Source organism: Paroedura picta, chromosome 2, assembly GCF_049243985.1.
Source record: "Paroedura picta isolate Pp20150507F chromosome 2, Ppicta_v3.0, whole genome shotgun sequence".
Lineage (NCBI taxonomy): Eukaryota > Metazoa > Chordata > Lepidosauria > Squamata > Gekkonidae > Paroedura > Paroedura picta.
The window spans coordinates 62985530-63091194 of record NC_135370.1 but is presented as its reverse complement, the minus strand read 5'-3'; the positions used below and the strand labels follow the sequence as shown (position 1 = coordinate 63091194).

Sequence of the window (105665 nt, the reverse complement as noted above, 5' to 3'; positions counted from 1 at the left end):
TTTCCAGTGCAATACTGACAGAAATAGGTAATAGTGGGGGCTAGGGGAAAATGAGATACTTCCTCCAAGTCCTTGCTGGTTCCCATTTGTATAAACTAGTTTTCTAGACACAAATCCATCAGCTAAGCACTGCAGACCTGAAAAAATGCCATTTGCAAGGCCAAAGCTCTTTTAGAAATTAAAACATGCAGTGCTTATCAGTTCTGTCTTTAGTTACAACTAAAGGTCTTATCTTTTGTGCATGCATTCTAAAGAGTTGCAACAATTTAAAGAAAGATGAAATATCAAATTTTTTGCTTTCAGTACTTATTTTCAGTACCATGGTGATACTAAAATATCCACTCTAGCGTCCTTATTTTGTCATGAGTTAGTTTGAGAACGTGGTTCTGATGTCCCCTGGGGCAGAACATCACCAATCAAATCCAGTGTATGTTTACTCTGACAAATCAAAGTGGCTGTTCAGTATTACAGCCACAACTATCCTGGCTCATTTTTAGATGGGTATAGATATTTATTTGTTTAAGGGGAAACTTAGCAATAGTCACTTCTGTTAGGGATAAACACGCTTTTGAAGGATGCACTGCTGGCAAAAAAATCAGATTTGATTTAGACACACAGTTAAGTGCAAGATCAGGCAGCAGAGCTGGTGATAGTACAGTATGCTTAAGTTATGTTGGCCACCAGCTGTAACTTTATTATTGTTGTTACTTATTAGATTTCTTACCCACTGCTCTCGAAATCACGTCACAGGTTACAGTAAAATATGAACCCCACATAAATAAAACAGCATACTCCATTGGCGAGAAAAATAAGACCCCCCATCTCCCTCCCCCCCAGTGTCCCAAGACATAACCTCCCAGGGATGTTGGCTATTCCCCATACAGCTAGATCTTAAATCTGATTGATCTTAATATAGTTCCTAAGTGCCCCCTCTGGCTAAAAAAATCTTACGAGTAGCACTTAAAATAACTTTTATGTTAAACTAGCTGGTCGACAGCAGGGTTTTTTCTCATTAGACTTCAGGTTTTTATATTTTGAAGTTTTTAAACTGGCTGTATTATCCAATGCTGTTCACTATACATGAAGAGAGGAGGTGTATTTTGATTAATAAAATGTATTGGAATGGAGAAATATTGGCGTTTGCTTCTTCATTCAGTGTTCATCGGGACACATGGTGGGGTGTTGCCAATCGCCATTAAGGGAAAAGTTAAGCATGACAGAGGCTAGCAGCATTTAGATAATGTGCTTGCTGGAGAAGCAGAAGAATAAATGAGACTTGGTACATACATATATATGCAACTGCTTTATTTTTTATTTCAAAACATTCTAAAGACTGCAGAACACCTTGATCTGTTTAAAAAAATGATTCCACCACCATCTTCAATGCTAGTTTTCTTCTAAGAATGGGCAGCAACATACTCTCTCTTCACCTTTTCTTCCAGAGAGATGTCTGAAGCTGCTGTATGGCATGACGTTCAATCTGCTGGCATTTCCAAGGCACCCAAAGAGTCTTGCACCCACGAGATTCTAAACCCATTAGTGGGGCCTTAGGTTAGAGATCAGAACAGCACAGGGCCCCCAGGGCCTGCTTGTCCTTTGTGTGCAAAAAGACGCCTTCTCCTTATGCTCAACTTGCATTTTAAGATACCCTCCCACTTCAGAGGATTTTTCCTTTGGGGAAACAATGAGGAAGCCAAGCAATTGTCAAGCATTTCTTTCGCTTGCATGAGCATGATTTCAGTCAACTGTACCATTATAGGTTCTGCTGAGCTTGTTGAATGTGGCGTCTAAGCTATGTGTAGAAATAGGCTTGCGGTAAAGAGGGTTGGAAGCCTTAAAAAAAGAGAAATGTACATAATATAAGCAAAGTATCATCAGAAAGAAATCTAACTGTACATATGCAAGCTAGCAGAAGGCATCTGTCTCTCAATGCTATTAACATCAATAGGATTGAAAGGAACACAACAATCCGTTATGATAGGATGGTGACCCTCCCAAAGATCTCATGGAGCTTGCAGTCCCCTTCCTCCTCTAATCTACCATCACCCTCTAAAACTTCAGATGTTCCCTGATTGCTACATTCAATGGAACTTGTTGATACTGTAGCTCTTCTGCATTTTTGGCAAGGATATTGTCGATATGAGAGTACGCAGGTGAAAAGGGAGAATGCTTGAGACATTAAAGTTAGACTGGATCCAAAATTAGTAAAAGGGACATTGTTCCTCTGAAGTAAAATTTTAGTGTAATTCTAGGAGGAGTCTGTCCTCTACAAATGATGGTTGGTAGAAATATAGCAGTAGTGACAGGCTGAGGAGTAAATATTTTTTGAGGAAAGACTGAAGTATACGGGACAACCAGTTGAAAAGGCCATGAACATACCAGAAAGATGTACAGGCATTCCGATGGCCCAAGTAGTTTTCAGTCTAGCTCAGGGGTAGTCAAACTGTAGCCCTCCAGATGTTCATGGTTCATGGGAATCGTAGTCCATGGACTTCTGGAGGGCCGCAGTTTGACTCCCCCTGGTATTCTTCCTTCAGTCCTTATTAGTTCATGGCACAGGTAATGATGGAAGGCACTACTAGATGGGGCTGAGTCCACGAGCCCTTCCCCAAACCCAACACTCTGGGAAATGTCCTATCTTATCATCATGTTTTGTAAAGTTAATAGGATCTGCCCAAATCCTCAGCACACACTTTTCTATCCTGCCTCATTTATCCCCTTTCTTCCACTGGGAATCAGGGCTCACCATTTCATATCTTGCACGGGACCGCTCACTCTGGAATCTGGCAAATTCCCGCCGGTCATGAATCGTTACAAGCAGCTTCCAGATTGCCAGGAGAATAATACCTAGAAGCACAGTGCTGCCCACCACGGCCAGTAAGATCCTCATGGCATCAGGAGTCGTACCACACTCTGGCAAAGGAGAGAGATGGGAGACAATTTAAGAATGTCCTTATTGGATGGACTACCAGTACCTTTGAAGCCTGTGTGAATTAATGAGCTGTGCATGATTCCAAGTTCAGCGTAATTTGAAAACATGAGAACTGAGCTCCTTCAGATTTGTTATCTTTATGATTCAGGACTCCATAGCTAATGAGGAATCAGGTATGCAAAATTAATTCAGAAGCAGAATTAGAGCAGCTTCCATCCATAGCTGGATGGAGAATCACATATATAAGGGGTAGTGAGGTGCAGGCTAAGAGTAGAGAGACCTGGGTTCAAACCCCAGAGTCCTAGGGGCCGGTGGCTCTCAACCAATCCATCTTTCAGTATTCAGATACCTTTATTGGCATAAGTATTGTAATAAGAAAAGATGGGATTAAAATACAGCACATAGGTACACAAACAGGTATTGCATATGCAAGTCCCCAACCTGATCCCACACCTAGAGCTGTGGTTATACAGATCTATTTTTTTAATGTGAAATGCAGGGAACAAAAGGACTGAATACATCTTTTTTCCCTCATTCTTTCTGCCTTTCTATTTTGATTTCACCCTGAGCTGGGGAACTCTGTGATTTCTGTTTGCTGATAAGAATCCCCTATCCTTCCTGGAATATGCGCACAGGGAAAGCTGCTAGCTGGACTGGGATATGTATGTTTTTCTCTTGCACAACTGTCCTCTGTTGAATCCGAACTGCAACGCACAACTTCTCTGGAAGCCCCCTCCAAGCTACTTTGAATTCCAAGCAATGTCTGCAGATGACTAGCAACCACAGCAATATGCAGACCGTTTTATTTCAGAGAAGGGCTTCATTTCATGAGGACGCTGATATGTCACATGCTGGCACTCCACAAAGCCTCCAGAGGCAAACCGGAGAGCAGCATTTTTTGGACTGCAATGCAAAAAATAACAAGAAATGTATTTGGAATCATGAGCACTTGTTTCTCATGCTGTGATTTCTGTTGGCAAGTAACCACTGATGAGGTATGCTTGAAACAGCCTGGAATATGGATTCCTCCAGGAGCAGAAACAGGTTTCTGATCTTTTTTGGTATCTGGCTTAAAATCTGATGAAGTCTGCTTGCACATTGAAAGCTTATACTTATACCTTGAATAAAATGTTGTGGTCTTAAAGGTGGCCCTGGTCTCAAACTTTGTTCTACTCCACAGCTGTCTAACACAAGCATCAGACATAAGCTTTCAGTGACATATATTCAGGGTTGGACCATGTTTAGATCAGCTGAATAGCTGTGACTTCATCTTTGTTTTGAATTACCCAGATTCTTTTCACTGTGTTCAGTTTTGCTTAAGTCTGATCAGCATATGGAATAATGAACAGATCCCAAATCTCTCCTATATTAACACAACTTTCTCTTCTGGTAACAGTGCTTGTCTTGCGCCTAAGACAACTCCTGACCTTACCCCACCTCACAAGATCCTTCTGATATTCTCTGCAGCTGTCCCTTGCTCTGCCTCTCCACTCTCCATTTATTTCAAACATCTGTATGTCACCTGTCCACCCAATTCAGAGTCCCCAAAGTGGCTAACAATCAAATTATTTTAAAAGCTTTTAAAATAGTGCTAAATATGGTAACGGATGAGGGATGCAGAGCAGCTGGAGCCTATGGGCCAGGACATCTGAGGTGGCAGGAAGGTTGGGAAAACCCTTATCTGGCCAGATAAGTTTGGTTTTACAGCTGAGAATGAAAACCTGGCATCTCTTTGATATGTTAATGGCTAAGCTGGTTCAGACTGGCTTTTTGTTCCAAAACCCAAGGCCCAAATTTGCTGGGGAATTTTTGACACTCATGGCAGGGAGGGGAGTCCCTGAAAAGGCAATATCTCTTCTATAGGTGTGGGGAGGGGGATAACAGCATCCTCTTTATGCTTTACACCTATTTGCATGGAGGGGGAGACCAGATGTCCAGGCTTACCCATGGTCTTTCAAAAGGCTCACCCTACTAGACTGTGCTGCTAAAAAACTAGAGGGAGATCAGAAATCAGATAGGGAGGCACACTGCCCAAAGGAAAGTTCTGAACCCCGTGAAGGAATATTAAACAAGCCCCCAAAGTCTTTTAATTCCTATGGGCCAATCCAAGCTGTCTGGAGTCTACTCCCCTGAGGTCACCTGTGTATGACTCCTGCCCCCTCCCCCACCCAGTGCAAATGATCTTAGAGACTATGATCTCCAGCTCATGTTACTATTCCTCAATATTCTGCTGACAACAATGAAGTGAATATTTGGTGGGAAGTATGTAACATCAAGACTGGACTCATGCAATGCACTCTGTTTAGGTCTCCTGTTGAATTCAGCTCAAGCCCCCTAGTTGGTGTAGAATGCAGCAGCTCAGGTATTATCAGGAGTTAGGTAGAGCATGCATATTACACCCATTCTGCAGTCACCCCATTGGCTGATCATCAGTTGCTGAGCTCAGTTCAAGGTTTTATGTGCCATCACATACAAAGACCTTCAGATCCTCAAGATATGTCCTTCATATCCTTCAAAGTCCTTCATATCCTCCATCTATGCTCCTCCCTAACAACCTCACTAATCTGAACAAGACCTTTGGTCAGTGCCAGGCTGTAGATGGGCAAGATCAATAACTGCTCATGCTGGTACCTTTTCTGTAGCGGCCCCCACCCTTAGAGTGGCCTGTGTGAGGAAGTCAAGAAAGGCCCCATGCTCTTGGCATCTTGCAAACTATGTACAACGGAATTGTTATAAAGAAAACAAGAGTTCCACCATAACAAACTGGTGCAGCAAAAATTGTGGTGTTTTGCATTGTTTAACATGCAATGTTTAATACTTATGCTTTGTACAAGCCCAATTCTGCTTCAAATTTCTGCAGTTCCTATCTCATTGCTTATTAGATGCATCATTGATTGCGTTGTTTTACATTATTTAATATGCTTTGAGTGTCAGTGAGAAAGGCAGGCTACATAATGAAATACGTGCCAAATTAATATCATTTCAGATGAAGGGCCCTTTGATTCTCAAAAGCTTATACCCTGAAACTCTTCTTGGTCTCCTAAGGGGCTCCTGGATTCAAATCTAACTATCCAAATAAGATTTCACAGTCTCTACAACAGCAATAACAAATGTTCTGGAAGAGCTTATTTATCCAGCTCTTCATTTACGTCCAGGTCTGACTTTAGAGCCTTGCTAATACAAGCCTCTTACATGAGCATGAAGACATAAGCAGAAACATAACAAACCTGGTTCCTTGAGGACGGTAATATTGGTCTTGCCGCTGGGCAGTTCGGAGTAAGTGAACTTCATCACACAGTCCTTCACGGGATAAGCACACAAGACTGAGTGTGGGTCATCAGTTTCTGGAATAGAGTTAATAAAATCCATTAGGGATGGAAGAGATGTCCAGCCACATGGCCTCAATCTCATACCTATTCTGTAGATACCCAGGCTCAAATACTCCTTCAAGACTGCAAAGGAAAGGGTGGTGTAACTTCAGTTGATTGAAAGACGGCCAAACAAATTGAAAATTTGGGATGATTTCCTTTCACTAGTCTGGGTGGACAAAATCATTACTTGGAAATGAGTCTAATTTTGTAATCCATTTGGCACACATGGTGACGGATGAAGATTTGCACATTCAGCAGTGATAAAAATGACATGCATTAATCTTCCATTAGTAAACAGAATGTCTGGTTTCTAGAGTTCAGACAAAACATGCATATCTTTATACATGTTACTGTCTCACTATTATTATTTTCCCTTTGCCTAAGAGTTGGTTCCTCTCCCTTTTGAGAAGAGTACATCACAGATTACACTTTTTTTTGAAGGGGGGGGTGTACAGGGATGGCTGAGATCTGTAGCAATAATCCTTCAAAGTCCTGTTCCTCCTTAGGGCTCTAAACCAATCCTTGAGATTTAGATGTCATGTCAATCCAAGTGATTGTTAGCCAGTCAGAGCCCAGGGAATCCCACTGGAACTGAGCAGGCTGAATGAAAACAAGCAGAACCTTCAGATTTCCAGCATCCAGACCATTTAGGGCTTCAAAGGAAGATCCAACACTTTGAACAGTGTTTGTAAATGAACTTGGAGGTAGTGAAATTCTTTCCTGACAGTAATCAGCCTTGAAGCTATGTTCTAGAGAGCAGATGTTGTTTCAAACAGGTTTAAAAGTCAGCCCTGTATAAAAATATTTCCTGCAGAGCAATTATGTCCTGGGGAAATCTTCTCCTGCCCTAGCTAGAAGACAGTTGTTTAATCCTTGTGACAATCAAATTACCCTCCTTTAATGACAATCCTGCCATCTTCATGAAACCTCTTCTGACCTCAGCAATGGGGGTTTCTTGAGGGCCCTGGAAGGGTCTCCTAAATGGGTGAGTGTTAATGAATTTTTTATATACTTTTAAAATTTGCGAAATATCTGGTGATAAGACCATATACCCGGGGTAGTCAAACTGTGGCCCTCCAGATGTCCATGGACTACAATTCCCAGGAGCCCCCTGCCAGCATTCGCTGGCAGGGGGCTCTTGGGAATTGTAGTCCATGGACATCTGGAGGGCCGCAGTTTGACTACCCCTGCCATATACGGTCATGTTCACCTCCCTCCCCCACTCCCAAAATGGCCAGTGATGGGTCTGGAGCAGGTGGGAAGAGGAGAGTTCCTGGATGGGTGTGTTGACAACTATGCCTCCCAATTGTATTCTGCACGATCATGCCACTTCTAGGGAGTCTCGAAACCTGAAGAATGTTTCACGGTAAAAAGGTCGAGAAAGGCTGTTCCATCTGTTGCCTGAAACCAGCCTTAATGGAGAGCTCTCCTTTCCCCAGCTGTTATCATCGCTGAGGTCAGAAGGGGTCACGTAGAAGTTCAGCCCCCTTTCCATTACACATGGACTGAAACCTCAATAAAATCATATTTCACTTATTTGTACCCATCTTAATTTGTTGTAATTAGAAGAAATGATGTCCTGAGGAAAATGCACTACAAATGCAAAGTTAGGGGAAATGACTATGGTCTTATAACCAGTTGGCTGGCAAATGACCATCAGGGAATAAACCTCTCCATTATTTTTGATCTGCATAATACATGTAAACGTAATGTAAACATAATGTTAAAAACAACAAATAAATCATAAGAATGAAGACATTAAATTTTAAAATGTCAACAGCTTATACAAAACCCTGTAGTACTGCATTCTTTTTTCATTCTCTCTTGACTTTGTTTTTGGAGACATTACAGCTACAGGCCCTTTTTAAGGAGTACAGCTGCAAAGTGCTGACAGAGTGGAGATATTATCAAAGCCATAATCCATCCAGGGTGTTGCATGCCAAAAATGTGCTGAATGGTTTCATCTCCAGAAATGGGTGGAAAGGTCATTTCAAAGATGGAAGCAGTGGCTGGAGAAGGAGAAACAGGAAGAAACAAGGGAAAGCTAGGGAGGGCTGCTGTTTTTCTACTGGATCACACAAGGAGATGTTTCTGTCATGAGAGTGAAGGGGTTCATTGGATGATTTGGAAAAGGAGCGACAATACTTATAATCAAAATGTCACTCTTTAAGGAAAATAAAATGTAGGTGTAAAATATTGTGGTCTTGTTTTATACTAGCTGCTAACTAGAATTTCTTTTACTGCAACTGCTGCTTCTCTAGTTAAAGTTCTAGCTTTATAAAATATAGTTTTGTGGGCTTTAATTTTATAAGGATTGCCCCCTGCAGATATAAATGACAAATGCATGTTAGAACTGGTGATCTTGACACTAGATGACCTCCAAGATTGCCTCAAGCAGGTCAGGAAAGAAGATGTTTTGTCAGCAGGTACTAAGAAACCCTAATCTGTCCTGCAAATCACTATCAGGGACATAAGCTCAAAATGCAAATTGTGACTAATGAAGAAACTGGAAAGAATAATAACATTCCAGCAGATCATGGCAACTACCATTCCCCAGGCCAAAAACCCTTGATGCTGCTGCATTATAGTAGGATTCAAATAGGACAAATATGTCCAAAGGACCCACACAGTCCTATAATTTCCACAACCAGTATACTTTGAGTAAATTTAAGTTTTTTGAATTGGTCATAATACAATGATCACCAGCTTCAACTGGTATCAAATGCCCTTGATCCCTTGAGATCCCTAGCCTCACTGAAGTTATTGAGCAAGTCAGAATGGAAAACGTTTCAGTAATTCGTACCCCAGATACTTACACTGAGCAATCAAGTAAACCAGTTTCCAAATTTGGTTTTCCAAACAGCCATCCTTTTGCTTGATGTACAGGAAGTGGTGGGTGCATAGCTATTTGTACATATTACCTCTGTACTGTTCAAGCAAGCAAATATAGCTTTGGAAAGCAATTTGAAATGGAAACCCCACATTTCAGGGTTATCTGTACATAGTTATCAGAAACTAGATGTTTGCGATTTGGATTTACAGAAGAAGGCCAGAAGAGTTTCAAGTAGCAGTTATAAGCGTGAATCACTGTGAAAATATGTTGCCACAAAACCTCTGTTAGCATTTCTGGATGCCATGAATGAAAATGGTTAAGCTTGTCCCCAAGGAAAGACAGAAGACCTGATAGTGAAGTCACGTTTAAATTGCAAAAGGAAAGAAAGAAGAGCTGATAGTGAAGTCTTGTTTAAATTGCAAAAGAAATTCAGAAAGGAGCTGTCAGGAACAAGCCATCCATTGATTAGAAAGGAAGAGAGAAAAAAGACTGTGTTGCAATACTTGCATTGCCAAATAATAGTCATCTTCTATGAACTTAGGGGAGAAGAAAGCAAACTAAAGCAGCAGAAGCCACAAAATAAGGCTGAGTAGCAACAGATGGGAAATGAAACATGGATAAACATTTAGCTTCCTGTTAAGAAAAATTTAAGAGCTGAAGTAGTTAGAACTCCTTCACAGAAAGATAAGCTGACATTTACACATGACACTCATGCCTCATTTCCGAGTGGAAATGCAACAAATCACTCAGACCAGCTCTTCCCAATGCACACCAGTAGCTCCCTTACCACGTATCAGCCTACACAATTCACATTGTGCTCCATCCCAAAGCATCTTACATACACATCAGTCTCATAAAAGTAAAAACTACCGTTTCACCTAGCCTAGTATTGTATATTTTCATTGATTTCTCCAAGGTCTTCAGGTCTTTCAAAGAAATTATTGCTTGAAAATGGAAATCTCAAGGTTTCCTCCCATTTTTCTCTGTTCTAAAAGGATGTTTACAATTCTTTTTTATAAGTAAATTATTATTCTTATGCACAGCATAGTTTACTTGTGTTAGAACTTCATCTGGTTAACTTACTGAGAACATCCACTCGCGTAATGATCTCATCTCTGCAGTGTTTTTGGCAGGTTTGATTATCAGCCAGTCTTCCTGAGTTAAACAGCATACACTCAATGCACTCCCTATGTACGAGCGATAAGAGAAGAAGGATGAACAGATCAGAAAGATACGCTAACATATACACATGTCATTCAAGCTTCATTCTGAAATATTTTTCCTATGGCAAGGTCTAATGCTGCTTGTTTGCTTCCTGTATTCAAGGAGATGCATCACGGTCTAAAACTTCCAGTTCAAGAAAAATTATTGTTGTTAAGATCTCAGCCTTGCAAGATGCCCTACAGATTGGATAGATTTCCATTTGTACTTTTTCTTTGGCACACTCTGCAGAAATAAATTAATTCAATTGCCAAGACTTGCGTAAGATCATCTTAGTTTCAGTAGTAGCATTCTGAGCTACAGACGTTTTAAAAATAGCAATGCATTTCACACAATGTAAACTGTAAATATTTGCTCAAGGATCAAGTGCCTACTCCAGTTTGGATTCAGCTTTATAACATAAAAATTTCTAATCAGTAGCAGATTATGGTGTTTGAGCAGCCTATGTGTGTGATATTCATCATGAAGACACCAGGGCCCCATAAAAACATCAACCAGAGAGAGAGAGCTGATTGGTCTAATAAAACATACAACTATTAGGATCCTATGGGATACTTTCCAAATGCTTTGATTCCTATTTAATCTAGTTAAACAGGCAGATTGTGAGTGGGTGGGCAAGAAGGGACGTGCCAATGTTTGTCTCTTGTGGTCATTCCTTGCATACCCAGGGAATTAAACACATCTTCCCCAGAGCTGTAAAGAATGGGTGGTATAAAAATCCAAATAAACAAATAAATAAATAAACAAATAAATAAACTGCTGATCGCCACTGTGGGATGGTAGGTGAATTTCCGCCAGGCTGGATTCTGGAGATTTTTGGGTGTTGGGGGAGGGATCATTTGGGCATGAAACTGGGGTCACTGTGGGGAGGCAGGTATTTGTGAGTTCCTGCATAGTGCAGGGGGTTGATGACCCTGGGGGCCCATTCCAACTCTATGATTCTACAATTCTAAACATTTTCCTTCTGAAAATCACATATGTCAGGGAAGTCAAATATTACTGTTTACAATGTTCCTTCAGAGGAATACATAAAACAGAAAGCTGGGAATAATAGCAGATATGCAGGATCCTTCTGATGCTCCTACTTGGCAAGAAAAGCATCTACCTTTTGGCAGCCAGTACAAATGAGATAGAGAATTAAGACTGTGTGGTGGGATCCTATGCATGCTTACACAGAATTGTGTCCCACTGTGTTTGGTGAGGGTTATTGCCAGGTAAATATTCAAAGAATGAAAAAATTGAAGAGGAAGACCCAAATTGGTCTGAAATTAATTTTTCATTTAGTAATGTTACTGATTCTTTTATACTTTGAATAACGAAAGATACAATCAGGACATGCCTGTGCAAACATATCCCATCAGTCATGGAATGCCATGCATACTACATATACTGACATCTCAGGAAGTGCAAATAACAGCTTCTCAATTATCTGGCAGGACACAATGGTTCTAATTGGCACCTATGGTTCTGCAGATACAAGTCGGACAAGCTTTGAGTCAGTACAATTTTATTAATAACTAGAAAATAAACCCGCTGTAATCGGAATACAGCGGGCCCTAGCAGGGCTGTCGAGGTTGGGGTCGCTGCAGGGCGAGAGAATGTACCGGAGGATGGGTGGCGGGCATCCTGTGAGGCGGTGGAGAGTTGTCGGGCCCCTCCCGCCCCGCGGCCTACCGTATTTAGTGGCCGTGAGGCAGGAACTGTTGGCGGGTGGCCTGTAGTCAGGAGACTGCTGTTGGCTGTAGCAGCTGGGCGAGCTTCGGGTGCGCGGGGTGGGCGGCGGCGCAGCACAGAGGCTGTGCCGATGCGGGAGCATCTTGCAGCAGCGAGTGGGGCGCAGGGCGCTCCCAGCTGTGGGTCCCGGTGGCGAGCTTTGGGCGTCGGGTGGGCATGGTGGATGGTGCCGCTGCTCCACCACAGGGCTCAGCAGGCCACTCGTGGCAGCTTGGGCCAGCGGGCGAGCTCAGCTGTGTGCGGGCGGGGCGGGCGGCAGGCGCGGCAATGGGAGGGAGTCTGGCAGCGGTGGTTCGCACTACGGGCCGCTCCCGGCTGTGCGGGCCGGCGGCGAGCCATTGCATGTGGAGCCGCAGCCGCAGGCGGAGCCGGCGCCACAGGTGCAGCAGCTGAGCCCTCGTTGTGTGGGACTCCCTTGCCGGCGGCCTGACGCGGCAGGAGGCGCTTCGTGCTCCAGCGGGGAATCGCTTTGCGCCTGCCAATTGGTCCCTCCGATAGTCTGTCCGGAGGAAGGGGCCAATCGGAACCCTTCCTCATCCCGGACACAGCCCGCCTTCCAAGGGCTTACTGTTTTATTTAGTCTAAGAGGAATTCCAGCTAAGTGAATGCAAGCTAGTGTCCCATAAGGTCTCTGCCAGTTCTCTCCAGTAGGGATCACTCCCAGCTTTAGCATCTCATGGTCATACCTGGGTGGAAAGCAAAGTAACTGAAGAACCACAAAATGACAGACTGTCACAAATCCTTATTCAAAGGACTTTCCCCTTCAGTTTAGGTAGCTGGGACAATACCTTTTAGTGCTGCAGACACCTGGGCAGGTAGGGCATTTCTCACAAGTCTCTCCAAAGGCCCCAGGTTCTGTGCAGTGACACTTCCCACAGATGCAGTTGCCTCGTCCACTACACATCTGGCCATCGTTGGAGAGACAACTATCCGTCTCTGTTGAGCAGTTGCAGTTGTCCCCGATATAGCTACGATGACACTGGCATTCCCCACAATGACATTCTCCATGACCTAAAGACAAGTTCAAATAACAAATGTCAACAGTGTGGCTGGAGAAATAGATACAAAGTTTTGGAAGACAGATGACAGTCCTGCTCAGAGCCAAATTTATTTTTAAAAAACTATGGTTAGTGATGCCAAGTCGGACTTGAATCTGAGGCCAAAGTATGCCCCTGCCTGGTCTCACGGAAGAGCCCCTGACAAGTGATCATGTGACTGAAAAGGAACATACTAGTGTCTTTCACAGATCTGCAAGGAGAACAAACATAATAAAAGATTCCTATGGCAGCTTAACGTGTAACACATTTATTATTTGGAAACTTCAGCTGGTGCAAAGTGAGGTGGCCTGGTTGTTAAGGTGCCACGGTACAGCTCATCTTCTGGAATGATTTGGGTGGGTAGCCGTGGAACATAAATTAACAAGTAATAGAGACAGTGAGATCACAACATGTATCACGTCACAGTTCCCTCTATACGGAAAGCTAAGAAAACATGTTAAAGTCACTTGAAATTCCTTTGCCACAACAACACCTCAGCCACCAGCAGAAAGAAAGGAGAGAAAAAAGGGAGTTTCAGTATGAAATAGGAAAGTAAATATGAGAAGAACTGGAACAGAGGATGAGAATGGATGGCCCCTACTTCAGTCCAGAAAATTCGTAACCCCCCCCCCCCATTCACACACAGATACTTCAAATCTATGCAAGCTCTCTGCTCATTACCCTTTTTTAAATGCCACAAGTGCCCTCAGGTTTAACAAGGCTGGATATTATCTACTAACTACTAGTATTTGAAGGACTTCTGGTTATCTTAAACCGTATTCTATATGCGCCATTTGATGAACTGTTCAATTTGGAATCTTTAAGGCTGAGGTGGGTGGCAAGTGGCGGCTATCGTGGCGGGTCCCGACTCTTCAATCGTCTGCATCATTTGGCAACCATATTCTTATGCAAGGGGCTAAGCATGAAATCAAAACAGAAATCACATTGTTATTTTTTCAGTGGAGCAAAAGTTCAGAATTCTTTTTGTCTCTTGATTATTTCCTGATGTAGCTATAGGAAGATGTGTTTAATTAAATCTGAGCTGCTTTTCCTTTCCCCTCCTTATTCAATAGAATACATTTATGGTAAAACAAACATTTTGAGATTATATTTTCATATTCTAGCCCTTTTCCTCTTATAAACAGATTCATCCTTGGTCTATTTTGAGTCAACAACAAAGGACACAAAGAGGTTTTAATGGACCTCTCAAGACAGACTTTCTGCCAACCTATCTCTGAATTATTGCCTATTTGCTTATGATATACCCTGTACACAAAGGCCACTGCTTGATATTTTAGAACACTTGGAAATAAAAAGTCCCTAAGATGAAAATGAGTATAAGCAAGCAAATAATTCCAGGCAATTCACTTTTGGGTAACAGCTTACATTTTTCAAAAGAAAGAAAAGAGTTAATACATTTTATTGTTACATCTGTTGTTGTTGTTGTTAGGTGCAAAGTCGTGTCCGACCCATCGCGACCCCATGGACAATGATCCTCCAGGCCTCCCTGTCCTCTACCATTCCCCGGAGTCCATTTAAGTTTGCACCAACTGCTTCAGTGACTCCATCCAGCCACCTCATTCTCTGTTGTCCCCTTCTTCTTTTGCCCTCAATCCCTCCCAGCATTAGGCTCTTCTCCAGGGAGTCCTTCCTTCTCATGAGGTGGCCAAAGTATTTTAATTTCTGTTACATCTGTACATTTCTATTTAAAGGAATGATGGCCTGATTAATTTAGATTCCCCTACCCCGCCCTTTCCCAAAGGCACATGTTTGTTATAACAGATTCTTAGCTCATTTTATCCTCTCAAGAAGTTTCATAGCTAAACTGGGGGTATCACTCCTGTTTTTGTCATATATGCTGGACAAAGAATGCAGCCTTTTGACTTTGTCTTTGGGCTGAGACAACAACACTTTTCAAGTCTATATAAGTTAATCTTAAATAGGAGGAAGAGCTTCTGTAAGGCACTTCGGCCCTCTCAACCACAACATTTATGTTCAGTGATTTTCAGACTCCATTAGTCTATGCTGGTTTTCATCACAAAACATTAGAGCTCCATTCTCAAGCTAACTGGCCCAGAACAACCACTGAGCCAGTAGTGTATGGAAATCAACTACCAAGAGCCCACAGCCATACTATGGATATGTTTATTATAGAACCCCTTGAAACACTGCTATCTGAAATTACCCATGGAGATCAAGGAGCTCTTTGCCCAGAAGGTATGCATTTCACAATGGTAGATATAGTCACCGTGTAACAGAATTGCCCAAGCATGTTCTATACCTGCAGATCACAGTCTCATCCACAAGCCCCTTATTCTAAAGTTAGACTGTCAATTACTTAGAGCAGGGTTGTGTAAAATGCCATGGACATGAGTGATATGTGTATAACTGTGCCCTCAAGAGCTAGTTTCTGTTTTCCCTCTCTACACATTTGTTGAAGGAACCTCACTTACATCTTGTTCTCTGTGCATGCTGGTTACATTCTCCACCTATTGTGAGATATGAAAAGGGGCCAAAGGGACCATGGAAGTCTTATAGGTGAACTGAGGCTAACCAATGTTATACATTTTTCAGACTAATCAGCAATGCAGCATGTAAAAACAGAAAATGGGAGTATCATCCAGCAGTTGGCAGAATTTGCCATGTGCCTAGTTTCTTCTTGAGGAAACAGAACATTTCACAATAGTTTAGAGGTGCACAAGCAACTTAAGAAATGAACCCATGCATAAATACATTATGTGCCCAGGTATGAACAAGAGTAAGAGAATGAATAAAAGCAGGTTGAAGACCAAGGCCAGACTGGAAACAGCACTACAGTGAACTATTGACTGGGAAGTCATAAGACTCCACCCTTGTGACTATGAAAAATACCACTGTCAGCTTCCTACTTGGGGAAAAGCCATGAACGAAGACAAGTGTCAGCAAAGTCTGGGACCATCTGTGAGTCATGGTCACCCTATTAGGTAATTGTGCTGTGAGGCAAGCTCCACTGTCTCACAAGACCTGAATCTATGGGTGCCAGAATGGTCTTGCACTGGCAAAAGTGAAGAGGAAGAATAACTTTAAAAATCTAGAAATGCCTCAAGTGAAACAGAGAGAGACCTGTGGGGCAACGAAATGTTCTTGAAGCTCTCTACTGAACAATCAGCACCAAAGGCCTTGGCAGACATTGTTATCTATGGACCACCCTTAAAGATCCCTCCAGACTGAGCAGCACCAATCAGAGTACATGCATACTTTTTGAGCAGGATTCAAGTGGGTAACCATTATTGTCTGAAATAACACAACAATGGCACCTTTTGTTGTTGTTGTTGTTGTTACATGCGAAATCGTGTCCGACCCATCGCGACCCCATGGACAATGATCCTCCAGGCCTTCCTGTCCTCTACCATTCCCCGGAGTCCATTTAAGTTTGCAATGGCACCTTTAAGACCAACAAAGATTTATTCAAGGTGTGTGCTTTGGAGTGCAAGTGCATGCACTAGAAAGCTCAAACCTTGAATAAATCTTTGTTGGTCTTAAAGGTGCCATTGGACTCAAGTCTTGATTTTGAGCAGGAGTGAGTGAAGTTTATTTGTTACTTTGTTGGGGAGAAAAGAATGTTTAGCAAGTAACACTGAACGTGCAGTATTTTCAAAAAGTTGACCTCAGTATTCTGAGCCAATGTACTCTGAAAGGCTACACTGTGAAAGTGAATAGTTTCCATTTCAAGAGAGGACTATTTAATCTGTGTTCATTCCAATGTTGTAAAGAAAACATTAGCTCCATATGAGAGGTTTTAAGTAATAAAGGAATTGTTGCTCTTGCTAAATTGTAAATAAATTCCTACCACCACCACCATAAGCAGAATGCAAGATTTGCACCGAGAACTGGTTCAAGCTCACACCACAGCCTCCTCATGGGTTCCAACTAATAAAACCAGCCTTCCAGCAAGAGAAATTCTCAGACACAGAGAATTCTGCTTGATGTTGGTTATGTATGTTGTAACAGGCCGCTCTCTAAGGGGGTGCCATGCGGCTCTGTTCCAGCTCTAAAAATAAGTCCTGGAATAGCTTCGTACCCTTCAGCAGGTTTAAGATGAACCAGCAAATTGGGATGTGATCTCAGTCCAAAAGGAGGAAATGCATTATAATAACCAGTTAATCACAGCAAAACAACAAAACTGGATGATCCAATAAGTTTAATATAATGGCATTATGCTGACATTTAGTTTTTTTAAATGCATGTCTGTACAAAGCTCTGAAAACTGGTGATGTTTCAAAATTATTCATTGGTTAATATATGAATGCTGCTCTTGAAACAAAATAGCACACTTAACAGCAACAGGATGCCATTTAAAATGGTTTTATGTTAAAAATGACTAAATGGGGTTTTTTTTGCAGAAAACACTAATGCCAAGCCATCAGTTCCAAGTACATAAAATGTTTTGTGCATTAAATTATTTTTCTCATTTTCTTTAAGTATGAAGGTGATTTATTAATATGATTATGTGCAAATTTATTTCATTTCCTAGTTTCAAAACCACCACCTTCTATTCCAGCTCTGTAATCCTATTCCTACTGCATTGTTTGCTAGCTGTCTTAAGCTGTCTAATTGAATTGTTTTAGGTTTATTTTCAAAAATGGAAGATTTTGTAATTTGCTTTTGGTCTCAGTGAGAAAGGCAGGCTGTAAGTGATGCAAATAAGCACATAAATAAACTCTGAAATTAAATATTAGGTCTTTCAGCTCTCCAGATAAAACAGTGAAGTCAAATGCTGCATTTAAAATTAATAGCCTATTTTATTAGCAGGCCCTTGAGGACAGCAGATTGTTAACCGGAAGGCTTTCATGCAATACTGCCAGAAGTTCTCTAGGTCAGGGGTAGTCAAACAGATGTCCGTGGACTACAATTCCCATGAGCCCCCGCCAGCATTTGCAGGCAGGGGCTCATGGGAATTGTAGTCCGTGGACATCTGGAGGACCACAGGTTGACTACCCCTGCTCTAGGTTATCTCTGGGCTTTATAAAATCAGTGGCAGTGAAAGAGCAGTTCAACCATGTAAGCAATGAGCAAAAACTCCAATCCAACTGGGAGAGGAAGCAGGCGGCACAGAAGCCTGGAAGTCGGTTTTATCATTTCTCCCTCTCTCTCTAACTGGATATGAAGTTGCATTTTCAAAGGCCGCTAAGCTGTGCATGCAGCCCTATAAAAGAACCTCCAGTGAGCTGCTGCATCACGGTTATTTTCTTCATTTAAACTATAATAAAGCAAATAGAGAGAAGCAGTTCTGAAGGTGGTGTGGGGAGAGAAGGCTGTGGATAGCAAGACATTTTCATTCCTGTACACCTCGCATGCTTGAATCCTCCTGAAAAGTGTGGGTTCAGGGACCCTGCTTTTACAAGGTACAGCAGCCCTGCCATAAGTACAGGCAAGTGAGCTCAGCAATCAATCTAAACTTTTTGGAGCTATGCAAAATGACTTTCTTAAACAGGCTGCTTCCCAAACTGGGGTTGTTTCCCAGCAAGGGCATGAACAAGCACCCCTTCTAAGTTGGCAGCAGCAAGTGGTTCAGGAACAGGGGAGAGTGGCATCCACACAGATCTGTCCCTGTGTCACTACATCCCCTTTTCATCACTACACCTGAGCAAAAGGGCAGACATAACAACTCTGCTCCCAATCCTCTCACTTTCTCTGTCTCTGCCAAGCCGTACTATGCAGAGCTCTGTCCCCCAGTAGAAAAAGTTCTAGAAACTCCATCAGTCATTCTCAGGACAATGTTGGGAGGGCACTCCGCTTGGGCACACACTCTTTGGTTCCTGCTTTCCATGCAGAGGGATTTCCATGAAGCCTGGATCAAGTACATAATGTGGTGGAGCTCCGTTTTCTTTTTGCTGATGGGTCCAACCAAATACCACATAAATACCTGCAATAAAATCCCTCTGTTTCCACAGAGATGCTTCATGACTCGAACAGCAGGAATGCAATGCAGGTGGAAGCTTGTTGAAGACCGAGAAACAAGCCTGCTTTTGACGTCCCAACATGAAGGTTAGAAATATGGGACTGAACAGTCATGTAACTTTTCTGCATTCATGAAAACTAGTTGACTGTGTCAACCCCCCCCCCCAAAAAAACCCTCCCCAAATTAGAAGCACAAATTGGATATGCATTGTCATGTCCTGTTGCCATTCAAGTGTTTGGCAGGACCTTCTCTTGCCCCCTTCCAAGCAGAAATCTTGGCTAAATGGACAGGGCAGCGTGCCAGCTCCCTTTCTTCCCTCTCCACTCCTCTGCCCTTTCACAAAAGTGTCAAGAGCAAAGTACAAATTAAGAGATTTGGCACAGCTGTAGATGCCAGACTCCATGCTGCAGTTTTCTGCATTTTTCTCTCAGGGACATACACCAGTCTTTATACTACTCAGCATCGAAGTTTCACAAGTTAAGCTGCTATGATTAGATAGAGCGATATTTTGCTATCTTTTCATATTTTACATATTGAGCTCTCTAAAAGAATATGATTCGCCCCTTTCTATGTATTTTAAGTTGGAGAATTGGATGGGATCATACAGTGGGCCAGACTAAGTTTTATGCACTGAAATTATTGCCATCATATCAAAATAAAATAATTCACCTTTATCTTGCATTTGCAATTTACCTCTAAATGAAGTCAGTGGCAGGATTCCTACAGAGGGCTGGAACACACCCTTAAAACTCAGTTCTAAGCAAGTTTGCTCACAAGCATCAATACATTTGATGGAATTCGTTTGCCTAGTATTGTTTTAGGATTTCAGCCAGAATATTGAAGTAAAAGTTTGTTTTTTTTAATCTCATTTTCATTTCTGGATGCCTTTGGTGTCTCCCTTCCAACAAAATTTAGTAAGCAAGAAACAGAAAGTTTTCTGATGGTTCAGAGGTAAGATCCAAAAACCTTTCAATCATAAACAGTATTTCTAATTATCTTAATGTTTTAATTTTTTTTGAAATATTTACTTTGTGGACCCTGTTTGGTGGAAAGGTAGCATGAAATTTCTTAAACAGTTATAACAAAATATCCAGGAGATGGCTTGATGGTCCTCCCTGAGCTCATAACTGATTTATCAAGGAACTATGCATTGTAAAGGGAATCCTGAGGGCCATTCCGCACAAGGACCAATGTTGCCAATTGCCTTCACAAAGCGGAAACGCTATTTTAAATAGTGGAATCTTGGCATTCCGCATACCTTCATTTGTAGAGGAATCCAGTAAAATTTCATTCGTTCCCCACAGGTTTCCAGTCTCGCAGGAATCGCTAGAAAGGAAGCAATTTTTTCTGTGCTTGTTCCCGCCCCTGGCCGTCAATCAAACGGAACAGCCAGTGGGTGGTTTTTATCATGCTCCCGAAAAGCCCCTTTCCCTTTAAGCGCAGGTTTAGAAAAAAACACACGTTTCAACGAATATGCGTTGGTTCGTTGCAATGGAGAGACTCATCTAGCTGGCATGTGAGCTGGCGATTCCCCCCCCCGCACGGGCGCAATTTTTGGCCGAAATTAAAGGGAACTGGTGAACAGGGGGCTGTGTTGTGCTTGGGGACTTAGGGGAGCTTTAAAGCACTTCTGTGGAGGGACTGTAGCCGGAGAAGCCTTGCTGGGTGAATGAAGCAGCAACGAACCCCCCTGCTCTGAGGGGGGAAAAATGGCGATCGCTTCGCCGGAAATTCGGAGGAGAGCGCCAGGGGGAGGGACTTTGTTGCAACCGCTACATTGAGAACGCACATGTCTTTTCGCAAGTGTTGCAGGTTGTTGGCAAGAGTGTAGCGATTTTCTGAGGGTGAATCCCGATTCCCCGAAAATCGCTACAATGAAGCGATTTTGGCGCTAGTGTTACAGATAGCTCACGAAGTCATGCGTAACACAGTTTTAGTGGTGAAAACAAAATGTAAGACTAGTGCTATATTAAAGTCGTGCGGAATGGCCCTGAGAGCTTTGGCTATTGTCCTGCAAATCTGGGCCAGGGTTTATGGCCATATGAATAAGGGGCCATAGAGAGTCAAGCAAAGAAGCCTACATTAATGTTCTCTGGCCGTCAATCTAATGAGTTGGGGGAATTCTTTCTTAACTGTGAGACTCAGCTTTTAATATCACCCTGGATGCAGCCAAAGGATCTTGGGGTGCAGGTAAAATGGCTCTTGGGAAGGCACAACAGGGCACCCCTCAGGGAAATAACTGGATTTGGAGTGTTGTGTTGGATGAAGGATAACTACAGATCTAGGGCAGTTTTCATGAGCAGACAACCAACAATATAGCCACCCAGGTGCAGTGGAAATCTATCTTATTACATGTCTCATGGGTATCAGTGTACTCAGAGACAAGATCAAATGCGTTCAAGAATTCATTTTTCTTGGACCACAAATTGATGTGAGTGGTGACTGCAGTGTGGAAATAAAACGTTGAATTGCTCTGTGTTGCTCAGCAATGATGAGTTTGAACCAAACATGGAAAAGCAAGGACATGAGCCTGACTACCAAATGTAGATTAGTTAGATCTATCATATTTCCAATAGCCACTTATGGCTGTGAAAGTTGGATGATGAAAAAATCGGACAAGAATCAATTCATTTGAACTCTGGTGTTGGAGAAGGCTTCTACGGGTTCCATGGAGAGCAAAGGTCACAAACAAGGAAATATTATAGCATGTAAAGTCTGATATATCTGCGGTAGGCAAAACCACAAAACACTGGCTCATTTACTTTGGCCATATCATGTCAGTGGAAAAAGGAAACCAGGCCAACGAAGAGCACAGTGGTTGGACACAAACAAAATGGACACCGGCCAGAACACTGCATGGCTGAGGGAAACAGTGTGGGAATGGAGATTGTGGTGACAGCTGCGCCATGAGTGTCATAGCTGACAATAACATCTCCAGGATCTCCATGAGTGTCATAGCTGACAATAACATCATCCACTGTTGCTGCTTCTTCCCAGCACCCCAAAGGTGCAACCTTGACACCAGCTCTAGTCAGCATCATTTTATCTATGCAAACCTGGGATTTGACACAGTCTGCTTACAAGGGGCCTGCAGATCAGAGTCTGAAACATCTTTTTTTCCTATTTGTAACATTTTTTAACATCTAGCTTGACAAAGAGCGGTTGTACATTGTTTGTGGTTATTTTGGTTGGTCCATATAAATTGCATTAATTAGGTTTGTTCTCAGAAACTAAATGTATCGGACTGCCTCTGATGGCTGTTCAGAAACTTTTATTAGTGAAAATGCAGCAGTAATTTATAGTAATCCATTTTGTACTTTAAATGGCCTTGGCAAAGAATATCTTAGGAAATGACTTCTCCCATACAAGCTCCTTCTCCTCCATCCCCTGTGAGATCTGAGGGGGCCCTGCTCGGAGACTGATGTGGAAAAGAAACAAGAACTCTTTCTATATGTAGCATAGTGAAAAATCCTATTCAGTAGGCTTTGGAGAATAAAATTACATTTGTTTCTGATTCACCACAACAGATTTTTATGTTTTGCTGTTGTTTTGTTACAGACCATAACTTTAATGCTTGATGTGTTTTGGATGGCTTTTACAGTTGTTTCTACATTAAATAGCGAACTGCCCTGAGGACACTTTGGAGCTGTATTTGTGGGATTCAAATTATATAACAAATTTAAAAAAAAGATATTTAGATGTGTCTAGACTCAACACAGGACACATGAAGAAGTTAGAGCTTAGGAAAATCTAGATCACTGACTTTAGAATGAGGATATGACTAAAAAACCCCACCAACCACCCAGTGTTTTCTTGGGAAAATAAAGCCACTCGTGAGCTCTTTCCATGAGTCAAAGAATATGGGATTAGCCTCGGTCTGCATTCCAAAAGGGTACAAATAACCAAGCATCATGTGCTGCAATTCAATTAATATACAGTGGATTTGGGACAAGACAGCACGAGCTGCCAGAAGGAGCAATTATGGCTGTGGCACAATAGTCCTGCTCAGGCCTGCAGGCCCTATTCCACCCTCCCTTTTCTCTCTCAGGTAACCGTTGTCACCATTTGTAGGGAGCACCAGGACTCCCAGCTTCCCTTCCAAGCTCTGCAGACCTTGCCTCTGTATCTCCCACTGCCCAGCACCTGGTCACCATGGGAACTATTCACTGCCTTGTGCACCCATAGAGAAATGGCCACTTGCCCACTGACAGCCTTCCTCCTGGTCCTCTTTTTAAAATAGTGCATCTAAGATGGTGGAGGTCTATGTGGAACAGAGAACCACTACCAGTATCAACAGTTATAAAGAATTTATTAAAAAGGAAATGTTTACAAGCATGCTTTCAGCACACTAGTTTAGCCAGCCAGGCATTTTTCCATCTTTGCCAAGCTTGGCTACTCACACCCTACCAGTCCTCTGTAGGCCACAGTGATCCATGCGACAGTCACCTCCAGAACAGATATCTGTAACTTGCTCTACGCTGGCCTGCCCTTGAGCTTGATCCGGAAATTACGGCTGGTGCAAAATGCAGCTGCTAGGGTCTTCACAGGTACATCATGGAGGGCCCATATCCAGCCTGTGCTGAGGCAGCTGCATACGTGGTTTGGACCCAACTTATTTGAGGGACTGCCTGTTGCCCTATGCCCCCCGCAGGGCATTATATTCTGCGGGCACCAATCTATTGGTCATTCCCGGCCCCAGGGAGGCACACCTGGCCTTGACCAGGGCCTTTTCGGTTCTGGCCCAGACCTGGTGGAATGAGCTCCTGGAGGAGCTGTGGGCCCTGTGGGAACTTTCGGCATTTGGCAGAGCCTATAAAATTGAGCTCTCCCGCCAGGTCTTTGGTTGAGGTCAGGCAGCAAGGAAGATCATGGCCCCCCTACAGGAGTGGCAGTAGTTGTAGTTTTTATGTTTTTAAGGGGTTTTATTGGGGTTTTATTTAAATGCTGTAACTTGCCTTGAGCCTTCAGGGGAAGGCGAGTAATAAATAAATAAACAAACAAACAAGCAATAGTTTGTGCAAGAGATTCAAAATGGGTGAAATGCAATTCCTCTGTCCCTCTCTCTATGCTCTATCAGATGCTAAAATATGTGACAGGCTGCCTAGTTTAGGATGTTATAGATTTCTACAGCTTCCATTACCTTGCGGCTTTCTCCAGCTCTTCAGACCAACACATATTAATGGCTGCCTCCTCAAAACCTCAGTCAAGAATTCTGTGCTCTGATGGACTCAGCACCAGGGGCCATTCCGCACTTGTTCAAAATTGCACAATGGCTGTAAATTGAAATTGCTACTGTTTTGCTGTTATGCACAACGTCGTTGACAATTTGCAACACTCCTGAAACCGATCCACAAAAAGCGCTTCGTTGTAGCGCTTTCAGGGAAATCCCAAAAAGTGGATTCACCCTCCGGAAAGCGCTACACTCTTACAACCAATCTGCAACACTAGCGGGAAAGTCCTTCGTTTACCCAGCGAGGCTTCCCTGGCTGCAGTCCCTCCCCAGAGCTGTCTTAAGTCACCAAGCACCAAGCAACACACAGCCCCATTTGCTGGTTTATTTTCCCTTTATTTTTCACTGTATTTTCGGCCAAAAATCGCACCCATGCGGGGGGGGGTATTTTTTTTTTCACTCGGGGAGAGCGTGGCAATGATGAAATGGCAGCTCAAACACCACCTGCTAGCTAGATGGGTCTCTCCGTTGCAACGAATCGTGTGTGTTTTTTTTCCTTAAAAAACCTTCCTTAAAGGGAAAGGGGCTTTTTGGGAGCATGATAACGGCCGCCCATTGGCTGCTTGACGGCCGGGGCGGGACAAAGATCGGCAATATCGCATCCTGGCTAGCGATTTTTGCCGAGACCGGAAACCTGTGGGAAACGATAGAAACGCAACTAGATTCCACCTCAAAGGCAGGTATGCATAACAACGAATTCCACTATTTAAAATGGCGTTTTTTCGTTCCGCAACCAATTTGCTACATAGATCCTGATGCAGAATGGCCCCAGAAATACCCTCCCTCCTTGCTCCCAGTTTTATCTTCTCTCTATTCTCCACCCACTGACCAGGTCAGGCTGTGTCAAATAATTTTTTTCCTGGAGGTTTCCGGGAGTTCCTTCCTGAAGTCTCCCTAGTATTTAACACCTTCAACCATTTCCTGCTCAAGGGGGAGAAACTGGATGCTCCTATTGTCTCTACCTAGACCCATTAACATTTCTTAAGAGGTATCTGAGGTGAATATGGAAAGCCATTGAGCTAACTTCCCCCTCCTCTCCTGTTCTCTACCCAGAGAGGAAAACTTTTAAAACTTCCTGGGTAAAAGTTTTACCTCTATAACCTCTATAACAGTGGTTCCCAAACTTTTTTGGTTTACTGCCTTCTTGTCTCTCAGGCTATATCCCTAGTGCCGCCCCCCCCCCACACACACACCACATATGAACACATACATCTTTTCTGGTGTTAGGTCTCCTTCAAATTCAAAACACAATGTATTACCTATTCTTCTTTCTGGTTGTTGTGCAGAGGCCATATTATAGTCTGGAAAAAGGCACTTTTTGTAAAAGTCACTTTGGGTGTTCATTGGGGAGAAAGACAGACAGGGAAAGAAAGGGAGAGAGAAGCAAGCAATGGAAAATCCCATGACTAGGAGGCAAGCAGGATAAGGCTTTTCCAGCCTCCTAAAGATGGAAACTTTTGGGGAAAAGATGCCAACCCTGGGTTCGTAAATTTCTGGAGCTCTGGGGTGGAGCCTGGGAAGGACAGAGTCTCAAGAAAGGAAGAAGCTCAGCAGTAATATGATCCTCTCCAGCCTACCTTCTGAAGCTGTCATTTCTTCCAGGAAGCTAAGTAGGGTTGGACCTGGTCAGCACTGGGATGGAAGACCACCAAGGAAGTTCAGGGTCACTACTACCCAGAGGGAGGCAATGGCAAGCCTCTTTGGAATGTCTCTGGCTACGAAAATGTAGCTGCAGCAAGGTCAGACAGCTGCCTCTCTGCTGTCCCCATATTCCTCACTGAACCCCTACTATTCCAAAAATTCTCACTGCCCCCCTGGATTCTTCCACCACCCCCAGGGGGGGCATACCACCCACTTTGGAAACCCTTACTCTATAACCTCGCTTCCTTTTCTTAATTCCAATAACTTGTGAAAAATGAGATATAATAAATCAACAATGAGAAGTGGGTTATCATCAATTATATAAAGGCATTGTCTTCTGCTCATGTTCTGATGCCTCTTCCAGCTCTGTGTTCGGCAATCTGCCCCTCATCTGCTGAGCAGGACAGTGTATAACAGGGGTTGCCAAACAGCATGCGCTGGCAGGGGCTCAAGGGACATCTGGGCAGCCACAGTTTGGCCACCCATGGTCTATAAAAAGGAGCTGAACTAAAACATCATGAAGCAAGTATATAGCTCAGTCCACATGGGTCTACATGATGTAGCCAACACTATTCTGCCTTGTAGATGCTCTTCAGACTTAGTAAGAATTACTTTATCAGACTAATAAAAACATAAAGGAGTTCTTATGCAACGTTCACCACCAAAATATATGTTTGTGGCTGGTTCACTCATGCTTCCCATGGGACTTCAGAGTTGATTTTCCGTTCCTGTATACAGCAATGAACTGCAAGAATGATCCTTGGAAATTGTACTGTATAAGTGGGATTTAGGTTCCCAAATTTGTTGATTTATTAGGAAAGAAGATATACCTTGCTCTCAAAATGTGCAGCTGGACAAATTCAGCTCAGCACCTCAATACAAAAACTAAAAAATGCACAAAACTGTGGAAGTTCCATCATCACATCTTCAGACTTTGTTATTCATCAGTCCCTCGTCTCACCACAGCATGGTCCCAATTTGAATTGGGCCATGTGGCATTTGGGGAAAATTTCTGCACAGCTGCCATCTGTCTGCAAGGGAAGCAAGTGGGATCAGCAGAACCCTTATCCAACTCATTTAAAATGTATCACATAGTTTGGCATTTTAATCTTAGCAAATGATAAGGAATTATTGCTATCAGTGGACAAGGATTTGGGCCTCACATCTCTGCAGCAATCAGAAATCCATCCTTTCTCCACAGTGAACGTTCAGACTCCCGCGTCTGCTCTTAACAGAGGCTTTAAAAAACATTTATTTCAGTTCCTTCTTTTTTGCAGACAGGAAGCCTCCAATAACCAGTTTTGACATTTTTTTTCCTACTTGGTCACATACTAAAATACTGCAGAGAAAAACAAGAAATCCCCATACAGGCACTCATAAAAATAACTTCATAAAAAGTTGAGTGTTTTTTCCTGGTTGTAAATGACGGTATTTAAAGCACCAGCAACTAAGAGGCATGTTTTACATTATCACTAACTTTCATTTTCATTCATACATCCACCTGGTGGTAGAAAGTGCCCCTCAGATCACAGCCAACTGATGGCAATCCCACAGGGCTTTCAAAGCAAGAGACAAACAGAAGGGGTTTGCCATTGGTTACCTGTCTGTGCACAGCAACCCTAAGCTTTCTTGGTAGTCTCTCCTTGAAGTACTAAACTGGGCCAACTTTGTTTAGCTAGCCTGGGCCATCTATCCCTATACGAATCTAATATTTGTTACACTCCTTTAAACTCATCTGGCCTTCGTTGCCGATGTGGTACCTTACAGAGTCATCCTAGGAACACTTTTCTGGAAATCCCATTAAATATAACTGAGTAGGATTCTAAGTAGACCTGCTTAGGATTGTTCTCTTGACACTGGCTCTTCCACAAATGAGAACAGAAAAAATAATGGATACATTATGTATTTCTTGCTGTGTATCTTGCTGCCCCACTGGCATCAGTCTCTGAGAATGTAAAGTTTGTACAAGATGGGGACAGCAGTGGGAGAGAATAAAATACTATCAACTGTGTGGTCATGATTCTTGTGAATTCACATTCATTCTCAGTCTCTCTCCCCCCCCCTCTCTCTCTCACACACACACACACTTGTTTTGATGGTGCGTGTTTCGGTGGGGGCTGATTTTAATGGTTTTAAAATGTGATTTTATCATGCATGCTTTAAATTGTTAGCCACCCTGGTGGCCTTTGTAAAGGCAGAAAGACAGGATACATATTTTGTGAATAAAATAAACAAGATGTTACAGAACTCTGCTGATTTTATTTTGCTTTCAAAGCGAATCTATCACCCGGAGGAAAGAATGCCTGTATGCAAGGTTTCTTAAAAATCTTATCTGCGGAATATGGAAACCATCGCATAACAAAAAGACTGGCATGTTATGAGGCAATTTTAAATGTTAACAAAAGACAGTCTGCTGTTCCCTCATTGCACAATCATGGTTCAAAGAAGGATTAGAGAAACAAGAAGGGCAAGAACTGCCTGGGGGGGGGGAGGGGGGAATCAGGACCTTTGGCACATTTCTTTCCCATCCTGGGATAAGGATCTGTTGGGTTAATATAAGATCTATCAGGAGTTTCTTCTGCTTTATAGAGGGATATGTATGTTTCAGTTAGTGTTGAGAGACATCTGATTAATTTCTGGCTTTCACATGCATATGTTACTTTTATATGTTAAAGTAAGAACTACATGATACATCTTTTTTAACAAATGGGGTTAGGTTAGGATACCAAAGTTGGTTTCCTGAACAGAAACTGCCACAAGGAAAAAGCTTTGGTTTGAGATGTGCACCGTGGGTGAAAAAAAATAGTATTTTTTAAAATCCAGATATCAGGGAGCTGACAGATGTCTCAATACCTGGATGTTTGGGTCCCAAATATTTGGGGGCTTTCCGCACCGGGATCTTTGTAGCAAATTGGTTGCTGAATGAAAAATCGCCATTTAAAATAGTGGAATTCGTCGTTATGCATACCTGCCTTTGTAGTGGAATCCAGTTGCGTTTTGTAGCGTTTCCCACAGGCTTCCGGTCTCGGCAAAAATCGCTAGAAAGGAAGCGCTCTTGCCAAGCTCGTCCTGCCCCTGGCCATCAAGCAGCCAATGGGCAGCCGTTAGCATGCTCCCAAACAGCCCCTTTCCCTTTAAGAAAGTTAAAAAAAAAACACACACCCATTGCAACGAATCTGTGTTGATTCGTTGCAACGGAGAGACCCATCCAGCTGCCCGGTGTGTTTGAGCTGTCGTTTGATCGTTGCCACGCTCCCTCCGAGTGAAAAAAAAAAAATCCCCCCCCCCTCTCACGGGCCCGATTTTCGTGTAAAAAATAAAGGGAAAATACATCAGCAAACGGGCTTCTCTGTTGTTTGTGTCCAAAGTGTTGTTTGTGCTTAGTGACTCTGGGGAGGGACTGAAGCCAGGGAAGCCTCTAAACAGAAAGAGGCTCGCTGGTGCATTTATCCCCGCTCGCTCGGAGAAAAAAAAATGGCGATCGCTTCGCCGGAAGATCAGAGGAGAGAGCCAGGGGGAGGGACTTTGTAGAAACCGCAACAATGTTAACACACAGGTCTTTTTCGCTAGTGTTGCAGATTGGTTGCAGGAGTGTATCGCTTTCCGGAGGGTGAATCCACTTTTGGGGATTTCCCTGAAAGCGCTACAAGGAAGCGCTTTTTGCGGATCGGTTTCAGGTGTGTGGCAGATTGTCAACGACGTTGTGCATAATGGCAAATCAATAGCGTTTTCAATTGGCAACCATTGTGCGATTTTGAAGGCGTGCGAAAAGCCCCTTGGTATTTGGATCTAGGCCCCCAGCCCCAGGTTTCCAATGTTGTTCAGCCCCATTATTCCCTTTGGGGAATATTTCTGGCGGTGCTAGAGGCCTTTTAAAAAGGGTATGCCACCAAAATTACAGCAGAGAGGCTGGTGACTGTTCACTAAATAACTCCCAAATTTCAAGTGAATTGGGCTGCTAAGGCCTCATTCCACTGTTTCTGATAGCAGGTGGTGGGGCGGATTCCAAATTTTCTCCAGTTCGAACAGTAAATGATTGTGGAGGGAGAGGTAGGATAAAAATGGAATTAAATTTTTTAAAAAATAACCAAACACTTGAAATCAAGCTGAAGAGGCCTAGTAAAAAAAAAAACCTCCCAAAGCAAACAGAACCAACAAGTCCAAAGAACCAGTCAGGGAGCTCCAGCAGAAGCACGGGGAAATGTGGAAAACCCAAAACAAATGTCAAATCAGAGAATCCAAACTCATAGCAAACCAGAGAATCCTCCAAGTCAACCAGTTTCATCACAGAATGCATTGCAAGCCCAACAAATGTCAAGTGGAGAATCCGAAACAATCATGAACGACAGAATACAAGCAATGTCAAATCCAAATATCAAAACCAACTAGAACAATGCAAACCTTGTTGCAATGTGCAATATGCAAAGAACTAATTTCAAAACACAGAATCTAAGCCAAACCAACCTAGCAAGGTAACACCCTGGCCAAATGGTATGCAGAGCAAGGAACAATTGAATTAGCTCCACTTATGGCTACCTATTCAGCCCATTCTGTGGATTATCATGTAAAACCTCCTTTCAGAGTCTGAGAAGAGGACTACAGAAACGGTTGCAAAATTCATATAATAGGTATTAAAACTTATTAATATTTTACTTAACTTTAAAAATATATTTGTTCCATTTTTTATGACATAAATTTTTGAATTTGAGGTGTGTGCATTTACTTATTGTATTTTACTGAATGTCTGTATTAGGCCTAGCCTGTGCAAGTTCAACAAGCTGTTGTACTATTTTCCTAAAAACAAACTAAGAATAAAACTTAGTATGGCAATTTTCTATTTGCTGGCATGTATGAAGGTTTCCTTACACACAACAGCCTGCATGAAAAAGACCTTGGATCCAGCCATGAAAGGCTGAATCATTTCATTCTTTCAGAAGAATCCAGAAGCCCACAGGCCTGCCCACATCTGCTCTGGCTTTGTGTCATGGAGAAATATGTTGCTTGGCCAAGCCACTGTTAAGTGGAAAATGTCCTGGCAGCTTCTGGTTCTTATTTCGTCCTCAGAGTTTTCATAAGAACAGGGCTGTTTATCAATATGTTAGCATCCTGCTGTGTTATTGCAAGAATAGCCAACAGACACTTGACAGTAGGAGAAACAACCCTGTGACTCTTCTACAAAGGAAATCATGAGAAAGGGGTCATGTGGGGGAGAACAGCTGGAGAACCCATGCCTGATGTCCGCTAGTGGTGACAAGCTGATTACACTAGAAGCAGTAGGGCTGATGAACTCAGGACACAAGCAGAGTGCGGGGGGGGGGGGTGACAGGAGTCATGGTACCAGAGGTATTATACTTAAAGTCCAGAATACTCAGTAAAAAACGTACCACAATGACTAAAACAAATAACAGGACGCCACTTCCTGCTGTTCATGTCATTCCTTATTACATCTGAGAATCCTAAAACTTGACCTCACATTTCTCCATGCTAACCTGAGGGGCAACAATGAATAGAAATGTGCCAGGCATAATAACTTCTAAAACTCACCAGAATTAGAGCTTAAATGAAAACAGGCTAGTCAACTCCATGGTTTGGCTCAGTTTCTTTTAAAATATGTCCATGGAGTCCATAAATCTATACAGTTTAGTGGAGAGCTAGCAATAAGTTGTGAGGAAGCATATAACGATGTGACAGCCCTATAAAAAAGATATATTGATGAGGTATTTTAATAGCCAGGTGAATCTTTACAAGCTGATTTTCTTCGTATATGATGAAACAAAAAAATCAGCTATCAGAAGGCAGTATCACTAGGGCATCAAAGGGATACTGTTGAGAAGGAAGATAGAACTGATTGTGAATTTTTCAGGAGCTGAACTAAAATTCATCCAAAGATGAACTGAAACCAACAAGCTAGTCAAAACTGGCTAATAAGAATTTGGAACTGAAACAGAAAGATTAAATTAATATTCATATATTTCATGCCATTAAAGTCTTAACTCAGCAGATACCATTTACCATAATTAAATTATATGGTACAAATGATAGTGGCAACGCCCATTAGTTATTTATAAAAATGGATTTGTATTTTGTAGTTAATTAAGAAGATTCTAATCATATTTAGCATTATGCAGCATTAGGGTTCCTAACCCCAAAACTCTTCTTGAAATCATACTTAATGTAGATGGAGAATATCTAGTGATATGTACAGGTGGAAGCTAAATTTGCTTTTTGTGATGGTATGTTTAATGTAATCTGTTGCCTTTACTGGTTTTGATGTGTGTAGTTTTTGGAATAATTTTAATTCTAGAGCATTTTTTTTCCTGGTAGCCACTTGGTTATGGTAAACAACATTGAATAAATAAATGTCAGGGTGAATATATATATACACACACACTAGAATTAAAGCCTGTTGTAGCAGGGAGAGAGAGGGGGAATGTATTCCAGGCCAGACACCCCGGACAGGCTCTTCCCACAGGGGTGTTTCACAAATATATAGAGGAACCATGGATAAGGAGATATTATATATAGAAAGTATGCTATCTTGGCTAGGTCTTTCTTTAAGCAATTTTCAGTAGAAAACAATGGCAGTCCAAAGTGGGAATGTTAATTTTTGTGCATGGCCTTTCCCGGGTGGACATGTTCAAGCTGTTCAGACGGGCAGAACAGCTCATCATAACTTTCAGCTCTGGAGAGCTTGCTACATAATCACAAACCAAGCTCAACTCACGGCTGTTAAAGCATGTCTAGCTCGGACATGTACAACTCCATTTCAGAGCTTCTCTGTATGAATCAACAAACTGAACCCAAAAGGTTTTATAATGTTTGGGTATCTTTGTCCTCATATTCCTTTTCCCCTTCTGACTGCTGTTTATGATCAGAACAGGATTACCTGATGCAAAAAACACAACTCAACTTTGCAAGCAAATGTACTTCTTTGCTGTGACTTTCCATTATGTTACAGTTTACTTCACTGCTTTACATTATACAACATTATTTGCAACTCCTGCCAAACAGCAGCAGCATATGGCATTTAGAACATTTCCCCCATCATCAAAGAGTACTACATAAATTACCAAAACACCCTTTTGTTATCACCCCGCTTATCTTAAAGCTTTACCATACATCGTAAGAATGATCTTATTTGATCTGCATGAAATGAAAATATAATGTTGACATGACGCATCCCTCCATGCGGTTTAGGAGTCATTCCTCACTTGAATGCTGCTTTCATCCACAAACCACAGTCACTCATTCCAACTTGCACTGTGATTAAACTTGTACTGATTCACTCCTGGGAAAAACCTTCCAGATGCCCGAGTCATCATATACAAACTGTAAAACCTGCTTTCACCTATTTTGCCCCACAGTAAAAAGAATCCTGTACATCTGCAAATCAAAACATCATTTATCATGGTAAGATTCTACAATTATGCTTCCAGAGAAATTTTCACAGAATTTGGTGGATGCACCTTGATGCCAAGTTTCCTGATTTGTCTAATTTTTAAGAGGCCCTACTTTTTCTGATTAGCTTTGCAGTCTCTGGATTCTCCTCAAAGTGCTCCTGTTCTTCAGCGTGTTTGTCTGAAACAGAGTCCTAAAGGCTGCCAGAGCATAAGCTGGTTTTCATGGGCAATGGATTAGAAGCATTTTTGATCAGCTGCTTTTGTCACTCATATCCTATAAAGTGGAAGAAGCAGCAGAAAAGCTGGGGTTTTGTACCCCGTTCCACCTACTGCAGCGGCGATTTTATAGTTGCAATTTTTAAAATTATTTTATTATTTCTGTTACCTCCCCCTCACATAAAAACTGAACTACATGAACAATACAAAATCGTAAGAAATAAAACAAAATGACAAAGGCTTTAAAGATCTGTTTAAGGTAGACAAAGCTTAAGCAGAAAATGCTTGCAGCTAAAGAGGACTGAGCCTCAAGGTCACCCAACTTCCTCCAAGGAGACTCCAAAGGTCAGGTTCATTGCCCTTTATTGATCCCTAGCTGCCTTCCTCTTCTGGTATGCCATCTGAGTTCACAGAATTTTAAAAAAATGGAATCCTCCTGGAAACCATCCAGTCTAACCCAATTGCCATGCCAGATTTGGTAGATTGTGGAATGCTGTAAATATTATATATTTGGATTTAATGAGGCATTTGATAAGGTTCCCCATGATGTTTTAATGGACAAGTTGAAGGTTGTGTATTAGATTATTATTATTATATTTATAGCAGGCTCGGGGAGGTTTACAAAATAGTTAAAACATCCATAGTCAAAATTTAAAACATCTTACTATTAAGACTCCCAACATGCCCCAGATTCAGATCAGGAGCATAAACAGAGCGTGGGAGGAGCTTTAGCCTTTCTTCCTACACCATTTTAACGAAGCCAAAATGGCTGTGGGGACCGTTATTTGTCCCACTGTGGGTCTTCACATCCATTGCAACATGTAGGAACCCAACCCAACTCATGTTGGGAGGAATCCCATGCCAACTCACAGGTAATATAGTCTGGCCCTGAACCAAGTCAAGCCAAGCATACATGAATTCCATGCCAATGTTAGTTTGTCAGAATTCTTCTCAAAGACCGTTTATGCACTGGAGGTTTCATGCCGGGCTGCAGGCTGGAGTTTTAGTCGTGGCAGGTTGTCCCACATGTGGCAGGTTGTCCTGCACCCACATGGGCGAGCATTTGGCCCAGTGCACCTCATCTGCCCCCGATTTGTACTCCTGCATGAGAGCTGGGGCAGTGAAGTTCCCAGTGCATAAACGGTCAAAATTTAGATGAGAGAGATCTGAAAGTAACTGAAATTCACTCTCTAGCAATTGGAGCAATTGTCACATAAACCTCTGCAGAATGATTGATATCACATGGTCTCACTTACCTGAACAGAGAACACCCTTATATCTTGCACAGGAGAAGTCATCACATTCACAGAATAACCCGTAGATCTTCCCAAACTCACTCTCGTAGCATACGCAGTGGTTACAAGAGCATTCCCCTCGGCCACTGCAGACACGTTTTCCTTCAGCCTCACGGCACATATTCTGGTACATGTTCCCACTCTCTCCTTCCTCACATTCACACTTGGCTCCAACATGGCCTGGATCGCAGTCACATAATCCACACACATAAGTGCCATTCCCACTGCACTTTCTGCTGCTTGGTTCAATCTGTTTTGTACATCCACATGTGCAATTGTAGGTGACAGTCACTTCAAGAGTGTCCCGAAACCAGTCTGGCTTGATTGTGAAGGTATGCAAGGTATTCTCAGCAGGACAACTTCGGGCTTCTACTGATATTTCAAAGGAAACCTGCACAAGGATAGTGAGAGGTAAGGAAATCAGAAGGTTTGGGAAGCCTGTGAAGTCAGAGGCAGCAAACTTTCTCTGAATTATTTGTCCATCTCTGCAAGCCACGGAGACCTAAGCTCAGGCTACGTAGTGGTACATAAATAAACCCCAAACATGCATGCTTTAAGTCAGAGCTAAAATTCTTAGTATTTTAGATTGCATGTCCACATCTTTCACCGCACAGAAATACACACAGACATATGTATCGCCTAAGTCACAAGGCAAAAACAAGCATGCAGAAACACTTCCTCTTCAAGAATTGCCCACTATTTCATGTAAAGTATTCAAGGAAAATATTCTTCTTAGATATCCCCTCCCCCAGGTTAAGGTAAGTTCCACTATGTAAACCCTTCCTTCCTTCCTTCCTTCCTTCCTTCCTTCCTTCCTTCCTTCCTTCCTTCCTTCCTTCCTTCCTTCCTTCCTTCCTTCCTTCCTTCCTTCCTTCCTTCCTTCCTTCCTTCCTTCCTTCCTTCCTTCCTTCAAAGGAAGGAAATAACCTTCAAATCTGCTGTTAGGCTACCTCCATTACAGCAAGTCTCCCTTTTCTCTTACTATATTTTTACAACCATCACACTACTATTGCAAGTATTGGGGCTTGGGCCCTGTAGGGCTAAGAGAGAAGTTATTCTTATTGCTTATCCCACCCCCACCATGACTGTCTATACAAAGCTGTTAAATGCCCAGAAGAAGAGATGTTGATTCTCCCAAGAGATTGCTTCTGGAGAGCACATTTGTGATTCCTGCAATCAAGTTAAGACTGAATGCACATGAAAAATATAATATGATCCTTTGAGGAGGGAAGGAAGGCAATAAAATGTAAGCTGACATTTCCTTCCTATATGCCAACAGACAGGACCATGTCAAAATACATGGCATTTTATATTGTCTTGTTGATAAATTCAGCAATGAGACAAACTAAGGCCAATACAAAAGTTTTTCCTCCATGTGAACTGAAGGCCGGTGGCATGGACTATAAATCAGTATTTCCTGCTTCATGAGCACACATTTCTAAGCTGCTTGAAGAATGAGAGAGTGTTGCTAATTTAAATGGAAGTGGGTGGGTGGGTGGCGGTGGACATAGCCTGAAGGCAGAAATGGCATGATGGAAATTATTTGTCAAATTTGAAAAAAGGAACATTGATGCAAGGTATCAACATCTTTTCACATTTATTTATGAGCCTCTTTCTTAGGCATTCAATCCTCCTTTTAGTTTCAAAAATACAGTCTCCTGCCTCTTTCAAAGAGTTCCTGCAAATGCTCTGCTTCAGGAATGCAGCCGGCTCTGCTCCTGAATGCCAGATGGCAGCATGCAGATGGTAACTCAGCAGCACGTTTTGCCTAACAGAAACACCAGTTTTTGAAAAAGGGGCAGAGAAGCTTGACTTACAAGGATGCAAGGGAGGACTGAAGGAGAAATGAATATGGAGAAATGAATGTGGAGAATGTGGAGAAACAAAAAAGGACTCTTGACAAACTCCTGGATTTCAAGCACTGTCAAAGGTTTTGCAAGAGCAATATCAAAGCAGCCCAAGACCACAATTCCAGTGGTATCTTTTACAAAGAAGCTATGTTAACATCTGTCAACTGCTCCTCTCCTGTACAGTTTAACCATTAAACTTTTAAGAACGGGACATTGTGCTGAAGACGTCTATGAAACTAGGGCCCGGTTCACACCATTTATCTGCTCCTTTGTGGACAAGTGACATATAGCTTGCATGAATAGGATGGACTAACAGAGATGTTCACACAGAAAGATGTACGTGTAGTGAGGAAAGTACACAATCTAAGTTTTCTCCCACATCTAACCATAATCAAAATCCATATTCTTAGCCCATCATAGCAGCAACTCAAAGCTGTTTTGCCAGTTTCCAAAACAAGGAATCCATGGCTCCAGGTCTATCCCAAAATATATGCAGTGCAACTTCAATGAAATGTTTTAAAAATGAATTACATAAATGCCATGGGTAATAAGTAGCTTTAAAAAGGAGACTTCAAATCTCTTACGCTCTTTAATTTATTACCCTCTTTACATGTAGGATTGCTAGCTCTGGGTTGGGAAATACCTGGAGTCTTTGGGAATGGAGCCAGGAGTGGGTGGGATTTGGGGCAGGGATGCATCTCAGTGGAATGTAATGCTATGGAGTCTACTCTCCAAAGCAACCGTTTTTTCCAAGGGAACTAATCTGTCACCTGGACATAATCTGTAAACCGCTCCTGTGGAGCGGTATAAATAAAGCGCTAAGGGGTAAAGGGGAGGAGAGAAGGTGGGCCGAGTCCGTGATAAAAACTCGGAGGGGCCAATCAGGAGCTGCGAAACAGGACTGTGACTAGCCCAAGGTCACTCAGTATATGGAGGAATGAGGGATCAAATCCAGCTCACCACATTAGAAGCTTCTGCTCTTAACCACTACACCAAGCTGTACAAACTGCCATTGTTAGAAATAGATGCACTTAGAGCACAATCAGAATAAGCTGTTGCTCATTGACTTTTGTGGGATTCTTTCCCTATAAATTTGGAACTCCTGGTCAATGGCTTCTTAGAACAATTCAAGGAGGGAGACACTCAGGTATTTCATACGTGGAGAGGTGACTGTGTGGATAATAAGGTTGGCAATTTGGGAAGGGAGGAACGCTTTTGTGTTCTGCGTTCTGTGTTTGTGTAGAGGGGAATGCTACACAGCCACCCATCCCCATGCCAAACAGCTCTTTCCTCCAGGGGAAGTGATCTTTGCAGTCTGGAGAGAAGCTTTTATTCTGAGGATTCTCCAGGACCCACCTGGAGGCTGGCATCCCTAACAGTGGCAGGGATGCTAGCCTCCAGCTGGGACCTGGAGATTCCATTTCTGAGGTTTCTCAAAGCCTAAAGAATATTTCAGCTGTTTCTCAATGGTAAAAAAGTTGAGAAATCTGACATAGGGGTAGTAATTGGGATGCCCTTTGTAAATTCTTTGCCAGCCTATGTTTTCATGTTTGATTGTAACATACAACTGTTCTTGGTTTACTTTGATATCAAACTGAACTGAAGAACATACAGACTGATTTTCAGTTCTTCAAGCAATTTTTGCTATCAAATAAATAGTTTCATTGAAGGAAGAAGCTGGCAAGGTTATAAATTATTGGATGCTTATTGTTATTAACAAGTACTGCCACCCAACATTTTTCTTTGTTTCCCACCTAGACCCTGGCATCCCAACAGTTCCATGGGATCCAAAGCCAGAGAATCCCCCCTCCCAAGTAGCCCTTTTCTACAAGGGGACTAATCTCTGTGGTTTGGAAATGACCTGCAATTCCAACAAATCCCCAAGTCCCAACTGGAAATTGGCATCCTGCAGTATCTCTAGGGCCCAGTGCCACAGAGTCCCCACCCCCACCCCAAGCAAGCACTTTCATCTCCAGAAGCCTGGTTATGAGTTGTTGTTGTAGAGTCCACTCTCTAAAACAGCCATTTTCCCCTGGGCAGCTGGTCTCTAAAGTCTAATTCCAGGAGATTTCCAGGCTGCAGCTGGAGGTTGGTGACCCCTGGGTAAGGAATGTTCCTTGAGGTTTGGAGGTGGGGCCTCAAAAGTCCAGGGGTTGGCAGGAGCTTTTGGCATGTAGCCAGTTCCCCAGAAGAGTGTAATGGGCTTTGCCTCTAGTGAGCTATAATTCCAGCAGATCCCAGGTCCCACCTGGAAGCTGGCATCTTTATTTAATTGACAGAGAAGTGCCATAGAGACCTGAAAAAGCTTTTTAAGAACCGAATTTGCAGGTGCTCATATTCTGCTAGATTCAATGAAGTACAAGGTATCCTGCCCCCTTTCAAGCTTTCCATGAGAATAACATGACGGTTTTCCAAGCAGTTGCTAAAGAAAATCAACAACAGGGAGCAGCTCTTTTAAACTTAACATATCACATTGCCCTAAATATCGCCTTCAAGTAGCCTGAGGGCCCACACACAACCCTTCCTCAATAAGAAAGATCTAATCCCAAGGGATTACACAACAAACTCACTGTGTCTCCTATTTGAAGATCACCACACTTCCTGATGCCGGGGTATGACAAACCATCCTGACAGGTGGCTGTAAAAGCAAGGTTGAGATCCTCAGGACTGTCCCAGACAGTTAATTCTACTTTAGAACGAATGCTCTAGAAGGAAAACAAACAAATGTCCCATCAGATATTCTTCCTCCTTCATATCATTGTTCTGTTCGTGATTTAGCACCCAAAGATATTTTGTGGTCACAAGAAATGTACTAATAGGTAAACAAAAATTACATGAAATAATGTATTGAGACAGAACTTTTCTTATTTCCCATTATAGACCTGCTATGGCAGGAAGCCATTATACCAGTTAGGCCAGAACTCTGTCAAACTGAAAACATGAGCTGATCATTCATTCATACAAGTGCTTTGGCCCTTTGAAAATGAGGTGAGCAACTAAGAAAATAATACTTATCTGGGATTCATACATTCAACAGCAGCAGAACAGTATCGGGGGAGGGGGGGATTAAGGTGCGGTACTCTACAGGAAAATGACTGTGGGAAACTACTTCCCCAAAAGTCTGAATGAATTAAATCAATACATAAGTCTAGTCCATGTTCTAGGCAGAATAAAAGAGGAGAGGAACAATGCACAAAGAAGGAAAACATGATGAACCTAAAATAAACAGAGTTCTATGTCAGAATAAAACTTCTTAAGCTTTAAGGTGCTACAGCATATCTGCTTAACTCTGATGTCACAGGCGAGCACAGCTACTCCTCGTACGTTATTGGGGAGAATCTGAAGACTTCCTCCAGCCTTTGAACACGTGGCTGCTCCTCCAAATGAAGTTAGAGGAAGATTCCTTACACTGGAGGAAGGCTTCTTGGAGGAAGGTTAGAACCAAGTCACTATGAAGGACTTAAGAAAAATAAAGTTGTTTTGCCCAAAACAGCATGATTTGAGATCAGATTATGCATATAGTTTTACCTTAGTAGCTGACCAGAAGAACATCTGTCTATGAAATAAAGGAGGATATGCAACCATAGGTGCAAAAGCAAGGTTTAAATCCTCATATATACCTTTTGTATTTCTCCTCAAATGAAACTACACTCAACAAACTAACCCAACTGTTATGTCCCCGTGCTGATTGTTTGGCCCCCCTACTCAGTGCCCCCATCAGTACTACTCCCATCCTCTATGATACTTCATACTCATACCATCTTGTACCTCCCTATTAGCAATACAGTGTATCCAACTAGTTTGGTGTAGTGGTTAGGAGTGTGGACTTCTAATCTGGCATGCCAGGTTCGATTCTGCGCTCCCCCACATGCAACCAGCTGGGTGACCTTGGGCTCGCCACGGCACTGATAAAACTGTTCTGACCGAGCAGCGATATCAGGGCTCTCTCAGCCTCACCCACCTCACAGGGTGTCTGTTGTGGGGAGAGGAATGGGAAGGCGACTGTAAGCCGCTTTGAGCCTCCTTCGGGTAGGGAAAAGCGGCATATAAGAACCAACTCTTCTTCTTCTTCTAGTTCTCCAAATAAAGAAGACATAGCCAGTACCTGATCCTTTATTATGATAGTTGTAACATTACTGTAAATGTTGTAGATTCAAATGAGTAACCATGTTGGTCAAAAGTAGCAAATCTTTGTTGGTCTTAAAGGTGCTACTGGACTCTGATTTTATTGTGTAAATGTTGTGTCTGTAGACCTGTCAAGGACTCAGCTTGAGGTCCGAGGCAGGATCATAATCCTGCACTGTAATCAGCCAACACACGACTAGATCCTGACTGCTGGATCCAGTCAGTTTAAACTGAAGCTGGCTAATAGCGCACTCTGGTAGGAAGATCTATTGAGCTATATTGTATAGCAACTGGGGTTGCTGGAGGGGTTCTCTACTTCCGTTTTAGTTCTCTGTACCATCTAGCTGGGGTCACAATAAAGAGCTGGAATGAACTCCCAGTATTCCGATCTCTGAATCCATGGATTTAACAATAAAAATATCATATTTTCTATTCTCTCTATCTATCATGCCCTTATTTAAATATATCTAGTCCAGTTTTCATAGAATCATATAATAATTTGTTATTGTCATATGGTTCTATGTCACTTAAATTTATGTAGACAGAATATGAGACCTAGTGCAGTACAATGGTTAGAGAATCAGTCTAGGATCTGGTAGACCCAGGTTCAAATCCCCAGTCATCCATGAAGATCACTGAGTGACCTGCTTTCTCTCAACCTAATCTAGCTTCACAAGGCTGTTGAGAAGATAAAGAAGAAGAGCTGGTTTTTGTACCCCACTTTTCACTACCTGAAAGAGCCCCAAAGAGGCTTCCAACCCCCTTTCCCTTCCTCTCCCCACAACAGACACAACAGAGGTAGATGAGGCCGAGAGAGCTCTTAGAGGAACTGTGACTGGCTCAAGGTCATCCAGCTGGCTGCATGAGGAGAAGCAGGAAATGAAAACCAGTTCTCCAGATTAGAGGCCACTGCTCTTACTACCACATCAGGTTGGCTCATAAAAAGAAAGAAGACAGAACCATATACACTGCTCTGACCTCCTGTGAGAAGGATAGAATGTAAGGGAAAAAATGAATAAAGAAGAGTATTTCAAAATAAAAATCATTGTGCCTTGAACAACAGCATAACTTCTAACTAAGTCTCTGATGCCTTCTTTAGTATTATTATGTTAAATCCAACACTTGGGGGCAGAGAGGAAATCTGGAACTATTCTGAGTTCTCTTATGAAACAGAAGTTTGAAGAAAAATTATAAACTGTCCTCATCCTTTCTGAGTGCTATGATTTTGGAAACCTCCCACCCTTCAGCCAGCTAGTTGCTAGCTTCATTCAGCCCCTCATCTAAAATAAACTGAACATATAATATATACTACCTCCTTCTCCAGACCTAGGCAAGCACTGGTGGGGCACACAGGATTGTTTGGCATTTCCTGCCTATAAGAAGTATTTTTGCTAAGCTAAGCTTAAGGACTTAAGCCTGACTTGGATACCCCAGGCCAGCTCGATCCTGTCAGAGTTTGGAAGCTAAACTGGGTCAGCCCTGCCGGGCACTTGGAAGGGCAGCCTCCAAGGAATACCAGGATTGTGACAAAGGGGCAGGTAATTTCAAACCACCTCCAAACATCTCCTGTGTGGCAGCCAAGCAATCTTAATAAATAAATAATAAGTTTAAGAACTTGGTTCCAGAAACAGGCTCAGGCTCAACTATCCTGACAAACAAGATACTCCAAGTCTGATCAATCCATAACATCTTCATGAAAAGAATCTATATGAACATTTTCACATGCAAGGGTGAGAGTTAATATTACTAGAGGAAATATGCAACTGGTTTGATGACTGTATAAACATTATATTTGTCTAATGAATGAGGCAAGCCAGTGCTTACAAGCTATAGCTGAGACAACAGGCTACAAGGTATTACCAAATATGTATATATCTATGCAGCTTGTGCCCTCTCTTTCAGCTCTGTCCACAGCCCAAAACAGCCAATCAGGCTCTAACATGGTCCAATCAAAGCACATCTTTGGCTGCCTAAGCCAGCAACAGCCATGACTATTTCACAGTTAACAGTGATTCATGGATAGAAGCTTAAACTACAATGGCTGGCCTTTTATTGGGGGTAAGAAGTCATCTAAAAAAAATATAAGCATCCTGAAACATTACCTAGCTGACAACATCAAGAATGCATTCAAGAAACCGGATTTCCCTGAGGATCCACAGTACACAGAAATTCAAGCTGAAATATGAAATTATTAGAGCTACTAACAATAGGCTACTCCAATACAGGTTCAAGTCACATTGTCAAATGGTATTTACAACAGAGGAATTCCATTACTGATTTTTCACAGTTTGAGAAATACACATTTACAGTAGTAGAAATGTAGCCAGATTATACAAGCAGGGCAACCAGTATTTCTCCAAAAAACTGAAGGTGAACCATTACTGGTGCCCATAATATGAATGGTTAATAAGTTCTCTGTAGGGAATGGAACAAAAAGTCAGCATGAGCTCCACGACCAGAAGCAAAAATTACCAGAAAGTAATCAGTGCTAAGCAAAAAGAAACAATTTATGTCACAGAGAATCATAAGTGCAATAAATATTTGTTTATATACTATAGTTCCTGATATACCACAAGCTCAGTTTTCTAACCATGTGGGTGCCACAGATACCTTCTTTTGTGATATGTTTGTGGAATACTCTGGTTACCATGACGTGACTTCTTACCAACACTGAATTGAAAATTTGATATTGATTCCTACCTGTTTGAGACTTACTGAAAGCTCAAAGTGTAATCAAACCCAACATTCTTAGGCACTACAATATACCACAAGTATTTTATCACCATATAACATATATAGCAATGGGGGAGACACCCTTTAGCAGACAGTCTTGTGGGAGTAATCATTTTGCATAGTTTCTGCTAGATATGTTACACGGTAATCCAGAACACTTCAATGACCAATCCACCATTTTAATGTATGACTTTAAACTCCAAGTAAAACTCTCAATCCATTTAGTGGCTTGATTTGTTAGGATTACTTACAGATTCTCACACAGTTAAAATGTCCCACATCACCATCCCACTCCCCTCCATTGGAGCCCCTAATCCAGAAAGCACTTAAATGACCAATCCGCCATGTTAATGTATGGCAATGTGGGAGACACCCTTTAGCACACTCTTGTAGGAGTAATTATGCCAGAAACACAATGTATCACTGATTTATCTAAGAAGGACTTAGGGCTCCTTCTGAAATAGTGCTGTGGGAGCCATTGCAGCAGTTCTCCTTCCTACACAAGCTGGCTCCCTCTCACATTATTTGCTGAATGAGAGCCACTGCAGTGCATATCCTTTCTGGAACAGCCAAAAGGAAAGCGAAAGGGGCCAGATCTTGCCGGAAAACTTATGTTGTGACTTTTATTATGCCAGTGCTGTTGCAGTTTCCAGGAAGGAATACATGTTGGCATGGTGAGAGCTGCAGGGTGGGCTCTTCCAAATGGCTGGATTTCCTGACATTAGCTTCACAGCACAGAAAAGAGCCTTGATTCAAAAACTCTAGGGTGCAAAGGGAATGTAAAGAGTTCTTAGTCTTTATTGCAGAAGGATGAGAGAGACAGATTTGAAAGGCAGTTTTCTGCTTAGAGATTCAAAACAGCACAAATAGCCAAATTTAAGTGGAATAAACAACAAAGAACTGCACTATAGTGAAGCAGTAAGAAAACCTTGAAATGGATCAGTAAATTAAAAAAGGAGACTTACATTATAGGCCTTGACTATGAGTTGAATAATATTCCGGGAGTCTTGGTGTAAGATTTCTACTGTTGTTCCAGGGATTAAGGCTGTAAGGTTCTTTTAAAAAGAAATATAGACAAAGAGAATGCATGTTATATTGAATCAAATAAACGTTTTGTCCTGAGTTTCATTAACATAACTGATCAGTGGTTATGAAAACAGGGGACATTGGTATGATCAGAATCCTCTTACCAGAATAAATTACACGTTAGATACAGATAAGTGAGTAAGAATGGACTAATAAGAATGGGGGGAATTGTTTGAAATAATGGTGTTTGAGGCCCTGCAGTAATACTGTACATTCTTAAGAAATAAGATTAAGTAACAACAGGTTGGGCAGAATACACTTCGGGTTGGCAATGTTCCCAAGATAAGGATTAAATTCACAGCTATTTTAGGTGCCCTCGTGATCACTAACAGTTATCTGTTTACTTAAGAAGCTTACTGCTTTTCACTGAAACTGCACTCTGAAATTAACTGGAAAGGAATTAGCGATGGGAAATAGGAAAGAGTCTCCTGGCTCTAACAAAGCATTAAAAACTTGGGGGGAGGGGGGGAGGGTCCTGACCTGCTCTTACTTTTTCCCAATTATCAGGGCCATTCCGCACCAGGATCTATGTAGCAAATTGGTTGCGGAACGAAAAAACGCCATTTTAAATAGTGGAATTCGTCGTTATGCATACCTGGCTTTGTAGTGGAATCCAGTTGCGTTTCTATTGTTTCCCACAGGTTTCCGGTCTCGGCAAAAATCGCTAGCCAGGAAGCGATATTGCCGAGCTTTGTCCCGCCCCTGGCCGTCAAGCAGCCAATGGGCGGCTGTTATCATGCTCCCAAAAAGCCCCTTTCCCTTTAAGGAAGGTTTTTAAAAAAAACACACACACACGTTGCAACGAATCTACGTTGATTCGTTGCAACGGAGAGACCCTTCTAGCTAGCAGGTGGTGTCTGAGCTGCCGTTTCATCGTTGCCATGCTCCGCCCGAGTGAAAAAAAAAATACCCCCCCCCTGCACGGGCGTGGTTTTCGGCCGAAAATACAGTGAAAAATAAACCAGCAAACGGGGCTGTGTGTTGCTTCGTGCTTGGTGACTTAAAACAGCTCTGGGGAGGGACTGCAGCCAGGGAAGCCTTGCTGGGTAAACGAAGACTCACCGGTGCGTTGGTCTCTGCTCACTCCGAGAAAAAAAAAATGGCGATCGCTTTGCCGGAAGATCAGAGGAGAGAGCTAGGGGGAGGGACTTTGCAGAAACCGCAACAATGGTAATGCACAGAACTTTCCCGCTAGTGTTGCAGATTGGTTGCAAGAGTGTAGCGCTTTCCGGAGGGTGAATCCACTTTTTGGGATTTCCCTGAAAGCGCTACAACAAAGCGCTTTTTGCGGATCGGTTTCAGGAGTGTTGCAGATTGTCAACGACATTGTGCATAACAGCAAAACAGTAGCGATTTCAATTTGTAACCATTGTGCAATTTTGAACGAGTGCGGAATGGCCCTCAGATTAGAAAAACTTTGCTTCAGAAGGAAAGGGGAAAGGATCCCTTCTGTATCATCCAGCAGAAAATATTCTCCTCTGCTCCTTCCCTAGGACTTACCTTGTAAAGAACATAGTGACTTTTTGTAACTGCAAAAATTAGGTGGATATTGTTCTCAGCGAGTTTCTCTCCCAGAAGTGCAAGAGAAGGATAGTCCTGGGGAGAGATAGAGAAGTCAAGAAGAGATTACAATTGTTTAACTTTTTAAAAGTCTGCAAGTGAATACAACATATCACAGAGTGTACACCACAAATAAATGAAGCACCCCCATTAAAGAATTACATACACCCAACACGTTTGCAATGGGGTTCCTGCTATTCATGTTTCTCTGCAATGGTTTCAACTGACAAGGGAGGGGCAGCATTCCTTCCCTCAAGTTAACATAACAGCGGACTAATTCTTTAATAAAAGTTAGCAGATCTAGACGAATAGTCTGCTGCTCTACAAAGACTAACATGAAGTTCCCTTAAAATCATTATTTGTATCCTTAATTTGTTCAAATCTTCTGAAATAGCAAGTCTACCCTTAACCATCTTAATCCCTCAGATATCACTGCAAAGTGCAATCCAGTCTTATCCATATTCGCCCAGAAGTAAGTTCCACTTGTGCTTAATGGGGCTTGCTCCCCAGGAAGGGTGTATGAAATCAGAGGCGTGAGCATCTTGTAGAACATATTGATTTTAGTGATTTTAATGGAAATTAGATGTGCCTAATATGACTGGATGGCTGACAAGTGACAGTCCCATTTCACAGACTGGAAAACCAGAGGCATAACAGTTCAACCGGCAAGCCTTCGGCTAAGTACTGGTTTGTATCTATGCCTTCTACATAGGACGCTCCTTCGGTGCGAGACTTGTTATGTTATGTTCATACTGATACAAGAGCTGCAGGGATGATCATGGAAGATGTACATTGGTTTGTTTTGTTAATTCGAAAAACCACAGAATTGCTTCATATGAGGGCTCCTGCCCACTGTCATAAGACAGCCAGTTAAGGCATGCCTTCCAAAATCCTCATTAAGGGGCACAACAGTAATTGCTTAGCTCATGAAAACAACTTCAGTTACGTAAGAGCAAAGCATAATTGCAGTCAGAAAGCTGGGAAACTCTCTGCAGCCCTTTCTGCAGATTCATGTCCACACCTCAAGATTTATTTGCTTCTGCCGCTGTCTACATGAACACAGAAGTAGCAGGCAGAGTTGGGAAACCCAGGCTGGAAACAGGCCTCACTCGAAAGGGGCAGCTGCTTCAGGAAGTGTTCTGGCACCAAGTAAATTGCTCAACATGTTACAGAGCAAGACAGTGATATTTGCAGCTGTTATGTTCAGGTAATGAGTAGTTCTGTCCTCAAATGAAATACAAGGCGCATAAGCACACCTGCACATGCTTACAAAGGACAAACTCCTTTCAGCAGGTAAAATGTGGTAGCACTGATTCATACTTTGAAGTAAGGGCCATTATGTCATTTGTGATGTCTCTCCTATGCTGGGAAAAGATATGTGGGGGGAAATGGGATTTAGTATTTGTGCAATTTTTGAACAGGAAGTTGGACTAGATGGCCTGTATGGCCCCTTCCAACTCTATGATTCTAGAAAACATCCTTAAAACTGGTTTAGTCATAACAATCCCAGTGATTCGATGGAGCTCCAGGATTCTCAACATCAGGATACTATATAAATTATCTTAAAAGGAATTAGCACATTTCCTTTTAAAGCCCACCAACCTTTTTCCTGTTCTTTTCTGTCTTAAGTTTTTACTTTGTGGACCGCAAGCCACTTTGGGTCCCCAGTGGGAAAGAAAGGAATAAACTAACTAACATTGTGGACATTTTGACTTTTCTGATATATCTTGCTGCATAATTTTCATGTTAGAAATAATAATGTGAAAAATTAGTTTTATGATGATACATAAGAATTAGGCAACAGTTGTTAAGCTGTCCAGCAAAAGGGGCAAGAGGAGGTGGCAGCAATTTATTCTTACCAGCTCACTGGATGCGGTATATTCATTGGCCTCATTCAAGTGACAGTGCCCATCATGTGGCTGCACCAATCCACCCAGCTTCCCATCCAGAGCTATGTGTGGGACATCATCTGTAGTGAAGACGAGCAAGTGAGAAGCCTCCTTCCGCCACCCAATCTCCTTCTACACAGAAACCAAACCAAAAGAAGATCTGTGTCAGTCTTCATTCAGGAGTCAACCATTTCTCCCTGACCCAAACCATCACACCAAGAGTTTCTTATCACTGTGATCAACAAAAGAATATCCTCATGTCCCTTCACATTCTCCACAGGAAACCCACAATCAAGAAGAATGTAGGTGTACAGCTATGAAATTCTCAGCAAATTAAAGATATTCCCTGGGCGTAAACAATTACACAGTAAAAACTTGACAGGTTAGAACTGGAAACTCCAAAGCCTACGACTATAACAAAGGAAACACGATAAACACAAGAAAGACAAAGTAAAGCAGAGGTGTGCATATAACAAATCATAACATGTAGAAATTACTATACATTGTAAAATATATAAAAGCTAAAGATTTCTTCCCATCTCTTCCTCATCACAATCTTAGCAACAGTCTAAATTCAGATATTTCAAATAATCTATTTTACCACTATATTAACTTCATAATTACTTCTTACACAGTATTAAACAACTTATTACCTCTGCATATAAACTTTAACATATTGACTATTACTATTAATATACTGTCATGTATCACATATTGTAGAAGAAAATAAAAATAAAAATTCTTATTATTCAACTTCAAGTTCTTTATAAATTTACAGATTAATTTAAATATTTTCTCATTCTAAATTTATCTTTTGCTTTCATAATTAACTCTCAATTTTTCCTCAAATTTTAAGATGGATTAATTTTTCCAGTATGATGTTAATTTTACCATTACAGCATTAGCAGCCAATTTATTATTCCAATTTTCTAAGCCTGAGCAGACATCAGATTTCCATTTTGATGCATAGATAGCTCTATTGCTACCACCATATATTCAAATATATCTTCCATGACATTTGGTAATTTATCAGGTAATATCCCCAGTAGCATATTCTTGGCTTCCATAAGAAATTTGAATTTTAAAACATTTTGCATTTCCCCATGTTTTCCCATCCAAATTTTGCCTTTTTGCAAATCCACCAGTATGATAAAAGCTGCATCTATCTCTTGACATTTCCAACATTTTCCTTTACAATTTTTATCAATTTTTTTCAATATCCTTTGGAATAATATACTCAAAAGTAGTATACATTGTATAGTGATTTTCTCTTAACATCTGGCTGGCTATGAATTTGATTTCTTTGTCCCATAGCCATTTCCTTTGTCGTATAGGTATTTAGTCTCTAAAATTCTACGAACATTTAATAATGCATTTTTTCAATTCTTCTGTTTCAAACTGAAGTAATGACATATAACCAACATAATCAATTATCTTTTTGTTTTATAAATTAACTAGTTTCAAAGCCCCTTTATAAAAAGGGGTTTTGAAAGGGGGGTTGCCTCGGGCGGCGGTCTGACGCTGCGCGAGGCGCTTCGCGCCTCCCGCAGCGTCAGACCGGCAGGGAGGGAACCCCCAGCAGCCGCGCTTCGCACGACTGCTGGGGGTTCCCTCGCTGCGCGTGGCTCACAGTTGCTCAGCCTGGGAATCGGCGGGACCAATCGGCAGGCGCAAAGCGCCTGCCGATTGGTCCCTCCGATTGTCTGTCGTGAGGAAGGGTCCAACCCGTACCCTTCCTCATCACGGACAAAGCCCACCTCTAGGGGGCTTAACGAATTATATAGTCCGTGGCGCCCGTGGCACCACGGGCTGTTTAAAGATTGTTGAAACTCAGTCTTCAATGTCTGTCAGGAAACAATGTGAAATCTCTATCTTTTGATGTTTAATCCTCCAAGCATCTTTTAATTTCAACATTTAATATGTAATAGATAAAATTGGAAGTCTCTTATTTCTTCTCTTTCCTATCTTTAGTTATGTATTTTCCTTTCTTTTTTGTTTCTTTTTCTGTCTTTGTTATGTTGTAAAATCTCTACTAAAATTGCATTAAAAAGGAAGATAAGCTATATTCTTTATTTTATACATTAAATATTTACATTTAGAATGATATAAATTGATAAATCTGTTATAATTTTTAATAATTTGTATATAGAGAATTAAGATACCTTTTAGTATACTTATTATATCCTGGCTATTTAATAATATAAAAGCAATAATTGTAAACTGTAAAATTTTATATATGGAAATAGTATATGGAAAAAATTACATTAAAAAAAAGAGAGAAAGAATAGTGACATCAGGAACACATCCAAAAAATAAGAGGTGAATACAAGAAACTCAGGAAAAACAAATAAAGTAGAAATGTTCAAAAAGTTATCTCAACTACTGGTGAATCAAATGTCACAATTTGAGGAAAGAACTCAGAATATTCAATGTATTCAGAAGAAAACCCACAGTATCCAGAAATAAATCCAAGAACCAGAGTAAAGAACCCAGAAGAAAATTCAGAGAAACATCCAAGAATTTGAAGAAAGCACGCAAAAGAATGTTCAAGAAGAATTCCAAGAATTATCAACTGGATTCTCTGAGATTAAAACAAAACTATAAAATCAAATGTACACAAAAATAAACATCAGAAAGAAGCAAAAAGAAAAAGATACACTTTTAGAAAGATAAGATTCTCAGAATGAGTTAACAGAACAAAGAACTGAAATCTTGGAAACTCAATGTAAATCTAATAATCTTCATTTTCAAGGCATACCAGAAGACTTCAGGTGGCAAAATTTGGAAAAGAGTTTTTGGGAATTACTTCAAGATTACAGGTTTCTCAAAATTGATCAGATATTTACAATGATTTCAAGATTTGCAATTATGAATAAGAAGAAGAACAGTTGGTTTTTATATGCCACTTTTCTCTACCAGGAGTCTCAAAGCAACTTACAATCACCTTCCCTTTCCTCTCCCCGCAACAGACCCCCTGTGAGATTGAGAGAGCCCTGATATTACTGCTCGGTGAGGACAGCTTTATCAGTGCTGTGACGAGCCCAAGGTCATCTAGCAGGCTGCGTGTGGAGGCGGAGCGGGGAATCAAACCCAGCTCACCAGATTAGAAGCCACTACTCTTAACTACTGTAACCAAGCTCTTAACCACTACACAATATTAAAGAGGCAAACAAAATCTCCACGCAATGTAAGAAATGTAGATTTTTTAGCATTTACCAATAAGCAAATTAAGAAAAAAGAAAGACTTCGATTTTTTGTGACAGATCCTGCAAGAAATGGAAATAAGATACCACTGGAAGAAACCTTTTGGAATAGAAGTATAGAAGTATATTTACCAAAAGGGTGGGAAAGCGGCCATTCCCGCCCGTAGCAACCAGTGCTGCACCGTGGGGGGGAGGTGCAGGTGCCTCCCCCTCATGGTGCGGTGCTGGTTGCTACAGGCAGGAACAGCCGCTTTCCCACCCCCATTCCATAATCCTACTCGGCAGTACTGTGATAACTCTGTCAGTGCCCTCAGCTCTTCTGGGAGCTCATTCCACCAGGTCGGGGCCAGGCCCAAAAAGGCCCTGGCCCTGGTTGAAGCCAGGCGTACCATGGGCTGGGAACCCCCAGTAGTTATGCAGCTTCAAATAGTTTTCCTTTATTGCACAGCATCAGTTATGCACAGAAGGAACAAGCAACACAATCTAAAAGTTGTCACTGCAATACAGGTCAAATTGGGAAAACTGATCCTAACTGTTTAGACCACTTCAGGTATAAGGATGTTCTGTAAGGAATTCTCAGCTGTCTTCTGGCTTCCCCACCACTACGACAGCATATGAAGATGGAATGCTCTCCCTTGATTTATCCAATGGAACCCAGATCCAGGTAAATGCAACAGCTTATGCCAGTATCACAATTAATGTGTTTCTCCAGTGTATTGTGAGAACAGATCACAAAGCTACAGAAGTAGGCTGGTAAGCCTGTTTATGGAGAGTAAAGTGTTGCAAAGTACACACACACACAGTTTGAGTGGTATTCAACAGATTATTATTAAAGCTGAAGCCATAACAACCAAACAAAAGCATAAAATATACATCACACTAGGTAACAAATAACCGCAATCTTACTTCGTCCACAATACTGAGCATTTTCATAGCATTAACATAGAAATTGTTTCTTAGAGCTTAAAGTAGGAATATTCAGAGGTCCCAACTAACTATAATTAAACTTCAATGCAACAGCAAACAGGATTCTAAACCTCTACTTAATCCCAGTTTAATAGTAGTTCTTGTGGTATAAGCAAATGCCAATTCACTGAGGTGCCCTCATTCACCTGTCGTAATAAACTGGAATTTGGTCAAGTCAAGAAGCATTCACTCAAGTTCAGCACATTGGAGGAGAGAGTTTGAATGAGCAAAGGGGAACATATGAGGCCAGCAACAACTAAATATGTGCCTGATCAACATGTCACGATGCTTGAATTCCACCTAAAGCTGGATACTCAGAAAACAAATCTGCAGTTCACAAGTCAGGTAAAAAGTATTCACTGATCCTGTATTAATAATCAAGTAGATGTTATCCTGTTGCAGGTCCAAAATCCAAGAAGTGGCAAGCACTTCCTGTGAATATTGAGAAGCCTTCCTGTTTTCGGGAAAGCAAAAGCAAGGCGTCAAGAGGGTTACTGAAATGCCACATGAGAAATTATTAATAGCAAATGCAACACACCAATGCGGTCTTTGATTTCTTCTGCACAAAGCGGGACACAATTCCCCTTCCTGGGAAGTGATAACTATATTATCCTTTCATTATACTGACAACAGTTTGTTTTGCCAGCAATGGAACGTCTGCCAAGGCATCTGATGTGAAGCGACTGTACTGGAACATTTAAGAAAAATGCTGTGTTTCAGTTACCACAGAAGCCTATTTAATGAATGAGTGCAGGCTACGGAAACGGAAGCTTAGCCAAAGAGATGCAACTCATCTAATGAACCCTATTAACATAATCTTGACATGCATAACCATACAAACTGGGGTGAAAAAAGACACTGAGCAATGTTTACCACACGCCCTACACACCCATCCCAAAGACAGAAGCACTGTTTGCATAGGAAACATATTTAATATGTCCTTCATGCCTTAGTGGTCTCTATGTTAACTACTGTGGGGCCCTCTACATGAGATTATCTATGAAAATGGTCTGGAAGAGAATATTGGCTCTCAAAAGCTTATACCTGGAAAATCTTGTTGGCCTCTAAGGTACTATTGGACACAAATTTAGCTATCATTACATTGGGAGGTGACACTCTAGGGTAGTCAAACTGCGGCCCCCCAGATGTCCCTGGATTGCAGTTTGACTACCCCTGCTCTAGGGACTGCCCAAAACTTTATGGTTAAACAAGAGAGTTCTGGTTGAATGTCACCTAGAGTGTCACCTCCCAACATAATTAATCTACTTCCAGTTCAACAGAAGTGATATCATGTGCTAGTGCACACCCCACCAATCCTGCTTCCCATATTTCTCCTGCCAGCCTGGGAATCAATGGTGGGGAACAGTGGTAAGTTATAGCAGGAGACTAGGCTTGCCTGCCTATAAAAATCTAAAGTTCCTGGGTACCTCAGGAAGTACTACATCCCATATGAATCTCTCAGAAGTATCAAATCAAAGAATGAAGCCCTACTTCAAATGACATGAAAGCTCAGCTGCTTCTCAAGGAACAAGCCTGTTTTGATCATAGCCCTAGATGCTGAAATACACTACCAAGATCAGTTTGACATTATTTTCAGTGGTATTCTACTGACATTTGGCGTTGCTGTTTTGTTTTGGAGACATTAATTGTAAATTGGTCTATCAATTCCATAATTTATTAACTGTGACACTGTTAGAACAGCCACAGGATAACATGCTGACACTTTTCCTATGAAGCAGAATACACATACATACATTCATATGGGACAGAAAAACACAGATTAGTTACAGTTCTTCATTTAGTGCTTTCGATATGAGTATGGAAGTCATCTGTCTCGAGAGATGTGTTCTGTGGGTAAGGATGGCTAACAAACCTCATCACAAGGTAAATGAACCTTCCCACATTACCCCAAGTTCCTTTTGAAACCACAAAACTACTCTTTCTGATTCCTCTTTAAACCATTATTTATACTCCTCATTTCCAGTATTTCTAGAATCAATATCAGGCAAAGCTACAAATAAAGGATATACAACTCATCCAAAATTGTGTTACCTCACACACAGCAGCCTGAAGGATCGCATCAAAACCGCCTTCTGGAGCATCCCTATTTCGGGAAACCCTCTGTTTCTGTACCTCTTCATTGAAACGGTCTACTTTATCTGTGAGAGATAAAAGGTGCCGGAATCCAAAGGATGGAACACAACTTGGAAATAACTTGTAACTAGAAAGTAAGGAAATAAAAAGCATACACTGTTGGACAAGAACATCACCATATGCTTCACACCATACACACAACCCATCAAAATGCTCACGTTCAGGCGCATTAATTTTAAGCTACCTCAAGCAAGATTCTGAAGAGACAGCATAGAAATATCCTAAATGAATTAATAAATATTTTCAGTTTTACATAGCCATGATTCTGAGTCATGAATTATATATGCCATGCCATGCCTAGTGAGGATTATGCTCTACTGGCCAAAGTTGCCAATGTACTCTGCTCAATATTACGATTTTATACTCTCTTTGTGTTAAAATCATAAATTGGTATTTGTGTGTCGATTTGTTTGAGCATTCATTGAGCTGTGTTTATCTGTATGCATTTGAGTTTACCTTATGCCATTAAAGGTAATCTGTATCTAAACCAGGGGTAGTCAAACTGCGGCCCTCCAGATGTCCATGGACTACAATTCCCATGAGCCCCTGCCAGCTAATGCTGGAGGGCCGCAGTTTGACTACCCCTGATCTAAACAATACATCTGGAGGGCCGCAGTTTGACTACCCCTGATCTAAACAATACTGTCACTCTAGTTGCTGATCGCCTAATGTTTCCCATCATAACATCATGATGATAAAGCATTTGAGATCAGTAACTCCTACTGGAATTTTGAAGGCTGGCCCTGAATGTTGCACAGGCTTTTAGCTAAGAGATCTATCTTTTCAGTTGTTTTGTGACCTGATTCCAACCTGTGGACTGTTTCACTAATATAATTTTAAATGTCTCTGTTTCATGGGTTGTTATGATCTGAATTGTTTGTATTGGCATGTTTTTAATTGATTAGGCTAGATTTTGTTGGTATGTTTTTTCAGTATAATTGGCTTTTATTGCTTTTACCATTAAGTGGCACACAGTTTTTCTGAATTAAATTAATTAATAGATGCATGTTTACTTGTAAATAATAACAATGCATATTTGTAAGTCAATGTGGGAGTCAGTGAGACCAATCTACTAGACAGCATGCTTATTCAGGATTGCAGCCTTGTCACGGTAAGTTATTGGGACAACGTTTTGCACCATTTCAGTGAAAGTAGTGCCTGTTCTCATCCCTAGTCTTACAAACACACACACTATGTATATGCACTATGAACACAATTTATGTAGATCTCATGGGTTTATTTTTGGGCTTCCTCCAGTTGTTAATAATGCATCTGCTATGAGGTTCTGTCAGAAAAAAATCTCAAATTTCCCTCTTATGATGATATCATAACATAGTTACTTCAGTTTTGTGGGAACATTGCATGGGGCATACACTGGCCATGCCGTTATGAACAGCAGTTGTTGGGAAGAACAGAGAAAAATTCTTCAACTTATGCCACCCTTCCTAGTATTGACGTAACTGCCTAACATATTTATGGCTGGCTCATTTCTCCACACAGTGCATACATGAATTAAATCAATCTCTTCCTCCCTAACCAAGAGTTAACATGCTCCACAAACCCTGCAATGGCAAGAACCAGCTTTCATTTCATTCTACTTTCTCTCGTGTGGGAACTAGACCCCCCAGAAGCTTCAGTTTTACTTGGCTAACACTCAGCAATTTGAAGCTTAGTAAAGGCTTTATATCAGCATCAGGATAAAGGAAGACTAGCAATTGTATATAACAGAAAATATCAACATTTCTCCTTCACAAACCTTTATGAGGTAGTATGGCAGAACTGCAAATACATGCCATGTTAATTCACCAGTTGAGGGTCATACCACCACTAAATGATTCCTGCCTTAATGTTCAAAGGGGAGGTCATGAATAAATCTCACCTCACAAGAAGATAATTATAAGTTAACTAGCTTCAAAGGCCGTTCCTAAGAATGGGCCTTGAAAGGGTCCCCGCCCCTTGCCCCCGGCCAGGCAGCTTAAGGTGGCTTTGGCCCGTAGCTCACAGCCGGATCAAGTGGGGTGGGTGGGGGCTGGCCAGCTCATTAGCAGGCCCAGGACAGAGCTCCTTAGCAGGCAGTCAGCAGGCCTTCACCTCTCCCCTTACCTGCTGCTGGCTCCAGGCACTGAGGTGCATCTGAGAGCAAGGAGGCTAGAGTCTAGGGACAGAGGGCGGGAGCTGCAGGGGCAGGGCCTATCAGGGTGCAGCCAGCTTGGACAGCCAGACACTTTACACCCCCCCCCCCATTCCAATTTGGACAGCCGGACATATTACACACCCCTGGCTGTTTCACAAATATATAGAGGAACCATTGATAAGGATATCATCCTGAGTCAAATGGTTCCCTAAATGTAAAGTAATTAAAATTTTCTCATTGTTTATATCCCACAGACTGACTCTTTAGTCTTGTTCATATTATAGAAATGTTCTTTCTAGAGACAGGCACCAAGCAGAAAATTCCAGTTTGGTTCAGGGTGTTAACGAACTCCATCCCTCTCACTCCATCCCACCCCAAAGGGAACCCAAACCTCCAAAATGAACTGGCCACTTCAGGCTAGTCTGTTTTGCTTTTCCCCACTCAGCCATTTTAGCTACTTCAGCCTAACAGCTGACATGGGGATTACCCTGCTCAGCTACTAGGTTAAAATGGCCTGAACCCACAAACACCAACCTGAACAAATGTCCAGGAAATGTTCAGAGGAGGCACCTCAGTTTGGGGGGGGGGCACAAACCAGGCCAAGTCCACGATGAATTTTGTGCCCATCCCTAGTTCTGTCTGCTGTACATTATGAGCCAAACAAGAGATGACAGTGTCATCAAGTCAGACCCATGAATGCTGTCACATACAAGTTGTCCCTATTAGATTAAAAAAAAATCTTTACCCAAGAGAAGAACCTGTGTTCGTTTGCTGTGGGGCATACAAGGGCCTGATTTAGGCCAGGCCCAGGCCAGCACAGATGGCATCTGGAAACAGGTGCCGGCCCAGCCTTTTCTCCTCATGCATAAAAGGTTTGGCTGACACAATTTTTCCCTTCCTTTGCCAGTTTTAACCATGGTTTAATGTTACATTAGCAACCCCTGTTAAGCATTCCAAACCATGCTTCAGACCAAAACCCTACCCCAAACCCTATATTCCACATAGGTACGGATATAATCAACCATGGTTAAAACAGATAACTGAATTCACAACACAGAGGGGAGAATTTTTAAAAAACAAAAAACAGAATGTGCCTTCTTTAAGAGTAGCTGCCAGTATACAACCCAAATTAGCAAAGAAAGGCACCATTACACCCATCTTTTCAGCAGGGCTAAGAAAATTTAGTCATAAACTTGGTAAACTGGTTCTGCTACTAAAGTAAGACTATTACTGGTTGCTTTACATAAGATCAAGAATATTGGCAAGTTTTCACTTTTGTTTATTTTTTTGCCTTCTCTGTAATTTTTTCTTATATTAGAACATTAGAGCAGCATGTACTACTTTTGCTACTGTAATCATCACTTATCACTTAAATAAGCCAACTCACTCCCTATCTGATTGGCCCTCTCTGGGGGTGTGCCACCAATAGGGAGAGAGCACTCTGCCAATGAGGGCTATTCAGTTCAAATTACACTCTGCCAATGAGGGCCAGTCAGTTCAAATTGCATGCAGACAACTGACTCCCTAACTGATTAGTCCTTCCTGGGGGTGTGTCACCAATAGGGAAAGAACACTGTTCCACTGAGAACCAATCATGGGGCTTATCAGTCCTCTTCCTGCTGCTTGGAAGAGATGCTGGCCTCTCTGAAAGGCCCTGCTACCAGTAAGTTACTCCATCCTCAGCCTCTTCTCACCCTCCATCTCCTCTGGGCAAGATAGGGAAGCCAGCTACTTCCTTTGCCTCCTGTGTTGGTCTCAGGTTTCAGTTCTCTGCTGGAAGGAAGCACAGATGAGCTGCCAGGAAGCTAGAGAGAAACAGTATTTAAAAAAAAAAAAACGCCAAGGCACAAATAGAATGCAATGAATGTCTTAACTCAGTCCAGTGAGTCAAGGGTTCCTTCAGGCAGTCCAAGGGAATCAGTAGAAGAAACAGGTCACAGGCGGTGTCCACAATCCAGCTCTCACAGCCTCAAGTTAATATAGGCTGTCAATCGCCTCTCAGTCCTCTGTGATGACTCACAATCTTCTGCAGTCAGCAGCTTTCTTGCCAACATGGTGTGGTGCCTTTTAGACTAGAGCTCTCTTCCAACACATAGCTGGCATAGCATAATTGGCTCAGGTAAGCCAAGTGTGTTCTCAGAGAGGCTAGGGGAATCAAGCAGCCTTCCCTGACCAGCTTGGCCCTTGGAAGATGTGGGGGGATGGGAAGGCCCATCCCCCATGACCTTCCTTAAGCAGCCTGGCATTTGGAAGATGTGGAGGTGGGTGGAAAACAGGCAGCCCACCCACTTCCTGTAGCCTTCCCCACCAAGCCTGGGCTTTGGGAGATGTGGATGGGTGGAAAGGAGTCAACCCGTCCCCTATGGTCTTTCCCACCGAGCCTGGCCTTTGGGAGATGTGAAGGAAGGGGTGGGAAAGAAGCAGCCCCCTTATGTCCTTCCCTGCTTGACCCAACCTTTGGAAGATGGCAGCCCACCCCTCCACAGCCTGCCTGGCCTTTGGAAGATGTGGGGACAGTGGGGACTTATGTCTGTTGTATGGGGGTGGGGTAGGAGGGGCCCTGTCTCAAAGCAGCTGTTTTCTCCAGGAGAACTGATGCCTTCCTTCCCTCCTCCCTTTCTTCCCCCATATTTCTTACACTGCCTTTCTTTCTATTTCATCTTCCTGAAGATTTCTAGGCTCCCACCTGGAAATTGGCAACCTAGCTGGCTGCATATCAAGGAGAAGTCAGGAATCAAACTCAGCTATTGAGATTACAGTCTGCTACTTTTAAACCACTTCACCACACTGGATCTCAAGATCAAGCAGGGAGCGGGGGGGGGGATGAGGAGGGCCAGAACCCAGGATGGTGACAGTGCAGGTGCATGTGCTAGCACCCCTTGCATTCCTAGGCGCAACAGGCTTTACCTCTAGTAGCATACATGATTCTGGATATTATGCTAATTATTCCCTCCCTCATACTGGCATCCCCAGAGCAGGGATCCACCTACAGTTATCTTTGAATCCCTGGTTGTCTGATATTCTTCTCCTGTTTTCTGTGAGATAATCGTAAGCATAATATACATCACCTTTCCTAGCAATCAGAATTGGCAAACTGACAACACAGATGAAGCGAGTGTATACACTCTCTACCCCAGGGGTAGTCAAACTGAGGCCCTCCAGATATCCATGGACTACAATTCCCATGAGCCCCTGCCAGCGAATGTGGAGGGCCGCAGTTTGACTACTCCTGCTCTACACAGTGGAGCCAAATGGATCCAATCTCCATGCAGCAACGGCACCGCCCCATAGCCTAGCGCCCCAGGGTCCCACACAGATGCCGTTTACAAAATATGCTTTGACTGATGATGGACATAAGTCAATCTCCTGAGTAAAAGTACTCATCTCCAGAGGCAAAGTATTCATCTACTGCCAAATTTATTTCAGCAGTCAAGAAGGGCAGGTGACTGACACTAGAGGGAAACGTCTCTATTAGGAGCTTGAGGAGAGGGAGTACATTGTAAACAGCCATAAATAAGTTGCTAATAAGGTTGTCAACCTAAGCAAACATCCCCAAGTAAGTCCTACTGCACTCTGTGCGACTTACTTTAGAGTAAACAGACACATTGGCTGCAAGTTTTATTTCTTCAACAAGCCACAGCTTGCTGAAACACTTTTTAAGATTTTAAATCAGTATGCATACCCCTCACTTTAGGAAAGGGATAGGGATAACAGATATCTGTATCACCAGCACAGTATTTTGAAACACGAGACCCTGACAGAACTTGTTCTGTCAAAATGCAAATGTTGATTTTTTTCCTGTTCTAGTAACTGATACCAGTATTTGCAAATTGCTGCTTAAGTTTTAAATGAAATTTCTAGTTATGGTGCAAAGATGAGACTAACAATACACATACATATAGGTGTGAAGCAGCTAACTGCTTGGTTAAGAGCGGTGGCTTCTAATCTGGAGAGCTGGTTTGATTCCCCACTCCTCCTCCACATGCAGCCAGCGGGATTACCTTGGGCTTGTCACAGCACTAATAGAGCTTTTCTGACTGAGCAGTGATATCAGGGCTCTCTCAGCCTCACCTGCATCACAGGGTGTCTGTTGTGGGGAGAGGAATGGGAAGGTGACTGTAAGCTGCTTTTAAACCACTAGTAGAGAAAAGCAGCATATAAAAGCCAACTCTTCTTCTCTGCTCAGGGACAATGTTCCAGCGTCCTGCACGGCCGCTTGTCTTTTCTTCATGATTTTCAAGGTTGTACAGGAAACCCTTCTGCCTGTCGACATTAACCTCAGTGAAGACATTTACTTCCTCTCCTTACTCCTCCTGCTGAAGATCAAAATGATCCCCCAAATGAGGCTTTGGGAAAACATGAGACCCCCAGGAACAGCAGGAAAGAGAGAGGTGGAAGTCTCCAATGGGGTGGGGAAGAAATGCCAAAGAACACCCTTCCTTCTGTTACTGGAATTCTTATATGGGATACAAGCCACTATCCAACAACAATCTGAATACTCCTGTTAGTTCCCATTTGCTTAATTGCTTCTGATCAACAAATACAAATAGGGTATAAATAAATATAAGCTTTACCATTTTTCAACTATAAATAGGCTTTACCTAGCAAAGATTAAAAATACAGCCGGTATGATGAAAATATTTATGTTAAACTAATATATTTGCAGTCTTTATTCTGGATGCACTATGTAATTTTTCTTTCCATCTTTCTAATACCAGTTCTAATTATAGTCTAATCAGATTTCTGTAGAATCAGACACCCTCACACACTGAAGGTACAAGAAGCTTATTAGATACTAGCTTCAAAGCCCTTTCCTAACCTGGCCTGGCAGGTTATGGTGGCTTTGGGCCGCAACTCGCAGCCAGATCAAGTGGGGCGGGCGGGGGCTAGCCACTCGTTAGCAGGGCCAGGACAGAGCTCCGTAGCAGGCAGTCAGCAGGCCGTTGTCAGCAGGCCCAGCCCAGCAGGCCAGGAGGCACTCTTTAGCAGGCCCTGCTTAGCAGGCCAAGAGGCCCTCGTTAGCAGGCCCTCCACCATGACCCTTTGCCCAGGGCCCTCTCCTCTTACCTGCTGCTGGCTCCAGGCACTGAAGTGCGTCTGAGAGCAAAGAGGCTAGAGTCAAAGAACGGAGCTGCAGGGGCAGGGCCAATCACTGGCTGCACCCTGACTGGCCTTATTCCAACTTGGATAGTCAGACATGTTCCACCCCCCAGGGTGTTTCACAAATATATAGAGGAACCATGGATAAGGATAACACTGCCAAAGGTTCATTAAAAAAAATCTTGAGATTTGCAAAAAATAACCTCAAGTTTTCAAAAACAGAATTGATTCATTATTAGAACCCATTTTATTTCATTACGAATATGCAGTAGAAGTGAATCTGGAAGATTACTTGGGAGGGAGTGGCCTAATTGTACACAGAGCAGTTGCTTTGTTCAAACTAATAAATGCTATGAAGCATCACTAAATCAGCCCAATGCAACTTGGTAATTAGCAAATAGTTATGAAGCCAGAGGAGTTTTTGAAATGCTGAAAGATTACTTATGTCACTTTGACTGATCTCATAAGTCTAATGAAATTGTCCACAATTGTCTGGTGTAAAGTTGCAAAAATGAAATAATCTATTTGTAAAAAATGTTGTCATAAAACAAACCATCTCAATCACATGCAAGTTGCTTTGGAAATATCTGCTTGAATTACTGTGTTTAGAACTGTAGCCCTGCTCCCAGTTTCTAATAGTGCTGCCAGCAGCTATCAGATCCAGTGATTAATTGTCATTAGAAAGAATAAAGTCCAGCTAGCAAGTTTCTCCCATTGCTATAAACCAGGCAATAGAGAGGCAAACATGACCAAGTGCTTCGGGAATCTTCCCATCCATTATCAACAATAAGGACAATCTATCCTGTGATTCTCCAGTGTTTTTCCAAGCAACCAGTCAGTCCCATTAATGGGACACAGCTTGTTAATTTTATAAGACATCCGCATACAATCAGATCCTTTCAGTCAAAAATCTATTGCAAATCCACACAACCTGTATAATTGATCCAAATACAAACCACCAGCTGTGTATGATGGCTAGGGATGGACATGAGCCGAACCATGTTTATGTTCTGTTTATAGTTTGCAAACCAAACCTCCCAGTTCAGTTTGGTTCATGGTTCAGCCACAAGCCAACATGAACTGCATATTTCTGATTTATGCCTATATTTAATGATGGCCCAACAGGGGCTCAATAAACCTCCAACTTTGCTGCCCACTTAGGACTACAAAAATAGTTGCTAAGCTCTATTACATCGCTGGTGGGCTGCCTCCATGTTGCTTAGGGATACTGACCTACAGGTCATGCCTAGAGATCTACTGGGATTACAACTGATCTCATGGCAACAAAGATCACTTAACTTGGAGAAAATGACTGCTTTGGAAAGTGGACTCTATTATCATTTTACCCCATGGATGTTCCTCTATTCCTTAAATTCTGCCTTTATCAGGCTCCACCCATGAACATTTCCAGATATTTCCCAGTCCAGAGCTGGCAACCCTAGTCTAGTGGGTCATAGATTCCAGATGCGGGAAGGGGAGTTGCCATACAGCAAGGGGAACTGCTGCAGAAAAAAAGCACTAATTCAATAGATCTTTGTATCCTGGCCATTGTATTCAAAATAACGCAGATCAAGAATATGTATAATTGTTTGAAAATATGTACACTTCCTAAAATGAAAGCTGAATGATTAATTGCCTTGCACTGGAAGACTGTACTGAGAAAACTATGGAATATTAAAATTGGAATTTCCACTAATACTAGGGGATCCAGTCAAACATTAGGACAAACTGATTACATGAATTGAGCTGTTCGAACTAGATCACTTTACTGCTTGCATGCTGCTCATTCATGATTGGCTAAAAATTTCCTGGTTTGACTAGGTTTCATTTTGCAAGTCTCTTTTCTACCCAAATGCAGCTTAAAACATTGACCCTAGGGCAAATATGTATGGAAATGGTGTTAAATTGGTTCCTTAATGTTATATGTGGGTTTTATAAGGACCTGAACTCAGTTTGTATTCTACAAATGTAACAGACAGATCAGCATTTAATGTATTGGAATCTTTCACGAGTACTAGATATTTTTAAAAAGCAAGCTATGAATTAAGGTACTCCTCTATGAATTTAAATAAGTTTGCCATATGTACAAAGACATTTGAGAGGAATCATTCTTGATAGTAGAAAAGATTTTAGCTAGTGTAATATAGTTTTATTTACTTCCTGTCCAAAATCCATCCAACCAATTCATTGGAGAGTATATATTATATGATCCTCTCCATCTTTTTGCCCAGGAGAAGGAGGTGGCTTTGAATAATTTTAATTTAGTTTCAGAATGTTTATGTTTTCATTAAATTCCTATAATGTATGTTTGTTCTGTGTTTTTAACCAGTGTGATAGTCCCTGAGTCTTTGGGGAGGGGTAGAAAATAAGCAAACAAACAAACAAATGATCAATCCAGTGATAGAGCACTAACTCATACAATCCAAAACTTGGATGGTGCTATCAGTTGCTGGGTTTTGTTGCTCAATATAAATATGTGCTTATGTCCTTGCAAATTACATGCTCCATGCTTACCCAGTGCAAGGATTGTTCTGATATCTGGGGGCTGTGTATGAAAATGGAGAAATATTCTTGTCCACAAAAGACCCAAACCCAAGACGGAAATTGCTAGTGAGCTTTCCCATCTCTTCAGCCAGCCTGGTTCCCAGGTTCCGAATTGTGTCCAGATCATCCTTCATGGAAAGGGAAAGGTCCATCAAATAATATAGATCCACAGGGTAGTCCTCTACCTGTCGAACCTGTACATGGAAAGAGGTCGGGTCACCTGTAGAAGCAGTGATTGAGAGATATTAATAAGCAAATCAAGCAAGTCTTTTCTTTCTCTAGATAGACTCTGTTTATGATGTAAAGTAGCTAAAATACATGGATATTAATGTTTGAAGTACAAATGTTTCTGCACATGGTTTTCTGTTGCAATACATAACAATATGACAAATATTCAAACAGCATTCTTTCTTCTTTGTATTATATGTAAGCTATTTCTTCATTTGAAGCTAGAATCACTGCAGTTTGACAATTCGTGCTAAAGGGGGATGTGAAAATACAGATGTTCTCCATGGATATCAATTATACTGGTTCCTCCATTTATATAAACTATAGCATCCCAAATGCAGGATAAGGAAACAATGGGCACCATTCATAACACGGCTGTACTATATTGAGCCAACTACTCTCCACCCATTGTCAACAAAGGCACTCACGCCCTGACAGGCTTAGAGAGGTAGCTATGAGTAGAGATACAACATGGCTCAATAGCTCTGCAATAAATACCAATTCTGACGCAATAAATAAGGCAAACAGGTGTTCCTGGTCAAGCCACACCCAGTCATGAACGGAATGGAGCTCTTCCAACTGTTCCAAATAACCACGGGGCTGCTTTGCCATGCAGTATCAAAAATATGCATTGGATTTGCCCAGGTTTTGACTGCCAGAAGAAGCTGAACTAGCATGGTCACAGCACAGTGCAGTGTTATAAATGTACTGTTAATGAAGAGTCACTATCATATTGGAACTTCCAGAGCCTCCACAGCCTAAGGTTCACATAAAAACAGTAATATTCAATCATCTTTGCTTATGTTTACAAGAGCACTGTAAAGTTACTGGGGAGGGGGGGGGGAATTTAGCTTAGAAAAGCAGGACACAAATTTTAAAATTAAATACAACCTAGTAAATAAAGGAATGGAGCATCTCTGATGGTTGGTTTCAAGATGAAAACACTCCCTTAACCCATCAACTACTTTTCAGAACCAAAAAATCAAGCTTTCTTTCATAGCACCCAAAAAGAAAGTTGGTTGGTCAAGCAGATAGACAGTACAGTACCTGGGAAGACTAGGTTCAAATATCTGTTTAGCTATCATTGTAGCTGGTTTCCTTGGACACATTAATATTCTGAAAAACAGGACCAACCTCATAAGTGTATGGTCCATATTGTATATATATGTGTGTGTGTGTACGTGTATACACATACATGTACACCTACACACACATATCGCTACCTTTCTCCTAAACCAGTGGTTCCCAACCTTTTTATCATCGGGGACTGGTCAACGTGTGACAATTTTACTGAGGCCCGGGGGGGGGTAGTCTTTTGCCAAGGGATGTCACACCTGCCTGAGCCCTTGCTCCACTTGCTTTCCCGCCGGCACCCGACTTCCTGCTGCCCACTGGGGGGCACTGCCAGGGGGAGCCCCAGCCATGGCGGCCAACGGAGAGCACTAAAGATGAGCTGGCAGCAGAGTGGCAGGGCAGCCCCTGAGTCAGCAGCCGGGGAGGAGGACAAGGAGGAGCCGCGGCCTGGTGCCGACTGATCTACGGACCGGTACCGGTCTCTGAACCGGGGGTTGGGGACCACTGTCCTAAACCACTACTCAGCATGGATGGGAGAGCTATCCACTTTCTCCTTCAACATATGTCTGAATTTTTCTAATATTCTTAGTTCTCAGTTGCAGTTAATTAGTAAGAGTGAATGTAGGATATAAAGGAAGAAGCTGCGATAGGACCAACCCAGTGTGCAATATAAATGTCTGCTAGGAGTTGTTGGTTAAAATTGAGATTTCCAGGCATACACGGTCCCAGTTTGGATTATGCCCACAGCACATGGACAGAGGGTGTTTAAACTGCTCCAGAGTGCCATTTTGTGATCTGAAAAGGCCTTGGGAATCACTATGTGCCTTTCTGGAAGAAAACACACGTAACCCATTGGTCCGTGTAAAGCCTCTAGTGAGACAACCAGTGTTTTCCAAGGTCATTTCTTAGAGGACCAGGGAAGAAGAAACAAAAGGCATATGAATGCAAGCCGAAGACGGAGGAACAGAGAAGGCAACAAAAAGAAGACAAAGGAGCTTAGGAAAGGAGGGATAGAGAATAGGTGCGATAGTGAGAAGGTGAGACAGACTAGAATTCTAAGGAACCAAAGGCTGATAGCCATCTAATGGATTGATTAAATCTCTTTGCCATTTCACATTCTTGGTAAAATCAACATTTTCCCTGGGTTGCTTTCAGTGTTGGCAAAACTTTAAAACTTTAAAACCAAATGTCTGAATTTGGTATATGAATATATGTTACTCAAGGAAGAAATACAAGGGTATTATTATTACTATATGCAAGCAAAAGAAATCAGAATGTTTCCCTTGCAACACTCACAGAAAGGGAGGAATGATGGGGGGAATAATTGCTTCTGTTATGGTTTGCCTGGTCTGTAACACAAATATTCCAGGAACATACAGAAATCTTTAATGAATCAACTCTTTCATATTTGTCTCTAACTTGTTACAAAGGGCTCTTTTTGTGAGTAAATATCAAAGGCCAAATATTTTGGTACAAAGGTTGAAACTGCATTAAGGGCTCTTTCTTTATAAAGAAAAAAAACCCTGAATTCCTGCTTTTTCCATTTCATTTTTCATCTCAGTGGAAAGCAAATAATATGAGGAACTTGAACTTCGAGATCACAAGTTCAAATTTCACCACTAAAGTAAAATCATGTTACTTGGAGGTTTTATTATCCACCACTACAAAGAATGCAACTGACCCCCCCACCACCAAAAAAAGAAAATCCTGAAGAATGAGTGCTAGGTGGCCTGCAGTGTGATTTATAAACTTTATAAAACTGCCTCCTTAATTTCAGCATTCCATCTTAGATTCAATCTGGACAAAATTCTTTTCTAGCGTCCACTTATGCCTCTATAAATTAGGAACTGCTGACAAGAAACAAAACTTCTGTGTGGTGGAACAAATAAACACCCTGTTGCATTTGGCTGAAGATAACTGTAGGGCAGGTAACTTGGCTATTGGAATAAGGAATAACAATAACTAAGCTGTTTCTATAGAGCTCTTGGCCAGGAGTGTCCTGGCCTGGTTCTACAAATTCTTAGTAGGCCCTGTAAAATTCCAGGATGCTGGCAGGGAGACTGAGAAGAGAAGCACTGAGTCCCTCCTACTCTCTTGCTTGCTCTGAGGACTACTGTAACAGGCTCTTAAAGAGGCAACACCCAGCAGAAACCTGAGGAGTATTTTATCCCTGACAAGGTTTAAAAGGCTAAATTGAATAATTAACACATAGACCATTTCCGCATGAAGAATTTACCCCTGGACAGCCTCTAGTTACTGGCAGGTTTTAATACTGCTTCCACATGAAGGCGTCAGCAACCCGAGGCTGTGAAGGGGCCGCAGCGAGTTTCGGACAGATTTGCCTTGCGATGAGGGAAATTGCCAAAACTGGATTTGCCACTCCTTATCTCGCTTCACATTGGGAGCAATCAAAGGCAAGCCTGTGTAAAGGAGAAACATGTGAGTCTCGCTTGCATTGTCCCGCCTTCACACCCGCCATCCCCTCTCCATTTCCTGCTCACAATATTTTTTTTCCGATTAAACTTTTTATTTTTACTAGAATTTTTTGTTAAATGGTATGATCCGCATTGCTGAGGGACTGCAAAGCTACATTCCCTAAATTAAAATAAAATATTATTTTCATTGTCCTCATCTGTTTTGGGATCTAACAGCCAAAACACATCCTCATTTATGTTTTCTGGCATTTGGGTTTTAACAGGAAAAGGGGTTTGTGTGTGTAATGAAGCAGCCCTCTCCCAGTCGGCTAGGTGTCTCTGCTCCTTGTTTTTAAGCCTTACTGTTCACACAAGATCACTCATTGGGGTCCAGTTACCATGGCCAGCCTCTCACAAATCTACCTGAACCTAACTAGAGATCAAAACACCAAGAACCCCAAAAAGAATGTTTCACTGTTGTGGCATTTCTCCATAGCAATGCTGAAATGCTAATTTTTTTTAATGCTCGTGTTGTGGCATTACCGCATAGCAATGCAGAAGTACCGTGCTTGTTTTTTTAAATAACAAGGCTCGGGGAGGGGGAGTTTGAGTCCCCAAAACAACCACTGTGCTGGGATTGGTAGCTTGCAGTGATTGACAAGTCGAGGAGCAGGGAGAGAAGATCGCTTTGTTTTCCCTTGCCGCCTTCATTGAGAGGCAAAAAGATGCAACAAGGTGGCGGGAAAACCCAGGAGGGGGTCTCCCATCAGGAGGCTTGCAAGCATTCGGCTTCCAACCATGCGTTTGCACGCAGGAAGCAGTGTGAGTTTAAATGCCTGCATGTGGAAACGGTACTAGTACTGGCCTATCTTTTTATTCACTAAAATGCTACCATTTCAGTTTCCTAATGGTTGATAAACAAAGGTTATCAACCTAATCTACAAGAAACGAAGGTTAACAGAATCCCAAAACTATGCAGATCAACTTGTTTTAGAACTACTGTAACAAAAATCTACAATACTGCTAAATATAGAATGATCATTTCAGCAGAGCCAGAGATCTGCTACCAGGCACAGTAGAGAGCATCATACCTTCAGTTCAAAACAACATCTTTTAAACAAAACAAAACACTGTTTGGGGGGCACAACTGTTCAGCTAACCAAAATCAGAAAGACTAAGTGACATATAAATCCCAAACATGATTTCCCTTAGAAAAGCTGGAGTTATTTACAGATTAAATCCTTGATACTTCTCTGGTTGTGGGCAACTAGTAGTGTGCAACATTTAGTTTTAGTGTAGTGCATTCAGATGAGCCTCAGCAGATGTATCCAGAAAGTGTTGCTCAAACCTGCCTCGTATTCAGATGTAGAGTCTACCTTCTCTGCCTATGAGTATCACTACTTTAGATACTGCAAAACTACAGAGAAAACTGGGGGGGGGACAGGAAGGGAGGGAAGAAAAGAAAATCTCATATACAAGAATTAATGAGCTAAACCTTTGACTGCAGGTCTTGTTATCCAGAACTTCTCTGTACCCCAAACAGAATGAGGTCTTGTTTCTTAAGTGCATACCTGAATATATGAATCTGACCTTTGACAGTTGTATCATTTGCTACAAATGCTATAGTGCTATTTTTTACAGAATGCAGGGAATTAAAAGTTTATAAAATAAATGATACATTTAATTAAAATATTGAAATTACTTATTTATGTTTATATTCCACCTCACTCCCATGGATTCAAGGTAGATTACACAGTCAGTACAATCTTCAAATGAGATATTCAATAACCAATCCATCAGGATATTAGAAAACCAGACACACCAAAAAGAACAGGAGCATAGCATATTTATTAACAAGACATATTAAGAGGTACAAAAATTACATACGATCCTGCTTACAAAAGCTACATACAGCAATAAAGATCACAAGTTCCAAATCATTTATTCAAGTAAATTTGTGAAACATATCTGTACTGTGCATCTTTATCACCTCCACCAAATAGCCCTGTTTTAAACAGTTCAGTTTTGCATAGTTTGCGGAAGACCAGGGGAGTGGGGTCTCTTTATTGACCTCTATCAGGAGGCCATTCCACAAGGTGGGAGCCACGTTGGAGAAAGCATGCATATGGGCAATTGATGATTTTGCCCATTTGGAGTTTGGCACCTGCAGAAGCCCCTGCTGATACGAGCAGAGCTGTCATGGTACAGCATACGGAGATAGGCAGTCCTAAGAGGGACTGAGACTATGAATGTGAATCTCAATCACTTATTTTAGTGATACATGGAATATCCAAGTTGCTTGTAAATTATCCATTTCAAGTGTAAGATATTCAATGCTAACTCTACCTAAAATGTAAATAAACAAACAAACTCACCAGGCCGCAGATTGAGAGAGATCTTTTGAGGTATTATCTGGGTAACATCTGAATTAGTCACACTGGAGCCTTTACTGCTCAAAGGAAGGTTCTTCACTATATTCAGACTGCTTTTTGTACTCTCAAAGTGCTCTGCACAACCACTGGCAATCAGGTTTTCAGTGAAGTCACATCTCGAAGTGATAGATTTTTTGCTGCCAAATTCCTGCAGGGAATCAGAAGGTGAAGAACAGAGATTTTAAAAATAATCAGTGTTACAACTCATGGATTAAATCCTTTACATTCATAGAAATCCCCTACTGGGTCTAACCCAGAGAAGGCTTGTCTGAGGGAAAGAACAACAACAAGAAGGAAGATTTTAAAACAATAAAAGCTTAACTGTGGAAGTGCCATGATCAATTACTGTTTACATAGTCAATCAGGTCAGCAGACTATGGTGTCCAGAAGGTACAGTCCAGAAAGATTGAGGAATCAAAACATGGTTTGGCAGACTACAAGCCAGCTCGTCTGCTGTCCAGATCTGCTGTTCTTTGAAAAAGCTGAAATAGTTTTCATATGGAAGACTGCCTGTAGGCATAGGCAAATGTTTTAATCACTTTGCCCTTACCCATCAAACAATTCTGTACTTGCTATGTCCAGTTTAATACAATATTTATATAGAGCTTTTCCCAGGTGGACAAAGTTCTTCATTTTAGGATCATGGTGTTCCTTCAAAAAATTTGTCCTGACAGTCTGACTATCACAGGGTATGTGGGACACATACCAGCTCTGGACTGACTGTCAGGGCCATCTTGCCACTTTCCCTCCCTCCCAAATACACACAAACACAAACAGAAACTCACTTCCCTACCTCCCTCCCATTTCCCCCCTTACCTAATGGCCTCCCAACCTCCCTCCAAGCAAGCACACACACACACACAAACTCACTGGCCTCCCCCCTTCCATTTACCCCCTTACCTAATGTCTTCCCAACCTCCCTCTAAGCAAGCCACCCTTCCCCCTCCTTCTTACCTGCTCCTCCGCTGCTGCCTCGCCCCCCACAAGTCACCCAACAGCAGGCCAGGCCCCATGGGGCAGAGAAGCCAATGCAAACACCTTGGGGATGGGGCAGCTGCTGCCTCAGCCCCTGTGGGTCATACAGAGGTTGCCTCAGCCCCCGAGGCTGGTGTGTTCATGGCCTCGGCCTCGGGAGCAGGGCAGCCACTGCCTTGGCTCCTGCGGGTTGCACAGCGGCTGTCCAGGCCCAAGGGGCCTGCATGGCCACTGGCTGGGCCCTCCATCTTCTGGCGCGCTTCATGGGCGGGACAACAGATGTGATATCTTAACACCGCCCGTGGCGCCACGGACTAAATAAAAGGGTAAGGGGTTCTGGGGCGGGATGTGTCCGGGATCAGGAAGGGTCCGGATTGGACCCTTCCTCCAGACAGACAATCGGAGGGACCTCCGACCTCCGATTCCCAGCCCCAGCAACTGCGAGCTGCGCAGAACATGGCTCGCAGTTGCTCCTTTGCCGCCGGCCTGACGCGGCGAGAGGCGCAAAGCGCCTCTCGCCGCATCAGGCCACCAGCCGAGGGAGCCACCGCCCGAGGGAGCCGCCGCCGCCGAGGGAGCTGCCGCCCAAGTCACACCGCTGCCCAAGGGAGCCCCTGGCAGTCACGCAGAGCGCGGCTGCTGGGGGCTCCCTGCCCAGCGGCCTGACGTGGGGAGAGGCGCAAAGTGCCTCTCGCAGCGTCAGGCCACCAGCTGAGGGAGCCGCCGCCCGAGGGAGCTGCCGCCCGAATTACGCCGCCACCCGAGGGAGTCGCCAGCGAGGAAGAGAATGGACGCCACGCCACCAGCTCCGGGTAGGCTGCGCCACCGCCACCGCTGCGAGGGGGGGCAGGACGACCTGCCTCCGCCTCACGCGGCGCCCCACAACCCTCTTAGAGTCCACCCCCTCGCCCCGTGCCCGTCGACGGCCGCTCCCTCACCCTCCAAACCCCTGCTAGCGCCCGCTGCATTCCAAGAGCAGCGGGCTTATTTACTAGTCCATCTATATATCTGTTTTATGAGGTGCACCAGAAGATGTGTCCCACATCAACACTCATGTAAGGTAAGCTAGGCATTATCACCCCCATATTATGGGGGGGAGGGAGAGAAAAAGCAGATCAACAAGTTAAACAAGTGAATTACGATTAGAACTGAGCAGAATCTTTTTATATCCTGCTTTTCAATATCTGGAGTCTCAAAGCAGCTTACAAACACAACAGATACCCTGTGAGGCTGAGAGAGCCCTTATATTACTGCTCGGTGAGAACAGCTTTATCAGTACTGTGCAAGCCCATGATCACTCAGCTGGCTGCATGTGGGGGAGTGCAGAATCAAGCCAGGCTCACCAGATTAGAATTTCACACTCCTAACCACTACACCAAACTGGCTCTCAGGTAGGTGGGGCCACGTATGCTCTAACAGAATTACTCTGTGAGGACAGCTCTAAGAGAACTGTGACTAGCCCAAAGTACCCAGACAGCTGCATGCGGAGGAGTGGGGAATCAAAGCCAGTTCTCCAAATTAGGGTCTGCTGCTCTTAACCACTACACCACTTACCATTCAGTACTATGCCACAACAGACCTTTTAAAAAAAGGCTCACATTTTTCTGAGTATCAAAAAATATTAAATAAATGATTCATATAGTCCTTTTCTTACTATTTAGGGCTTTCACAGGAATGCAAACTCCTGTCAAAATGAAATTATATCTCTTTGGCTAAAAGTGCTATTTGGAACATACAGTGAAAGTCTAGCTGGTTTCAAACAGTGACATTCCAGTCTGTTATTAAAAGGAAAGCATGTGAACAATGTTTCTGTGGGTCACGCACATGTGCTTTTTGTGCTAGAAACTGCATCAGGAGAAAGGTGAAAATATATTAACTTCAAATTGCAAGTACAAATACACATAAATTATTAAAACAGAGCAATATTACATAGTTGTCTACCAACACAGTATTATAACTTTATTATCTCTTCCCTCCCACAGCTGCTCCCACCTACACATTATGAAGGTTTCCAGTTTTAGTCAAAAATTATATCCTCAATTCATTAGATAAGCCAGCCTTAATGATTGAAAACAGAAGCTCAAATTTTCACCAGAGATATATTTTAAAAGCCAGAAGCAAAAAGGCCATGAAGATTTGTTTATTTATTTTTACCTTTTTACCCTGCCCTTTCCTAGAAGCTCATGGCAGCTGTTGTGTTCAAACATCATAGCAAACAGAGAGCACACAATATGCCTTTATGAGATATATTTTATTCTAAGTGGAGAGAAATTTCTATTCTATGGCGAGGCCCATTAGGATGTTGACTCTCCAGAGGAGCTGGTTGGCCACTGTGTGAGGCAGGATGCTGGACCAGTAGTCTGATCTAGAAGGGCTCTTCATGTGTTCTTATTTTATTTAACATCTTTATGTGCCCTCTTGCGTAGGTGGTCATAGAATCACAGAATAACAAGAGTTGGAAAGGACCTCCTGCAAAGTCCAACCCCCCACCCTCCCCACAATGCAGGACACTCACAACCCTATTGTTTACCCACTGTAGCCTGCCACCCCCTTGAACCTTCACAGAATCAGCCTCTCTGTCAGATGGCTATCCAACCTCTGTTTAAAAATAGAGAACCCACCACCTTCTGAGGAAGCCTGTTCCACTGAAAAACTGCTCTGCCAGGAACTTCTTCCAGATGTTTAGATGGAATTTCTTTTGCCTTAATTTCATCCCAATGGTTCTGGTCCATCCCTCCAGAGCAAGAGAAAACAACTCTGTTCCATCCTCTATATAGCAGCCTTTAAAATACTTAAAGGTGGTTATCAGATCCCCTCTCAGTTGTCTCCTCTCCAGGCTAAACAGACCAAGCTCCCTCAACCTTTCCTCATATGTCTTGGTCTCTAAACTCCTCACCATCTTTGGTGGTCAGAGGTTCAGACTTGGGTTTCATCAATATGCATATGACATCCAGCTCTTCCTCTTGATGGATGGCCATCCGGATTCACCCCCAGATGTCTTTAGCCAAATGTCTGGAAGCAGTGACGGGATGGCTCAAACAGTTGTCTGAAACTCAACACTTCAAAGACAGAGGTCCTGTGGCTCGGCAGAAAGGGTCCTAGTGAGGAAATTCAATCACCCAGCCTGGATGGAGTAATCCTGGATGCCTCCCTCTCTATGGAGGCATTCTTCCACCTTCGCCAAACCAGGCTACTAGCACCCTACTTAGCCTCGGAACACCTAGCCACAGTGATCCATGCGATGGTCACCACTAGACTGGATTTCTGCAACTCACTCTAAATGGGGTTTTCCTTATCCCTGTCCTGTGGAAGCTACAACTGATTCAGAATGCAGCAGTCAGGGTTCTCACAGGAACACCTTGGAGGGCCCACATCTGGTCCGTGCTCCAATGGCTGCACTGGTTACCAGTTGAATCCCAGATCAAGCTTATGGTATTGGTAATTACCTTTAAGGGTAAGTCTGTACCCCTCAAAGAGTACTACACTCAGCCAACTCCAACTGGCTGATTATCGCTGGCCCCAAGGAAAGCACACCTGGCCTCAACCAGGGCCAGATCATTCTCTGTCCTAGCACCCATCTTGGTGGAATGAGTTCTCAGAGGAGATCCAGGCCCTGACAGAGCTAGCACAGTTCCACAGGCCCTGAAAAATGGAGCTCTTCTGTGAAACATTTGGTTGAGGCCAGTGGACAGACAATATCTACTGGGCCCTGATTTGGGCGAAAAACTGGAAATCAATGGAGGCCCCCTCTATTGCGCAATGGCTCGATAAACTATCTGAACTTGCTAAAATGGCCAGAGTGCTTGATTAATCGAAGGTCAATGGAAGTATTTGAAGAAAATGGAGCCAATATTTGGACTACCTAAAGAAAGATAGCTAGAGGTATAATAATATATTATTAATTAGAGGAAGCTATGAGTGTCATCTTAGATGTAGCTGCAAACTATTCTGATATTTTTCTGTTATATTGTTTCTTTTACCAAATTAAAATATATACAAAAATAATATCTATTGGGCCCCCAAAACCCCCTCCTACCAGATATGCCTACTAGACACATTGAGCAATTCCAATCTGATAAATCTGCTGAGTTATGGTCAAAATGTTAATGGTTAAATAGTGAAGGATCAAATGTTCCGTGTTGTTGATGCAGTTATTGAGTTTGTGTTATCTGTCATATTGGATTTTATGTTCTTTGTGAACCACCCTGAGCCACAAGGAAGGACAGCACAAAAATGTAATATTGGATAATCCTTTGTAATAATTCAAGAAGCACTATATACAATATGAAGGGGAGAATTGTTAAGTAAATGTAAACATGCTGTAAGAATGCAGAAAATAGGCAAGGAGGGATTCCTGGGCTCCAAAAGCATGCCATTTTTTTAAAGAAGAAAATGTATTCATGTCAATTCCTTATCAAAGAGTAATATGTGAGTGACAGCTACTTTTTCCCACCAGAAAACATAAATCTAACCCATCAGTGGCCAATCTGCATCAGTGTCACATGACCTACTGGACCTAGGTGGGCTACATTAAGATTTGCTGGCTCATCTATGCTGCTTTATTGTCTGCTTGTGGATCAGTGAATGAGGCACAATAAACTGCAAGTAGCACTACCTCATACGTTGGACTGGACTTCCACATTTTTGTAAAAACAAAAACAAAAACAAATGGCTAGCAGTGACCTACATTTTTGAAACTAAACAGGTCATCATATCTCCTGCAGGTCAGATCCGGCCTGCTGAATCTCTCAAAACTCCCTGAAGTAATCTTATTCCAGATTTTGCTCCTGCAGAGTACAAAAGTTATCTTTTGTTGCCCATGTTTTAAAACAAGGCTGAGCTCCATGAGCTGCTGACTTTCATACAACCAGAACAGTCTTCTAATCAGGGCCTTCTGGAGAAGCAGAAATGCTTTGCATCTTCCTAGATTACACAATGGTAGCTGGATGGAGTCACTGAAGCAGTAGGTGCAAACTTAAATGGACTCCAGGGAATGGTAGAGGACAGGAAGGGCTAGAGGATCATTATCCATGGGGTCGCGATGGGTTTAACACGACTTTGCACCTAACAACAACAACAAGATTACACAATAAAACTACCTGTGTCCCAAGAGCAGGGCAGAGGGTGTGGTCCATCTTGGGTGCAACTTGAGCATAGCAAAAAGAACTCCGGGACTGGCTAGACTTCCCTTTCTCCAAGACTGAAACAAACTTGCTTAACAAGCCAACACCCTGATAGCTACCACAGTAATTGCCAGCTTGCAGATAATTTCTCTAATAAACTTGGCCTGGGGTGGCCAAATGTTCATGTAGTACAATTCCCATGAACCCCTGCCAGCAAATCCATGGACATCTGGAAACCCACAGGTTGGCCACTACTGGGTTAGCCTTTCTGTCTTCCTTTCCTTGCACACAGCACAGCCAAATCTTAGTAGTTAGTTACAGCAAGATAAAACTACCTTTCCCTCTTTAAATTTTCACCCTCTTTTCCACATATTTCTCATTCTTTTCTATCTCCTTTCACCTAATTTTTCTGTCTTCCTCTCTCCTTTATTTTCACATCTTAGTCTCAAGACCTTCTCATCCCTATGCTGCTTGGTGACAGAATGTATTTAAGAGGAGTATAGTAAAAAAAAGGTAAAGGTATCCCCTGTGCAAGCACCAGGTCATGTCTGATCCTAGGAGTGACGCCCTCTGGCGTTTTCATGGAAGACTCAATACGGGGTGGTTTGCCAGTGCCTTCCCCAGTCATTACCGTTTACCCTCCCCCCCCCAGCAAGCTGGGTACTCATTTTACCGACCTCAGAAGGATGGAAGGCTGAGTCAACCTTGAGCCGGCTGCTGGGATTGAACTCCCAGCCTCATGGGCAGAGCTCCAGACAGCATGTCTGCTGCCTTACCACTCTGCGCCACAAGAGGCTCTTAAGTAGTATTGTAGCAAACCTTTATTAATATTATCAACAGATGCACTGAGGTTGCTGAGCACTATACATTACACTGGTTCTAATGGGCTTAAGAACCGCCTTGCTTGGATTGTCATCCTGTGCTTGATATCAGCTGGCATTGCCACAATCGCACTGGGCTTTCTGGGCACTCTATATTGCACTAGTTTTGATGGGCTTCCAAAATGCCGCCCTCCTTTAGTCTTTGTATTTTACCATTTTAAGATGTCTATATTGTATTTTAGTGTAAGCCTATGCTGTATTTTAATTATGCTGTTCCCTGACATGCTGGTGAGGGGCAGGATACAAATCCAATTCATCATCATCATCACCCTCCAGTCTGGTGAAGCTTGCCACCACTGTTTTGTGATGCTCTGGCTAGTGTCAGTTAGTAAAAGTAAAAAGCAAACTCCTCACTCTCAAAAATGCCTTGTAGATGTTTGGGACAGTCATTTCTTGGGCTTCAAAATGAAGAACAGAAGTATCTGCTTTGAACACAAATGGTGTGATGGGTTTATTTTCTTTTTCCTTTCCGGTGTCAAGTCATAGCTGACTTATGGCAACCCTGTAAGGTTTTTAAAGCAAGAGACAGTCACCAGTGATTTCCCATTCCCTGTATTCATGTTGGCCCTGCTTAGCACATGAGATCTGATAAGATCAGGCTATCCTATGACTATCCTTAATGGGCTAGGCTGAGAGTGATGTGACTGTCCCAAGGTCATCCAGAAAGCCTTTGTGGCATGAGTGGGATTTCAAACCTGGATTTCCCAGACTTTATGGCAAAACAAAAATAGAGGAGGGGGGTATTTTAAACAATTGTGCTCCCTGGGCACCAAATAGTCTAGGTACACCACTGCTACATATTGATCACAGTTTTGGCATTTAGCTCTAGCCATAGGTCTGCGTCCCCTCCCACAATTCATTCGTGGGGATTAAACAGACAAAGTTATGCAGGGATGGGCATAAACTGAACCATATAGCAAAATATATCATGCATTTCCCAAGCTAAATTTCCAAACTAAATTCATCATGAATTTTACCCTGTTCATGATTCTGGAACAAAACTTCTTGGCAGGTCTACCATCATGAACTTCCACGACCATTTGAAGTAGTTCATGGTGGTTTGTGGATGGAATGGAAAGCAGGGGTTTAAAGAGACTCCCTTTAAACCTCCTCCTTTCTGATCCCAGGGAAAGCCACAAAAACATCTGAGTTGCAGGAAGATGCTCCCTGCCACTCTGTTGTTTTAAACCAAGAAGAAAAGACCTATCCTTATAGCATTAAACAATTAAACAATAATAAAGAATGTTTTTAAACCATGTCCTTCCTTGAGATTACTTTTAGTTTATTTCGTTCCAAGTAGGTCAGCCAGAATGGTTTTCCAGATAAAATCTGTTTTCTATTATATCCTAAAGTCCTAAATTGTAAACAATCACAATTAATATATCATTTTAATTTTGCTATAAGTAAAATAAACTCATTAATTCATGCTCATACCATAATTTACACCCTTAATTTACATTTTAAAGGGACTGCAGAAGACAGCCAGAAGAACAGCTGAACCTGCAGGGAGCAATCTTCCCACCAGTCAGCTGTTTTGGGCTCTCTTGTGCAGTTCTTTTAGATGGGCATATTTAAAGGGACTGCACAAGGGAACCCAAAAAAAGCCCATGGGGAGACAGACGTCAAGAAGGGTTTTGAAGCATCAGTACCTCCAATTGGCAAACTCTTCTATAATATCAAACTAGTAATAAAGCCTGTTGTGCAAAATAATAAAACTGGTTCTAGAAAATTGTTGGTAATAGCTGCCCAGACAGATAGGACACACCTGCACCGCTCTGCCCCTGCCTCAGCTTGCAGGCCACCTTTCACCTCCAGGCTATAAAGATCAACTCCCCAGGCAAAAATGGCTGATTTGGAGGGTGGACTCTGTTGCATCGTACCCTTTTGATGCCCCACTTCCAGACTTCAAGGAATATTTCCAACCCAGAGGCAGCCAACCTCCAGGTGGGGCTGGATAGCTCCTGGAATTGCTGCTCATCTCCAGACTGTAAAACTCAGCTTTGCAGGCAAAAATGGCCCCTTTGGAAGGAGGGGGGACTTGGTAACATTGTATCCCACTGAGGTTTAGGAATATTTCCAACCCACGGGTAGCCAACTTCCAGGTGGGAGCTAGAGATCTCCTGGAATTGCTGTTCATCTCCAGACTGTAAAAATCAGCTCTGCAGGCAAAAATGGCCCCTTTGGAGGGGGGGGCAACTTTGTAGCATTGTATCTCATTGAGACTTAGGGATACCAGTCTCCAAGTGGGATCTCAGGATCCCCTGGAATTATAGCTCATCTTCAGGCCACAGAGATCAGTTCCCCTGGAGAAAACGGCTGCTTTGGAGGGTGGACTGTGGGGCATTGTGCCTTTTGAGGAAGCACTGCTAAATCTCCTGGCTGGTTGGGTCTTTAAATGCTCCCCTACACCCTTCTCTGAAGCTGTGGAGAAGGCCATACCTTCTGCCATGGCTCCTCCAAAGAATCTTCTGGCCTCTGCACAGTTAGGCATTCTGCAGCAGACTCTGAACTTTCACTGGGCTGAGCTAGCACAGTCTGTTGCTTGGCTGGTGATGCCTGCCCTTCTGAAGCATGAGGCCAACTGCTGGCAACTGCAGTCCCTGTTCTTGCCTGCGAGACCAAGTCATTGCCTAATAAAATTGGAACTCCTCCTGAACTCCCGCTATCCACTTCCCTGCAAAGCCTTTGTATTCGAACTTCCAATCCAAACACTTGAAATTCTGGGTCACTTGTGCCATTGATTTTGTAAGACCTTCTTGGCGAATATTGATTTTTATTTACCAGGCTTGAGTTTACCCAAGGCACTTCAGCCCCTGTGTCTCTCCTGTCAGTTACTTGTTCACTATTTATAGTGACAGGTTCTAATTATTCTTCTCAAGACCCTTCCTGGGATGTTTGTCTTCCTTTGATTCAGAGTCTACCATTGGGGTTTCAATGGCTGTTTCTGCTCTTTTTATTATATTTACAGTTTTGGGTGAAGTTTGGGTTTGTTTCTTCTCTAATTTTGGACACCAAGCCTTTACATGTCCCTCTTACTTGTCTATTTTGTATGGGTGTGTTGTGCCTGGCAGGATTGGTGCATGATGACTTAGAATCATAGAATCGTAGAATAACAGAGTTGGAAGGGACCTCATGGGTCATCTAGTCCAAGCCCCTGCACTATGCAGGACTTGATTTTCTCTGAGGTGCCCCAAACTTTATTTTTCTTGATGAGAGGTGAGAAAAGAGATCCACCCCCAGGTCCCTCTCAATCTTCTTATTAAATAAAGTGGTGGCATCATCCACTGTTTTTAGTTTTTACTCTTTCTGGAACCACCTAACTTGTGAGGGAACTTGCCTGTAAAACTGTTCCAAGACTATCAGTTGCTTCAGTTCATCAAAAGTTTCTACTTTATTTCCCTCAACCCATCTATTCAAGGCTACAATATAGCTGGGTACAAATTTAACCTGGCTTTCTTTTAATTTCTCTAAAGGCTTTTCTGCTTTGTTCTAACCCTTCAACCCTTCAGCACCATTCCTCATGAGAGTTAACCCCGTCCACCCTTCCCTCACTCCCCCTCCCATCCAGTCCCGCAGCTAATATGGCAGGTAGTATCTTCTCTATGCTCCAGCTGCCCCTTGTGCAAAAAAAAAATGCAGCAGCCCAGAAGCTTTTATCCCAGCAACTGCCAGGAAGGACAGCTCTTAGAACTCAATCATCCCCCATCGTCCTACCTCCTCTCCAGGGCTCTGAATCAATAGTCCCCTTTTTAAAAAGAGCCTGGTGTTTTATATAATACTAGCTGTGAAACCCGTTGCGTGCTGGAAGGCAATGGGCTCTAGGCAGCTTTCTCCCTGCTGTCTGACAGGGTGGGGGAAGGATTTAAGAAGCAAGCAAGCAGCTCTCCTTTCCCCTACACCACCCCATCAGGGTTTAGGGAGCATTTTTCCTGTACCCTGAGAGGGCAGCAGGGGGGAGTTTAAAGAGCCAGCAAGCAGCTTTTCCCATCAGAATAGGCACTTGCTGGCTCCTTCCTCCCCTGCATGCCACCCCTCCAGGGTGCAGAGCACCTTCTCCCCACACCCTGAGAAGGCTGCAGGTGGAAATTTAAAGAACTGATAAACGGGTTTCCCCATTGGGAGAGGTGCTTGCCGGCTCCTTTCCCCTGCCTCCCGCAACATGACCTTATGTAATCAAGTCACTTAATAAATGTTGGATTTTTAAAAAAATATATTAAAAAGTAATTAACTCCCACCCATTCAGGAAACCCTTCCAGGGCCATCCAGAAACCCCAGGGTTGCATGAAAGCCTGGCATAGATGAGGATGGGCCACCACATTTTGAATGAGCTGATGTTCCTGAATCATCTTTAAACCCATGCAGATTATCAGTCATTCACCTTTGATGTTACTGTAGATTCAGGATTTGGCAACTGCAAAAAACTGGCCAATTTCCAAGCTAAATGCACCTGCATTCTCACTAAAGTCTATACCTGTGTATTTAATAGGAGGCTCACATCTCCAGACTATCAGACTCCTCAAGGCAAATTGTACCCCATCATTAGAGGGGAGATTAATCCCATTCAATGCAGGCACGTTCTGCATAACTTTCAGAAGTTCTCCTTTAATTTTAACCATTTCAACATCTTGCCTTTTTCACACCTTAGCCTGGAGGCATAAATACCAAAGGCATGCTATTTTCATACCACAATCGAAAATACTGCTACAGGGACACCATTCAGCTGGAAAAAGGGGAGACCAGCTTCCAGAAATAACCTGAAGCACACTTTCCAGAGTCTAGTCTTTTGCCTTCATGAATGTATCATACTGGGATAACTCATTATGAGCTGCATAACCCATCATTTCAACCTGATTTATGAGTGTCCATCTTTTTTTTTTTGTAGGGTTTGTCAATATCCAATTAACCTAGCTTAGTGGATAAGAAGGGGGGCACAGGGGTTACTGATCCAGCAGACTCTAGCTCAACGGCATCAAACAGGGTCATGGTTGGCCTAATCAGCGGGGCTGATTATGACCAAAGCTCCTGTTCCTTAACAGCCTCACAAAAATTACTCTATGAAAAGTAACTTGCAGGATACAGTGACCTGTGCAGACCTGCAGACTTAAAAGCAGGAAGACCATGGGTTGTCAAGCCTGCTTTCTTTTTTTCTCCTTCCTCCTCCCTGCATATGGTGCTCAATAATTAAAGGCTTATACATTTATAACAAGCCACAGTGAGGTGCTTAGTGTGGTGTAAAGCTGTCATTTTGTTCTTGTTCTTTGTTTTATGGTTTACAGCTTTACAGTTATGGTTTTATTGTTATACATACTCTGTTGCGCATACTCTTGTGGCGCAAGAGCCTCTTGTGGCGCAGAGTGGTAAGGCAGCCGTCTGAAAGCTTTGCCCATAAGGCTGGGAGTTCAATCCCAGCAGCCGGCTCAAGGTTGACTCAGCCTTCCATCCTTCCGAGGTCGGTAAAATGAGTACCCAGCTTGCTGGGGGGTAAACGGTAATGACTGGGGAAGGCACTGGCAAACCACCCCGTATTGAGTCTGCCATGAAAACGCTAGAGGGCGTCACCCCAAGGGTCAGACATGACTCGGTGCTTGCACAGGGGATACCTTTACCTTTACCTTACTCTGTAAACTTCCTGCAACCCACAGTAGTACATGACTATTTCAGATAGATTAATTAATGCACAATAAAGTTTATAACTTGAATAAAACTTAGTTGGACTTAAAGGGGCCACTGGATTCCAACTTTGTTCTGCTACGCTCCTAAATCTGTGTTCAAGACTGTGATCCTGTCACTTCCAAATATGCAACTTGGAATATTAAAGGAATATAAACAGGATTGGCTGAAATTAAATCAGTCAGACAGATTATCCATCTAAATCTGTTACTCAGGTCAATTTATTTGACCCGAACATGGAATTCTGCCTGTGGATTACAGTGCAACATTTGAATTTACTAAACTCAGGGGGTAGGAGGGGGGAAAGGGTGGTGTCTTACAAACTTGGATCTAGATACACATTTTTGTAGCTAGAATCTCAATTCTGCTGCACAAGGACTCATTTTTTCTTCATGAGGTACACAGACCTGCTTGTTTTTAATATATATTTAGGTTACAATATTTGTACTTTTTCTCCAGTGCTAGAATTTTTGCACAAAGTAGCGAAGACTGAAGAATACTTTAGAACTGAGATGTAAACTTTTTTGTCACTTCTTTGAAACCTTATTCTTACCAACAATAGTCAAATTCAAGGAAGACACTTAATTTCAGAGCTAACATTTGAAGGCCACAATATCCCCATAGTCTTTTCTCCACTTTGATCCCCAGTCAGCATTGAAAAATTTCTACACAAAATAACTGGCTTGATATTGTAAACATCTTCAAGTACTATTGAAGGTTGACCTAACTAGCAGCTTCAACAGCCTCTGGATAAACATTTGTGTTGGCAGACTTATTCAAAAATAGCCCTTCTGTTCCAAGAAAATATAGCAAATCCAGCTCAACCCTACTGAATATCCACAACTTGAGACACATTTTTTCTTTCGTTCTGATGTCACTACTACGGATATACTTGGCAGAAACACTGTTCTTACAGCTGCATTCAAGATGATGTGGAAGCAAGAGGTTGGGAGCACACCCTTTATGCATTCATACTCCCTTTCTATAAGGATTTGTAAGCTTTATGAAAAACTGTTTTCTCTTGTCAGTAGTAGTAATTTGTTATGGTAGGTTTGTAATAGTATCTCATAATCAGAAACTCATTCTGCCCTCTATCTCCAGGCAGATGACTAAGGGCCACTGTCCCTCCAAGAAAGAGCAGCCAAGTCAGAGAACAACCTACATGTGCCCATCCATCTGGGCAGCCCCTGCCCAAGAAAATAACTGTGCTTAAATTATCCACTTTGTAGGAACTGGAGTTGTTATGACCGGGGGGGGGGGCGGATTTCCCGATAGGTCCAGGTCTTCTGGTTGCCACTGCTGAAAGTAGCAATAGAAGAAAAAAGTCTCAAGCTGGCGATGGCAAAGTGATTTAATGTTCAAAATATTCTAAACAATTTCAAAACGGATTCCCACGTATATTCCGTTTTCTCTTCCTTCGTCAGTGAGTTCCTCTATAGCAGAGGAATTACACATAGTGATGTCAATATTAATAGACCCCTACAAATGTATATGACTAGTTTGGGATTGAATTATATACACAAGAAATTATAAGAGACTAAGTTATTTCTAACAAAAATTATTAGAGAAAATTGAGATTACAATATTGAGACTTCACTGATGAAGGATGCAAAAACAGAATATACCTGGGAATCCGTTTCCATAAAAGCAGCAAGAATCCTTGTCAGTAGATTTTTTATATATATTTAAAATTGGTTAAACATTTATTGGGTTATATGACCATATATAGTCAAACCCCCCCCTCCCAAAATGGCTGAGCCTGGGAAGGGGAAGGGCTATGAGTGGGCGTGTACACAGCTATGCTTCCCAAACATATCCTTCATGGTCACTTCTGGGGTTCCTCGAAGCCAAGAATGTTTCAGGGGGTTCTCAATAGTAAAAAAGCTGAAAAAGGGTATTCGAACTCAAAACAAGCCAACACCCCCGAGCTAAAAGTCTAGGCACTTAAACATATCTTGAGTGTTTTTTTGATCTGCCAGAGTGCTGCCAGATTCAGCCTGTGGAATGTGACATTCTCACCTCCTGCCTCCTGCTGTATCAAAAAATGTCCACAAACATATCTTAAAATGCTGTTCTTGAGCATATCCTGTATTCTAGAAGCAGAACAGGGAGCATTTGAGGTGCAGCAGGAATGGGAAGGAAAGAAAGTCATGCTGCCTAAGTGGAAATTCCATCCATAGAAATGCTCCAGTAGATAAAAGTCATTATTTATTTATGCTTACATTTAATGAATGCTACTCTTGAACACTTGGCTCGTGATGATTCACAATGAGGTATACAAGGACCATCCAGACTCTGCTTCCAAACATCTGGCAAATGCTTCCAGGAGGAGTCTGGCTGGCCATCCATCAAGAGATAGAACTGGGTGTCATCCGCATACTGGTGACAACCCAGCCCCAGACCCCGGACCAATTGTGTCAGAGGGCCCCAGATCATCCTCGTCACTGCACCTTCTCCATTTTGTTCTTTTTGAAAGTGAGGCCTCCAAAACTGCACACGTACTCCAAGTGGAATATAGTGGGACTATAACGTCTATACGTGGGACTAGGACATCTTCACCGAAATTTCCTTCAGTCTTAAAACAGTTACAGAGAAAACCCTCATAAATGAATTAGATCATAATTGACCATGATATGAAAAACATGTCTGAACTTACACCCACTTGGAAGACCAAGAAGAAAGTAACAGCATACCTCTTTAAAGCACCAAGCACACTTGGGATGAATCAGCAAGCATTCTTCACAGGAGGTAGCACTGCCACGTGTGCAAACATTTAGACCTTTTTAGAAAGAAGAGACAGGAAAAGTTTGAGGAAACAATTGAATGCTTGCTGCTATTTACACCAGAATCATTTCAGGGTCTTTACCCACCATTTGAGATCCACTACCTTAAAACATGACTTTGGAAAGTTCAGGTGAACTCTTTTGAAGGTTATAGTGATTTACCAAGCTTGGTTTAAGGATTTGCAGGGTCTGTAAGACCAGAGCAGGCGGGCCCTAACAGAGCACAATGGGTGCTGTTATTTGTGCTGCATAAGTAACAGAGAGGTACCCTTTCCCCGGATAGTTTGGAACTTTGGAAACAACTGATAGCTTCACTTTGATGAAAACATTCACTAGCATTAATTTGAACTCTAAACTTACACTCAGGGACCATTAGCTTCTTTGAGGGCTGTAATTCCAGTTCCAGGGCAGTAATGTCTCTCCCAGGGATCCTTTTATATGTGCCAGCTACTCACTGCAGTTCAGAGGGCGCCTTCTTGCCTTAGCTGACACCAGCAGCTCCAAGCTGCCCACAGCCTCTTCGCTCCCATGCTGCCTTCAGCTTTGCCCATCAGTGGCTATTTGGGAAGGGGGGAGCCCTCTGGCATCCCCTTCAAGGGTTCTCTTGCAGGGGAGTTTGCTTCTTCAGGGCTGGGTTGCCTTTTCACTTGGCAGGCTGCAGTGAAGGTCATCCAACGCAGCACATGCTGCCGCCAGAGCACCCCCTCTCCTTTTCTCCCCCCCCACAATTGCAAAAGTGAACCTCTGGGATTCTTCTGGGTTGAAACACCCACTCTGGCTTTCCTGTGGGGCTCCCTCCCCATGCTTTGGGGTTTGGAAGCTGGAGCAGCTTCTGCAGGAGCCCAGCTTGGACACGTGTTAGAAGTATGGATGTTTTGTATGTTTAGCAAGTTCAGGTGTTGCTGAGGTGAAAGGGGAGAACCTAAAGATGGGGTGGGGGGGAGGACTTCTTGCAAAAGGGAGGCTGGAAAGCCCATCTTCTGCAACGGGACAGAATTCAAAAACTGCCCCAGATCTGGCCAGCTGATTCACCACACCACCCTGCCATTGCCACCTCCTCACCAGCACAATCACTCTCCAGCTCCTCCTTTGCAACTTGATGATGCAGGCAATAAGGCTCCTTGTCTCAGTAGAAGCCAGTGGGGTAGAAGAGTGCCAGAAGTATGTGCATAAAATCTCTGAGCATGCAATCTCTGGCAAGCTGTCTGTCACTCAATTCAGGAGCTTGGCAGGGGCGGGGTCCCTTGAACCACTGGGCCCATAGCACATGCTACAAGTGCTACATGGATAAACCGATACTGGGTTTTACCCTTTTCAGTCTTATCCTGACCTTCTTCCAAAGAGATCGAGGCTGCAAACAAGACTTTGCCCTCCATTTTCATCCTCATAAAAATCCTGCATGTTTGATCAGAAAGTGCAAATGATCCAGGATAACCCAAATGAGATATATGGCAAAAAGATCCTTTGAACTGAGGTTTCTGCAGCCTTCATCCAGTCAACAAATCGCCACACAATATAACGGTTCACTAACCATGAAATCTTACGAAGAACTACAGCCTTCTGAGTCCACTGACACAGAAGGTTCCTACTGTGCTTAGGATTGTATTGTTATTCTCTCTGGATAAAAGGTATCCCCTGTGCAAGCACCGGGTCATGTCTGACCCTTGGGGTGACGCCCTCTAGCGTTTTCATGGCAGACTCAATACGGGGTGGTTTGCCAGTGCCTTCCCCAGTCATTACCGTTTACCCCCCAGCAAGCTGGGTACTCATTTTACCGACCTCGGAAGGATGGAAGGCTGAGTCAACCTTGAGCCGGCTGCTGGAATTGAACTCCCAGCCTCATGGGCAAAGCTTTCAGACGGCTGCCTTACCACTCTGCGCCACAAGAGGCTCTTTCTCTCTGGATATAGAACATCAATTGGAACAAGAGCATAGCAACAGTAGCATCTGAAGCTGGGGCATAGGACATAGTTCATATCATCGTATTTCACAATGCCTTTATCATTCACTACTGGTATTAGGACGAGCCAGACACGGCAGGAATTCATCTGCCTGGATCGACAAGTCTTCCCTGGACTCTGGTTGCCAGGTTGAACACTTAAAAGGCAAGGGTCCTTTCCTCCTTATGGACCATTTCCACACAAGTGAAAACTTCCACATTGGCTTTCTAAAATAATCAAAGTTTGTAGAACTTTTCTCACAACTTTCTTTCACGCCAGGAATCAATTCAAATTTAGTGCCCTGTTAACTCATGTTTTCCAAAACAACTTTCTTCATATCTCCCCCCCCCTCCCCCTTGGATCTGAACTTGCAGTTTTCCAGGGAGAAATTTCTGGTTTCGAAATTTGTTTTCCACTGCTCTTTTGTGGCATCAGTGTTGAATGTTAACATACACCCCTGCTAATTTTGTAAGTGTTGATTGCATTATTTTTTTTAAATAAATGCTCTTTTGGGGAAGGGGTTCTGCAAAGTCAAATCATTCACTAGGGATTCAATTCACCAGTGGCAAAACTGAGGTGCAGAAAAGATAATGGAGAGTACATTTTCATTGTCCTTGGCTTTTATAACAGCCATCACTGCCTTTAAAAAAAACGAATCATTTATTGTATTTCATTTTGTTGTTCTTGAGAGCTTCTCCAGAAGCCTGTTGCCAGGTGAGAAAAACAGCATAACAATATTCAAAACAAATAGTGGGATCCTAAGACTTTCCTGGGAGTAATCCACCTGAATAAAATTCTGAGTAGACCTGCTTAGAATCACTCTCAAAAACACTTTGCCAGTTCTATACTTAACAGAGGCACAGCAGCCCTGTGAAGCAGGAAAACAGGCAGTCTTCATGGTGGCTGCTTACACCTACAGCAGGGCAGAATTTGAAGGGAAGGAATAATGAACACTAAGAATATCAGTTTAGCTGTCAACCCTCCTTAAATATTTCAGTTCTGTAGACATTAGTATACATTTCCTGGGGACCTGGCGAATCAAATACCTGGGAATTACCCAAGTCTATTTGTAGTACTGAAGAAAAATGAATCACACGCTGAAAGTGCCACAAATGGAAAGTTTCTAGAGCTGCCTATGGATGGACACAAGAATGAAAATGATCTAATTGTGTGCAGGATATGATAGGTTTGCCTTTCTATGAAGGATTTCTGGAAATCATTCAACTACATTCAAGAATTCAAGAAGGACGCTATTTAAAAACCGACCACTAATCTTGGCAATCAGCATACCATTTCGTTACTTTTAATAGTTACAACAGGAAGTCATTAATAAGTCCTTCTTTTAAAATCAGAGGGGATTTGGCTGAATAACTGCTGGTCTGAAACTTGCATTGTAACACTTTGTACCTACCACATCCGAAACACAACTGGCATAGCTAGCTCAACTCAAGTTTCTGACCTATTTATTTGTGGCTTATTTAAAGAATCATTTCCTCAGGATATCTTTGTAAGTAAGATGGTTTGTTGACACTGGATAAAGCCCAAGGCATAGTCCAATAAAGCACATGGTGCCATATCAAGGACAATGTGGTTCTTCTTTGAAAACAAAACAAACATCCATTACGAGACAAGTCAAAGGCAGACAGAAGGTTATTCTCTGGTTATCTGCCCATTAATTAATCAAGCTAAAGAACTCTGAAGCTGTTCCATGCAACCGACCTATAGGTCTCCAGAATAGTCTCCATTTATCTGTTCAATGCTTTTTGAATCTAATTATGTTCTCGCTGCAGGCAGTGAGTTTGCTTTCTCAGTGTGTGGTTCCTCATCAGCATAACCTTTTTGGTCAACACCTTGCTGCCTCCAAGGTGGTCAAGCTACAACTGTGCTAAGTACACTGTGACAGGTCTCAACTCGCCACTGCAACACACCCAGCACAACAGTGGAACATACAACAAGGAACAGAATATGCCGATGATTCCTTTGCACCCTCCTCCCAATGCACAAAATACAGGACTGCATAGAATCTCATGACAGTCTACTCCAGTATAATAAGATTAATTAAGCAGTTTGGAAAACAATGCTTCAATTTCACCGGCAACCAATTAATTTCACAGGATAGCCCTGAACATTGAAATGCTAGCCTATTGATTTCCCCTACACTGTCTTCTCTTATAAATCTTTATTACATTGCTCCCTTGGTTAATCTCTTTTTAAAACTATAGCACTCTACATTAACAGTTTGGTGTGTAGCCAATGCACTTATAAATCAAGATGATTCAGATCTGCCACTTGGAATACAGGAGCTGAAATCCCAGTACTTCAATTCAAATTATGAATAATATTAAAATCGCTGTTCTTTGATAACTACATTATGGATAAAACTGAAAAAGTTCCTAATTGTCATCGTCGTCCCCAGGCTATTTCCAGATTCTTAACAGGTACCATACTATCGGGCTTTTCCACATGGGTTTTTTCCTTCATGGTCCCATCCTGTTTCAGATTATTCCTCTGACTTCAACATGCATTTTTGTGTCTCTAGTTTTCACTTTTCTCTCCCCCCACCCAATCTTTTGTAGATTACTTTTACCCAAATCTTTTTTCTGGAAGCCAGTTATGAGTTGGCTTTTTCTTTGTGCAAAATTTTTCTATCAGTTTTCTTTGGTGACTGGACAATCATGATCAAACTATTCCTTCTCCTCCTCCTCCTCTCAACCCTATAGACAAATGATTTATTTCCCTTTTTCACAGGATTAAAATATCAATATATCGCCGGAGCTTTGTAACCATTGGCTTAGCAGGTTTGCTGAATACCCAGCTTTCTATCTTTTCTATCTTTAAAAAAATAATACTTCAGCCTCTTCCCTCACAGAGGGAAGGCATATATCTCTGAGGGAAAAGGCTACAGAGTTTTTAAAAAATGAAAGCTGGGAATTCATTGACCTTGCTAAGCCTATTCTAACACTCCGGTGGTATATTGATATTTTAGTGCCTTTTTTAAAAGGAGGGTACTGTGATGCCATCAAGAATGACCCCACTCTCCCTTGAATATCCTTATTATTAAAGGCATGTGCAGATTCAGTACAGCATGCAGATCAGCATGACACAAAACACATTTTTAAAAACATATTTTGCTTACAGGGTTATAACTTAAACCCTGTACATGTAAAAGCAAAGGAAAAAGGAAATTATTTACTTTGAACAGTGAAGCTAAAAGGCAATGGCATTTGGAGATGAGGCCAAAAGCATCATTACTATTGGCATTTCTATTCTTTAGGTAACAGATATGATTTCTGTCAATATCTAATTAAATGAATACAACTGATGAGGCAGACAGATGCTTACAGCCTAAAGAGATGCAACCCAAGGCTCAAAAACGCCCGTGGCATTTTTCCATTCTGCGCTTTCAGGTCAATGAAAACGTTCACAGAAACAGTCCCATTTAGTCAACAACAGCACTGCTCAGCTGCAACTTCTCATTTCAGGCTATTGTAGTTCTGAAGAGAAGTGGCCAGAAGACCAGGGCCCCAGGCCATGATGGGGACATGCACGTGTGTGTGTGTGTGTGTGTGTGTGTGTGTGTACAAATCACTTTCAATGACCCAAAGAATTAATGACCTTCAAAATACATTTAAAGGGAGACAACCAGCTCTTTGAATTTGAGCTGGTAGCAAATAGGTATCCAGTGTGTTAGATGCACCATTGGATTTAAGTGTTCCAAGCAGCTGGTGCATTTTGTACTAATTGAAGCTTCTTAGATGTCTTCAAAGAGGTAAACTGAATTACTGTAGTCTAGTGTGGACGTTATAGAAATTAGATTCTTTGACCTCCAGTTTTTTTTTTCCTTTCGTGACATTTCCTTTGCCCCATGCCTTATTGTTTGTCTTCATAAGGTTTTAGCTGGCAGGCAGCCTTTTTCTGAACCTGGGACTCCAGCTCTTTAACCACCATGCCACACTGGCTAGCAGTAAGCTTCATATTCTACAACAATATTGAGACCCTCCTGACAAGTGATATGGTGGCAGGGGGAGTATTGCATTAAGGATTGCTCTCAGGTTGGACCAGGCTGTTCAGTACACAGCACATATCTTGTTACATGGCTCACTAGATAGTCAGCTCATAAAAAAAATAAATGTGTACAGGGCTACAAACAATCTATTGTACTTGATCTTTAAAAAAAACAACAACCTGGAAAATTGTCAAGAGAACTCAAGATTGTTATACAGATCTTTTTTCTGAAGTGTGGCTATCTCATAACACATTTCCAATGAAACAGAAGCACCCCTACCATTTCAACATTTATGCCCTGAAGTAAGTGCATTCTTTCACACACAACCGGTAACACCTGCAGCGGAAGAAAAGGTGAGCCATGCCTCCCATACTGCAAAAGGTATGCCCATATGGTTAGTGGTACTCAGCTGAGCTCAGGACTTCAGAGTGCAGTATGACAAACAGGCACTGAAAATATCTTGTGGGATCAGAGCTACTACTCAAATTTACTTAGTTGTAAGTCCAATTTTTAACACTGTGGAGCTCATTTCTGAATATATATGTACAGATAAATTCCATTCCATGACATTGTATCTGAGGGAGTGTGCATGCACACGAAAGCTCATACCTTGAATAAAATTTTATTGGTTTGAAAGGTGCCACTGGACTCTTAATTTTTGCACAGAATCAGGCTGCAAATTATCTCAAACTATGCCAAACTTCTGAGCCTTGAGCAGACACCACCCACCTATAGACAAGTATTTTACCATAACCATGAAGACTAGTGTAATTTGTTAATACAAACCAAAATGAACAAGAATAGCTTTCCCTTCAATGCTTCCCATGGGGTTTTCAACTTAGCAGCCATACATAAACTAACCATGTACTGACAATAGTCATTTAATGAGGGTGCTATATACAAAGTTCATTCAGTTCACAGGTTTAACAGCATAGGAAATGCCAGGCTAAAGAATCAATTGCCATCCAGCTGACGTATGATCAGAATGGGGAGATCTAAGGGAGGAGCTGCTTGGAATGCAAGACCCCAGGTTCAGTACCTAGCAACTTTAATTTAAAGGATGAAGTAGTATATGAAAGATCTCTTCCTGAGAATTTGAAGAGCTGCTGCCAATCTAAGTAAACAATAGTGACTTGTTGGGCCAATGATCAGATGCAGTATAAGACCGCTTCATGTGTATCATGTGCATCCAATTTAAGTACAGGATTCTTTCCTGTGTACACTAAACGGATGCTATAGCAGGTTTATTTTTCCTGTTAAGGAAAGAATCCTGTATCCGGATTGGATCTCTACCTGAGAACCTGAAGAGCAGCTGCCAGTCTGGATAAACAATACTGATTTGCAGGACCAATGGGAATATCATCCAGAAATGTTAAGCGGTAAACAAAAAGGGCAGCCAGCTAGCACCCGAAAAATGTGCATTTGGGTAGCTTTGTGACCATGTGCTATTGGAGTGCTGATGATATCACCGACAAGGTATTTGATTATTCAAATTAGGAGCAAGGAATGCATGGGTGAAAGAGCATATGGAAACCTTTCTTCCCTGCCATTTCTGCAGCCTGGGAAACGGGGACTGGGTGGAGACAATGACGCAGACTTGCCCAACTTGCCAGGAGAGGGAGATGGTGGGAAGTCTTGGCAAAGCCAGACATGGCGGGTCATGACCTAGATCTGCTACATGCCATTTGCAATTCCCCCAAGTAAGAGCTGAATAGTTCCAGTAGGATATGGCAAATATAGTTCACATCATTCAAATAAACAGAGATCTATAATCTTTTAAGAAACATAAAAATGTGATGTGATGTTTAAAGATCTCCTGTACACACATGGCCCAAGGTTAAACTGGGATGCGGCAGTCAGAGCTTTTGAAGAACTCAGAAGGACATTTTGTTTGTTTAAATCAATATTACTGTGGGAAAGGAAGATATTTTAATGCCATAGCCGCAGACATTGAAAAGATAAAAGCTACATGCTGCCCACATCTTACACCTCAGAGATATTCAGTTCTGCCACACATTCAATTAGCACCCGAACCACAATAAAATGTGGTCAAGATTCAAAAATATGGACACTGGTGGGAATTAAGATCTGAAAGAGTAAAAGAACATAGAAATAGACTTATTTAGCAGATAGGAGTTCATTTTACACGCAAGGGACTAATGCTTTTTGTCAAAGCCTCAATGCCACTGTGGCTGCCAATGTAGCATAACAGCAGTGGAGCTTCCATATTATGGGTTTCCATATATTTTAATGTCTCAATCCATGCAGCAGCCAAACACCCACTTTCCCCAAACCAATAGCTGATATGCCATTATATCCATATTTAAAAACACACACACTCAAGAAGTCCCCTTCACTGGCAAGAAGGGGAATGGCCTCTACAGGGAAAACAGCTGTGGGGTGGGCTTGACTGGGAAGGCTGGTGCGTGGCTGCCCACATGACAGCAATGCAGGCAGCACACAAATACATCACAATGCTGTGGGGGAAGCAGAGGGAAAGCCCTTCTTGCCCCTCCCCCCCCAGCATCAATCTTGGGATAAATAATCCAATCAGAAAAACATGTTCCTACCTGGCCTATCTATAGCTGCAGTACCTAGTCAGTCAGGCACCATCTCTGAGGAGGAAAGATGTTTGTCGGAATTACCTTATCTAGAAGCTCTCCACTCTGCCAAGTTTTCAAATATGTATTGTTCAAGAGCTAGTGGCTAGTTCAATAAACAAGGCTTTTCCTTACAGAAATAAACCTTTAGGCCACGTACTTATGCTTATTTGAAATTGAGCTCCACTGAAATTCATGGGCCTATGGGAGTAACTCAAAGTCATGGATCAATTTTGTATGATGAGTGCATAGAGGGGACTGTTTAAAGCACAGCGACTCAACATGGAACTTTGTACACTGACCTATGCTCCAGCACTCCTTTATCAAAGACCGCAGGTGATCTAAATCTGACCCAAACGTCTATCACCACTCCATTCTTAATTCCAAGTATATTGATATTTCCATTTGTGGAAGAGGAAATGGTAATTTCTGGCGATTCCCCAAATACTCTCCCAAAGGGTCAACTAAATCCCGGAAATAAAATGTGTAAGAGATCACTGGGCTGCAGCCTAAGGGGGCAATCAGTGCATATTGCTGCTCCTGCTTTAAAAGTCCTAAGTACTGCTTGAGTCTTCAGCATTGCACTGTTGGAGACATGCCCATGTGTTTAAACTCAGTTCCAAGTATAATAAACATCCTCAAATCATTCATCTGGATTCTGCTGGGAGAAGAAGGCTAGCTCAAAGTCTTTGGATCAGTTTTCAAAAACCAACACCAAACTTAATTCAGTCCCAATCAAAATAAAAAAGCAACTGTTTCTATTGCTTTAGCAAAATCCAATGTATGGGTCATCAAAGAACTCCTCCCACTTATACCCGCGATATCAATTTTCTCCCTATTGGGTAGATATCATATAATAGCTGTTAAACTTACTGCTGTATTTGACCTCTAGACCAGCACAGGGCCATGGTCTATTCACCTTCCCCGGACTGAGTGGTGCAATGGTAGGAGTGTCACACTAGGATCTAAGATTTAGATTTGAATCCCTGCTCTAAAATGGACCTTGAGCCACTTTCAATCTAACCTACCACACAAAGTTGTTAGATTCACGTGGGTAGCCATGTTGGTCTGAAGCAGCAGAACAAAACCTTGCACAGAAAAGCTTATACCTTAAATAGAACTTTGTTGATCTTAAAGGTGCCGCTGGCTCAAACTTTGTTACATAAAGTTGCGGCGAGGATAAAATAGAAGAGAATTATGTCATTCACTTTGGGTCACAAAGCATAACAAAGGTAAACAGCTGGAATACAGTGACAAGTGACACAATGCTATAGGATCATTTGATGGGGATATTTGTCCTAAGTGTTTTCAAAAACAACCACCAAACTTAATTCAGTCCCAGTCAAAATAAAATGCAAATATTTCTATTGTGTGAGCTAAATTCAATATATGGGTCAAATTGGACATGTTAAAATAATACAATATGTTGGGATGTAATAAGGTAAAGGTAAAGGTATCCCCTGCGCAAGCACCGAGTCATGTCTGACCCTTGGGGTGACGCCCTCTAGCGTTTTCTTGGCAGACTCAATACGGGGTGGTTTGCCAGTGCCTTCCCCAGTCATGACCGTTTACCCCCCAGCAAGCTGGGTACTCATTTTACCGACCTCGGAAGGATGGAAGGCTGAGTCAACCTTGAGCCGGCTGCTGGAATTGAACTCCCAGCCTCATGGGCAAAGCTTTCAGACGGCTGCCTTACCACTCTGCGCCACAAGAGGCTCTTTCTCTCTGGATATAGAACATCAATTGGAACAAGAGCATAGCAACAGTAGCATCTGAAGCTGGGGCATAGGACATAGTTCATATCATCGTATTTCACAATGCCTTTATCATTCACTACTGGTATTAGGACGAGCCAGACACGGCAGGAATTCATCTGCCTGGATCGACAAGTCTTCCCTGGACTCTGGTTGCCAGGTTGAACACTTAAAAGGCAAGGGTCCTTTCCTCCTTATGGACCATTTCCACACAAGTGAAAACTTCCACATTGGCTTTCTAAAATAATCAAAGTTTGTAGAACTTTTCTCACAACTTTCTTTCACGCCAGGAATCAATTCAAATTTAGTGCCCTGTTAACTCATGTTTTCCAAAACAACTTTCTTCATATCTCCCCCCCCCTCCCCCTTGGATCTGAACTTGCAGTTTTCCAGGGAGAAATTTCTGGTTTCGAAATTTGTTTTCCACTGCTCTTTTGTGGCATCAGTGTTGAATGTTAACATACACCCCTGCTAATTTTGTAAGTGTTGATTGCATTATTTTTTTTAAATAAATGCTCTTTTGGGGAAGGGGTTCTGCAAAGTCAAATCATTCACTAGGGATTCAATTCACCAGTGGCAAAACTGAGGTGCAGAAAAGATAATGGAGAGTACATTTTCATTGTCCTTGGCTTTTATAACAGCCATCACTGCCTTTAAAAAAAACGAATCATTTATTGTATTTCATTTTGTTGTTCTTGAGAGCTTCTCCAGAAGCCTGTTGCCAGGTGAGAAAAACAGCATAACAATATTCAAAACAAATAGTGGGATCCTAAGACTTTCCTGGGAGTAATCCACCTGAATAAAATTCTGAGTAGACCAAAAATATGGACACTGGTGGGAATTAAGATCTGAAAGAGTAAAAGAACATAGAAATAGTTTTCAAAAACAACCACCAAACTTAATTCAGTCCCAGTCAAAATAAAATGCAAATATTTCTATTGTGTGAGCTAAATTCAATATATGGGTCAAATTGGACATGTTAAAATAATACAATATGTTGGGATGTAATAAGGTAAAGGTAAAGGTATCCCCTGCGCAAGCACCGAGTCATGTCTGACCCTTGGGGTGACGCCCTCTAGCGTTTTCTTGGCAGACTCAATACGGGGTGGTTTGCCAGTGCCTTCCCCAGTCATGACCGTTTACCCCCCAGCAAGCTGGGTACTCATTTTACCGACCTCGGAAGGATGGAAGGCTGAGTCAACCTTGAGCCGGCTGCTGGGATCGAACTCCCAGCCTCATGGGCAGAGCTTTCAGACAGCTGCCTTACCACTCTGTGCCACAAGAGGTTCTTGGGATGTAATAGACATGTTTAATTCCACAACACCCCACCCCACGCAAAGTGAAAAGTCAAATGTCTACATGCTGAGTGAGACAGCAGGCCAGGCAGAGAATCTTCCTTCCCTCGGCTCTGGGCTTGCAGCTCTCTGGCACATTCAGCCATTTGATAGTGCTGGTGGAGAAGCACCATTGAAGAGGTATGGCACTGGATGGGATCTGGCAGCAGATTTTGCACACAGCATCTTCTGAGCAAGAGTGAATATGAAAGGGAGAACATCAACTTAAAGCAGCGATTAGCAGCATGAAGCCTGCAGGCATTTCTAACTCACCCCAGGACCAATGCTTGGGTGGGGTGAAGTGCCGAACTGGGAGACTGCCCCGGTATAGAAATGACTACGTACACTGCCAGTCTTTGTCAGGATTAGACACAGCTGACTCTCTGCCTTTATAAAGGCCCTCTTACAGAACAGCCAGCTCTGCCACCATAAACACCCCAGCAGCATCCACTTCTTTTACTTGGCTGAGACCAAGAAAAGTACCACAGAGGCCTCTTTTGTCTGGCTGAGTAAGCAGGACCCATCTTCAGAAGCTCTCTTTCTGAAGCGACCGTTGTAAGGAACAGGACTACAGACTGCATGGCAAAGATGCCCTTTTGATATTGTCAGACGGCTCGATAATTAGCCTACGGTTATGTGGCCATGTTTCCCTTCCTTTCTTTAATAAGCAAACGGGAGCGTGCGGTAGGGGTCCGCTCCAGTGAGGATGGCCATTGCTCGCTCTCCCCTGCCGCGTTGTTTCAAAAATGCACCACTGCTCTTCGGCTCCGGCTTCTCGCTGCCTTCTCCGGGCCACCACCCAAGGTACTCGGCCACCCCAGACTGTTTGGCCGCTCCTCTGTTTTCTCACCCGCATCCCAAGCAAGGCATCACCCCCCTCCCTCCCCCGCCCGGGGAAGGCAAGCATTCGTGAATCCACAAGCCCACCGCTAGGCTCCACCGCGCCCCGGCGGGCTCTCATCCGCCTCTTCAAACCACCGCAGCCCGCAGGAGCAGGCGGTGATTCGAGGTACGCTTCGGATAAGCTGGAAGTTACCTTCCATAGTCTGAACCGAGGACCGCCCAGTCCGCCTCTGAGCGGGCCGGCAAGTGCGACTTCCCCCCTTTCCCAACTTGACTCAGCAGCACTTTCCCTCTCCTGGGCAGGGCCAGGTTTCTAAGGGTGGCCGTGCGGGAGAGCGCTCGACCCTGGGCAGGGGCCCTTCGCCTGGGCTTCCAGGGCTGCCCCAGGAGGGATTCGCCTCAGAGCGCGAGTTCGTTTGGGCGCCGACTCACCTCGGGCGCTGTGCAGGAAGGAGGAGAGGATGCAGATGTAGGCGGCGGCGGGGTAAGGCAGGAGCCCCCTCCCCCGGGCCATGACGGCCGCCGCAGCCGCAGCCGGGGCGAGGGAGACGCGTCCCGCCAAGCCTGTCGTGGGCAGTTCCGGAGGAGGAAGGAGCGCGCCAGACGGGCTTCAGCAAAGGCCCCCGCGGGAGGCTCCGCTCGGCTCGGCCGCGGGAAGGGGCGCAAGGCTGGGCATTCCAGCAAGGCCGGCAGGTTAGAGCAGCCGAGGAGGAGCCGCCGTCCTGCCTGCCTGCCTGCCTGCCTGCCGCTCACACCGCCCCAGCCGCATCCATAGCAGCGGCGCGTCCGGGACGATCCCCACTGTCGGAGCGCGGGCTCAGAAGTTGCGCGACCGCCTGCGGGTTGCTTCAGGCGCCGCGTCCTGCGGGGCCTGCGCTGAACTTTTCATCGCTCGTCCTCGCCCTCCGCTCGCTCCCCTTCCCGGGACTGGCTCTCCCCCGCTCGCCCCGCTCCAAGACTCAGCAACTTTCTTTCGGCACGACCTGAATGGTGAATCTCCCCGCCCAGCCCGGCCAATGGGCGCCCGGGGATTGTTAACTCTCCACGGCCCGATCGAGAGCGCCTGCAACAACGCTGGAGTGGGCTGGGGCCGTTGTGCCCGTGGCCATGGGGACTGTGCCTTCAGGTCCTTACAGGGCGGCGGGGGAGGAGGAGGAGGAGAAGAGTTCTTGTTTTGTGCCCCGCTTTTTACTACCCGAAGGAGTCCCACCACAAACAGGCTGCGAGGTAGGTGGGGCTGAGAGAGCTCTAAGAGAAAAATGGTTGCCCCGTGGTCACCCAGCCGGCTGCATGCAGAGGAGAGAGGAGCTGCCCCTTTAAACACCGCTTTTCACCCCTCAAAGAGGCTTCCAAACACCTTTCCCCTCCTCTCCCCACAATATACCATCTGTGAGGTAGGTGGGGCTGAGCAAGCTCTGAGGAAACTATTACTAGCCCAACATCCCCCAGCTGGCTACATGTGGAGGGGAGTGGGGAATCAAACCCAGTTGTCCAGATTAGAGGCAGCTGCTCTTACTACACCAAGCATCTCTAGAGGGACTCTTCAGCTGGATTAAAATGGCTGGTGAAACACTGGTCCAACACTGACCAATAGTCATTATTCATCCTGCATTTGAACATTCCCCCCCCCCTCCAACATTGAATGGGCAGATGATATGATATAGTTACCTTTATGGACCTTTGATACTAATAGACCCAAATTATATGGCTTAAAATATAAAATATAAGATATATATAAGAAATATGAGAACTAGGTAGTGGGTTGAGGACTTTGTTTGTATCCCTGAAAAAAAACCAATTCAGAAATAAGTTTACTGAGGAAGTAAAATACAAAAACGAGGTTTTATACCTAGGAACTCATTCTGAATAAAGTTTTTTGCTATCACCAGCTTGGAAATTTCTTTCTACTTATTCATCTTCGGCTGACGGGTCATCTCAGCATGCAGTGTGGGGCAGGTCAAAATGAGACTGTAGAAGTGACAGAGGCAATGACATCCTTTACATATACCCGAAAGGCAGAGACAGCCAGGCTGCATGCCCTTCAGCAGAAATAATAAGGAAATACTTTGCTTGTATTAGCTGACAGAGAGGCAAATAAGATGAGGGGACAGAGGAACATACCATTCTGCACACATTGGAAACAGGAAAATCTACTTCTGAAGTGCATTGAAAGTGTATTATCCAGTGGGAGTGTAGGAGGTGCTCTGGCTCCATCAGATTCTGATCCTGTGAGTTCTGTGTTTATCCAGGAGCTACTATGGTTGGGAACTGGATGGGAGCAATCCACCAAAAAGTTCAGCCAAAACAGCACTGATGATTGTTGGGCCCTATGGCGCTCCTGTTATTGACACCGTTAAAATACGTCTGTTGATCTCAGAGATTCTTCACAGTGGGACTGATGAGATACAGACAGCATATGCAGTCCCCTCCTGCTTCATTTATTCCTTGCAACAGTCGTGTGAAACAGTTTAAGAAAAGGTGGATGGACCGAGGTCACACAGTGGACTCGGTGCTTGAACACGGATTTGAACTTAGGTTTCCCAAATTCTAGTTTGACATTCTAATCGCTATACCACACTTCTAATCTGAACATATGAATAAAATGGGAAGAGGTTGCTGAGAGGAGGTAGGAGTCATCGCCCACCAATAAAGTAGGCTGTCCCGGCTGTCCCATCCCTGATTGGCTGTCTGTCCAATGAACGGCCAGTCAGGAAGGATTTCCCATCCCTGGCCGCGTCCCCCTCCAATTTTCTCCAGCCTGGTAAGTGGGAGCTAGGAGGGAGGAGGGCCTGGGACTGCCAGTCCCCGCCAGTGCTCCCACCACCCCAAGGAACTCTGGTTGCAGTCTTGCTGGGACCGCTGCCCAGGGCGGTGCAGGAGTCCCCACCAATGCTTTCCACCACCCCTAAAAAAGGCTCACCAGGCCTTTTTGGAACGGCAAAGGGGGGAGGACGAAGGGAGTCCCCACCAGCGCTTACCTCCTGGCCCCCCAAAAGCCCACCGTGGTCTCTCTGTGCCTCAGCTGGCCTGCCTGGGGTGGGGGAGGGGGGCTAGCACATTTTTTATTTTTAGGTACAACAGGCTTTTTTGCTAGTCTGCAATATTTATTATTTTATTTATTTATATATTTATTATGTTAAATGCCCTGAGCTGAAGAGCCCAGGCAATCCCAATCCTATCAGATCTTGGAAGCTAAGCAGGCCTGAAATAGGCTAGCATTTGGTGAGAGACCTCCAGCAATTTGGGTTGTAGTTCCAAAGAACGTTAGGGGTCAGTCATGAGGCAGGCAATGGCAAATTACCTCCTATTGACCCTTGTCTGACTGCCAGACACTCCTCATCCTCAGATAAATAATAAATATACAAAGTACCTTTAAGCATCATTGGGGGCATTTCAATGTGTATATGTTCATTTTCTTCTTTATGCCCTGATTTTTTCTCCAGTAGGAACCAAAGCAGTTTATAAGGTGGTTCTCCTCCCCTTCAATTTATCCTTACATGAGTCAGATCAGATTGACAGGATGTAAGTTCCCCAAGGAACCTTGGCCGAGTGAGGACTCAAAGGTGGCTCTCCAGATTCTACTCTAATGTTTTCACTGCTACGCCATGCTTTCTCTCAGATTATATGAAACGGTTACACAGTGTCAGGCAACAATAATTTAAAAACCCTGTATACTGAACTTATTAACAACAGTCACATAGTATTCTGTTACTTGTTTGTTACTTTGATGGAAGAATCTCAACATTCAATTAATATAATGTGTTTCAGTCACCATCAGACTTTCATCAGATTTCTGTTCTGCATCAAGTTGTCCCACAACACTCCTGGTTATGAAGAACCTCTCGAAATCCCCTAAAAATTGTATTCAGCAATTCCTATTTTATGGTAACACTTCTCCAGTCAGGTTGCAATGACTTAACCTGCAACCCTTCCATATTTCATTTTAAAAATCCTGATTTCTGGTTATAAAAAACCTATATAGGATCCCTGGGATGGACAGACTCAGGTTCCCAAATACGCTCCCTCCTGTTCTGCCTATTTAATTTAAATTAAATACACAAAACCAGAAATTCAATTGAATGTTGAGATTCTTCCATCAAAATAACACACAAGTAACAGAATACTACATGACTGTTGTTAATAAGTGAAGCGATATTTTCATAGCCATACACAGTTTTCCTGGTTTATTTTTTCTCTAAGATTATGGCAGTTTGTTTTCTACTTGACAGAATAGAGTTTTGTAGGGAAACATTCTAATACAGCCATGACCCGGATAGCCCAGGTAAACTCAATCCCATTAGATCTCAGAAGTTGGCAAGGCTGATCCCAGCTAGTGTTTGGATGGGAAGCCTCCAAGGATATGGATGGTAGGTCTTTCAAGGAACACTAGGCATCGTGACACAGAGGCAAACCATCTTTTAATGTCCCTTGACTGGCCACCAGACAATCCTTTGATCCCCTGGCTACACTATGCACCCCATCCAATATATAATTATCATTCTATTATAACGTTTGGAAGTTTAGACTTTTGCTTTTCAGGCTATTTTCTGCCATCTTCCAGGTGGGGCTGGGCAGAAGCTTTCAACAGCATCAACACGGCTACATGTTTTTTTCTGCAGCCAAAAGGGCTGAATACCAAGCCCCTGATGAACCCTTGTCCTTGCTGGGGGACAAAAGTATCATGGAAGTTTCAAAATTCAACATTTATTACACAGAGCTGTGTTTAGTGACCAGTTCGGGGAACTGCTGATCTCTCCAGCACAATATTGAGACACAATAAAACTTAGTTCTGCATGTTGATATATTTAAAATTTTACAGGCTAATGGCTTTAAGCCAGACCCTTGACATTGCAGGGGTGTATCTTTAACAGCAGTTTCATCATTCAGCTTGTTAAGAAAACCAAACATGAATGCTCCCTGGGCTTGTTTTTCTGGCTCAGACAGCAGCTGTCTCACTTTCATTACAGATATTGTTCCCTCTCTGCATAAACCACACGAAGTTTTGGCTGTAGAAATAACATGCTAAGAGGGGGAATGGCATTTTAGTGATGTGAGTCCCAGAAGTCCAACAAAAGAAATATGTTGGGATGACAAAGAGGATTCTACAGAAGTTTTAATTGGGCATGTGGGGGGAAATCATTGAAAATTAGATGAAGGCGCAGTCTAAGAGATGTTTGGTCTTTAAAGGGGCAATGGAAGGTGTATTTCTTTAAAGGGGCTATAGAAGGTATATTCCTTGCTGCAAGACCATTGGCTCTGTGTCATTTAACTCAACAGGGACTCAGTCATATATTCTGAGTTATTTGAGGTAGACTTGCTTATACATCTTGCAGGATTCATTTTAAATTCCTATCTCACAATGCACAAAAGCGTGTACAGGGTATCTTTCCTCTCTTTTCCAGTAACATGCCGGTTGCATCATATTCCAGGACAGGTTTCTGGGAACAGGATTGCTTTTAGCTCTATGTCTTCAATTCAGTATTCAAATTTTCTTTTGATTTGTTTTACATGTTACACAGAATGACATGGTAGACACCTATAGCGTACTATTACAGAATGTAAATGATGAGTTGTATATATGACTAGGGGGGCCCTGCAGCAGCGGCCCCTGCAGCCCCGGGGGGCCCCACAGGGACCACCCGCCCACCCCCCTCCCCGCTGAGTCCCCGGCTTCCCTGCAGGCCTGTTCCAAGGCCCACAGGGAAGCATCCCCCGTGTGCCCCCCTTCCTGCCGAGTCCCCGGCATCTCTGCGGGCCTTGGAGCAGGCCCACCGCGTCCATCATGCGGCAGGCCTGCTCTGAGGTCCACAGGGAATGCTCCCCCGCCCGCCCTCCTCCCTGCAGTGTCCCCGGCTTTCCTGTGGGCATCAGAGTAGGCCCACCGCATCCCCGATCCAGCAGGCCTACACAAGGCTAAACTAGGGGGGAGGTATTCACTGGAGATGCTAATTAATACAGCCTGCTGGCGGACATGCATGTAATCATTGAAACGCATCTCCAAGAAAAAAAACAAACATACAATGCATGTTAGTTCAGGCAGGGCAACATTCAGGCACACGGTGAACAAGGGACTCTGTGACGTTATGATGTTCACTTTGAAAGTTTAAAGTTTAAAACCTTCTGTTGAACGAAAAGCATGCTCACTTGTTCATTGCTTTATATGGTTTGTAGGGGGGGAAATGCATTCCCATCTCCCGGAAGCTTAGGGGCTGGAGCAGAGGAGGGTCCTTCTTCCTAATGCTATTTTGAGCACACATATCTTTTGCTGATGTGTTGCAGGTTGTTCTTAGGAATCAAGCACTTTTTAAAGGGGAAATCCATTTTTTACAATTCCCCCCAAAGTACTATAAAAAAGTGAATGTTGCAGGAGTGTTGTTGGAGTGCTGCATTTTGTGTATGACGTCGTACATAATGTTAAAACGGTAGTGTTAACAAAGTGTTACAATTCAGCTACATTTAAGTTGTGCGGAATGGATGTTACTGTAGCAGCTATCAGCATGATACCTAAGTTAAGGAAATTTGCTTGGGTCTTTGAAAAAAGGGATGCTTAGCTAATCCTAGAGCTTTTTGCTATGTTCATTTATCTGCGCCCCCTAGTGGCTGCAGCTAGATCTGCATCTTAAAAATAAAAGGGAAGATATTTTGTTGGAGGCAGCAGGACAACACAGGCTTCAAAGGCCCCCCTTCTAAAACCTTCCTTAAACTGCTCCTGGGGAGGACTGCCCCTTGCCCCCTCTCTGTACACTAATGATTAGGGCCATTCATATGTCTAACTGCCCTTCAAGACAGTTCAGAAACTTCACTGGGTACAAAACGTGACACCAAGAATACCAAGTTCCAGACTTTCAAGTATTTTCTTCATTTTTTGTCTTGATTAGGAAAGGAAAGCTTGAATGTACTGTCCACTCTAATCCATTTCCAGTTTTTCCAAACCCAGTTAACAGCGGCCTGCATCTCATAATGCTCTCAATTCAACTGCAGTTTTCCCTTCAGTGACTGTTGAGGCTTATGGCTAATTAAAAGTTGCTATGAGGCCAGTTAGTGGTTCCCTGTTGCTGGCTAAGGAATCAGGAAATTATCTTATGGGCAAGGTTCTGTGCGGCCTGGGCTGACCTCCTCTAGAGACTGTTGAATAAACCTTTCCTAATTGCTAGAGGTGATGGGAGCTGACCAGCATGAGCATGGATGCTATTCTAGAGGATTCAGTAGGAAGCTAAGAACAGCAACCAGAGAAGTAATATGAGAGTTTCTCACATTCCTGGAAATGACAGCACTTAAAATAAGCCATTTGTCTTTCTTCTTGTCTAGTTAACAGTTACATTTCTAAAAGTCAAAAAGCTGTATATGGTCACATGCATGAAAAAGGGGGTCTTCCCTAAAAGAAGAAAATAACTTGGTTTTGTGCCCCCCTTT

At 42.9% G+C, this 105665-nt stretch overlaps 1 protein-coding gene across 1 annotated transcript; it reads right to left on the bottom strand.

Moving 5' to 3' along the window:
- Positions 1 to 1290: 1290 nt before the first annotated feature.
- ITGB5 (integrin subunit beta 5) lies at positions 1291 to 99218 on the bottom strand. The gene is made up of 15 exons (XM_077320418.1): positions 98685 to 99218; positions 85686 to 85771; positions 70287 to 70491; positions 64166 to 64415; positions 54316 to 54484; positions 48065 to 48226; positions 46146 to 46241; positions 44525 to 44614; positions 39272 to 39406; positions 34813 to 35242; positions 12880 to 13102; positions 10220 to 10323; positions 6160 to 6276; positions 2747 to 2913; positions 1291 to 1833 (listed from the first exon to the last, which is right to left on the bottom strand). The coding sequence occupies exons 1-15, from the start codon at positions 98764 to 98766 to the stop codon at positions 1738 to 1740; spliced, it is 2412 nt and encodes an 803-aa protein (XP_077176533.1). The 5' UTR covers positions 98767 to 99218; the 3' UTR covers positions 1291 to 1737.
- Positions 99219 to 105665: the final 6447 nt, after the last annotated feature.

Bases quoted from the DNA above. Each gene is read 5' to 3' on its own strand.
- ITGB5 (XM_077320418.1), bottom strand. From the start codon at position 98,766: ATGGCCCGGGGGAGGGGGCTCCTGCCTTACCCCGCCGCCGCCTACATC. The intron at 70,492-85,685 runs GTATGCTGTTAC...GATTCCCTGCAG, and splicing joins GTGCTTGGTGCTTTAAAGAG to GAATTTGGCAGCAAAAAATC. The intron at 1,834-2,746 runs GTGAGCCCTGAT...TCTTTTTTTAAG, and splicing joins CCCGTGCAAGATATGAAATG to GCTTCCAACCCTCTTTACCG.